This window comes from Pecten maximus, chromosome 6, assembly GCF_902652985.1.
Source record: "Pecten maximus chromosome 6, xPecMax1.1, whole genome shotgun sequence".
In the NCBI taxonomy this organism is placed as follows: Eukaryota; Metazoa; Mollusca; class Bivalvia; order Pectinida; family Pectinidae; genus Pecten; species Pecten maximus.
This window is the reverse complement of record NC_047020.1, coordinates 45,046-189,224: the sequence shown is the minus strand read 5'-3', so window position 1 is coordinate 189,224 and position 144,179 is coordinate 45,046. Positions and strand designations below refer to the sequence as shown.

The 144,179-nt window shown below is 37.2% G+C and overlaps 1 protein-coding gene and 1 long non-coding RNA gene across 2 annotated transcripts; both read left to right on the top strand.

Moving 5' to 3' along the window:
- Positions 1-10,253: 10,253 nt before the first annotated feature.
- LOC117328658 lies at positions 10,254-24,628 on the top strand. The gene is made up of 7 exons (XR_004532996.1): positions 10,254-10,437; positions 10,874-10,983; positions 11,345-11,509; positions 12,016-12,086; positions 12,257-12,408; positions 22,058-22,218; positions 22,681-24,628. It is a non-coding gene; the product is annotated as an uncharacterized LOC117328658 (long non-coding RNA).
- A 24,441-nt stretch (positions 24,629-49,069) lies between these two features.
- LOC117329930 lies at positions 49,070-134,166 on the top strand. Its single transcript, XM_033888161.1, has 11 exons — positions 49,070-49,182; positions 107,520-107,718; positions 112,827-112,894; positions 114,024-114,149; positions 116,187-116,264; positions 116,582-116,651; positions 121,685-121,957; positions 122,451-122,545; positions 122,949-123,152; positions 125,144-125,282; positions 130,236-134,166. The coding sequence occupies exons 2-11, from the start codon at positions 107,545-107,547 to the stop codon at positions 130,548-130,550; spliced, it is 1,542 nt and encodes a 513-aa protein (XP_033744052.1). The 5' UTR covers positions 49,070-49,182; positions 107,520-107,544; the 3' UTR covers positions 130,551-134,166.
- The last annotated feature ends 10,013 nt before the right edge of the window (positions 134,167-144,179 follow it).

Sequence of the window (144,179 nt, the reverse complement as noted above, 5' to 3'; positions counted from 1 at the left end):
TGACGGCGCCATTTTGAAAGGACTGATCAACGCAATCGAAGCGTTTTCTGCTGTTATAGGATAATCTGTGCAGGAATAGCTAACGTCAAGTGAGTATTTTGTCAAAAACTAGTCTGAAAATTTTATAAATACAGCAAAATAACCAATTTATCTATCTCCGCTTCGATTGGAAAAATCGGCAAATTTCAACGAGGTGAATACAAAGGTCGGTCCGCTCTGATTGGTCAAAAACGGAAAAACTTATATTTTCACTGCAAAACTTATATTTTCACTTCAAAATCTGATATTTTCACTGCTCATCGCTGCAGTGAAAATATAAGTTTTATTAGTTTGATAAATTTCTATATTTCACTGGCAAAAATGCAATAATATAAGACTCTATCATATGTGGTCATGTAGGATAGGGATATTCCACCCGAGGGGTCACAAAATGTGGTAAAACCCGAGGCTCCGCCGAGGGTTTTACCACATTTTGTGACCCAGAGGGTGAAATATCCCTATCCTACATGAACCACATATGATTGAGTATTTTTCTCTCATTCCCCAACCTAAAATATGCAAAAATAGGCACTATCTGTCGATAGCTTTCTCAGATAGACGCCATTTTTTCTCAATCCAAACTTTTTTTCTACTGCATATAATAAAAAAAACCCAGCGCCAATCGATTTACCATACCCCATATATGCAAACTACGTTTGCTGTTCTAAAAACGAAGGAAACCATTCATTTCCACAGTCTAACGTTGTTTCAGCAGCCCTGTCATTGCAAGCGAAGCCAAATCACTTGATGTCGGCCAATCTAGTGTGTCCTTTCGCGTGAAAATATAGTTCCATGTATTATTAATAAAAAACAATAAAAGAACGTGTTTTTTTACATAATTTATGTCATAAATAAAAAAAAAATTATTAGATCTGGCCAGAGACATATATACAGAGAGATTGGCAGCTCTCTATTTGCCCTTGTGTTTACATAGTGGCCCCTGACCTTCCCACAATCCTTTGCGGTCACTCGGTTCAGTCTTCACTAGACGCCATATTGGGAGAAAACTTGAAAACCAGACACATAATTATCGATAATTTCTATTTGAAATCATCACCAAGATCCAATTATGTGCTTTAATTTTATTAATATCAAAGTGCAGAAGTGTCATCAATATGAAATATATCACAATTTGCTGTCCAAGTGTTTGTATTTTGAGTATGAAAGTCAAGCACAACGCAGGAAAGATCGGCGGGAATATCCAATTTTCGAAAAGTCCCTATGGGGTTTTCGAGAATACGGATAAATGACAACAATGTGCATGATAATCAAGACCACATTCCATAAGTATGATAGTTTTTGGTTAATGTGGTAACTTTTGTAGTGGCCTAGATAAAACAATGTGCTTTTTGTGTGCGTTTAAAATTGACGATGTTTTGGTCGGACGTAATGGCTGCTTAATTACAAAACTTGGACATGTCGAATAGGACCCAATGGATTTTAGAAAATACGGATAAATGGCAACAATGTGCATGATCAATAAGACTATATCCCATAAGTATGATAGTTTTTGGTTAATGTGGTAACTTTTGTAGTGGCCTAAATAAAACGATGTGCTTTTTGTGTTCGTTTAAAATTGACGATGTTTTGGTCTGACGTAATGGCGGCTTAATTACAAACTTGGACATGTCGAATAGGACCCAATGGATTTTCGAAAATACGGATAAATGACAACAATATGCATGATCAATAAGACTATATCCCATAAGTTTGATAGTTTTTGGTTAATGTGGTAACTTTTGTAGTGGCCAAAATAAAACGATGTGCTTTTTGTGTGCGTTTAAAATTGACGATGTTTTGGTCTGACGTAATGGCGGCTATTTACAAACTTGGACATGTCGAATAGGACCCAATGGATTTTAGAAAATACGGATAAATGGCAACAATGTGCATGATCAATAAGACTATATCCCATAAGTATGATAGTTTTTGGTTAATGTGGTAACTTTTGTAGTGGCCTAAATAAAACGATGTGCTTTTTGTGTTCGTTTAAAATTGACGATGTTTTGGTCTGACGTAATGGCGGCTTAATTACAAACTTGGACATGTCGAATAGGACCCAATGGATTTTCGAAAATACGGATAAATGACAACAATATGCATGATCAATAAGACTATATCCCATAAGTTTGATAGTTTTTGGTTAATGTGGTAACTTTTGTAGTGGCCAAAATAAAACGATGTGCTTTCTGTGTGTATTTAAAATGACGATGTTTTGGTCTGACGTAATGGCGGATTAACCAGAACATATCGAATAAGTTCCAATACTTCACGATACACACATGCGCATAGCCCGATTTACCTGCGCTCGCGTGTGTTTGATAGGAGACCGGACGCTCTCGATAAGGGATATGCTTGAGTGGTCACGAATAAAGGGAGCCACTATCTGTACGGGGAAATAGTGATGTTACTAATCTCTCTGTATATATGTCTCTGATCTGGCCTAGCACATGGAGCAGACGATGTGTTTACAAATCTATAGATAGATCTACTTTCGGTTCGGCGACCTACTTTTGTATCATTGCGCGCGCGCGGCTATCCTACACCGGAAGCGAGGTAATACACCTGGACAGACCAGTATGATACCGGTAGGGATGAGAGAAATAGAGGATATTGAATGGTTTCCCGTTTAATATAACATATATTTCACTCGTATGACAGAATATAGATATTTCAACGAGTGCGAAGCACTAGTGAAAAATATCGAAATATTCTGTCATACGAGTGAAATATATGTTATGTTTAACTAAAATGGTATCAAACATGGCATTCGAGATACAGTTAACGTTAGACTTATTGCGCTACGTAGGTCATGAGCTCGGTGCTATCGGGAGTGTCAGTGTTCTGTCAGATCCTGTTTTCTAAACTGTCTGCAATATACTGGCATTTTTATTAGCCCACCATCATCAGATGGTGGGCTATTCAAATCGCCCTGCGTCCGTGGCCCGTCGTCCGTCCCTCCGTCCGTCCGTCCGTAAACAATTCTTGTTATCGCTATTTCTCAGAAAGTGCTGAAGGGATCTTTCTCAAATTTCATATATAGGTTCCTCTTGGTTCCTAGTTATGCATATTGCATTTTGAGACCAAATTTGAAAACAACATGGCCGACAGGCAGCCATCTTGGATTTTGACAAGTGAAGTTTGTTATCGCTATTTCTCAGAAAGCACTGAACGGATCTTTCTCAAATTTCACATGTAGGTTCCTCTTGGTGCCTAGTTATGCATATTGCATTTTGAGACCAATCGGAAAACAACATGGCCGACAGGCAGCCATCTTGGATTTTGGCAATTGAAGTTTGTTATCGCTATTTCTGAGAAAGTGCTGAAGGGATCTTTCTCAAATTTCTTAAGTAGGTTCCCCTTGGTGCCTAGTTATGCATATTGCATTTTGAGACTGATCGGAAAACAACATGGCCGATAGGCAGCCATCTTGGATTTTGACAATTTAAGTTTGTTATCGCTATTTGTCAGAAAGCACTGAAGGGATCTTTCTCAAATTTCATATGTAGGTTCCTCTTGGTGCCTTGTTATGCATATTGCATTTTGAAACCGATCGGAAAACAACATGGCCGACAGGCAGCCATCTTGGATTTTGACAATTGAAGTTTGTTATCGCTATTTCTCAGAAAACACTGAAGGGATCTTTGTCAAATTTCATATGTAGGTTCCTCTTGGTGCCTAGTTATGCATATTGCATTTTGAGACTAATGGGAAAACAACATGGCCGACAGGCAGCCATCTTGGATTTTGACAATTGAAGTTTGTTATCGCTATTTCTCAGAAAGTACTGAAGGGATCTTTGTCAAATTTCATATGTAGGTTCCCCTTGGTGCCTTGTTATGCATATTGCATTTTGAGACCGATCGGAAAACAACATGGCCGACAGGCAGCCATCTTGGATTTTGACAATTGAAGTTTGTTATCGCTATTTCTCAGAAAGTACTGAAGGGATCTTTATCAAATTTCATATGTAGGTTCCCCTTGGTGCTTAGTTATGCATATTGCATTTTGAGACCGATCGGAAAACAACATGGCCGACAGGCAGCCATCTTGGATTTTGACAATTGAAGTTTGTTATCAGAAAGTGCTGAAGGGATCTTTCTCAAATTTCATACGTAGGTTCCCCTTGGTGCTTAGTTATGCAAATTGCATTTTGAGACCAATCGGAAAACAACATGGCCGACAGGCAGCTATCTTGGATTTTGACAATTGAAGTTTGTTATCGCCATTACTCAGAAGGTACTGAAGGGATCTTTCTCAAATTTTTTTGTAGGTTCCCCTTGATGCCTAGTTATGCATATTGCATTTTGGGACCAATAGGAAAACAACATGGCCGACAGGCAGCCATATTGGATTTGACAATTGAAGTTTGTTATCGCTATTTCTCAGAAAATACTGAAGGGATCTTTCTCAAATTTCATTTGTATGTTCCTCTTGGTTTCTTATAAGGATATTGCATTTTGGGACAGATAAGAAAACAACATGGCCGACAGGCAGCCATCTTGGATTTTGACTATTGAAATTTGTTATCGCTATTTCTCAGAAATTGCTGAAAGGATCTTTGTCAAATTTCATATGTAGGTTCCCCTTGGTCCGTGGTATTGCATTTTTGGACCAATCTGAAAACAACATGGCCGACAGACAGCCATTATCGCCAAATCTTAAATTTGTTATACAAGTTCCCTTTGTTTGAAAAGTACTAGAGGGCTGTTTCTGAATTTACACAGATTAGTAAGACTTAGAAGAAGGGAAAAGTATAGAAAAGATCAATCTGACATGGAACCTATAAAGATCATTCAATGGTGGGCGCCAAGATCCCTCTGGGATATCTTGTTAGCACATACAGCGACTATTCCACGTGTGTTCATATACGTTTATAACAATGTTACACAATTCACAAAATGAAAGTGCATTCAAGTCTGAGGCGGTACAGAACTCGATCGCCATTGTAAACTCAGTGAATGTATTTACACGCCGGCAAGAAAGTGATTCGTCTCTCAGAACAGAAGCACGCGAACGAAAATCTTCAACGGGAAATGAAGTGATCTGAGTTTACTATGTTCATTGAGGCGGAGCGAAGTGAAAATGTAAACATAATGTAGTGAAAGGAACTATTCAGTAGGTTATTCGTTACATGTAAAATGTAGTAAAATTAATTATCTAGTAGGGTATTCGTTACAGTACAATTAAGTTAAAGGAATTATGCTGTAGGTAATTCGTTACACATACAAAGATGTGAAAGGAATGATTCTGTCACTTGTATAGTGTAGTGAAGTAACGTACTCACATCAATTTGTAACTTAGACTGTGGCTTTGTAATAATGAATTAGTATAAGTTCGAATCCTGTGTCAAGTTGGCTAAATTGATATAAACGACTTCTCTGAAACAAAGCAATGGATATAACTCATATTTCACTGTTAGTATCCATATGGGGTAGGGATACAAAATTGTACAAAAGGTGGGATTGATCCCCTGATGGGCGGGGCCAAAAGGAATCAATTTTGCTAAATTAATATAAACAACTTCTTCTCTTAAACTAAGCAATAGATGTCGCTCATATTTGCTTGGTAGCATCCCCTTGGGGTAGGGATTCAAAATCGTACAAATGACAGGGCTGACCCCCAGGGAGCTAAGGGGCGGGGCCAAAAGGGTTCAATTTGGCTGAATTGATATAAACGATATCTTCCCTTGATATTTAGCAATGTATATCTCTCATATCTGACTGGTAGCATCCCCTTGGGGTAGGGATTCAAAATTGTATAAAGGAAGGAGTTGACCCCCGGGGGATATAGGGCAGGGTCAAAAGGGGTCAATTGGTTTTAAGAACTTCTTTTCTGAAACTAAGCAAAGGATATCACTCACATTTGTGTGGTAGCATCCCTATGGGGTTGCGCCAAAAGTCAATTTCATTTCATTGATTAATGCACTGTTTGGCATAAAAACCTCACATTTAGAATTACAATAACACCAATGTACATGTACCCATATAAAATGCTTATGATATATTGACATAGCCATACCAGCGACAAATATATACTTAAGCATCGTTGTTGTTTCATATGAAACCAGGTGAGCGATACAGGCCCTCTAGGACTCTTGTTTGTACAGTTTTTAAGGTCAACTGAGACCAAATTCAATAACAGTTGGCAGGAAGCTTCCCTGGCCAAAGGTCAACCGAAATTATGAATTATATTATCCTGACACCTCAGGGACCTATCATTTGTTTGAATTCTATTTGAATTCATTATAACTTTGTTCACATTATCAGCACGGGATGACAGCAAAATGTTATGCACATGTTGGCCCTGACTGACCCCCTAGGCCGATTGGCGGGGCCAAAAAGTGTCAATTAAATTTACTAAAATATTTCAAAACACATGTGACCATTAAGGCCAATGGACCTCTTGTTTTTTAATGATTTTTTATTTTGAAATATTCAGTGTATAACCTTATGAACAATGTCAATTAGACGCCGCTGAAATGCACAAAGATGTGAATTGATAATGAATATACATGTAAACAAATACTGCCTCCCAAGGGAATCTTCTGCTGTTGAAAATGCTTACAGCGTCAGTAAAAACAGGGCAGGAACACGTATAGCAGATGAGATCTGTTCAAGCAAGCCTAACTGGACGATTCACATATTCTGCAACATTGCCACCGGTAAGGGTGTATTGACAGACGAGGCAAACGTGTATCGCTACATATAGTTTGGTACAATGCTGGCAATACATCTTTTTCATAATGTTGAATTTACTTTATCAAATAACATGTCACAACTGGTATTGTCGACATATACAGCATACCGGAGGATAAAAACACTCCTAAGGTTTCACAAAGAATGAGTTTGATAAAGAAAAAAACCGATGTCACAAAAAGAAATCAGCTAAATGATTATAACCGAGAGAAGTGAAAAACTACTGAGAAATCGAAAGCAAACAGCAAGTACAAGAGTATCTTTCAAAAGTAAAAGCAGAAACGTCACCAGGACTGGATGAACTACACCATCTCTTCAATAACTCCCTGTCCACCTGGAATCAACCAATAGATCGGGAAAAAAGCGCAAGTGTACGCCACATGCAAGAAGGTGCATCAGAGAGGCGGCAGCTGGACTCGGAGACAAGATAGTAGAGGACGATACACGCACGATAGAAGACAACTGACATAGATTGAAGAATGGCATCAACCCCAGCATCAATGAGAAGGTTCCATCGAAGATGACATCTACTTAACACCTCCCATGGCTGAATCGAATAGAGCGTCGTATTATACGAAACTGAACATTTACTCTACAGGAAAGCTAAATGAACCGGTAGTCAATGAGAATGGCAGGCATACAAGGTCCACAATATGGAAATCCCAAATTCTCCACAAAGCAGAATAGATCCACCTAGAGCAGACACTCCAAGCTAGAATTGAGCAGAAAAACATCAAACACTAACACATACCTAACCCCGAGTAACCTCATGATTGATGAGTCCACCAGCTTAACACCAGCAAAGCAATCGGCCCAGTAAACCTAACCGTGTACTACAGCAGTGTCTAAGGATCTATCTACACGTCTTACCCACATCTTTAAGCAGCCAACATAACGCCTATATTAGAGAAAGAGAATCGCCTCCTAACCTGCACTTATAGACCTGTATCACCAGCATGTGTGTGTAGTTAGATCATTGGACACATCATCTGTCACCATATTATGAACCATCTAGAAGAACACCATAAACTCACCTACATCACCAAGATCTAAGCACCCATGCAAAACCCAGCTTCTCACCACGCATGACCTGAGGATGTATGACAGAAAGCTTCAGGTAGACACTGCGATACTGGATTTCAGTAAGACATTTGACACCGTTCCACACTCAAAGCTACTATAAAACCAGAAAATTATGGCGTCAACTTACCTGGATCCAAATCTTCCTAACAACAAGGACATTAATTGTGTGTACTAGAAGGAAACTGTTCATCCTTCCTGTGACCTACACAGTTTTGTAGTCACTTGTATATCTGGATGGCGTGTTTGTAGAGAGGAAGACAAGAGCCCGATGTCGTGTATGTCTTCAGGTTTATTAAGCGTGTAGGTCTGTTAAATACAGACCCAGGAATCTGACAAATACAGTACAAGATATACAGTCTTATATAGTCCTATGTATACATTAAATGAGTGACTGATTCAAGGTTACGTATAACAGCTGCCAAATAGTCGACCAGACGTCAGACAGAACCGTTATCTTACCCGAAATCTCCAGACATGATGATATAACTCATACCGTTTTAACATAAGATCAAACAGGTAAACAGGTAAACAGAGTCGAGCCAAAGGGCAACTGTGTAATATGAATGTTCTACCTTGGAATACTTTGGGTATCAAATCTGTTATAATTCAAGCTTGATTTTAAAATAATTTATTATATTTCATTATATATATCAAATGCCTTAATTTGGTGTGATGGAGGATTTATATAGGGATTGAACAGTGTTTTTATTGCCGTCTAGTTGATGTTCTGGTAACTTCACAAAGAGACGACGTCATGTCGATGATTTTTTTACCAATTCCCGCGCTTATTAATCCGCCAAGCTTTTTTAACTGCTTTACGCTAATTTCAAAGCAATCAGAGTTTACTAAGCTGAATAAGGGAGAGAAGTTATATCTTAATACTGAAATTTTAATTTCAGCAATTTTTTAAAATGCAGCTGGTGAGCTTTGCAATAATTGATCTCACTTGTCTTTAGATGCTACTATATGTGAGAGAAGGAAGATTCTGTTATGACCGACATTACAATCAAACAAAGTTGATACATCAGTTAAAGTAATTATGTGGTAAATGTATACATATTATATGCATTCAATTTCCGAACATTATTATTTGTCCTTCAGGTACTATCCTGTACCCATCATTCCAAGATTGAAACAGATGTTAGAAGTGCCATATTTATCAGAGCAACTTGGAAAGGAGAAGGGCAGTGCTGGGCCATACATGGAGGGTATCCAACTTACCAATGCCCATTAATTTAGACATCAAAAGGTATTTCCAGAACTATATAACATAATATTACTTTGAAAACTTAAAGGCTTCTGATTGGTCAAAATTGAAAGGGTTTTAAGGGATGTTGATATATATTTCTGGTTGAATTTTTAGGCTAGTTATTTCCATAACTTACTAAAGTTGTTTCTTAAGTTCTTTAAGAAATGATGTCCATACATGGTCTATCAACTAATCATTATGTTATTTTATTACAATTATTGTTGTTATTATTCCGTCATAAAAGTTTCCGACATATTTCTAGAAAACTATTCAATGGAACTTAATGAAAATTGAAACAAGTGTTCATCATGGTCAGGGTGTATTCAATAATGTTTTGCCATATCAACCACCTATTATAGAATTATGAATTGTAATGTGTTTATATCTGCCTTCCCAGTGATTATGGTAACAATTTTGATCCTTATTTTTTTCATTAACAATGTTGATTTAATAATAAGCTATAAGGACCTATCACTCCAGCCAACATAAACGCGTTCATCAGGATCATTGTTGACGAGCTGGCCCAACTGAAGGAAGGTGTTGCAGCATATGACAGCACAAGCAAGACCGTGACAACCCTGAAAGGTGGGGTAATGATGCTGTGTTTGATGTTCCCGGGGCTGCCAACGAACAAAACAGAGTGCAACACAACAGTTTGAAAGTATGCCCCCATTGCCATTTTGAGGGTACTTAAAACAAATTACATATTAAATATCACCAATTTGGTAATTACGAATAAAAAATATTGATAATTTGTTGTACATGTATTATGCACTATTTTTATGTATAACCCTGAATAATAGATAAATGTTGGGATGAATTGAAAACTTGGTAAACTGTTGAATTAAATAAAAACTTTTAACTGTCAGTGTTTCTTATATTTTTAGCATTTAATTGTTCTCTGACTGTTGACTAAATCACATTATGACTTTTGACACAAAACCAAATCATAGGATTCTAAAACAATACACTGTTAAAAAATCATACCTTATAATTGATGAATGAATTGACGTTGAATTAAAATTATCAGCTGATGGATAGCCAACAATAATGAATAGTGTTGCATCAGCATTGAATGTTTCTTTATGGATATAACATTCAGAATCCATAGAGGTGTATGGCATTTATCTAAAGCAAGTTATAATTTTAAAGTCTAAATTCTTCATTATCTTTTAGGTGAGCATAGCGCCATTCTTGGCAAGCAGTCTTCCTTGGTAGGCGGAAGTTCCTTGCCGGCAATGGCCTACGCCAAAAGATGACCTTTCCTTGTGGAAAAGAGGAGAATGAAACAATCCTTCCAAGAACCAACAAGAAAGAGCTTGCCTTTGCAAGGTGTCTTGACTCCTTTCAAATCCAAGAACTTGGAAGGTAACACCATTTTTGCGATATATTTTTAAATAACCCAGTTCTGAATACTTCATATTTAAGTGTGATAAAAAATTATTTTGTCAACTTCTATTTTGAAAAGGACACGGCCAGAAAACTTTCTTAGGAGTTTATACATCCCAGAGATGGTAAATTGTACATAGTCTTTGATAAAAAACATCATAGGAATGCATATCATACTTTTATGTGAAATAGATTCATGTATATATTTATGTACTTGGTGATGACCATTGTGATTTTAAAAAGCTTCAACTGGTTATCCTTAGGGAACAGTGCTATATGAAAGAATGATTTCAAGATTTTAAGAAGTAATATAGTTGTTTGAAAATAACACTGATTCCTTAGTATTGATGAACATTTTTTATCTGATATATTGTTTATGGATTATCAAAAAGATGTTTTTTTTATATGAAAATAGACATGCCTTTTTGACGGGTTTTGCCAGAGATACCGGATGGCATGGCAGCCTGGCTGGGCCTAGACCTGAGCCAGTATCATGCTCCGGTAGAACCGATGCATGCAATCAAGGTAGACATATGAATTAGTCAATAAACTTGACAGTTTTTAAAGTTTATCATTCTTTACCTAACACACAAGAATGCAAGTCTAAGAGATAAGTTCAAACAGATCTTAGTTGAGTGTGCTATTTTCTGTGTTTTTTTTCTTGTTTTTTTTTCCCTTTTAGGTTAATTGAATTTAATTGAGTTTAAAACTTATGTCAGACAGAGATCACTCTGACATTTGATGGTAGCGATACTACAATTTCAAAACAATTTTGTGGTGCTATTTTAACAATGGATCAACTGGCTTGTTTTACAAAGTTTAATGCTTAAGTTTGTTGATTTGACTATATAACAGTCTTATTTTTAAAATGAAATCGTACTTTCAGGTTATTGGGGAACACATAACCAAACTTTTGAACGGGACAGACGATGGACCGAAGGTGAGGGCTGAAGAGGGGAGAGATGGACCGAAGGTGAGGGCTGAAGAGGGGAGAAGAGGACGCTTCATTGAATGCTGCCCTGATGTTATCTACAAGGCACATTCTTTTAAGGTGAAGACCGTTTCAAATCGATTGAATTAGGAGCACATATTCAATCCATGGAACCCGCCTTTCGTTTTCATGGTCTTTATTTGTAATTATGCTTATTTGTAATTATGCTGGTTGATTTCTTTGTCAATATTTATCGTGTAATTCCCACTTTAGTCCTTAATTTATATCTTAAAATCTGTTGTAATATTAAGCTTTAACTGGGATTGTATTTGCCAAGGTGATGTCATGTATCCGGTTCCAAATGTGATATCTCTGCAGAAACTTTCTCCAGGCTGCTCCAACTATTTTGTTTGTTTGTTTGTTTGTTGTTTTTTTTTTTGGGGGGGGGGGGGGTGGTGATATTATGTATTCAAGTACATGTCTGTTATTGTTCTGGTGAAAAAGTACTGAAATTTTAGGGACTTTTTAGAGTTTGCTGAAAATTTACTACACTAACATAGTATGTAATAGGCGAAACATTATACATAATTGCACTTTATTTTATTTATGTTACTTTCTATATTCAGTCCACATCAATAGTGACAGAATCTCAGCAGACCTCCAACGAAGAAGAGGTAGACCCTGTACCAACCAAAAGGTAAATTTTATTATGACACAAATCTGTATCCAGATAGATGATTTAAGAAAGAAAAAAGATCAGGTATAAGCCACAGTGCATTGAAACGAAACAGATAAATGTAGCATATATAGTTTTAATTGCTTTTGTGTAATTATTCATTCTTGAATTTAAATCACGCTCGACCAAAGATGACTTGCCACCTGCGCCATTTACCTTAACCAAGCAAGAAAAGAAAGCTGATGCAAGACCAAAGATGGTTAGAGTACCTATAGACTTTGGTGACATGTCAACATCGTTCTTCACGAAAACTTACGGCATGAAGACCCACACTTGCATGAAGGTAATGATCAAAATCACAATGTGAATCATGACAATTTCTCTTATTAGTATTTCTTTACATCAAATTGATGTCTGGGTGTCTAATACTTCAGGACTCCACACACATTTCTTAGGTACTTTTTTAGGTAATCCAAGAATAATTCTCTATCGGATGGTCCAAAAAGGGTTTGAATTGACAGAAGTTTCGAGAATGCAGATACAGTTAAATCATACTTTTCACAAATGACTGGTTGTTAAGGTGCGTTAATAAAATTGTGAACTTCATTATTTGACGAAGTACAAATATCGTAGAATCACAAATCATACCAACTTGTTCTTGTTTATTTAAAAATGAGGTAATTGTTAACGTGGACCAAGCGTCGGTTGTTTTTACGGGCAATGAAGACTGAACAAATTGATTACACAAATATGATTATATGTTTATTTACAATGAAGGACGATATGTATAACGTATATATTTACAATACAACCATACACTCTCACTATCTCACACACTCTCAACAAAGTATTCTAAGAATGTCTGTGTAGCATCACAACATGATGAAAACACTCAATCCAGAGCCAAAAAGTCTTTCCAATAGTGTATGGAACAGCTCAATCCAGAGCCAGTGAGTATAGATAATACTGGAATATATATATGTTTATTAAAGACTAGGACACCAAATAGACATTTCAGGTCATGGCTTTATTTTCGATTTGCCCTCATCGATGAGTGCTTGGCAAAATCGACAACATTAATAATACAAACAATACAACATTTGAAATTGGTGTATAGGATAACCATCATACACAGAGACTTAAGTGAAACAGAAAAGTTGTTGCTTGATCATACTATTATTAATTAATTCATCAGAAATTGATAATTACTTGAAATGTATTTGTCACAAATATATGTCTGATAATCAAGAAAACAGCATTATCTATAAATGCCTATTAATTTTTTAGTCAATTAAATGCACTATCGATAAGTGCCAACCAGCAAATAATAAACTGCACTATCGATAAGTGCCAACCAGCAAATAATAAACTGCACTATCGATAAGTGCCAAACAGCATTATCTATAAATGCCTATTAATGTTTTAGTCAATAAATGCACTATCGATAAGTGCCAACCAGCAAATAATAAACTGCACTATCGATAAGTGCCAACCAGCAAATAATAAACTGCACTATCGATAAGTGCCAACCAGCAAATAATAAACTGCACTATCGATAAGTGCCAACCAGCAAATAATAAACTGCACTATCGATAAGTGCCAACCAGCAAATAATAAACTGCACTATCGATAAGTGCCGACAAGCCAATAGTTGATTGCACTATCGATAAGTGCCAACCAGCAAATAATTAATTGCACTATCGATAAGTGCCACTAAGCAAATAGTAATTTCTTAAACACAAATTGATAATGTTCCAGTACTATGCACCATCACTAAGTGCCAGTAGAAATCAATAGCTGTGATAACTGCAAAAAGACACTATCGATAGTGTCAAATAATCCAGATTTGACGTGGTTCCGCCAAAGGGAACTGTAGCGGTTAACCTTTAACTGCTACAGTGACCACCGCCACACCAAAAAGGGGGGTGGCAGGTCCACGTCAAAAGCCATGCCTGTATTGAAAGTTGTTTAGGGATATGCCCCCCCTCCCCAGGAATAGAACTGTTCTAATGCCCCTTGTATTGTATTTAAGAATAATTCATTGCCAACTTCACTTAGGTGAACACCATCTTCAAGATACAAATCGTTGTCCAGTTTCAGGTCTGGGTACTTAATATATCCACCCCCCAGCCTATGTAACAGAAAACTAGCATCCTCCCTGTTGATCCGTATTCTAACTTGATTTGATGCAGAAATGTCAGCTTCTTCCCCCCAATGAAATCTTGGTAATATCTGAGACCAAATCAATATTGTATAGGGCAGAAATTTAGCCAGATCCACTAGAATATCTTTAACAAAGGAGCACAGCTCCAATACAGAACTGCCTTGCCCAATGCTATTGCCCCCACAGTGAATGATTAGCATATCAGGTTGACCTTTCAAGTGCACATTTTCAACTATTACCTGTATAAGACGGTCTAGTTTTAAACCGCCAATGCCTACCCACTCTATGTTCATCCCAATTCGTTCCATAGCTAACATGGTACCCCCAGGCCTATTTAGGGCATGCTCCTCCGCTCTGCGTATTATGGAAGATCCTACTATCCTCACATTGCAGCCATATACAAATCTGTTATCGAAACCTATCGAACAAAAGATTAACAGGGCAAAGAGACCATATTATCAACTATATAATTCCTGATACAAGAGAAGCTAGCCAGTAATTAATGACAGTAAACTAATACATGGTGTATAGCGATTATTAACGAGTTATTTGCCCTTGAAATATGCTGCCATTTATGCCGCTATGTGCCCTGGATGGAATAACCCGTGCAACACTTAAGCCAACTGTGGCATAACAATACTTTTTGTTCTTACATATCTAGTGAAACATGATGATCGCCATCTACCAGCCTGCATTATAGTCTCTGAATCCATTCTTAATTGAGCACAACGTGACGCACCACCTATCCTGAATGAGTGTGTTTTGTAGTGGTTTGTATCAACATTGTTGAAAGCCAGTACCTTACGGAAAACAGAGCTAAATTGATATCGTGTTAATGGTGCAGCATCCAAATGACAAAACAAAAGACCTCCAAGTTTGGGACGAACCTGTAAATAAGCCTGTAATGCACGCAGTGGGCATACTGCTATGTTTTTTGCCTTGCTTATAACTAGTTGCACAGAGTTGCCAGATTGATCAGTCTTGGAAAAACGTATTCTAAGCATGATTTTTTCATGTGTTACTAACCCCTGGTACGTGCATTGCTTTGAACTGGACATTATAGTACATACACTCTAATAGCAAGGGTCTGATAAGGGACATAACTCTGCAAGATCGAGAAGATTTTTTGTTTAAAATTTACACCAGGGCCATGTTATCACAATGAAAAATAACTTTCTTGTTCTGAAGTTCCTGGCCCCACACAAGAAGAGCAAGAAATATTGGAATCAGTTCAAGATAAGTAATATCCCTAAAAACCTCAGCCGAGAAGTCAAATTCTGACCACTTCACTACCAACCATTGTTTCTGAAAGAGTGCCCCACAACCTAATGCACTGTTGCCTGAACTGTCTGTACAGCTCACAACTCACGTTTGAGAACCATTCCCTATCTGGGAAATAACAAACACCATTAAAAGAATGGAAAAACTTGTGTAATGTCCTAAGATCTTCCTTCAAGTTTGCACCGAGACGAATGTAATGGTACGTCTTTTTGACACCCGACATGGATTCGTATATCCGTCTACAGAAAGCACAAGCACTAGGTATAGCCCTGGCACAAAATGCAACTTTACCTGCAAAGGACTGTAGGTCTGCCAACTTAATTTTTGACTTACCAAGCACTTGAGTAATTAAGGAACACAGCTCTTCTACTTTCTTTAAAGGAACCCTAACCACCATGTCCACTGTGTCTATTTCCAAACCTAGAAACACTAGACATGTTGTAGGACCTTCAGTTTTATCATCAAATATATAGACACCCAAATTTGCACAAACCTTATCGAAAGTATCCATCAAACAAGCACATTCAGCTGAATTACCAACCGACCCCAGGAGAAAATCATCCAAATAATGTTCAATATTTGACGTTTTAGCTTGTTGACGAACATGCCACTCTAGGAAAGAAGAATTTTTTTTTTTGAAAAGTGCACAGGATATGCTACAACCAAATGGCAAACACTTGTCTATGTAATAATTCCCACTAACTTTGTATCCTAACAAACAATAGTCACCAGGATGAATAGGGAGTAACTGAAATGCCGATTTTATATCTTTTTTACCCAGTAAAGCCCCTTTTCCTAGTTTTTGCACCATTTCCAAAGCCTTATCAAATGAAGTGTACTTAACTGATATTTTAGATTGATCTATAAAGTCATTGACACTGTTTCCTGCTGGGTATGACTTTTTTTTTTTTTTTTTTTTTTTATAGGAACTAGCCCCAAAGGTGATATTCTAAGGTTGCTAATGGGGAGCTTAGGGTAAGGGCCCGCAACTCTACCTAACTATTTCCTCCTCAAGTTTTTGTACTAGCTGAACTGGACTGTCCAAAGCAGACTTGAGATTTTGAGTTTCGATATGCTGTCTGGGGCCTAGATAATTCAAGCGGAAGCCATTATGAAAACCTGCTGCTAATTCATCAGCTATAGCTTGGTCTGGAAAATTGTGAAGCGCCTGTACCAGATTGAACACCCTAATTGGGAATTGCCTAACTCCCATATTTTGCTGGTTGAATGTTCTGGGTCGCATGTGGTAACTGCCGGGGGAACGAAAGCGAAAATTATTCTGGTTTGTGCCCCGTAACAACTGAGGATTATGGCTCTGACGGGGACGGAAGTTCAGGGATGGACCTGCCTTATTACTAGCCCAACATCTAACTGCTGCGTGATTCCCAGAGCAACGTATGCATGTGTGAGAGTAAGAGCATTGTGTACGATGACAAACACCCTCGTAATTGAAAGCATAGCATTTGCTTGAAGGTGCGGGACTGGATGTATTACTAGTAGACCTAGCCGTGCTAGAGGCGGCCGACACAAACATTTGCCACAACTCATGATCAATGCTGGACCAAGTTCTTAGTGGGTTACGAACCTGGCGTAGTCTGAATTGTACATCATAATTTTTCCACCCAAAGCCATTGAAGTTTCTGGCAGCAAATCGCCCGGTGCTCATATACTTAATCATCTCCTGGGCCCTTTCTGGCCATTTAACCAAATAGATACTAGTGTATATCAAAAATACATTGGTCCATTCTCAATATTATTGACTTTGGATTTTGCCTGGGCTACCCTCAATTGTAATGATCCATTAATGAAGACTACATTTTGTCCCATACCTAGCTCAGGGTCTAAATCTAATAATACCCCTAGGTCCAAATATTCATTTTTTCAAATTTTTTCCTGAACAGAAGCATGTACATGATCCCCTAATTACTGATCACTGACACTGGGGACCATTGGGGGTGGAGGGATATCTAATAATTGGTTCATACCAAAGTTAGCTGAATCCTGTTCTAGCCCCTGGTGGTCCTCCTCTGGGACCTCTTCTGGTTCCTGTTGGATGTCTTCCGGTTCCTGTTGGACCTCCTCCGGTTCCCGAGGCAAAGCGTCCCTGGTAGGTGGCCTTGAACTTCTCCTCAACCTTGTATTGCCTCTCGAGGCCCTTCGTCCACGCTCCTTAGGCATGTTATAGGTAAATGGAATCTAAATCCTCGTTAAAATTTAATAATATCCATATTAGTATCTAATATAAAGCATATAGTATGTTCTGTGTCTATATGTGATCGTATGTAATTTACTTGTCTTGATAAAGGGGGAGATTGCCTCGAAAATTCGACAATTTACTTGTCTGTACTGTCGTTATTACTACTTGACACATATTCGTATAGATCTACATATGTATAGAGAATATAACAATCCCTTAAATGACCAGAAGATGGATCAGTTTATCTAGCGTGTTTGATTTCTGCATGAATTCGAACTTGAGCATTCTGTTATGATGTTGTTTTTGTTTGTTATTGTTTACGGCACGTGCTCTACTTGGCTAACCGAACCTTTCTAGCAAACATTATCAGGAAATTGAAACAGTATTAGTATTTTTGTTATAATTATGACCATGAATACGTTACAGTTTTGTTTATTTAGTTTAATTTCATATAACAGTACAACACATGTACAAGTGCGGTGTAAATGTTTCCCTTCTAAATAAGCTTGATAGATTATTTCAATATTCCAGATCGTTTCGACCACATCCTTTAACTTTGAACCAAAATAAATATCTAGAATGATATATAGGCTAATCAGCTATTACAAATTGAAATGATACTACCTTACCACGCTGTATACAATACCGATTACTTGGATTGAATTTGCCGATCTCGTTGATGTCGCTCATTTAGTAAGTCGCCATGACAGAAGTGACTAATATGCCACTCAACCGGAGTTATGGAATCCGGAAAATACCGGTACAAAAATTCCGGAAATAATTTTTAGAGAAATTAAATGTACTTTGCTTTAATAAATTGTTTTATTGGTGAACAATAAAATGTCATATATATGTATAGCTCAATCCAGAGCTCACATATCCAAGAGGATATGTCACTAGTGTCTAATAGACAACAGCAACCACTAGGGTTTACATTTCCTCAAAAGCCAGTGATGCTCACTTGGAAGTCGCCCACCTTTTCCGCATAGAAAAGCCCCCAGTAGAGCCTTGCTGACCTTGACCCTGATGGAACAGGTTGAACACACGTTCCTGGTCGGTCCTGATGCTGAGATAGTAAGAGAGGGATCATCCTGCCCGGTCCTGACTAATCCGCACGGCTTCAGCTCCCGTCATGTGAAGCTACAATAATTAATTAATGCCCATATTTAACCACGTCACTCACATTTTCATACTTTCACAAAGTTTATTCTAAGTACAGAATAATAATCGACTAACCCTTAATAAATACAACTAAGATGTATAATTACATAATACAATACTAGATTATCTTTAAAATACAAAATAATAATGTGCGGCTCCATAGTATACATCAAATTCCATAAACTCGCAAACTACTCAAAATTACTCTCCATGGCTTCCATACATTTTCCACCCGCGCGCGAACACACTATACTTTACACTATGACAGTGGAACTGCGCACGGATACCTAGATTGTTTGACTTGGTAATAATCAGGTACAATACAATAATACCCACTAAAATAGAATATAAATGAAGTATAATGTACACTTACCACAGTCTGTATTCTGTGCCTTTTTCACAAGCCGTAAAATGTCGGTATATCCATACCGGGTACACAGAACAAAGGAACCATGTCTGTCCTCGTTAATAACCCAGCTCGTGCACACTTACCCGTGACGCATTTCCGCCCAAGAGTACCTATTACTTTTAAGGATACTTACCCCGGCTTAAGTTAAAATTAAGATATTTACCAAAAAACTATCCAACTTAAATAAAAATATACATGCTTGCGTGACAGTTATGTTTCATAGAAAAACAATGTCAATTGAAGGTTTATTGATTATTGATATTCTTCATTCCATGTCTTTTGATTGCACATTTTTTGCAAGTTATTACTTTCGTTTATTTCAGTATTTGTTTTTCTGGAGATCTCATACACTTTTCAAGCAATCTCTGAAAATTCGTAGGCCTTATAATAAAGATATGAAGCTGCCAATTGATTAATTTTTCTTTTCTTCTTTTTTTTCAAGTGATCTTGTACATCTTTCTATTATCTCTGTAGATCTTCATCCCCTAAGCTTACAACCATTATCTTACAAACTCTAGATTTTGCTATGACATGGAATTCTGAGTGAATTTTGATTAGACCATCAGTTTTGCATCTCAATGTTTGTATTCATTTTGGTATGGTATATTGTTCTACCATCAACAACTTCAATACTGGTTTTTGTCTAAGTTGCCTCAAACTTTCCTTCGATTAAATGCTATATAATATTGGAGCTTGCGTCTCAAGGTTTCCACTAAGTCACCGGAATTGAAGTCTCAAGTGACTATTCTTTGGCCTAAATTAAAGTATTCTATGTTTCGCATTGAACGACCGACCCCAAAAGAAACCCCTGACTAGAATTTTTGTTTTCATGTATTAAAATTACATTTGTTTCTTTTATCTACGATCAATTTCCCAAAACAAATTGTTCCGGATTTCAATTCCATTGTAGTTTTATGGATCATTAAAACGCTTAACTTGTAGTGATCCATGCTAATAACAAACGCTGACTGACGTTGATTTAACATAAACAGCATGGCTGTCGCGCCATGTCAAGCGAATGGAAATATGTTAAAACGCAAACTTGTGTTTGAAGAAGTTATAAGATTCTTATTGTTGCAGTTCTGCTTAATTCAAATTAATATACATATTCTATCTTTCTGGTATTACACTGGTAAAGTCATACTACTCATAAGTGAAATACTATAAGTATTACACTGTATAAAATATGTTTGTGTTTGTATAATTCTTATTGCTGTAGTGTCGATATTGTTGACTTGGATTACGGGAATTAACATTCAATGTCTTTCATCAAAATTGGTTTCACAGTGTTGATTAAATTAATTAAATATTTTCCTACCTACCGACCCAAGTACTGGTAGGATGGGTTGGTCCATGCCAAACAAGTATTATTTAATGGTTGGCGTAATAAATAAATCGTATTTTGTTCATCATCGTGCGTTTATAAACAATTTACATTGTGGACTTAAACATCTGAACCAATTAATTGTGGAAAGGTCCACCGATATTATTAGAATTAACTCAGATCTTCAGGGTAATGGATGTCTTGTTATATTGTAACGTACCTCAAAATAAGCATCAGCGTGGTCGAGGAAAATAGTTTGAATATTGGCGGTAAAATGTCGATCCATGCAAGATGAGAATGCTGGATTGAAAGAGTTGTATTTGCATTTATAATAAGTGTGAGCATGGAAGTTGACGATCTTTGGTTGTAAGAGTATCTCATTTTCGTATTTAATCATACCTTGATAGTAGTTAAGTCTTAATAGACACGCTGTTGTAGTTTATATCTCCTGTAAACACGTCTCGTATGGCGGCCGCCATCATGTTTTTCTATAGCGTATGTGAACCGGAAGTGACGTAAAAGTGCGGGAGTTTCAAACATAGTATGCGCGAAGGCGCATTCGATAAGGGTATAAAAAGCAGAAATTCTCGGCATCTTTACCACTCTGTCAGACGACCACTCTGTCAGACGACCATTCTATCATAACCATTCTTAAGCAGAAATAATGGCTTCATTTGACTCATTGGTGAGTTTGGTCATAATCTAAAACGAATATATTTTATTCAGATTCGGAATTAATTAAACTAAATATAAATCATATTTCTGTAGTCTTTGAGCAAATGTTCCAATTTCGGAACAGATTCCAGATTCGGAACAATATTCCAAATCTGGAACACTGTATATTTCAATACTTACACTATATAACAGGAGATGCTGGGGATTTCTAAAATACTTTAACTCATGAAGTTGTGTGAATGTTGGACGTAATATTTTGTACATATTATAAATTATAGACTTGATCCAATTAAATATTGAACTTTATTTCAACTCTCTGTTCTTTGTACTGTGGTAGAGTTAACACAAAAGGATCCATAATTTATGTAACAAATGGTGTAACAACCGAAACGTTACAATATCATGCAATAGACATTATGATAAAGCAATGAAAACCACTGGGGGTATACTGGAATCACCTTGTCCGTCCGTCCGTCCGTCACAAAATTTGTCCGGCTATGCATTTGCTCATTTCTTTATGGATTTCACTCAAATTTGGTATATAGTTAAAAGACCATATGAACTTGTGCCCCTTTTTCATACAAAATGTGTCATAATTTTGTCCGGCTACGAATTCACTTAGTTTTTTATGGATTTTCTTGAAACTTTATACAGAGTTGAAAGATAGCATGAAGTTGTGTCTCCAGTAACGGCTTCTTCCGAAAAAAAAACTTTTTACAGAGTTATACCCCTTTATGTAAACAAATTGTTACCGAAATCTAAAAGTATATTTTTGTTGCAGGGTGCTGTGATGCATTTCATTGCCATCTTCCACAATATCTGAGAACGATTGGTCCTGTGTCCAACTTTTGGATGTTCCCATTCGAGCGTCTGAATTCAACTATTAGCAGAGCCATTGGGAGCACAAGATATCCAGAGCTTGCAGCTATCAAATACATGAAGGTAATAACAACAAATACACAACAATCGTCTGTCATTTTTGTTCTCCAAATAATTTCTTATCGTAGGTATCAAAAGTTATTTTCTTATGACTTTATGAGGGTTATGCCCTTCAGATATAATGGGGGTATCTCAAAATCAAAAGGACATAATGTCTGAGAGAGAAAAAATATGGCATTCCACTGATGTGGATTTGTGCAATAGAGGTATAAAAATATTCCAAGGTCAAAGTCACTAAAAATAGAATAGGGAGTGTACTGTCAGAAATATTTTACCTAAAGCCTTCACAGAAAATCCAATTCTCATAAATTTGATGGAAAAAATTTTTTAAATGCAAGATGCATAATTTTCCAAGGTCAAGTTCACCATTACTAAAATAATAAAATAGGCTAAACGTCTGAAATATTGCACCGAAAATTTAAATGTGTAAGTTTTAAAATATATATATATAAATATTGGTTACAGATCAAGTGGTTGATGAGTATGCTGTAGGCTGCTGGGTATCTTCCACAGTCCAAGGACACTTTCTCAGATGCAACTCAGAGTCAAGTGTATCTGACTTGTGGAGGGAGTCTCCAAAGGCAGATGAATCCTGTGGAATGCCATCATACTGCAGAGCTATATTAGCAGATGGGTTTGCCAGTGGAAGGCGATGTGGAGATCACGGTCCATTCTTATGCCAAGAAATTTGTTCCACGCCAAGGTAGCACTTTAACACACAGGTCTGCCCCTCTGGAGGCCTGTACTGTCCAGAGGTCATCTGTGGTGGGTTTTAATTTAGGAAGAGGTGCATACATTGGAGAGGTTCATTATTTCTTTAGCCATGGCAATCGAGGCAGGATCTTCAATTTCGCTGTGCTGAAGTGGTTAGGTTTCTCAAAGTCTGCAGAAGGAAAGTGTCACTGTGTTCTGGAGGACAGCAATGTATTTCCAGATCCAGTTGTACTTCTTGACAGACTTTCCCCACCATTAGTTCATGCTTGGGAAGACAATATTCTCTGGCTGCCTAGTCTGTGCTGAACATTCACGTTTCCATATCAGTATCACAAAAGAACATTATTTTGGAAATTTGGTAAATTGTCACTACAAACAGGTTTTCTATTAAAGATCTATCACTTCTCAGTTGTTTGGCCGATTTGATTCATATTATTCATATTTAATCAAATGTTGTATGCAAACAAAGCATACAATTTGACTCTTTTTTTACTTCAAAACTATCACCATGGCAACATAGTATGGGCTTCTGATTGGTCAAAAGATATTAGACTTCATCAAAATTTGGTATATAGGGGAATTAGGATGTGCTGAGCAGCACTATATAGGTTTAGTTGCCATGACAAACATGCTATTAAGGCCTTGAAAAACATGCATACATATCGAACATCAAACATTGGTAGCACTTTTTTCAGCATCATTGGTCATAAGTAGTTAGTGAACTTTGGGTAACCAGGAGTTTTGCGTACAATTTAAAATGTTTACACTGCTAATTAAAGAAAGTCAAAAATCAATATGAGTGACTTCCCCCTTTACACACACACCCTCATACTCCACCACAACCATGCAACACCAACATAGGCATTTGTGAAGGGGACCTCCACGCGGTAAGAGCCGGGCAACAATAATGCATTACAATCGCATTATTGGCTAACACCCTTTCTTGTTGTTTTTTCAACTTATTTCTTTCTGTTTGCTTTCAAAAAAAAAATCCCATCCCCCTACGTTCATATATTGAATGATCAAACATATTTCTCTTTTAAAGTTTTCAGAATAAACCTAATTCAAATTATTATTTAACAACATAACTTATTAATGGTTTTCATACAGACTTTGATTGCAACAAAGATAAATCATCTCGAATACGTCATTGAGGTTAAAATCGAATTTGTAATGGTGACCTAAAGAAGACCTGCATAAACAAGCAGCATTACAGAAATATGGTGTAGAAATGGCGAGTTATAACCTATAATCAATATACATTGTACTTTTACATAAAAAACAAAGTAGCTGTGGTCTATATCTGCTAGTAGTAGACAGACATGCACATATGTTTAAAAACGATGCAAAATCTGTGAAAAACTTGTGAAGCAATTAGTCGTCATAGCAGTGAAAAATGAAAGGCACCACAGGAGAGAATAATTGAATCTTCATTTTGGTTCATGACATTTAAATTTTGGTCGAAAAATAAGAAAGTAATTGACTATTAAATTGCCTATTGTACAGTCATACATGGACAAACCGCCAAATTCAGACCCCTAGTGGGAGGGGTGACATCACTTATCACTGTATAATGAGCCTATACATACGAGTACTATTGACTGATAACACGTGTCCTAGGCTCCGTTATAACTGTAACAAGGCTGTTAAGCTCCATTAATCAAAGTAATAGCACATGCTATGATTATATCTATGTTTCTCTTTACACGTTATATATTGTGAAAATAAATTGAATTAAATTGAACAAGCATCGACTTTGTGATCTCTTGATTGTTATTTCATTACCGGGTATTAGTCATTTCATGCGCGCATACTGCGAGACGGAACAATTGTTATGCATAGAATTCCATGCATTCTATTTCAATCACGGATGCATTGTTGTTTGCATTGAACATTGTCATTTGAAGACCAATATGAATAAATGCAAAGTCTGTGCTGTCTTGAAAACGACACATTTGAATTACCAATTCGCACTGCCAATGTGCAATCAATATGATATATATATATATTTGCACACTGACGTACAAGAAATATGATGGTATAGGTTTAGTCATATGATTAGTTAGTGAAGAGTATACAACAATGATTTTGAGCAATTTTCAGAAGTTATAAAATCACAATCCAGTTATAATTTGTACCTGTGGTAAGGCAGCGTCACTGAAAAGTACGCATGCCGAGATGACCCCTTTGTCCCTGGGCGCTGATCCGAGATAGGTCGTCACGCATGACTGCTGTCCAGGTAAAGTAGGAGGCAGCGCGTATGACTGGCTGTGCTGGCGTTGCTGGTCGATAGATTAGCCAGAGGCTAACACAACTCTAAACCGCTCAGTGACGCAAAAACGAAAACTTTATGGTGATGCGAAAACTGAACGATTTACCAAAAACTGAACGGTGGGTGGCGAGAACTGAATGATTTCGTAAGAATTGAGTACTCAGTGAGTGCTCGGTATTTTGAGTGCTCACTCGGTCAATTAGTGTTGAAATACCGGGTAGTCTTCGTAATTGTCCTCCTGCTAGCTGGTGGCCCTTGCTCTGTCTGAGTGGCAACATCAACGTAGGTGCATACTTTCTTTGCACTAGAGGCAGTGCTTACCACTGGCATTGGAACCATGTTGATAGGATCCTTCGGATGGGGCTTGACTGAAGTTGCAGTTTCTGCCTTCCTCTTTGGAGCTCGATCTGGTTCTGGTCGTTTTGGTCTTTGATAGTTCGCCCGACCAAAAGACTGTTTCCCTCATCTTCAGAAGAGAAGCAATTACCTTCGGATGATTAAGATATCTCCCCAGGAGGTCACAAGGATCTTGCGCCCTCCAGCTCTCTACATCAGTTTGTACAGCGGGAGCTGGGGATGACGTTGAGAGCCGGTTTTCCTCCAAACTCTGTTCCACAGCCTTGGGCGCACTCCTGTCGTTGTCAGTATGAACGTTTTGTAACTGCATCCAGGGCACGTGAGAAACTTCATTTCCATCGTCTCAATGCCACTAGTTACAGGACTAGCACGAGCAATATTTGTGCCTGGGTAGACCGTTTGCGGATATTCCTGAAGATTCATGAGTCTCACAGGAACTGCAATCTCATAACAAACCAATGATCGGGCAACAAGAGCCTTATCATTTTTCAGGAAGGAGTCAGCTCCTTCAATAAGAAGTGCCTCGTTCTTCGTCTGTTTCTGTTCATCTAGTGAAGAACGCAATTCCCCAGCAATAACCATCTCACTCTTACCAGGAATGGTTACAGGTTTAGAGGCAACAACTTGGAAGCATCCAAGTGTACCCTCGTACCTAATGTCCACTAGCACGTCGTCAAACACTAAAAATCCGCGCTTTAAATCAATCAGGCCATTTCTTGATTTCAAGAAGTCAAGACCAAGAATTCCATCTGTGCTTATTTTGGCTACCACAGCCTCAAAGTACACGTCCCGGCAACCTTCTGGCTTGATCATAAATCCTCCCTGACCAAGGACTTCCAACTCACTGCCATTAACAGCCATGATGTCCTTTTGTACTTCTTTCAATTTTGGTCTTCTCTCCTCTGGAATTTCTCATATGTATCCTGTGACAAAATGGTGACTGTGGCTCCACTATCAACCAAAAGTTTCACTTTTGTATGCTGTACCTCAGCATTGATGTATAGTCCAGCCTCTTGAGCAGCCAAGGAAATTCCAATCCCAGCGGATGGTTTACAACTACGCTTCCTTGTCCTTGTCCTTATTGGATTAGCTACTCCTGTTTATACTTTCTTTGATTCTTTCTTAAGCTGAGGGCAGTCTCGGCGTAAATTCCTAATTCTTGACACTTATAACAACGTCGATCAGTGCTGGTATTCTTTGCATCCTGTCTTTGCTGAGCAGGTCGGTTTCGCTTCTTCTTATCCTTACAGCTTGGAGCTGACTGATATCAGTTTGCATCTTCTCCAAATTTTGCTGAATACTGCTCAACATAGATTCCATCGCAAATTTCTCAGATTCTGCTGAATGTGTCGATTCAGTACTCTCAGTACTTGCTGTTTTAAGATATGAGCGACTTTCACATGTTTTTCTGCTTTCTTGTAAGCCTCCAGCTCCACTGCAAGATGAATCGCATCCGTCAGATTTTCAGGTCTGGCTTGTTTTATACGCATATCTGAGTCAGCTAGGGATTGTTAAAACTGGTGTTTGGCCAATGTTTCTCTCACCCCAACTTCAACAGTTGGATAAGTCAAATTGACTAATCTTCGAATAGCTTGACCAAGTTCTGGAAGTGTTTCATTGGCTCTCTGCCTCCTCTCCAGCAATTGTACTCGATAAAGTTCTGTTTGAGTTAGTGGGGCAAACCGTTGTTTAAGAGCCATTACCAGTGAGAAATAATGCTCCTGTTTCCTGGCAGGCAAATCCCCAAGTATACCCTGAGCTTGTCCCCTTAAACTCACAGCTAGGTACAGACCCATCTCCTGCTCTGTCCATCTATTCATTCGAGCACATGCCTCAAAATGAGACAGATACTCTCTCCATGGTGTTGTGCCATCATTGAGGCTTTTATAGACACAAATTTTGTTTGTTGTTTTCTTACTGAAAATTGTTCCCCTAATCACTATCATCAATATCCAAAATTGTCCTTGGATTCATTCTCTTCACCCGAGCAGAGTCATAGCTTGATACATGTTCCTTCTCCTTTAACCAGCCAACGAGGTAACTATTGAATGTTCAGCGGCTCAACATACGACATACGACATTCAGATTTTGAATGTTCAGCCGCTGAACATACGACATTCAAAACTTCATATCTTGTGTTTTTACCAGCCAACGAGGTAACTTTTGAATGCTCAGCCGCTGAACATACGACATACGACATACAGATTTTGAATGTTCAGCCGCTGAACATACGACATACGACATTCAAAACTTCATATCTTGTGTTTTTAGCAGCCAACGAGGTAACTTTTGAATGTTCAGCGGCTGGACATACGACATACGACATTCAGATTTTGAATGTTCAGCCGCTCAACATACGATATACGACATTCAAAACTACATATCTTGTGTTTTTACCAGCCTACGAGGGAACTTTTGAATGTTCAGGGGCTGAACATACGACATACGACATTCAAAACTTCATATCTGGTGTTTTTACCTGCCAACGAGGTAACTTTTGAATGTTCAGCGGCTCAACATACGACATACGACATTCAGATTTTGAATGTTCAGCCACTGAACATACGACATACGACATTCAACACTTCATATCTTGTGTTTTTACCAGCCAACGAGGTAACTTTTGAATCTTCAGCCGCTGAACATACGACATACGAAATTCAGATTTTGAATGTTCAGCCGCTGAACATACGACATACGACATTCAGGTTTTGATTTTGAATGTTCAGCGGCTCGACATACGACATTCAAATTTTGAATGTTCAGCTGCTGAACATACGACCTACGACATTCAAAACTTCATATCTTGTGTTTTTACCAGCCGACGATGGAACTTTTGAATGTTCAGCAGCTGGACATACGGCATACGACATTCCAAATTTCATATCTTGTGTTTTTACCAGCCAACGAGGTAACTTTTGAATGTTCAGCCGCTATGTCGCTATATTTGAATGTCGTATGTCGTATGTTGAGCCGCTGAACATTCAAAAGTTACCTCGTTGGCTGGTAAAAACACAAGATATGAAGTTTTTGAATGTCGTATGTCGTATGTTCAGCGGCTGAACATTCAAAATCTGAATATCGTATGTTCAGCGGCTGAACATTCAAAATTTGAATGTCGTATGTCGTATGTTGAGCCGCTGAACATTCAAAATCAAAATCTAAATGTCGTATGCCGTGTGTTCAGCGGCTGAACATTCAAAATCTGAATGTCGTATGTCGTATGTTCAGCGGCTGAATATTCAAAAGTTACCTCGTTGGCTGGTAAAAACACAAGATATGAAGTTTTGAATGTCGTAAGTTGTATGTTCAGCGGCTGAACATTCAAAATCTGAATGTCGTATGTCGTATGTTCAGCGGATGAACATTCAAAATTTGAATGTCGTATGTCGACCCGCTGAACATTCAAAATCAAAATCTGAATGTCGTATGTCGTATGTTCAGCGGCTGAATATTCAAAATCTGAATGTCGTATGTCGTATGTTCAGCGGCTGAACATTCAAAATCTGAATGTCGTATGTCGTATGTTCAGCCGCTGAACATTCAAAAGTTACCTCGTTGGCTGGTAAAAACACAAGATATGAAGTTTTGAATGTCGTAAGTTGTATGTTCAGCGGCTGAACATTCAAAATCTGAATGTCGTATGTTGTATGTTCAGCGGATGAACATTCAAAATTTGAATGTCGTATGTCGTATGTCGACCCGCTGAACATTCAAAATCAAAATCTAAATGTCGTATGTCGTATGTTCAGCGGCTGAATATTCAAAATCTGAATGTCGTATGTCGTATGTTCAGCGGCTGAACATTCAAAATCTGAATGTCGTATGTCGTATGTTCAGCCGCTGAACATTCAAAAGTTACCTTGTTGGCTGGTAAAAACACAAGATATGAAGTTTTGAATGTCGTATGTCGTATGTTGAGCTAACTTCACACAGCCAGAGAACAGACATCCATGACGCAGCAAAATGATAGACAACAGACACTCATGAGGCAGCCAAATGATAGACAACAGACACTCAAGAGGCAGAAAATGACAGACCACAGACACTTATGAGGCAGAAAATGACAGACCACAGACACTTATGAGGCACCAAAATGATAGACAACAGACACTCATGAGGCAGAAAATGACAGACAACAGACAATCATGAGGCACAAAAATAATAGACAACAGACATTCATGAGGCACCAAAATAATAGACAACAGACATTCATGAGGCAGAAAATGACAGACCACAGACACTTATGAGGCACCAAAATGATAGACAACAGACACTCATGAGGTAGCAAAATGACAGACACCCATGAGGCAGAAAATGACAGACAACAGACACTCATGAGGCAGAAAATGACAGACCACAGACACTTATGAGGCACCAAAATGATAGACAACAGACACTCATGAGGTAGCAAAATGACAGACACCCATAAGGCAGAAAATGGCCCTACCGGTGTAGGACAGGAAGTGTTGGACCAAACACCCCTTCCGGTGTAGGACAGGAAGTGTTGGACCAAACACCCCTACCGGTGTAGGACAGGAATTGTTGGACCAAACACTCCTTCCGGTGTAGGACAGAAAGTGTTGGACCAAACACTCCTTCCGGTGTAGGACAGGAAGTGTTGGACCAAACACTCCTTCCGGTGTAGGACAGGAAGTGTTGGACCAAACACCCCTACCGGTGTAGGACAGGAAGTGTTGGACCAACCACTCCTACCGGTGTAGGACAGAAAGCGTTAGACCAAACACCCCTACCGCTGTAGGACAGGAAGTGTTGGACCAAACACTCCTTCCGGTGTAGGACAGAAAGTGTTGGACCAAACATTCCTCCCGTAGTAGGACAGGAAGTGTTGGACCAAACACCCTACCGGTGTAAGACAGGAAGCGTTAGACCAAACACTCCTTCCGGTGTAGGACAGGAAGTGTTAGACCAAACACCCATACCGGTGTAGGACAGGAAGCGTTAGACCAAACACCCCTACCGGTGTAGGACAGGAAGCGTTAGATCAAACACTCCTATTGGTGTAGGACAGGAAGTGTTAGACCAAACACCCCTACCCGAACGGGACGGTACTTATGATACCCAACATCCCTACGTGCACAGAACGGGAACTATGGGACCCAACACCCACGCCTGCACAAGACGTGAACCGTTGGACGCAAAACCCATAACCGCATAGGACGAAAACTGTAGGATCCTAAACCCAGACTCGCACGGGACAAAAACTGTGAGAACGAACACCCCTACCTGCACAGAATGGGAGCTGTGAAACAGAACACTTATGCCTGCTAAAGATGGGAACTGTGACTTTGACATGACTTTACTAGCGTTGTTCGTGAAATCGGGGCTCCACTACCCCTACCTGTATTGGCCGGGGAATATTGGACCCAACACCCTATACCTGTACAGGGCAGGATATGTGGGACCCATGACCCCTACCAGCACAGGATAGGACCTTTGGGACCAATGACCCCTACCAGCACAGGACATGACTTTGGGACCAATGACCCCTACCAGCACAGGACATGACTTTGGGACCCATGACCCCTACCAGCACAGGACAGGAACTTTTGGACCCATGACACCTACCAGCACAGGACAGGAACTTTGGGACCAATGACCCCTACCAGCACAGGATAGGACCTTTGGGACCAATGACCCCTACCAGCACAGGACATGACTTTGGGACCCATGACCCCTACCAGCACAGGACAGGAACTTTTGGACCCATGACACCTACCAACACAGGACAGGAACTTTGGGACCGATGACCCCTACCAGCACAGGACAGGAACTTTGGGACCAATGACCCCTACCAGCACAGGACAGGAACTTTGGGACCAATGACCCCTACCATCACAGGAAAAGGACTGTTGGACCCATGACCCCTACCAGCACAGGACAGGAACTTTGGGACCCATGACCCCTACCAGCACAGGACAGGAAGTTTGGGACCAATGACCCGTACCATCACAGGAAAAGGACTGTTGGACCCATGACCCCTACCAGCACAGGACAGGAACTTTGGGACCGATGACCCCTACCAGCACAGGACAGGAACTTTGGGACCAATGACCCCTACCAGCACAGGACAGGAACTTTGGGACCAATTACCCCTACCATCACAGGAAAAGGACTGTTGGACCCATGACCCCTACCAGCACAGGACAGGAACTTTGGGACCCATGACCCCTACTAGCACAGGACAGGAACTTTGGGACCCATGACCCCTACCAGCACAGGAAAGGAACTTTGAGACCTATGACCCCTAACAGCACAGGACAGGAAATTTGGGACCAATGACCAGCACAGGAAAGGGACTGTTGGACCCAGAATCAGTACCCGCACGGGACAGGAACTGTGAAACCCATGACCTTTCTAACGCTGGACGTGAAATCGGGGATTCAACACCCCTAGCTGTACAGGACGGCAAATATTGGATCTAACACCCCTCCCTGTACATGACGGGTTATGTGGGACCCATGACCTCTACCAGCACAGGACAGGAACTTTGGGACCCATGACCTCTACCAGCACAGGACAGGAACTTTGGGACCCATGACCCCTACCATCACAGGACAGGAACTGCAGGACTCAGCAACCCTATCCGCACAGGACGGGAACTGTTTTCTCCGAAAACGTAACTCTCTCCTTTTTCTTCAATAAAATTCACATGTAACATAGGAATTCGGTATCTTTAATAAAACATACAAGAATCGACGCTTTATATTTAATGACTCAAGCTGATATGGAAACTAACGTAACGTGACTCCGGTGAGTACAACCGTTTGCATACCACTGTTTATTACCTGTGGGTAAAACTGCTTTTGTAATGTGAAAGGTGTTTGCATTTTTTATGTTAGGAAAAATGGGGATTCATGATTAATGCAAATTGCTATTAATCAATAATTATTGTTCCGGTGAAATATATATATATATAAGGCAACCAAATATCATCATATGAAAATAGTTTTATGTCCGTAGCTTCACACAATAGTTGTCATCAATATTAAACAACAGTGTAGATTTTATATCTCAAGGTCTTTGTTAGTGTTTTTTACATTATTATATCAAATGAAACGAGGCAGCATCATTTCAGGCTTACAACACAATAAAAATAAATCAACAACTGTTACATGTAATGTATGAACCAAGGAAAAACACCTGATCGGATTGTAAACCCCTGTAATTAAAGGAAAAGCAAGATGGTGTCTTCAATTAGAGGGCTTCGGGTATATAATAAGTTATTGATAATCTATGAATACGACGTGCTGTTAAGTACATATCAATGAAGAGGCATATGTAAATGTAATCATGTTATATCGACCAATATCCGGCTGGCACGCGCTGTAAGGCCATCAAGGTGCAGTGCATTTCATTTCAAGTTTTAGTTGTGTAACTTCATGTTAAGGTTAACTATATTCAGATTACACAGTAACGCATGCATGAATTGGTATATTTGTTCTTCTATATCGTCGTTATTAGAAAATACATTATGTATATGCAAGACTATATCACAAATTTGGCTGGATGTCAACTATTGTGACGTAACACCTAACAACTTAAAAAGTGATGTAAGCAAAGCAAAATAACTACAATGTATAAAAAATGTAAAACGAAAACTTCGTCAAGTTATGGATTCTTCGAGCTTTTTGGCTATAGCAACACGTATTATATGTCACAAAAAATAAAGTGTAATGTGTGGTAAAAATTACTGAAAACAGCCATGAGAATGTCCCTATAGTAAACCATACAGAGAGTACGGGTAGAATCCAGGCAATGCTTTGTATGGGAAAACTATCTGACAATATGCATTTATATAATGAACATGAATTGAATTTAGAAGATTGAAGTTAAAGTATAGATTCCATATAGCTATCAAATTAAATTCTTAAAAATGGGCCACCATCATAGGTGTGCTGTTTCCATTGTGACAATGACTGGCAACATTCAACGATGTAATAATGTCTTTCATCTTAGTAAGGAATCGATAGCTTCAATCTATATCGCCATATATCTCATTATTACTACAGATGTATATATCTCTCATTGTTACTACAGGCGTATGTATATATCTCATTGTTACTACAGATGTATGTATATATATCTCATTGTTACTACAGATGTATGTATATATATCTCATTGTTACTACAGATGTATATATATACAAATATTTAAGTGTAAAACGCCATGAATCCTACGAAATCAGCAATAAATGTACGAAACATAGATAAAAATGATAGACTATGTGATTTGGTTATAACAATTACATCCATTTAAATGTTTTCATTAAAATGAAATAATCATTTATACCAGGTGGGTCTCAGTTACATTATAAAAAAGTCACGGCCCAAAATATCATAATAAACCATTATCCAACAAACACATCAAATTTAAATATATTAACAATTTGAATGAAACCAATATAGTCCTGACAAATGAACATAATTACTTACTAGAGTCCAAGTTCAAAAGTATTGCTAAAGTTATGCAAGTTTCAAATACATGATGATAATACTGTAGTAAGAATCTCTCAATCAAGTACATCATGTACACCGAAAGTATACGTAAGATTTAATCAATATTGAAATGATATATGCTTATAATTATGTAAAAGGAAATTCTCGGGAACTTTTTCATAAAAATCTTACCAAAATTGTTAAAATTGATATAAACAATGCATCAGATATGAAATCATGATAAAATTGAGATCAAATCGTACTTGAGTTATGTAAGATATGTTATGGAATGATATAACATGTCGAATATCAATTGATTGATCATGTCGTATGTTGAGCCGCTGAACATTCAATATTTGAATGTCGTATGTCGTATGTTCAGCGGCTGGACATTCAAAAGTTACCTCGTTGGCTGGTAAAAACACAAGATATGAAGTTTTGAATGTCGTATGTTCAGCGGCTGAACATTCAAAATCTGAATGTCGTATGTCGTATGTTGAGCCGCTGAACATTCAAAAGTTACCTCGTTGGCTGGTAAAACACAAGATATGAAGTTTTGAATGTCGTATGTCGTATGTTCAGCCGCTGAACATTCAAAAGTTCCCTCGTCGGCTGGTAAAAACACAATATAGGAAGTTTTGAATGTCGTATGTCGTATGTTGAGCGGCTGAACATTCAAAATCTGAATGTCGTATGTCGTATGTCCAGCCGCTGAACATTCAAAAGTTCCCTCGTCGGCTGATAAAAACACAAGATATGAAGTTTTGAATGTCGTATGTCGTATGTTGGGCGGCTGAACACACAAAATCAAAATCTGAATGTAGTATGTCGTATGTTCAGCGGCTGAACATTCAAAAGTTACCTCGTTGGCTGGTAAAAACACAAGATATGAAGTTTTGAATGTCGTATGTTGAGCGGCTGAACATTCAAAATCTGAAAGTCGTATGTCGTATGTCCAGCCGCTGAACGTTCAAAAGTTCCCTCGTCGGCTGGTAAAAACACAAGATATGAAGTTTTGAATGTCGTATGTCGTATGTCCAGCCGCTGAACATTCAAAAGTTCCCTCGTCGGCTGGTAAAAACACAAGATATGAAGTTTTGAATGTCGTATGTCGTATGTTCAGCGGCTGCACATTCAAAATCTGAATGTCGTATGTCGTATGTTCAGCGGCTGAACATTCAAAATTTGAATGTCGTATGTCGTATGTCGACCCGCTGAACATTCAAAATCAAAATCTGAATGTCGTATGTCGTATGTTCAGCGGTCGAACATTCAAAATTTGAATGTCGTATGTCGTATGTTCAGCGGCTGAACATTCAAAATCTGAATGTCGTATGTCGTATGTTCAGCGGCTGAACATTCAAAAGTTACCTCGTTGGCAGGTAAAAACACAAGATATGAAGTTTTGAATGTCGTATGTTCAGCGACTGAACATTCAAAATCTGAATGTCGTATGTCGAGCAGCTGAACATTCAAAAGTTACCTCGTTGGCTGGTAAAAACACAAGATATGAAGTTTTGAATGTCGTATGTCGTATGTTGAGCGGCTGAACATTTAAAATCTGAATGTCGTATGTCGTATGTTCAGCCGCTGAACATTCAAAAGTTCCCTCGTCGGCTGGTAAAAACACAAGATATGAAGTTTTGAATGTCGTATGTCGTATGTTCAGCGGCTGCACATTCAAAATCTGAATGTCGTATGTCGTATGTTCAGCGGCTGAACATTCAAAATTTGAATGTCGTATGTCGTATGTCGAGCCGCTGAACATTCAAAATCAAAATCTGAATGTAGTATGTCGTATGTTCAGCGGTCGAACATTCAAAATCTGAATGTCGTATGTCGTATGTTCAGCGGCTGAACATTCAAAATCTGAATGTCGTATGTCGTATGTTCAGCGGCTGAACATTCAAAAGTTACCTCGTTGGCAGGTAAAAACACAAGATATGAAGTTTTGAATGTCGTATGTTCAGCGACTGAACATTCAAAATCTGAATGTCGTATGTCGAGCAGCTGAACATTCAAAAGTTACCTCGTTGGCTGGTAAAAACACAAGATATGAAGTTTTGAATGTCGTATGTCGTATGTTCAGCTGCTGAACATTTAAAATCTGAATGTCGTATGTCGTATGTTCAGCCGCTGAACATTCAAAAGTTCCCTCGTCGGCTGGTAAAAACACAAGATATGAAGTTTTGAATGTCGTATGTCGTATGTTCAGCGGCTGCACATTCAAAATCTGAATGTCGTATGTCGTATGTTCAGCGGCTGAACATTCAAAATTTGAATGTCGTATGTCGTATGTCGAGCCGCTGAACATTCAAAATCAAAATCTGAATGTCGCATGTCGTATGTTCAGCGGTCGAACATTCAAAATCTGAATGTCGTATGTCGTATGTTCAGCGGCTGAACATTCAAAATCTGAATGTCGTATGTCGTATGTTCAGCGGCTGAACATTCTTTGTTCAGCGACTGAACATTCAAAATCTGAATGTCGTATGTCGAGCCGCTGAAAATTCAAAAGTTACCTCGTTGGCTGGTAAAAACACAAGATATGAAGTTTTGAATGTCGTATGTCGTATGTTCAGCGGCTGAACATTTAAAATCTGAATGTCGTATGTTGTATGTTCAGCCGATGAACATTCAAAAATTCCCTCTTCGGCTGGTAAAAACACAAGATATGAAGATTTGAATGTCGTATGTCGTATGTTGGGTGGCTGAACACTCAAAATCAAAATCTGAATGTCGTATGTCGTATGTTCAGCGGCTGAACATTCAAAAGTTACCTCGTTGGCTGGTAAAAACACAAGATATGAAGTTTTGAATGTCGTATGTTGAGCGGCTGAACATTCAAAATCTGAAAGTCGTATGTCGTATGTCCAGCCGCTGAACATTCAAAAGTTCCCTCGTCGGCTGATAAAAACACAAGATATGAAGATTTGAATGTCGTATGTCGTATGTTGGGTGGCTGAACACTCAAAATCAAAATCTGAATGTCGTATGTCGTATGTTCAGCCGCTGAACATTCAAAAGTTCCCTCGTCGGCTGGTAAAAACACAAGATATGAAGTTTTAAATGTCGTGTGTCGTATGTTCAGCGGCTGCACATTCAAAATCTGAATGTCGTATGTCGTATGTTCAGCGGCTGAACATTCAAAATTTGAATGTCGTATGTCGAGCCGCTGAACATTCAAAATCAAAATCTGAATGTCGTATGTCGTATGTTCAGCGGTCGAACATTCAAAATCTGAATGTCGTATGTCGTATGTTCAGCGGCTGAACATTCAAAATCTGAATGTCGTATGTCGTATGTTCAGCGGCTGAACATTCTTTGTTCAGCGACTGAACATTCAAAATCTGAATGTCGTATGTCGAGCCGCTGAAAATTCAAAAGTTACCTCGTTGGCTGGTAAAAACACAAGATATGAAGTTTTGAATGTCGTATGTCGTATGTTCAGCGGCTGAACATTTAAAATCTGAATGTCGTATGTTGTATGTTCAGCCGATGAACATTCAAAAATTCCCTCTTCGGCTGGTAAAAACACAAGATATGAAGATTTGAATGTCGTATGTCGTATGTTGGGTGGCTGAACACTCAAAATCAAAATCTGAATGTCGTATGTCGTATGTTCAGCGGCTGAACATTCAAAAGTTACCTCGTTGGCTGGTAAAAACACAAGATATGAAGTTTTGAATGTCGTATGTTGAGCGGCTGAACATTCAAAATCTGAAAGTCGTATGTCGTATGTCCAGCCGCTGAACATTCAAAAGTTCCCTCGTCGGCTGATAAAAACACAAGATATGAAGATTTGAATGTCGTATGTCGTATGTTGGGTGGCTGAACACTCAAAATCAAAATCTGAATGTCGTATGTCGTATGTTCAGCCGCTGAACATTCAAAAGTTCCCTCGTCGGCTGGTAAAAACACAAGATATGAAGTTTTAAATGTCGTGTGTCGTATGTTCAGCGGCTGCACATTCAAAATCTGAATGTCGTATGTCGTATGTTCAGCGGCTGAACATTCAAAATTTGAATGTCGTATGTCGAGCCGCTGAACATTCAAAATCAAAATCTGAATGTCGTATGTCGTATGTTCAGCGGTCGAACATTCAAAATCTGAATGTCGTATGTCGTATGTTCAGCGGCTGAACATTCAAAATCTGAATGTCGTATGTCGTATGTTCAGCGGCTGAACATTCAAAAGTTACCTCGTTGGCAGGTAAAAACACAAGATATGAAGTTTTGAATGTCGTTTGTTCAGCGACTGAACATTCAAAATCTGAATGTCGTATGTCGAGCCGCTGAACATTCAAAAGTTACCTCGTTGGCTGGTAAAAACACAAGATATGAAGTTTTGAATGTCGTATGTCGTATGTTCAGCGGCTGAACATTTAAAATCTGAATGTCGTATGTCGTATGTTCAGCCGATGAACATTCAAAAGTTCCCTCTTCGGCTGGTAAAAACACAAGATATGAAGTTTTGAATGTCGTATGTCGTATGTTGAGCGGCTGAACATTCAAAATCTGAAAGTCGTATGTCGTATGTCCAGCCGCTGAACATTCAAAAGTTCCCTCGTCGGCTGGTAAAAACACAAGATATGAAGTTTTGAATGTCGTATGTCGTATGTCCAGCCGCTGAACATTCAAAAGTTCCCTCGTCGGCTGGTAAAAACACAAGATATGAAGTTTTGAATGTCGTATGTCATATGTTCAGCGGCTGCACATTCAAAATCTGAATGTCGTATGTCGTATGTTCAGCGGCTGAACATTCAAAATTTGAATGTCGTATGTCGTATGTCGAGCCGCTGAACATTCAAAATCAAAATCTGAATGTCGTATGTCGTATGTTCAGCGGTCGAACATTCAAAATCTGAATGTCGTATGTCGTATGTTCAGCGGCTGAACATTTAAAAGTTACCTCTTTGGCAGGTAAAAACACAAGATATGAAGTTTTGAATGTCGTATGTTCAGCGACTGAACATTCAAAATCTGAATGTCGTATGTCGAGCAGCTGAACATTCAAAAGTTACCTCGTTGGCTGGTAAAAACACAAGATATGAAGTTTTGAATGTCGTATGTCGTATGTTCAGCGGCTGAACATTTAAAATCTGAATGTCGTATGTCGTATGTTCAGCCGCTGAACATTCAAAAGTTCCCTCGTCGACTGGTAAAAACACAAGATATGAAGTTTTGAATGTCGTATGTCGTATGTTGAGCGGCTGAACATTCAAAATCTGAAAGTCGTATGTCGTATGTCCAGCCGTTGAACATTCAAAAGTTCCCTCGTCGGCTGATAAAAACACAAGATATGAAGTTTTGAATGTCGTATGTTGGGCGGCTGAACATTCAAAATCAAAATCCGAATGTCGTATGTCGTATGTCGTATGTTCAGCGGCTGAACATTCAAAAGTTACCTCGGTGGCTGAAAAAAACACAAGATATGAAGTTTTGAATGTCGTATGTCGTATGTTTAGCGGCTGAACCTTCAATATTTGAATGTCGTATGTCGTATGTTGAGCCGCTGAAAATTCAAAAGTTACCTCGTTGGCTGGTAAAAACACAAGATATGAAGTTTTGAAAGTCGTATGTCGTATGTTGAGCCACTGAACATTCAAAAGTTACCTCGTTGGCTGGTAAAAACACAAGATATGAAATTTTGAATGTCGTATGTCGTATGTTCAGCGGCAGAACATTCAAAATCTGAATGTCGTATGTCGTATGTTCTGCGACTGAACATTCAAAATTTGAATGTCGTATGTCGTATGTCGAGCCGCTGAACATTCATAATCAAAATCTGAATGTCGTATGTCGTATGTTCAGCGGCTGAACATTCAAGATCTGAATGTCGTATGTCGTTTGTTCAGCGGCTGAACAATCAAAATTTGAATGTCGTATGTCGTATGTCGTGCCGCTGAACATTCAAAATCAAAATCTGAATGTCGTATGTCGTATGTTCAGCGGCTGAACATTCAAAATCTGAATGTCGTATGTCGTATGTTCAGCGGCTGAACATTCAAAATTTGAATGTCGTATGTCGTATGTCGAGCCGCTGAACATTCCAAATCAAAATCTGAATGTCGTATGTCGTATGTTCAGCGGCTGACCATTCAAAATTTGAATGTCTTATGTCGTATGTCGGATGTTCAGCGGCTGAACATTCAAAATCTGAAAGTCGTATGTCGTATGTCCAGCCGCTGAACATTCAAAAGTTCCCTCGTCGGCTGATAAAAACACAAGATATGAAGTTTTGAATGTCGTATGTCGTATGTTGGGTGGCTGAACACTCAAAATCAAAATCTGAATGTCGTATGTCGTATGTTCAGCGGCTGAACATTCAAAAGTTACCTCTTCGGCTGGTAAAAACACAAGATATGAAGTTTTGAATGTCGTATGTTGAGCGGCTGAACATTCAAAATCTGAAAGTCGTATGTCGTATGTCCAGCCGCTGAACGTTCAAAAGTTCCCTCGTCGGCTGGTAAAAACACAAGATATGAAGTTTTGAATGTCGTATGTCGTATGTCCAGCCGCTGAACATTCAAAAGTTCCCTCGTCGGCTGGTAAAAACACAAGATATGAAGTTTTGAATGTCGTATGTCGTATGTTCAGCGGCTGAACATTATATATAATCTATGTCTACACATACTACATACCAGTTATTTATTACATTTTTACCAGTGAAATATCAAAAATTATTCATTCTTTGAAAGTGATATTTTTCACTAGTGAAAAATATCATATTTATCACTAGTGAGAAATGTCACTTTTGCTGATTTGACTTATCAAATTAATGATTAGAAAATACCAAAATAATTGACCAATCAGAAAGCCCGACATATATCTCAGCACCTGGACAGGGGGAACTACATTTTTTGTTTACAAATGATCGCTGTAGGCCTAGTTAGCGTACGGGGTAGGTTTTTCTTTGATAACAAATGTAATAAACAGAATATCTAACAGTGTCTTCGTGTGACTAATATGTAGTGCTGCGCACTCGTGAAAAATATCAAAATATTAGCCCCACTCGTGAAATATATTTGGTATTACTGAAAACACTGTTAGATATCCTCTATATATAATCTATGTAAACACATACTACATACCAGTTATATATAATCTATGTAAACACATACTACATACCAGTTATATATAATCTGTGTCAACACATACTACATACCAGTTATATATAATCTATGTCAACACATACTACATACCAGTTATATAATGTATATATAATCTATGTCAATACATACTACATACCAGTTATATATAATCTATGTAAACATATACTACATACCAGTTATATATAATCTATGTCAACACATACTACATACCAGTTATATATAATCTATGTAAACACATACTGCATACAAGTTATATAATGTATATATAATCTATGTCAACACATACTACATACCAGTTATATATAATCTATGTCAACACATACTACATACCAGTTATATATAATCTATGAAAACACATACTACATACCAGTTATATATAATCTATGTCAACACATACTACATACTAGTTATATATAATCTATGTAAACACATACTACATACCAGTTATATATAATCTATGTAAACACATACTACATATCAGTTATATATAATCTATGTAAACACATACTACATACCAGTTATATATAATCTATGTAAACACATACTACATACCAGTTATATATAATCTATGTAAACACATACTACATACCAGTTATATATAATCTGTGTCAACACATACTACATACCAGTTATATATAATCTATGTAAATACATACTACATACCAGTTATATAATGTATATATAATATATGTAAACACATACTACATACCAGTTATATAATGTATATGTAATCTATGTCAACACATACTACATACCAGTTATATATAATCTATGTCAACACATACTACATACCAGTTATATAATGTATATATAATCTATGTAAACACATACTACATACCAGTTATATATAATCTATGTAAACACATACTACATACCAGTTATATATAATCTATGTCAACACATACTACATACCAGTTATATATAATCTATGTCAACACATACTACATACCAGTTATATATAATCTATGTCAACACATACTACATACCAGTTATATAAAATCTATGTCAACACATACTACATACCAGTTATATATAATCTATGTAAACACATACTACATACCAGTTATATATAATGTATATATAATGTATGTCAACACATACTACATACCAGTTATATATAATCTATGTAAACACATACTACATACCAGTTATATATAATCTATGTAAACACATACTACATACCAGTTATATAATGTATATATAATGTATGTCAACACATACTACATACCAGTTATATATAATCTATGTAAACACATACTACATACCAGTTATATATGATCTGTGTCAACACATACTACATACCAGTCATATAATGTATATATAATCTATGTCAACACATACTACATACCAGTTATATATAATCTATGTCAACACATACTACATACCAGTTATATAATGTATATATAATCTATGTAAACACATACTACATACCAGTTATATATTATCTATGTCAACACATACTACATATCAGTTATATAATGTATATATAATCTATGTAAACACATACTACATACCAGTTATATATAATCTATGTCAACACATACTACATATCAGTTATATAATGTATATATAATCTATGTCAACACATACTACATATCAGTTATATATAATCTGTGTAAACACATACTACATACCAGTCATATAATGTATATATAATCTATGTCAACACATACTACACTTTGTACATACCAGTTATATAATGTATATATAATCTATGTCAACACATACTACATACCAGTCATATATAATCTATGTAAACACATACTACATACCAGTCATATAATTTATATATAATCTATGTCAACACATACTACATACCAGTTATATATAATCTATGTCAACACATACTACATACCAGTTATATATAATCTATGTAAACACATACTACATACCAGTTATATATAATCTATGTCAACACATACTACATACCAGTTATATATAATCTATGTAAACACATACTACATACCAGTTATATATAATGTATATATAATCTATGTAAACACATACTACATACCAGTTATATATAATCTGTGTCAACACATACTACATACCAGTTATATAATGTATATATAATCTATGTCAACACATACTACATACCAGTTATATATAATCTGTGTCAACACATACTACATACCAGTTATATAATGTATATATAATCTATGTCAACACATACTGCATACCAGTTATATAATGTATATATAATCTATGTAAACACATACTACATACCAGTTATATATAATCTATGTCAACACATACTACATACCAGTTATATATAATCTATGTAAACACATACTACATACCAGTTATATATAATGTATATATAATCTATGTAAACACATACTACGTACCAGTTATATATAATCTATGTAAACACATACTACATACCAGTTATATATAATCTATGTAAACACATACTACATACCAGTTATATATAATGTATATATAATCTATGTAAACACATACTACGTACCAGTTATATATAATCTATGTAAACACATACTACATACCAGTTATATATAATCTATGTCAACACATACTACATACCAGTTATATATAATCTATCTCATCACATACTACATACCAGTTATATATAATCTATGTAAACACATACTACATACCAGTTATATATGATATGTGTCAACACATACTACATACCAGTCATATAATGTATATATAATCTATGTCAACACATACTACATACCAGCTATATATAATCTATGTCAACACATACTACATACCAGTTATATAATGTATGTATGATCTATGTAAACACATACTACATACCAGTTATATATTATCTATGTCAACACATACTACATATCAGTTATATAATGTATATATAATCTATGTAAACACATACTACATACCAGTTATATATAATCTATGTCAACACATACTACATATCAGTTATATAATGTATATATAATCTATGTCAACACATACTACATATCAGTTATATATAATCTGTGTAAACACATACTACATACCAGTCATATAATGTATATATAATCTATGTCAACACATACTACACTTTGTACATACCAGTTATATAATGTATATATAATCTATGTCAACACATACTACATACCAGTCATATATAATCTATGTAAACACATACTACATACCAGTTATATATAATGTATATATAATCTATGTCAACACATACTACATACCAGTCATATATAATCTGTGTCAACACATACTACATACCAGTCATATAATGTATATATAATATATGTCAACACATACTACACTTTGTACATACCAGTTATATAATGTATATATAATCTATGTCAACACATACTACATACCAGTCATATATAATCTATGTAAACACATACTACCTACCAGTTATATATAATGTATATATAATCTATGTCAACACATACTACATACCAGTCATATATAATCTATGTAAACACATACTACATACCAGTTATATAATGTATATATAATCTATGTCAACACATACTGCATACCAGTTATATAATGTATATATAATCTATGTAAACACATACTACATACCAGTTATATATAATCTATGTCAACACATACTACATACCAGTTATATATAATCTATGTAAACACATACTACATACCAGTTATATATAATGTATATATAATCTATGTAAACACATACTACGTACCAGTTATATATAATCTATGTAAACACATACTACATACCAGTTATATATAATGTATATATAATCTATGTAAACACATACTACATATCAGTTATATATAATCTATGTCAACACATACTACATACCAGTTATATATAATCTATGTCAACACATACTACATACCAGTTATATATAATCCATGTAAACACATACTACATATCAGTTATATAATGTATATATAATCTATGTCAACACATACTACATACCAGTTATATTTAATCTATGTCAACACATACTACATACCAGTTATATATAATGTATATATAATCTATGTAAACACATACTACATACCAGTTATATATAATCTATGTCAACATATACTACATACCAGTTATATATAATCTATGTCAACACATACTGCATATCAGTTATATATAATCTATGTAAACACATACTGCATATCAGTTATATAATGTATATATAATCTTTGTCAACACATACTACATATCAGTTATATATAATCTATGTAAACACATACTGCATATCAGTTATATAATGTATATATAATCTATGTCAACACATACTACATATCAGTTATATATAATATATGTCAACACATACTACATACCAGTTATATATAATCTAGGTAAACACATACTACATACCAGTTATATATAATCTATGTCAACACATACTACATACCAGTTATATAATGTATATATAATGTATGTCAACACATACTACATACCAGTTATATAATATATATATAATCTATGTCAACACATACTACATACCAGTTATATATAATCTGTGTCAACACATACTACATATCAGTTATATATAATCTATGTCAACACATACTACATACCAGTTATATAATGTATATATAATCTATGTCAACACATACTACATACCAGTTATATAATGTATATATAATGTATGTCAACACATACTACATACCAGTTATATATAATCTATGTCAACACATACTACATACCAGTTATATATAATCTGTGTAAACACATACTACATACCAGTTATATAATGTATATATAATGTATGTCAACACATACTACATACCAGTTATATATAATGTATGTCAACACATACTACATACCAGTTATATAATGTATATATAATCTATGTCAACCCATACTACATACCAGTTATATAATGTATATATAATCTATGTAAACACATACTACATACCAGTTATATATAATCTATGTCAACACATACTACATATCAGTTATATATAATCTATGTAAACACATACTACATACCAGTTATATATAATCTATGTAAACACATACTACGTACCAGTTATATATAATCTATGTAAACACATACTACATACCAGTTATATATAATGTATATATAATCTATGTAAACACATACGACATATCAGTTATATATAATCTATGTGTACACATACTACATACCAGTTATATATAATCTATCTCATCACATACTACATAGCAGTTATATATAATCTATGTCAACACATACTGCATACCAGTTATATAATGTATATATAATCTATGTCAACGCATACTACATACCAGTTATATATAATGTATATATAATCTATGTAAACACATACTGCATACCAGTTATATATAATCTGTGTCAACACATACTACATACCAGTTATATATAATCTATGTAAACACATACTACATACCAGTTATGTAATGTATATATAATCTATGTCAACACATACTACATACCAGTTATATATAATCTATGTCAACACATACTACATACCAGTTATATATAATCTGTGTCAACACATACTACATACCAGTTATATATAATCTATGTAAACACATACTACATACCAGTTATGTAATGTATATATAATCTATGTCAACACATACTACATACCAGTTATATATAATCTATGTCAACACATACTGCATACCAGTTATATATAATCTGTGTCAACACATACTACATACCAGTTATATATATTATCTATGTAAACACATACTACATACCAGTTATGTAATGTATATATAATCTATGTCAACACATACTACATACCAGTTATATATAATCTATGTCAACACATACTACATACCAGTTATATAATGTATATATAATCTATGTCAACACATACTACATACCAGTTATATTTAATCTATGTCAACACATACTACATACCAGTTATATATAATGTATATATAATCTATGTAAACACATACTACATACCAGTTATATATAATCTATGTCAACATATACTACATACCAGTTATATATAATCTATGTCAACACATACTGCATATCAGTTATATATAATCTATGTAAACACATACTGCATATCAGTTATATAATGTATATATAATCTTTGTCAACACATACTACATATCAGTTATATATAATCTATGTAAACACATACTGCATATCAGTTATATAATGTATATATAATCTATGTCAACACATACTACATATCAGTTATATATAATATATGTCAACACATACTACATACCAGTTATATATAATCTAGGGAAACACATACTACATACCAGTTATATATAATCTATGTCAACACATACTACATACCAGTTATATAATATATATATAATCTATGTCAACACATACTACATACCAGTTATATATAATCTGTGTCAACACATACTACATATCAGTTATATATAATCTATGTCAACACATACTACATACCAGTTATATAATGTATATATAATGTATATATAATGTATGTCAACACATACTACATACCAGTTATATATAATCTATGTCAACACATACTACATATCAGTTATATAATGTATATATAATCTATGTAAACACATACTACATACCAGTTATATATAATCTGTGTAAACACATACTACATACCAGTTATATAATATATATATAATCTATGTCAACACATACTACATACCAGTTATATATAATCTATGTCAACACATACTACATACCAGTTATATAATGTATATATAATCTATGTCAACACATACTTAACCCTTTACTGTGAGTAACTGTTTCTAGGACTATACAAAACAAAGTCTTTATGGGTGGTCGGGTGGCACAGTGGTAACACACTTGCCTTTCACCTAGGCGGCCGGGGTTCGATTCCCCGATCGTACGTGAAAAGGTATGGGGTCACCTGCCCGACCACGTGGGTTTTCCCCGGGTACTCCGGTTTCCTCCCACAGTAAGACCCCCTCACACGCTTCCATCCGGGCCAACAAGCGTGATTGATATAAGTTAATATAACTTGTTTCTCAATTGTTGTAAAATAAATAAAGTTTACAACAAAGTCTTCTTGTGCACTCAACGGATAAGAAATATGGATACTTTCAGATACCGAGATATTGATGTTAGGAAGAGTCCAACGTTTTATTTTAAAGTCAATCCAAGGTCTTATAAAAGAACAAGAACAGATATGTGTACCGGTGTATCAATGGGAAATATACATTTGAAATTTTAGACTGAATACAATATATCGTGTAAAATATATGTTTGACATATACGGTGCTATTCAATATAAGTTTCTTCTAAAATAATCTAAGATTCTGCTCAGTATCAAGCTTAAACAAATAATTAAACCATTTATGTTTATCATCATATATGTTATATGTTCGTTGATCTTTATCATATGTCATGGTTTGCCTTAACATATATCTGATTTGAATATTCTTATGATGTCACACTCTTCGTTTTGGAAATAAAGGCAATAACGATAATAATACCTAGTATATGATGAACATTATATATCTGAATATCATTGTACAAACCATATACCCCGTGCTAAAATAAAATTTTATTTGACCTGGTCGTTTTTACACTGGTCAGTACCTGGTACAAGTACAACATCCAAGTTTCATACCTTCCTAACCAATTACTATTTCCCCTTCTCCTTCAACTTATAGAGGTCGATATCAAAATAAAATTGCCATTGTCGCAATTTTCACTAGTGACTAAGCATTCTATATGCTGTTTTGTCATGGAAACACTGACCTTTATAGAAAAATAGTTTGAGACATTGGTTGTACTCGCTAAACCAGAAATCATACCTATTTGGCAGAGCTATAGAAATCCCACGTGATATGCAAATTTACCCGAGTTCAATTAAATCCGGGAGACATGTTTCTCTGTATGACTAGCTGGCGTCCTTTCACGGGATAGTACACACCAGTGACAACTGGACAAGATATGGCGGTCTAGTTATCCGAACGATTTCAACAGACCCCTGTTAGGATCATCCAATGTGAACATCATTCATAATTTCACCAAGTAGTGGAGAATTATTTTGAACGGAATTATCTAGTTTGACCAATCTTTAATTATATGCATACAGTATCCAGTATATCTACTGATCAACTGTGAGGGTAAATTGATGCCCGTGGTATCGGCTGGTAACCATAACACAATCCTCAGAGACTTCAGCCTCCATACAGGTACGTAATCCACTATACATGTACAATCAATATGTTGTTTTATGACTAATATAAATATTCACGAGACTTGCTGAATCATTAACAAATGCCTCCTATTTTTTGGTCGTGATTTTAGGATAAAAACAAAACTGAAATAAATACATGTAGATAGATTAATAAAATAAGGTCTGTATCTATTCCAGAACGTTTACATTTAAAAAAATCGTATAGGAATATTGTAGTTCGTGGCGTTTTATAGAAAAAATAGATCATTTTAATAATCGAAATGAGATTGATTTCTGCGCGCGCATATATTTATATCTGTTGTCTCGTTTTGTAGTTGTTTTTTTTCAGTTTCCTCATATCAGCGCTGGCGTGGTACAAGTTCAAAGTTAAAGAAAATAACTAAAATGATAAAACCCATATATTACAGGACCAGTAATACCCATATATTACAGGCCCAGTAATACACCTATATTACAGGACCAGTAATACACCTATATTACAGGACCAGTAATACCCATATATTACAGGACAGTAATACACCTATATTACAGGACCAGTAATACCCATATATTACAGGACCAGTAATACACATATATTACAGGACCAGTAATAACCATATATTACAGGACAGTAATACCCATATATTACAGGACAGTAATACCCATATATTACAGGACAGTAATACCCATATATTACAGGCCCAGTAATACACATATATTACAGGACCAGTAATACCCATATATTACAGGACCAGTAATACACCTATATTACAGGACCAGTAATACACATATATATCAGGACCAGTAATACCCATATATTACAGGACCAGTAATACACCTATATTACAGGACCAGTAATACACATATATTACAGGACCAGTAATACCCATATATTACAGGACCAGTAATACCCATATATTACAGGACCAGTAATACACATATATTACAGGACCAGTAATACATCTATATTACAGGACAGTAATACCCATATATTACAGGACCAGTAATACCCATATATTACAGGACCAATAATACCCATATATTACAGGACCAGTAATACACCTATATTACAGGACCAGTAATACACATATATTACAGGACCAGTAATACCCATATATTACAGGACAGTAATACCCATATATTACAGGCCCAGTAACACACCTATATTACAGGACCAGTACTACCCATATATTACAGGACAGTAATACCCATATATTACAGGACAGTAATACCCATATATTACAGGACAGTAATACCCATATATTACAGGACCAGTAATACCCATATATTACAGGACCAGTAATACCCATATATTACAGGACAGTAATACCCATATATTACAGGACAGTAATACCCATATATTACAGGACAGTAATACCCGTATATTACAGGACCAGTAATACCCATATATTACAGGACAGTAATACCCATATATTACAGGACAGTAATACCCATATATTACAGGACAGTAATACCCATATATTACAGGACCAGTAATACCCATATATTACAGGACAGTAATACCCGTATATTACAGGACCAGTAATACACATATATTACAGGACAGTAATACCCATATATTACAGGACCAGTAATACCCATATATTACAGGACCAGTAATACACATATATTACAGGACCAGTAATACCCATATATTACAGGACCAGTAATACACCTATATTACAGGACCAGTTATACCCATATATTACAGGACAAGTAATACCCATATATTACAGGACCAGTCATACACATTATTACGGCCCGAAATACCCTACATACGGGCCAGTAATACACTTTTTAACGGGACATAATACCCCCATATTACAGGGACAGTAATACACTTTAAGGAAAAATACCAAAATTAACCCCCGTAATAACCTATTTTACAGGACATATCACAAATTTCCCGGCCCCAGAAATAACCTTATTACAGGACCAAAATCCCCATATTTACAGGCAGTAATCCCCATTTTTACAGGCCCAGTAATACCCAAAATTTTAAGGACAGAATACCCATTATTCAGGACGAAAACCCCATAATTCAGGCCCCCGTAATACCCAAAATTTACGGACGTAATACCCATTTTAGAGAACCCGAAATACAAAATTTACAGGCCAGTAATCCCATATATTAAGGACAGTAATACCTTATTTACAGGACATACCCCCCATATATTACGGGACAGTAATACCCAAATTACAGGACATAAAAACCTATATTCGGCCGAAACCATTTTTACAGGACCATAATCCCATATATTACAGGACCAGTAATACCCATATATTACAGGACCAGTAATACCCATATATTACAGGACCAGTAATACACATATATTACAGGACCAGTAATACCCATATATTACAGGACCAGTAATACCCATATATTACAGGACCAGTAATACCCCTATATTACAGGACCAGTAATACCCATATATTACAGGACAGTAATACCCATATATTACAGGACCAGTAATACCCATATATTACAGGACAGTAATACCCATATATTACAGGACCAGTAATACCCATATATTACAGGACAGTAATACCCATATATTACAGGACCAGTAATACCCATATATTACAGGACCAGTAATACACCTATATTACAGGACCAGTAATACCCCTATATTACAGGACCAGTAATACCCATATATTACAGGACCAGTAATACCCATATATTACAGGACCAGTAATACCCATATATTACAGGACCAGTAATACACCTATATTACAGGACCAGTAATACCCATATATTACAGGACAGTAATACCCATATATTACAGGACAGTAATACCCATATATTACAGGACAGTAATACCCATATATTACAGGACCAGTAATACCCATATATTACAGGACAGTAATACCCGTATATTACAGGACCAGTAATACACATATATTACAGGACAGTAATACCCATATATTACAGGACCAGTAATACCCATATATTACAGGACCAGTAATACACATATATTACAGGACCAGTAATACCCATATATTACAGGACCAGTAATACACCTATATTACAGGACCAGTTATACCCATATATTACAGGACAAGTAATACCCATATATTACAGGACCAGTCATACACATATATTACAGGACCAGTAATACCCATACATTACAGGACCAGTAATACACATATATTACAGGACAGTAATACCCACATATTACAGGACCAGTAATACACATATATTACAGGACAGTAATACCCATATATTACAGGCCCAGTAATACACCTATATTACAGGACAGTAATACACATATATTACAGGCCCAGTAATACACCTATATTACAGGACCAGTAATACCCAATATTACAGGACAGTAATACCCATATATTACAGGCCCAGTAATACCCATATTTTACAGGACTAATACCCATATTTTACGGGCAGTAATACCCATAATACAGGACCAGAAATACCCATTATCAGGACAGTAATACCCATATAAGAAAACCCAGTAAACCCCAAAAATTTTAAGGGTCCATATCCCAATAACGGCCAAATACAAAATTATTCGGGACAGAATCCCAATATTAAGGACGTAATACCCTAATTAAGGACAGTAATCCCCATTATTACGGCCCAGTATCCCCATATTTAAGGCAGTAATACCCTTAAAAGGACAGTATACCCATATATACAGGACCGTAATCCCCCATATTTTAAGGACAGAAATACCCATATTTACAGCCCAGTAAACCAAAATTTTAAAAGGCCCAGTAAAACCAAATTTACGGGGCCCGTAATCCCCAAAATTTTAAGGGGACAGTAAACCATATATTACAGGACAGTAATACCCAATATTAGAAAAACCCGTATACCCTATTTTCAGGACTGTAATACCCTTATACAGGCCCATTAAATACCCAATATTCAGGACAGAAATACCCAAAATTTTTAAGGCCCAGAATACCCATAATTACGGACTAAACCAAAATTTAGATAACCGAATACCCATATATTAAGGAAGTAATACCCATATTCGGGACCAGTAATACTAATATTACAGGCAGAAATCCCATATTTACGGCCCTTATACCCAATATACAGGCCCAGTAATACCCATATATTAAGACCAGAAAACCCCCTTATTACGCCCTAATCCCATTATACGGGCCCAGTAATACCCCTATATTAGAAAACCAGTAAACCCCATATATACAGACAGAAATACCCAAATTTTAAAGGACCAGAAAATCCCCATAATTACAGGCCCAGTAAAACCCATATATTACAGGCCCAGTAATACCCTAATTACAGGACATAATACCCATATTAAGGGGAACCATTCCCCATATATTACGGGATAAAATACCCTATTTTACGGACCATAATCCCCATATATTACAGGCCCATTTAAACACCTATTACGGCCCAAAAACCCCCATATATTACAGGCCCAGAAAAACCCATATTTACAGGACAGTAAACCCATATATTACGGGACGTAATCCCCATTATTAAAGGCCAAAAACACATATTTTACAGGCCCTAATACCCATTTACGGGACCAGTAATACCCATTTTAAAGGACGAAAATCCCATATTACGGCCCAGTAATACACCTTATAAGGCCCGAAATACCCTTATTAAGGCCCGTCATACCCCCTTATTACAGGACCAGTAAAACCCATAATTACGGGGAATAATCCCCATATTTTAAAAGCCCATCAACCCATATTAAAGGACAGTAATACCCTATTTAAAGGGCCCCGAAAATACACCAATTTTCAGGACCAGTAATACCCAATATACGGGACATAATACCCTAATAAGGAACCATAAAACCTATATTACAGGACCAGTAATACCCATATATTACAGGACCAGTAATACACATACATTACAGGACCAGTAATACCCATACATTACAGGACCAGTAATACCCATATATTACAGGACCAGTAATACACCTATATTACAGGACCAGTAATACCCATATATTACAGGACAGTAATACCCATATATTACAGGACAGTAATACCCATATATTACAGGACAGTAATACCCATATATTACAGGACAGTAATACGCATATATTACAGGCCCAGTAATACCCATATATTACAGGACAGTAATACCCATATATTACAGGACAGTAATACCCATATATTACAGGACAGTAATACCCATATATTACAGGCCCAGTAATACACCTAATAACAAGCAAGATATGAAATATACCAACCGTTTCCACCCAAAGCTGCGAAATTTTTGTTTTTGCTTTTACCACAAGATTCTTCAGATCTGCTGTTTTGCGCTATTGATCAGATTACTATATAACCATTTATGTTATCAACTTTATCTATTTATCTTTTTACCGAAAACACGATTCTTGATTGATGAAATTTCATCCGGTTAAATGTAAAGTTCTACAAGTAGGAAACAATATGCCAAAAGATACACTACTGCGTTATATGTGCGAGGACAAAATATTGAATTGGAAAAAATTCCCAAGGAGAGGGATCTCAGATAACCACAGACATCAAGCTTAGATTTCAGGACCATTATACGAGTCAGTTGTATAGCCAACCGGGAAAATCAGAATAAAATTCACATATTTAAATGAAATTACTTTTAGCTACTTGTATAAAAGCACTTGCTAGGTCACGCCTGAAGTATGGAGCAAGCATATACCATCCATATACACAACAGGATGTTAACATAATTTAAAATGTACAACGCATAGCACCAAACCAGATACTTTGATCAAAAGCATTAAGTTGTGAGAACGGATCAAGGAAACTAAATTGACCAACGCTGAACCACAAGACGGTTATGATAAGATATATATAATCTAACACACGCGTACTACGACACTCCTGTAACGACGGGTACTACGACACTCCTGAAACGGGGACATGATACAGGTATATAATCTAACACACGGGTACTACGACACTCCTGTAACGGGGACATGATACAGGTATATAATCTAACACACGGGTACTACGACACTCATGTAACGGGGACATGATACAGGTATATAATCTAACACACGCGTACTACGACACTCCTGTAACGACGGGTACTACGACACTCCTGTAACGGGGACATGATACAGGTATATAATCTAACACACGGGTACTACGACACTCATGTAACGGGGACATGATACAGGTATATAATCTAACACACGGGTACTACGACACTCCTGTAACGGGGACATGATACAGGTATATAATCTAACACACGGGTACTACGACACACCTGTAACGGGGACATGATACAGGTATATAATCTAACACACGGGTACTACGACACACCTGTAACGGGAACATGATACAGGTATATAATCTAACACACGGGTACTACGACACTCCTGTAACGGGGACATGATACAGGTATATAATCTAACACACGGGTACTACGACACTCCTGTAACGGGGACATGATACAGGTATATAATCTAACACACGGGTACTACGACACTCCTGTAACGGGGACATGATACAGGTATATAATCTAACACATGGGTACTACGACACTCATGTAACGACGGGTACTACGACACTCCTGTAACGACGGGTACTACGACACTCCTGTAACGGGGACATTATACAGTTATATAAACTAACACGCGGGTACTACGACACTCCTGTAACGACGGGTACTACGACACACCTGTAACGACGGGTACTACGACACTCCTGTAACGACGGGTACTACGACACTCCTGTAACGGGGACATGATACAGGTATATAATCTAACACACGGGTACTACGACACTCCTGTAACGGGGACATGATACAGGTATATAATCTAACACATGGGTACTACGACACTCCTGTAACGGGGACATGATACAGGTATATAATCTAACACACGGGTACTACGACACTCATGTAACGGGGACATGATACAGGTATATAATCTAACACACGGGTACTACGACACACCTGTAACGGGAACATGATACAGGTACTAACACACGGGTACTACGGCACTCCTGTAACGACGGGTACTCCGACACTCCTGTAACGGGGACATGATACAGGTATATAATCTAACACACGGGTACTACGACACACCTGTAAGGGGGACATGATACAGGTATATAATCTAACACACGGGTACTACGACACACCTGTAACGACGGGTACTACGACACACCTGTAACGGGGACATGATACAGGTATATATAATCTAACACACGGGTACTACGACACTCATGTAACGGGGACATTATACAGTTATATAAACTAACACGCGGGTACTACGACACTCCTGTAACGACGGGTACTACGACACACCTGTAACGACGGGTACTCCGACACTCCTGTAACGGGGACATGATACAGTCTTTAATCTAGCACATGGGTACTACGACACACCTGTAACGACGGGTATTACGTCACTCCGGTAATGAAGGGTACTACGACACACCTGTAACGACGGGTACTACGTCACTCCGGTAATGAAGGGTACTACGACACACCTGTAACGACGGGTATTACGTCACTCCGGTAATGAAGGGTACTACGACACACCTGTAACGGGGACATGATACAGGTATATAATCTAACACACGGGTACTACGACACTCCTGTAACGACGGGTACTACGACACTCCTGTAACGACGGGTACTACGACACACCTGTAACGGGGACATGATACAGGTATATAATCTAACACACGGGTACTACGACACTCCTGTAACGGGGACATGATACAGGTATATATAATCTAACACATGGGTACTACGACACTCCTGTAACGACGGGTACTACGACACTCCTGTAACGACGGGTACTACGACACTCCTGTAACGACGGGTACTACGACACTCCTGTAACGGAAGGATTCCTCAATATAGAATATAAATATTAACAAAAAATACAGTAAGGAAATACGTATTTAAAGAAAGAGTGTTCAACCACTGGAACTCTCTTCCAAATGGTGTAGTCACATTATTGTCACTGAAAACATTTGAAGACCGGCTGGATGAGTACTGGGGACAACCAGAATGTTTTGTTTATCAGCCATGAAATAGACAATGATGAACTTATCCACTGTCGGAGAACATTTGATTTGGATGAATAGCCACTTTCTTAGAAAAAAATTATGCTTCTAAAAAAGAAGCCAGCTACTACTAACATGAAAAGAACCTTACAGGGACATTCTAATAGAAAATGTAAAATAGCAAATTCTATATATGAGCAATAAGGTAATTTAATTAGCATGAGCATGTATCAGGGAAATATTTTACATACATTTGTACTTTAATAACATGTACAAATATTTATTCAAACACAATTTTAGAGTGTGCGTTAAAAACACAAAAGAAAATAGAATTAAAAAAAATACTATCGAGGGACAATTCAGTCATGGTTGTTTCATGAAATTGTTCTTTAGTACTCATGAACTATCCATGGCCATACTTAATATGTTTCCATGCGTTTTTAAATCAATATTAAGAGGGATCTTAATCGTATAACCATACGATTAATATACAAATGAGCAAGCTGTCTGCACGCTCTGTGAGGATGCACAACACAAATCCCTATGATGACTTTAAACAACATGGGTTTGGCCGCCCATATGTTACCTGTCTCATACACATTGGAGATAGTGGATGTATGGAAAGCTATTGAGAATTGCTGTTTGGACACGATCATGACAGATGGGACCTTTTCAAGCGACAACAATGAAGAAGTTGTGAACGAGTTGGCCGAGAGACTTGACTTATATCAGCCTACGGAATAATGTTGCGAGGTGTAATATTTTTGTTTCGTACAATCTTTACTCCATCAACCACATCGCTAATTATTAAAAACTTTCAATGGTTGGCTTCATAGAAGTGCAACAGTGCAAGGATTTTCAATATATTTCAATTCTTTATATTCTACTTAAACTTTTACAAAACATGTTATTTGAAAAAAAATTCTCTTCACATTGATACAGTTTACACATTGATACAGTTTACACATATGTACAGTTTACACATTGATACAGTTACACATTGATACAGTTTACACATTGATACAGTTTACACATATATACAGTTTACACATATATACAGTTTACACATTGAAACAGTTTACACATAGATACAGTTTACACATATATACAGTTTACATATATATACAGTTTACACATTGATACAATTTACACATTGATACAATTTACACATTGATACAGTTTACACATTGATACAGTTTACACATTGGTACAGTTTACACATTGATACAGTTACACATTGATACAATTTACACATTGATACAATTTACACATTGATACAGTTTACACATATATACAATTTACACATTGATACAGTTTACACATATATACAGTTTACACATTAATACAGTTTACACATATATACAGTTTACACATTGATACAGTTTACACATTGATACAATTTACACATTGGTACAGTTTACACATATATACAGCTTACACATTGATACAGTTTACACATATATACAGTTTACTTATTGATACAATTTACACATTGATACAGTTTACACATTGATACAGTTTACACATTGGTACAGTTTACACATTGATACAGTTTACACATTGATACAGTTTACACATTGAGACAGCTTACACATATATACAGTTTACATATTGATACAGTTTACATATTGATACAGTTTACATATTGATACAGTTTACACATTGATACAATTAACACATTGATACAGTTTACACATTGATACAATTTACACATTGGTACAGTTTACATATTGATACAGTTTACACATTGATACTGTTTACACATTGATACAATTTACACATTGATACAGTTTACACATATATACAGTTTACACATTGATACAGTTTACATATTGATACAATTTACATATTGATACTGTTTACACATTGATACAATTTACACATTGATACAATTTACACATTGATACAATTTACACATTGATACAGTTTACACATTGATACAGTTTACACAATGATACAGTTTACATATTGAAACGGTTTACATATTGATGCAATTTACACATTGATACAATTTACACATTGATACAGTTTACACAATGATACAGTTTACATATTGATACAGTTTTCACATTGATACAGTTTACACATTGATACAATTTACACATTGGTACAGTTTACACATTGATACAGTTTACACATAGATACAGTTTACACATTGATACAGTTTACACAAAGATACAGTTTACACATTGATACAGTTTACATATTGATACAATTTACATATTGATACAGTTTACATATTGATACAGTTTACATATTGATACAATGTACATATTGATACAGTTTACATATTGATACAATTTACATATTGATACAGTTTACATATTGATACAGTTTACATATTGATACAATTTACATATTGATACAGTTTACATATTGATACAGTTTACACAATGATACAATTTACACATTGATACTGTTTACACATTGATACAGTTTACACAATGATACAGTTTACATATTGATAAAATTTACATATTGATACAGTTTACAAATAGATGCAGTTTACACATAGATACAGTTTACATATACAGTATACTCCTTTACTGTACACAGTTTACACACATTTACTGTACACAGTTTACACTCCTTTACTGTACACAGTTTACACTCCTTTACTGTACACACTTTACACTCCTTTACTGTACACAGTTTACACTCCTTTACTGTACACAGTTTACACTCCTTTACTGTACACAGTTTACACTCCTTTACTGTACACAGTTTACACACCTTTACTGTACACAGTTTACACTCCTTTACTGTACACAGTTTACACACCTTTACTGTACACAGTTTACACACCTTTACTGTACACAGTTTATACTCCTTTACTGTACAGTTTACACACCTTTACTGTACACAGTTTACACACCTTTACTGTACACAGTTTACACACCTTTACTGTACACAGTTTACACACCTTTACTGTACACAGTTTACACTCCTTTACTGTACACAGTTTACACACCTTTACTGTACACAGTTTACACTCCTTTACTGTACACAGTTTACACTCCTTTACTGTACACAGTTTACACTCCTTTACTGTACACAGTTTACACACCTTTACTGTACACAGTTTACACCCCTTTACTGTACACAGTTTACACACCTTTACTGTACACAGTTTACACACCTTTACTGTACACAGTTTATACTCCTTTACTGTACAGTTTACACACCTTTACTGTACACAGTTTACACACCTTTACTGTACACAGTTTACACACCTTTACTGTACACAGTTTACACACCTTTACTGTACACAGTTTACACTCCTTTACTGTACACAGTTTACACACCTTTACTGTACACAGTTTACACTCCTTTACTGTACACAGTTTACACTCCTTTACTGTACGCAGTTTACACTCCTTTACTGTACACAGTTTACACACCTTTACTGTCCACAGTTTACACTCCTTTACTGTACACAGTTTACATTCCTTTACTGTACACAGTTTACACTCCTTTACTGTACACAGTTTACACTCCTTTACTGTACACAGTTTACACACCTTTACTGTACACAGTTTACATTCCTTTACTGTACACAGTTTACACTCCTTTACTGTACACAGTTTACACTCCTTTACTGTACACAGTTTACACTCCTTTACTGTACACAGTTTACACTCCTTTAATATCGTGGCAGTACCATAGTAGTGTCACCTATTCTGACTTGAAACCAAGAACGTTTCGACTTTTAATTTCGAACTTTTCGTATTAACTACTATTCGCTTACTTAACTAACGATATATACGGAAACTGAATTCGTACAAGTTGTTACAATTGTATTACTATATACCCGGTGGAGGAGAATCCTAGTATAATAAACCAAATGTAGTACCCGAGTTGAACTTTTTGTTTAAATAAGCACGTGAACTGAAATGAAGTCCACGTACCAAATCAGAAAAATGACCAAACTTCATGCTTAATATCTTTTTCTTGCATGCCTATGTACATATACCATTATATTATATTTACATTTTCACTTCGCTCCGCCTCAATGAACATAGTAAAGTCAGATCACTTCATTTCCCGTTGAAGATTTTGGGTCGCGTGCTTCTGTTCTGAGAGACGAATCACTTTCTTGCCGGCGTGTGAATACATTCACTGAGTTTACAATGGCGATCGAGTTCTGTACCGCCTCAGACTTGAATGCACTTTCACTTTGTGAATTGTGTAACATTGTTATAAACGTATATGAACACAAGTGGAATAGCCGCTTTATGTGTTAATAAAAATGCCAGTATAATGCAGACAGTTTAGAAAACAGGATCTGACAGAACACTGACACTCTCGATAGCACCGAGCTCATGACCTGCGTAGCGCAGTAGGTCTAACGTTAGCTGTATCTCGAATGCCATGCTTAATACCATTTCAGTGGTCACAGAAAATAAACCTCAATTTAAACACTATTTAACAACACAAAACAGACTGGTAGCAGAAGTATGCTATATCGAGAACAGGGACAAATTATTGTCGTAATTTGACTCAATCTAAACATATGGAGAACACAAGTTTCCGGCCGTCGAATACCGCCAATTTTCAAATCAATGTTTCTTTACTTACTATTATCAGAATTTACATCCCAAAACGTCAGTGCGACAATGAAATCCAATATTTCAAGAACACCATGTACCTAACCAGCTAACCTGCGACTAAAATCCACATTGTTACACTTTTTCTCGAGCTCTGAATATCCTGGCTATTAGACTGCATCACATCATTTTTTAACCGTGTCCCGAGTGACCAAATCACACACATACTATACTGTTAACACTGCACTTTAAAAAATTCGTTTTTATATGGGTATTGCTAAGTTGTTATTATACAATATCATAAATATTTGCTATAAATGAATATTTTACCTTGAAAATATCGTATCTATGTGTATCAACATCGTAATAATCAAAACGTGTATGGCACTATATTTTGTGTTGCCTTGGCGACGAGAATAGCTGGCTGTCTGCTGTTCCACTGCTGTGCACACATGTACGAGAAGTATAATAATGTTACAAAGTGACGCACTTACGTCACACTGTTGCGACCGAATTTTGCAATCTGGTGGCGACGTTTTAAATTTGGTTAACGTAAATATAAGGATCGATTGTCAATTTTGTTGCTTGCATGGACTGATGAAGGGAAGTGAACCTCGTGCAAATGGTACATGAACTGCTTCGCAGTTCACTTCATTTGCACGAGGTTCACTTCCCTTCATCAGTCCATGCAAGCAACAAAATTGACAATCAATACTTAAATATAGACTATGAAAAATTCCTTAAATATCATTGTTGTAAATAAATTTCAATTTCTTCTCAAGTTGGACTCGATGAACTACCAAACTTAATATGTTTCATTTGCTCATGAATTTGACCAGATTAACAGTAACACTGATCAGTGCGTATGAATACATGGTTAAAATCCTTCCCCGCGGAACGATTTCTCTTTTTCTACATTGTTGTTATAACCATGGATTAATTATTAAAATTATCAAATTTATAATGCATTCTTGTATTTTATGAAAGATCAGATATGCTAGATACTTCTATTTTGACAAAATAATGCTTTTTTTTTTAATCCTAACATTGCGGACTATTTTACTCGACCGACTAGACATGCACAACCGGAACTCCTCTGGCTTTTCCGCATTTGGACTTGCACAAGCTCCGAGACATTAATATCTAGACCGCCTTTTTTATTCGAAAACAAAACAAAACAAAACAAAACAATTGAAATATAAGATTGAATCTTGATTTAGTCGATTTTTTTTTTTTTTAACTTATATGTTTTTATTCAATACAATGATACATGTACAAGTTTAAAGAGCACTTAACAACTTCACACAACTTCTATGAACTTACACAGCACTCGCACATCTGCTCATATATTGATACAGCATAGCACATGTACACCATACAGTAAAACGTACATATTCTTGGTTGCATACCAATAGGACATACATATATTTTTACGTACCAATATAACAAACACTTGTATACCAATAGAACCTACATATTCTAGCATACCAATATACCATACTTGTTCTCTCATACCAATAGAACATACATATTCTTGCATATCAATATTAAACATACATATTCTTGCACATGAATATACAGTAAAACTCGGATAAGTCGAAGTCGACGGGACCAAGCAAAATATTCGACTTATCCGATGGTTCGACTTATCCGTGTTTGTATACGGAGACAAAACCCGACTATCATCGGTTGTATGCAGATCAAGTGCTTGCATGATAACATAGTCGAAAATAATCAATACATAATAACAAAGAAATTAATTAATTGTACATGATAACAATTATTCCTTTATCTAATAAACAATATTGTGCACAGTTACAGATAAAAACAAAGTTCATGCATAAAATAGTCTTTGACATAGACACACGATTTACACACGGGAGTCGCAAATGACAGCATAATATTCTATGAAAACGTTACATATATTATAAGAATATTCTGGTGTACCAATATAAACTTACATATTTTTGCACACCAAAAGAACACATACATATTCTGCATATAAGGAATGATAATTATTTATACTATTAAAGCCCATAGAAGTTTAATGCACATTGTATTTTGTGTTTATTTTTTAAGGATAGGAAAAGTGATACAAAGACAAAGAAAAAAAAAAAAATTACAAAAAAAAACAAAAAAAAAACGAAAAAACCAGATCCCCCCCTCCCCAGAAAGAAGATAGAGAGAAAAAGAAGAAAAAAAAAAAGAGAAAAAAAAAAAAAAAAGGAAAGAAAAAACAAAAAGAAGGAATGGGTGAGATGAAAAAGGACGTGTTGGATTTTTTTTTTCATACAAGAGATCTCTCGGCTAGTATATGTGAGGGACAAACATAATGATAAGAACATAAATTAAATAACAGTATATAAAAAAAATTTAAAAAAAAATAAAAAATAAAAAAGAGAAAATGATTTAATAGAACTTATATGAACAATAATTATAATTAACTGTTATAGTTCTGTAAGCCTGTTCCATTTCTTCCATTCTTTCTCAAATTTACTTCTGGTCTTATCACCCTTACTATAAGCAATACACTTTTGCACTGTGTAGTTGTCTTTAATTGTGTTTATTAGAGCATTTAGATTTAATGATCTATTTAAACATCTGGTTTTATAAATATACTGCTTTAATATTATAGTAATTTCATTGTCTACTCTGTTACTTGGAAGATGGTTGTTAAAAATAAATCCAAATATAAAAGACATTTTGTTAAATGAAAAAGGGATGAGTAAAGCATCCAGTAGTCTTTCAAAACTTTGCAGTAACATTTGCACCTCTGGACATTCCCATAAAATGTGACGAATGGTTTCTCTTTCGGAGTTACATAGTATACAAAAAGGGGAGGTAACTACTCCAATTTTACACAAGAATGAGTTTGTTGTTAATATATGATGTAAAACCCTATATTGGAACCACCGAAGCTTGGTATTAGTAGTTACAAGAAATGGCATTTTAAAATATTTCTCCGAAATTTGTTTATCTATATTATCAAAATAATTGTTCCATTTTCTAGCACCTGTGGGAAGCAAGTCAGATTTGATAAAGACATCATAAAACATTTTTGAACCTTTTTTGTCTCTTAAAAGAAGTTCCAAATTGATTGGCATGTAAGGATAGGATAAACATGAACTATCCATAGGTATGTTATGAGATGTGATAAAATCTTTCACTGCTGATATAAGACCATGATACTGCAGAAAGTTTGTGTTGACATGAAATTTCTGAATAAATTCAACTAATGAATAGAATGACCCAGTGCTGGTGTCTTTGAGTAAATAATTAATTACAATTACATTATTTTTATAGTATGCTTTATAAAAGATTGGACTTCCTCCTACTTTAATATCAGAGTTATACCAAATTGGTACTTTTAGTATGTGTTTATGCATAGCTTTTTTTTATAGTAAATAGCATTAAAGGCAAGCCATGATTTAAAAACATCTCTCCAAAAGTCATTTTTACATTTCTTTAAAAAGATATCAATATAGTCACTTCCACATTTTGCAAGAAGGTCAGTATCTATGAAAGTTTTTAATATATATTGCCGATTTCATGGGGTCATGAATTGAGTTGCTCTTGAGACAAATTTAATGAACTGCCTCAATTCATGACACCATGAAATCGACCAAATCAAGATTCAATCATTAAATGATATGTTATGCTTTCTATTGAGATATGTATATGATAGTTTCTGCGTGTTTCAAGTTAAAAAATGATACAAATATGATTTTGAGCGAAATGTCTGGACAAGCATGTTGGGCAATATGATGACATATATAAGGGAGGCAACTCCCCATAAATTATGCCCCCCCCCCCCCCCCCCCCCCCCCCCCCACACACACACACACTTCACCATAACCATAAACCATAGGACCACGTTATTATCTTCCACAATGCATCAATGTTTACCATAAAAATATCACTGCTAAAAGATTATATGACCTTATTCAAAGCCCCCCCCCCCCACACACACACACACACCAAATAAAGTTAACTTGTAGTTCTAGGTTAAGTTACTCAACTAAAGTATCATTCCTCATCTTTGTTTTTTCTTCTCGAAAAAATGCATTCCATTCAGGAGCTGTCCAGATAAATCCCCGGAGATTATTCCTTATAGAGCATACACTCTGACCCACATAGTGTTGGCGATTTCAAATCCTGGAACATTTTTGTGGGTGACCGTTTACTGTATTTCCGGTTTGTCGTCTGCTCGAAGGTGAGTGGGAAATTGATAATTACTAATACCATTCTGTAGGTTTTTAATGTTCACTTCATTTCTGAATAGTTGTATGATTTATTGAACGTCAGGCAAACCCGATGGATCGACATTACAAGCCTACTTATGTTGATATAAAGTTCTCTTCTATACGAAGTGAATGAGACCGGGAGTGCCTAACAAACATCTGTCTTTTACACAAACATTAGCTCAACTTGAGTCTCTATAACTTGTTAAGGATCAAGTTTTGCAGGAATTTCAAGTATTTCCCTTTTAAAAACTGCAAGTTTGAGAGAGTATTTTCATACATGTCAATGGGCAATATCCCGATGTCAACGGGAATATCATACCCCTATTGAATTGTTCCGACCTAATGTTACTGGCCGCCGACAGTTTAGCTATGGTTCTATTTACCTTCTTTAAAATAAGTTATCTGACATGGGTTTTTGTTTGATTAATTCGCGTTTAATAATGATTTAATGACATTAACGAAAACATTTCTACGAATTGGTATTCAAGCCGGACTGTTTCGTTTACGTTTAATGTTAGCCGCTAACCCCGTGTCTCCAAACTACGAAAAACTAGCTACAAAATGCTTTTCACAAAATAGACGCATTAATGGCTCGAGTTTATTTCGACACAGTAAGGATGTGCTAGGCATATTATGTGTTGATACAATTTCATAAGAAATATTGCATTTTTCCTCTGATTGTTCAATATATAATATCTCGATATCTAAAAACGACATAATCGAAGCGCCGACGTGGCTGGTGGACGTTAATTGAAGGTAATCCATGTCTTGATCTATGCTATAATAATGACTACATAGATAGCATCAACATCCACAACTCTTTGTATAATTCATAACTGTTGCATTAAATTCTATCTGAAAAACACTTTTGATGAAATCAAATTCAATGTTATGGCTACTACTACTTAAGCCTACAAATATGTGAGCAAATCAATTCATTGACAGTTGTATCAAGTGTGTTTTACTAGTAATGGAGTGGTGTTCACTAAATGTATTGATAATATCAAATGAATCCCAGAAGACTGGCAGCTCACTTCCATACAGTTTTGCCTAAGTCAAAAGATACCATGGACACATGTGGTACAGACACCCCTCACCACCAAACCTCAGGGTAGTAATTTATAACAGGTGGTGTGGGATCTTCAAATCTCTTTAATGTACCACAAACAAGCAAGTGTCCAAATATTTGGACCAGAAGATCTGACTTTGACTAGCAATATTTACAGATCATCTGTGATTTAGAATTTTCAATTCAAAATATCGTAAACTGTTTAAGGGTCGACAGAAAAAAAACTAGGAGAGGTCGGGAAAGGGGAAACACAACTATAATTTTATTTGGCCTTAACCGGCAAATGAATTGTTTAAAATCCAATGATTTTTTGTTTATTTTGTTTAACGTCCTATTAACAGCCAGTGTCATTTAAGGACGTGCCAGGTTTGGAGGTGGAGGAAAGCCGGAGTACCCGGAGAAAAACCACCGGCCTACAGTCAGCACGTGGCATGTAGATTTCGGGCTGGTGATGAAGTGTCGGGACACTTTAACCACTCGGCCACCGCGGCCACCACAGCCCCCAATGAATACCATCTTAGGCTGATATTATTTTGCCGAGGTATCCCATCATGGCATGTACTAAACATCAAGTTAAAACGATCAGGAATGACCAGTTTGTAGGACTATCGATCAGACATGGACAGTTTGTAGGGACTGTCGATCAGACATGGACAATTTGTAGGGACTATCGATCAGACTTGGACAGTTTGTAGGGACTGTCGATCAGACATGGACAGTTTGTAGGACTATCGATCAGACATGGACAGTTTGTAGGGACTATCGATCAGACATGGACAGTTTGAAGGGACTATCGATCAGACATAGACAGTTTGTAGGGACTATCGATCAGACATGGACAGTTTGTAGGACTATCGATCAGACATGGACAGTTTGTAGGGACTGTCGATCAGACATGGACAGTTTGTAGGACTATCGATCAGACATGGACAGTTTGTAGGGACTATCGATCAGACATGGACATTTTGTAGGACTATCGATCAGACATGGACAGTTTGTAGGACTATCGATCAGACATGGACAGTTTGTAGGGACTGTCGATCAGACATGGACAGTTTGTAGGACTATCGATCAGACATGGACAGTTTGTAGGGACTATCGATCAGACATGGACAGTTTGTAGGACTATCGATCACACATGGACAGTTTGTAGGACTATCGATCAGACATGGACAGTTTGTAGGACTATCGATCAGACATGGACAGTTTGTAGGACTATCGATCAGACATGGACAGTTTGTAGGGACTATCGATCAGACATGGACAGTTTGTAGGACTATCGATCAGACATGGACAGTTTGTAGCGACTATCGATCAGACATGGACAGTTTGTAGGGACTATCGATCAGACATGGACAGTTTGTAGGACTATCGATCAGACATGGACAGTTTGTAGGGACTATCGATCAGACATGGACAGTTTGTAGGGACTATCGATCAGTAATAGACAGTTTGTAGGGACTATGGATCAGACATGGACAGTTTGTAGGACTATCGATCAGACATGGACAGTTTGTAGGACTATCGATCAGACATGGACAGTTTGTAGGGACTGTCGATCAGACATGGACAGTTTGTAGGACTATCGATCAGACATGGACAGTTTGTAGGACTATCGATCAGACATGGACAGTTTGTAGGACTATCGATCAGACATGGACAGTTTGTAGGACTATCGATCAGACATGGACAGTTTGTAGGACTATCGATCAGACATGGACAGTTTGTAGAGACTATCGATCAGACATGGACAGTTAGTAGGGACTATCGATCAGACATGGACAGTTTGTAGGGACTATCGATCAGACATGGACAGTTTGTAGGACTATCGATCAGACATGGACAGTTTGTAGGGACTATCAATCAGTAATAGACAGTTTGTAGGAACTATGGATCAGACATGGACAGTTTGTAGGGACTATCAATCAGTAATAGACAGTTTGTAGGGACTATCGATCAGACATGGACAGTTTGTAGGACTATCAATCAGTAATAGACAGTTTGTAGGGACTATGGATCAGACATGGACAGTTTGTAGGGACTATCAATCAGTAATAGACAGTTTGTAGGGACTGTCGATCAGACATGGACAGTTTGTAGGGACTGTCGATCAGACATAGACAGTGTGTAGGACTATCGATCAGACATGGACAGTTTGTAGGGACTATCGATCAGACATGGACAGTTTGTAGGGACTATCGATCAGACATGGACAGTTTGTAGGGACTATCAATCAGTAATAGACAGTTTGTAGGACTATCGATCAGACATGGACAGTTTGTAGGGACTATCGATCAGACATGGACAGTTTGTAGGGACTATCGATCAGACATGGACAGTTTGTAGGGACTATCGATCAGACATGGACAGTTAGTAGGGACTATCGATCAGACATTGACAGTTTGTAGGGACTATCGATCAGACATGGACAGTTTGTAGGGACTATCGATCAGACATAGACAGTTTGTAGGGACTATCGATCAGACATGGACAGTTTGTAGGGACTGTCGATCAGACATGGACAGTTTGTAGGACTATCGATCAGACATGGACAGTTTGTAGGACTATCGATCAGACATGGACAGTTTGTAGGGACTATCAATCAGTAATAGACAGTTTGTAGGAACTATGGATCAGACATGGACAGTTTGTAGGGACTATCAATCAGTAATAGACAGTTTGTAGGGACTATCGATCAGACATGGACAGTTTGTAGGACTATCAATCAGTAATAGACAGTTTGTAGGGACTATGGATCAGACATGGACAGTTTGTAGGGACTATCAATCAGTAATAGACAGTTTGTAGGGACTGTCGATCAGACATGGACAGTTTGTAGGGACTGTCGATCAGACATAGACAGTGTGTAGGACTATCGATCAGACATGGACAGTTTGTAGGGACTATCGATCAGACATGGACAGTTTGTAGGGACTATCGATCAGACATGGACAGTTTGTAGGGACTATCAATCAGTAATAGACAGTTTGTAGGACTATCGATCAGACATGGACAGTTTGTAGGGACTATCGATCAGACATGGACAGTTTGTAGGGACTATCGATCAGACATGGACAGTTTGTAGGGACTATCGATCAGACATGGACAGTTAGTAGGGACTATCGATCAGACATTGACAGTTTGTAGGGACTATCGATCAGACATGGACAGTTTGTAGGGACTATCGATCAGACATAGACAGTTTGTAGGGACTATCGATCAGACATGGACAGTTTGTAGGGACTGTCGATCAGACATGGACAGTTTGTAGGACTATCGATCAGACATGGACAGTTTGTAGGGACTGTCGATCAGACATGGACAGTTTGTAGGGACTATCGATCAGACATGGACAGTTTGTAGGGACTATCGATCAGACATGGACAGTTTGTAGGGACTATCGATCAGACATGGACAGTTTGTAGGGACTATCGATCAGACATGGACAGTTTGTAGGGACTGTCGATCAGACATGGACAGTTTGTAGGGACTATCGATCAGACATAGACAGTTTGTAGGGACTATCGATCAGACATGGACAGTTTGTAGGGACTATCGATCAGACATGGACAGTTTGTAGGGACTATCGATCAGACATGGACAGTTTGTAGGGACTATCGATCAGACATGGACAGTTTGTAGGGACTATCAATCAGTAATAGACAGTTTGTAGGGACTATGGATCAGACATGGACAGTTTGTAGGGACTGTCGATCAGAAATGGACAGTTTGTAGGGACTATCGATCAGACATAGACAGTTTGTAGGACTATCGATCAGACATAGACAGTGTGTAGGGATTGTCGATCAGTAATAGACAGTGTGTAGGGACTATCGATCAGACATGGACAGTGTGTAGGGACTGTCGATCAGACATGGACAGTTTGTAGGACTATCGATCAGACATAGATAGTTTGTAGGACTATCGATCAGACATGGACAGTTTGTAGGGACTATCGATCAGACATGGACAGTTTGTAGGACTATCGATCAGACATGGACAGTTTGTAGGACTATCGATCAGACATGGACAGTTTGTAGGGACTATCGATCAGACATGGACAGTTTGTAGGACTATCGATCAGACATGGACAGTTTGTAGGACTATCGATCAGACATGGACAGTTTGTAGGGACTATCGATCAGACATGGACAGTTTGTAGCGACTATCGATCAGACATGGACAGTTTGTAGGGACTATCGATCAGACATGGACAGTTTGTAGGGACTATCGATCAGACATGGACAGTTTGTAGGGACTGTCAATCAGACATGGACAGTTTGTAGGGACTATCGATCAGTAATAGACAGTTTGTAGGGACTATCGATCAGTAATAGACAGTTTGTAGGGACTATCGATCAGTAATAGACAGTTTGTAGGGACTATCGATCAGACATGGACAGTTTGTAGGGACTATCGATCAGACATGGACAGTTTGTAGGACTGTCGATCAGTAATAGACAGTTTGTAGGACTGTCGATCAGTAATAGACAGTTTGTAGGGACTATTTCCCATGATTAACACAATGTGGTATTCAACACAGAAACACAAAGAATAAAGCGGACGATAAAGTGTGACACGGTGAAAACATTACGCCCAGTCTGCCTGAGTCGACAAATAAAGGAGAAAATGTTATTAAATGAAATGTGTCGTGATGGACTTTCTAAACGAATGTATACATTGTGAATGTATGAACATAAAAGGTCACCATCTGAAATAGTATGGATGAATTTTGATGCATATCATTACATGTATTAAATTGAAACATACACTCTCTATGGAACTTTGACAATTGCAGAAAACAATATCTAGAGAAAAAAAATTCCAATAACTGTAGAGAAGACCATTAACATACTTGTTTAAGTCACGTGAATACATTAATGTATACATACGTGAATACTCGATACCTTCCAACTCTACAATGGAGTATAGACATTGTATATCTTGTAATACATTCGTGAATACTCGATACCTTCCAACTCTATAATGGAGTATAGACATTGTAATACATACGTGAATACTCGATACCTTCTAACTCTACAATGGAGTATAGACATTGTAATACATTCGTGAATACTCGATACATTCTAACTCTACAATGGAGTATAGACATTGTAATACATTCGTGAATACTCGATACATTCTAACTCTACAATGGAGTATAGACATTGTATATCTTGTAATACATTCGTGAATACTCGATACCTTCTAACTCTATAATGGAGTATAGACATTGTAATACATTTGTGAATACTCGATACCTTCCAACTCTACAATGGAGTATAGACATTGTATATCTTGTAATACATTCGTGAATACTCAATACCTTCTAACTCTACAATGGAGTACAGACATTGTAATACATACGTGAATACTCGATACCTTCTAACTCTACAATGGAGTATAGACATTGTATATCTTGTAATACATTCGTGAATACTCGATACCTTCTAACTCTACAATGGAGTATATATATCTTGTAATACATTCGTGAATACTCGATACCTTCTAACTCTACAATGGAGTATAGACATTGTATATCTTGTAATACATTCGTGAATACTCGATACTTTCTAACTCTACAATGGAGTATATATATCTTGTAATACATTCGTGAATACTCGATACCTTCTAACTCTACTATGGAGTATAGACATTGTATATCTTGTAATACATTCGTGAATACTCGATACCTTCTAACTCTACAATGGAGTATAGACATTGTATATCTTGTAATACATTCGTGAATACTCGATACCTTCTAACTCTACAATAGAGTATAGACATTGTATATCTTGTAATACATTCGTGAATACTCGATACCTTCTAACTCTACAATGGAGTATAGACATTGTAATACATTCGTGAATACTCGATACCTTCTAACTCTACAATGGAGTATAGACATTGTAATACATTCGTGAATACTCGATACATTCTAACTCTACAATGGAGTATATATATCTTATAATACATTCGTGAATACTTGATACATTCTAACTCTACAATGGAGTACAGACATTGTATATCTTGTAATACATTCGTGAATACTCGATACCTTCTAACTCTACAATGGAGTATAGACATTGTATATCTTGTAATACATTCGTGAATACTCGATACCTTCTAACTCTACAATGGAGTATAGACATTGTATATCTTGTAATACATTCGTGAATACTTGATACCTTCTGACTCTACAATGGAGTATAGACATTGTATATCTTGTAATACATACGCGAATACTCGATACCTTCTAACTCTACAATGGAGTATATATATCTTGTAATACATTCGTGAATACTCGATACCTTCTAACTCTACAATGGAGTATATATATCTTGTAATACATTCGTGAATACTCGATACCTTCTAACTCTACTATGGAGTATAGACATTGTATATCTTGTAATACATTCGTGAATACTCGATACCTTCTAACTCTACAATGGAGTATAGACATTGTATATCTTGTAATACATTCGTGAATACTCGATACCTTCTAACTCTACAATAGAGTATAGACATTGTATATCTTGTAATACATTCGTGAATACTCGATACCTTCTAACTCTACAATGGAGTATAGACATTGTAATACATTCGTGAATACTCAATACCTTCTAACTCTACAATGGAGTAAAGACATTGTAATACATTCGTGAATACTCGATACATTCTAACTCTACAATGGAGTATATATATCTTATAATACATTCGTGAATACTTGATACATTCTAACTCTACAATGGAGTACAGACATTGTATATCTTGTAATACATTCGTGAATACTCGATACCTTCTAACTCTACAATGGAGTATAGACATTGTATATCTTGTAATACATTCGTGAATACTCGATACCTTCTAACTCTACAATGGAGTATAGACATTGTATATCTTGTAATACATTCGTGAATACTTGATACCTTCTGACTCTACAATGGAGTATAGACATTGTATATCTTGTAATACATACGCGAATACTCGATACCTTCTAACTCTACAATGGAGTATATATATCTTGTAATACATTCGTGAATACTCGATACCTTCCAACTCTACAATGGAGTATAGACATTGTAATACATTCGTGAATACTCGATACCTTCTAACTCTACAATGGAGTATAGACATTGTATATCTTGTAATATATTCGTGAATTCTCGATACCTTCTAACTCTACTATGGAGTATAGACATTGTAATACATTCGTGAATACTCGATACCTTCTAACTCTACAATGGAGTACAGACATTGTATATCTTGTAATATATTCGTGAATACTCGATACCTTCTAAATCTATAATGGAGTATAGACATTGTAATACATTCGTGAATACTCGATACCTTCTAACTCTACAATGGAGTACAGACATTGTATATCTTGTAATATATTCGTGAATACTCGATACCTTCTAACTCTATAATGGAGTATAGACATTGTAATACATTCGTGAATACTCGATACCTTCTAACTCTATAATGGAGTATAGACATTGTAATACATTCGTGAATTCTCGATACCTTCTAACTCTACTATGGAGTATAGACATTGTAATACATTCGTGAATACTCGATACCTTCTAACTCTACAATGGAGTATAGACATTGTATATCTTGTAATACATTCGTGAATACTCGATACTTGCTAAGTCTACAATGGAGTATAGACATTGTAATACATTCGTGAATACTTGATACATTCTTACTCTACAATGGAGTATAGACATTGTATATCTTGTAATACATTCGTGAATACTCGATACCTTCTAACTCTACAATGGAGTATAGACATTGTAATACATGCGTGAATACTTGATACCTTCTAACTCTACAATGGAGTATAGACATTGTAATACATTCGTGAATACTCGATACCTTCTAACTCTACAATGGAGTATAGACATTGTATATCTTGTAATACATACGTGAATACTCGATACTTGCTAACTCTACAATGGAGTATATATATATCTTGTAATACATTCGTGAATACTCGATACCTTCTAACTCTACGATGAAGAATATTTTATAATATATTCAGAAATACATTCTTACTATAAAATATTTACAATCGTTAATATTGTGATATCTTTCATTTGCTACAGGTACATCATATTCGCTAGCCAAGACTTCTGATTACGTTACACTCCACGAATGGAGTTTAACGTAATCAGAAGCCTTGGCTAGCGAAGATGCAAGTACATGAAAGCGAAACTGATTTCATTCGTGTAAATAGATTCAATGTTGAAAATTATATATAACCTTGTCGGATTTGATAACCTAATTCGTCACTAATTAGTGGTTACAATAAAAATAAATAAATCAAAACAGCGTATTGATCTTAAATCTTAAAGTGTGTGGTTTTTATGTAAAGATGTTTCATAAAATTTATCTTGTCAGTCATTACAGTAAAAAAAAAAAATTAAATTTATCCCCGATTTCGTTTCAATTGCAAAGGGTGCAAATTCTTTTTTCGAGGTGTATTACTCCACCTGTCACATATTCAATGTGTTTTAGGAAAACCACCCCGCTCAGTATTAACTAGAGAAATGTTCGCAACTTTTTTAACACTGGTCACCGGCATTCACAAATATATCTATGTAGAAAAAAGAAAAGAAAAAAAAACAAAAACAAAAACAAAAAACAAAAAACAACAACACACATTCTGTCTTGGCTTCTCGGCTTAATTCCCTAACTTGCAATATATGTGTCAAATAATAGCAATCTAGTTTCACATTTAAACATGATTTTAAAACAAGTGTAAAAATGTATTGGAATATAGATCTTTTATGAATGCAATTGATCACGTTTTTTAATGTTACCAATTTGGTTGAAAATTATATTTGTTGTATCTCCGTCCACGCCTAGCTATTAACATTTATTGTAAGTTTGTGGTTCATTATCTAAGGTATGTATAGTTGGCACTTTTTAGTGATTACATAGTTAGTGTTTTCTCAGGTATATATAGATGACACTCTCAGTGATTTCAAAGTTACGTGTTTTCTCATGTATATATATAGATGACAATTTCAGTGATAACAAAGTTACGTGTTTTCCCAGGTATATATAGATGACACTCTCAGTGATTACAAAATTACGTGTTTTCCCAGGTATATATAGATGACACTCTCAGTGATTTCAAAGTTACGTGTTTTCTCATGTATATATATAGATGACAATTTCAGTGATAACAAAGTTACGTGTTTTCCCAGGTATATATAGATGACACTCTCAGTGATTACAAAATTACGTGTTTTCCCAGGTATATATAGATGACACTCTCAGTGATTTCAAAGTTACGTGTTTTCTCATGTATATATATAGATGACAATTTCAGTGATAACAAAGTTACGTGTTTTCTCAGGTATATATAGATGGCACTATCAGTGATTATAAAGTTACGTGTTTTCCCAGGTATGTATAGATGACACTCTCAGTGATTACAAAGTTACGTGTTTTCTCAGGTATATATAGATGGCACTATCAGTGATTACATAGTTACGTGTTTTCCCAGGTATGTATAGATGACACTCTCAGTGATTACAAAGTTACGTGTTTTCCCAGGTATATATAGATGACACTCTAAGTGATTACAAAGTTACGTGTTTTCAGGTATATATAGTTGGCACCTCAGTGATTACATAGTTACGTGTTTTCCCAGGTATGTATAGATGACACCCTCAGTGATTACAAAGTTACGTGTTTTCCCAGGTATATAAGATGACACTCTAAGTGATTACAAAGTTACGTGTTTTCTCAGGTATATATAGATGACACTCTCAGTGATTACAAAGTTACGTGTTTTTCCAGGTATATATAGATGGCACTATCAGTGATTACAAAGTTACGTGCTTTCCCAGGTATATATAGATGACACTCTAAGTGATTACAAAGTTACGTGTTTTCAGGTATATATAGTTGGCACTCTACTTGTTTTCTATTCAGACACTTCTAGGTTTAACATTTAGTTTGTAGTTATACTTCATCATATATATGAAATAACCAGTTTTACTTTTAATCTTTCACCAAAGCCTAGTGGTGAATCATCTACATTGATGGCCGACTAGTTAACAGAAGAACTTTCCGCTAGAGAGTCAGAGGTGACGACTCAATCTGTCAAAGGTTCGTGGGTTGTAAGCCTCGGCTAGCGATACACGGACACCCACAGGGATCATCTCTAAAACTATTTCCGATAATGGGGTAAATGGACCAGACACATGGCCTCAAGTTCGAAAGCAATGACAAGTACAATGGACGATTTGCTATTTTTATTTATCTACTATATTTTTTTCTCAAATTTCTTGTAAATATGCTATACGGACCATACCTTAATTAGTATATATATATATAGTTTCACACGTTTTTAAGAATATTCATTTTCAGACTCAATGACCGTCTCCAGTCTAGCAAAGACAGAATAACATTTTTAGTAAATTTGTTCAGATCTTGGCTGTTGTACTGTGCATGTATTTCATATCTGAGCTGTTGTACTGTACATATATTTCATCTTTCAGCTCTTGTACTGTACATGTATTTCATATCTTGACTGTTGTACTGTACATGTATTTCATATCTGGACTGTTGTACTGTACATATATTTCATATCTGGACTGTTGTACTGTACATATATTTTATATCTGGACTGTTGTACTGTACACGTATTTCATATCTGGACTGTTGTACTGTACATATATTTTATATCTGGACTGTTGTACTGTACACGTATTTCATATCTGGACTGTTGTACTGTACACGTATTTTATATCTGGACTGTTGTACTGTACATATATTTTATATCTGGACTGTTGTACTGTACACGTATTTTATATCTGGACTGTTGTACTGTACATGTATTTCATGTCTGGACTGTTGTACTGTACATATATTTCATATCTGGACTGTTGTACTGTACACGTATTTTATATCTGGACTGTTGTACTGTACATGTATTTCATGTCTGGACTATTGTACTGTACACGTATTTCATATCCGGACTGTTGTACTGTACACGTATTTTATATCTGGACTGTTGTACTGTACACGTATTTCATATCTGGACTGTTGTACTGTACATGTATTTTATATCTGGACTGTTGTACTGTACATGTATTTCATATCTGGACTGTTGGACTGTTGTACTGTACATATATTTCATATCTGGACTGTTGTACTGTACATGTATTTTATATCTGGACTGTTGTACTGTACATATATTTCATATCTGGACTGTTGTACTGTACATATATTTCATATCTGGACTGTTGTACTGTTGTACTGTACATGTATTTCATATCTGGACTGTTGTACTGTACATGTATTTTATATCTGGACTGTTGTACTGTACACGTATTTCATATCTGGACTGTTGTACTGTACACGTATTTCATGTCTGGACTGTTGTACTGTACACGCATTTCCTATCTGGACTACCTATGTTACTTCTAATCAAAATAAAACGGAAAAAATTAAGCACACCAACCTGTAAATTGAACAACTATTTGGTTACATTTAGTTGTAAAGTAAGTGGAGAAAAAAAAAAAAAAAAAAAAAATTAAAACAAACTATACATATATATAGTAAAATATTTAAGTATGAACCCTACGGACGAAGTAATTGATAAAGAAAAACAAAAACTCGGCAACACGTTTTTAGGGCTTTCGTCGTACCTCGGGGATTCTTGAGACTGATTTCTTTCTCTGCCATGGGGGTGTGACAAAGAAATCTCAACCCTCGGGAGAATTCATGAACGTACAACCCGAGGCTTGCCGAGAGTTGGACATTCATGAATTTCCCCGAGGGTTGAGATTTCTTTGTCACACTCCCTAGGTAGGGAATGATTGTTTTTCTCCCACTACTTCGAATAATTGCATATCAAATCGGTGGCCAAGGGATGTTTGTAATCAAATGCGTCTGGTCCGCGCATGAATATCCTCATTTGAAGAAGTGCCCATAACAACCTCCAAAAATGCATCCTAATATCATTACACAAGAAAACATAGGTCTAAAACTGTGTCTCATTCGCATTATATAACTTTAAGTAATAACGCAGGAACTATAAGTGACGTCCCTCAAAACGTTCTTCCGTAAGTACTTTCGGTTCAGAAGGTTAGCTCGTGCAAGCTGTCATACCCAAGAGGTTGACAGAGAAATCTCCCACGTCTAAAACTGGAGATAAACCGGTAAACTGTGGGAGAATGTGACGTCACTTCCATAGCGATGGATTAAACATTTTCTACATTAATGTCAAAACAGGTTAAATTCATTAAGTTACTCGCGTTATAAAACACGGTCACAAATAAAATTTAATGCAAAGTAAAAAGCATGATACAAATACTGATATTGAGATTCTCTTTGATATACATATATACATAATACAAATCAAATCGAAACATTACTGTTTTAACGGGCTTTAGGAAGTCGTATAAATTCAGCTTCTTCAGCCACACGTTTGATTACATCTGCGTTATTCATTTGATAATTAGGACATATTTTAGATTCGCCGTTAGCGCATTCATGTATATGTCTACTAACAGGTAAAATCTTATTAGTACGTGCGTATTCGTTGTCTATGTACGGTCATTCTAATACGTAACTCGGAGTCAGTTTGACCTATGTAAAATTCGGAACATTTACTACAAATTAAGCCATACAGCACATTGCTAGATCTACAGTTCATGTTGTTTTTAACCTTGAAGTAAACATTGTCTTAATTTAATTTTACCCCTTGTATGATATAGTAGCAGGTCTGACAACGAGGTGTATTACATTTTGATACAAAAGCATGAACATGATTTTTAAGTCCAAATCTGGATCTAGTGAAAATCAGCCTATTGATCAGAATACAACCATCCAGCATGTTTTTTCATACGCTCACTGTACCTCTTTACATATCCTCACATTTGTTCCGGATAATAGGGACCATGTTTAATTACGAGGATTAAAAGTTGAAACAGATGGAGTTTACGTTCTTTTTTTTCTCAACTCGAGATCGGGATGTAAAAGATCCCTTTTCTATAGCCATACATATACCATTCTCAATAATTTGATCTGGACATCCTTGAGATTTCAGCAAAAGAGTCAGTTCTTGAAGCCTATTTTCAATGTTCTTTTCATCGCTTACTATAGTAACGATTCGTGATGCCAAATTAAAAGGAATATTCAATTTGATATGTTTAGAATGACTTACATAGTGAAGTTATGCTAAATAAAATACACCCGTAAAGTTTTGAGATGACCCTTACACGAACCTTAATTGAGTTCGTCGGGGGTGACTTATAACATTTTCGCAGCTAGAATATCGGATAATAAGTGTTCGGTGAGGTGAAATTAATCAAAAGCTGGTCAATGAAGGCAGGAAAATAAATTAAAAATCGTTGTGGTAGCATCCCTATTCCCTTTTTAACTCCACGCCTTATAGGGGTGTACTGAAGCATGCACGCTTGATATTATAACCTCTTCACATGAAGGAGATTAACTTTTCAATAGAGAGAGATTTATCGATTGGAATGGCCGTTTGATCACAGTCGATTTCATACTTCCCACCAAGGGTTAATGATTAAAGTCAGAGAAGCGTGTTATCACAATTGGTCATCGGAAGGTTTTGTAACTGGAGAGCTGGGTGTGTCGTGTAGCTGGATAACTATTCAAGTGTATCGTGTATCTGGTATACACTTACTCAAGTGTGTCGTGTATCTGGTATACACCCACTCAAGTATGTCGTGTATCTGGTATACACCTACTCAATGTGTCGTGTATCTGGTATACACCTACTCAAGTGTGTCGTATATCTGGTATACACCTACTCAAGTATGTCGTGTATCTGGTATTTTACACCTACTCAAGTGTGTCGTGTATCTGGTAAACACCCACTCAAGTGTATCGTGTATCTGATATACACCTACTCAAGTGTGTCGTGTATTTGGTATACACCTACCCAAATGTGTCGTGTATCTGGTATACACCTACTCAAGTGTGTCGTGTATCTGGTATACACCTACCCAAATGTGTCGTGTATCAGGTATACACCTACTCAAGTTTATCGTGTATCTGGTATACACCTATCCAAATGAATCGAGTATCTGCTATACACCTGCCCAAATGTGTCGTGTATCTGGTATACACCTGTCCAAATGTGTCGTGTATCTGGTATACACCTACTCAAGTTTATCGTGTATCTGGTATACACCTACTCAAGTGTGTCGTGTATCTGCTATACACCTGCCCAAATGTGTCGTGTATCTGGTATACACCTACTCAAGTGTGTCGTGTATCTGGTATACACCTACTCAAGTGTGTCGTGTATCTGGTATACACCTACTCAAGTGTGTCGTGTATCTGGTATACACCTGTCCAAATGTGTCGTGTATCTGGTATACACCTACTCAAGTGTATAGTGTATCTGGTATACACCTGTCCAAATGTGTCGTGTATCTGGTATACACCTACTCAAGTGTATCGTGTATCTGGTATACACCTACTCAAGTGTGTCGTGTATCTGGTATACACCTACTCAAGTGTGTCGTGTATCTGGTATACACCTACTCAAGTGTTTCGTGTATCTGGTATACACCTACTCAAATGTGTCGTGTATCTGGTATACATCTACCCAAATGTGTCGTGTATCTGGTATACACCTACTCAAGTGTGTCGTGTATCTGGTATACACCTACTCAAGTGTATCGTGTATCTGGTATACACCTGTCCAAATGTGTCGTGTATCTGGTATGCATCTACTCAAATGTGTCGTGTATTTAGTATACAGCTACTCAGGTGTGTCGTGTAACAGGTATATATCTACTCAAGTATGTCGTGTATCTGGTATACACCTTCTCAAGTGTGCCGTGTATCTGGTATACACCTACTCAAGTGTGTCGTGTATCTGGTATACAGCTACTCAAGTGTATCGTGTATCGGATATACACCTACTTAAATGTGTCGTGTATCTGGTATGCATCTACTCAAATGTGTCGTGTATTTAGTATACAGCTACTCAGGTGTGTCGTGTATCTGGTATACACATACTCAAATGTTTCGTGTATCTGGTATACACCTACTCAAGTGTGTCGTTTATCTGGTATACACCTACTCAAGTGTGTCGTGTATCTGGTATACAGCTACTCAAGTGTATCGTGTATCGGATATACACCTACTTAAATGTGTCGTGTATCTGGTATGCATCTACTCAAATGTGTCGTGTATTTAGTATACAGCTACTCAGGTGTGTCGTGTACCAGGTATACACCTACTCAAGTGTGTCGTGTATCTGGTATACACATACTCAAATGTTTCGTGTATCTGGTATACACCTACTCAAGTGTGTCGTGTATTTGGTAAACACCCACTCAAGTGTTTCGTGTATCTGGTATACACCTACTCAAATGTGTCGTGTATCTGGTATAGAGCAACTCAAGTGTATCGTGTATCTAATATACACCCACCCAAGTGTATCGTGTATCAGGTATACACCTACTCAAGTTTATCGTGTATCTGGTATACACCCACTCAAGTGTGTCGTGTATCTGGTATACACCTACTCAATGTGTCGTGTATCTGGTATACACCTACTCAAGTGTGTCGTGTATATGGTATACACCTACTCAAGTGTGTCGTGTATCTTGCATACACCTACTCAAGTGTGTCGTGTATCTGGTATACACCTAATCAAGTGTGTCGTGTATTTGGTAAACACCCACTCAAGTGTATCGTGTATCTGATATACACCTACTCAAGTGTGTCGTGTATCTGGTATACACCCACTCAAGTGTGTCGTGTATCTGGTATACACCCACTCAAGTATGTCGTGTATCTGGTATACACCTACTCAATGTGTCGTGTATCTGGTATACACCTACTCAAGTGTGTCGTATATCTGGTATACACCTACTCAAGTATGTCGTGTATCTGGTATTTTACACCTACTCAAGTGTGTCGTGTATCTGGTAAACACCCACTCAAGTGTATCGTGTATCTGATATACACCTACTCAAGTGTGTCGTGTATTTGGTATACACCTACCCAAATGTGTCGTGTATCTGGTATACACCTACTCAAGTGTGTCGTGTATCTGGTATACACCTACCCAAATGTGTCGTGTATCAGGTATACACCTACTCAAGTTTATCGTGTATCTGGTATACACCTATCCAAATGAATCGAGTATCTGCTATACACCTGCCCAAATGTGTCGTGTATCTGGTATACACCTGTCCAAATGTGTCGTGTATCTGGTATACACCTACTCAAGTTTATCGTGTATCTGGTATACACCTACTCAAGTGTGTCGTGTATCTGCTATACACCTGCCCAAATGTGTCGTGTATCTGGTATACACCTACTCAAGTGTGTCGTGTATCTGGTATACACCTACTCAAGTGTGTCGTGTATCTGGTATACACCTACTCAAGTGTGTCGTGTATCTGGTATACACCTACTCAAGTGTGTCGTGTATCTGGTATACACCTGTCCAAATGTGTCGTGTATCTGGTATACACCTACTCAAGTGTATCGTGTATCTGGTATACACCTGTCCAAATGTGTCGTGTATCTGGTATACACCTACTCAAGTGTATCGTGTATCTGGTATACACCTACTCAAGTGTGTCGTGTATCTGGTATACACCTACTCAAGTGTGTCGTGTATCTGGTATACACCTACTCAAGTGTTTCGTGTATCTGGTATACACCTACTCAAATGTGTCGTGTATCTGGTATACATCTACCCAAATGTGTCGTGTATCTGGTATACACCTACTCAAGTGTGTCGTGTATCTGGTATACACCCACTCAAGTGTATGTGTATTGGGGATACACCTTCCAAAAAGTGTCTGTATTGGATGATCACTAAATGGTCGGTATTTAGTATAAAGCACTCAATGTGCGTGTAAAAGGTTTATATCTACCAATGTGGTTCTGGTATACACCTTCTCAAATGTGCCCGGGTTTGGTATACACTCTCAAGTGGTTGATCTGGTTACACACTCAAGGTACGTGTATCGGTTACCCATTAAAGGTGTGTATCTGGATGCATCTACTAAAAGTGTGTGTATTTAAATATCCTACTCAGGTGTGTCGGTTGGTATAACATCTCAAAAATTTCAGTATTGGTTACCATCTCAAAAGTTTCATGTATTGGTATCACTTTCCAAGTGGTGTGGATCTGGTTACACCTACCAAGTGTGTCGTGTATCTGGTTACAGCTACTCAAGGTACGGTATCTGGTTACCTACTTAAATGTTGGTGTATTTGATACAGACTCAGGTGTGTGTTTTTACCAGGTATACACCTACTCAAGAGTGTCGTGTATTTGGTAAACACCCACTCAAGTGTATCGTGTATCTGATATACACCTACTCAAGTGTGTCGTGTATCTAGTATACACCCACTCAAGTGTTTCGTGTATCTGGTATACACCTACTCAAATGTGTCGTGTATCTGGTATAGAGCAACTCAAGTGTATCGTGTATCTAATATACACCCACCCAAGTGTATCGTGTATCAGGTATACACCTACTCAAGTTTATCGTGTATCTGGTATACACCCACTCAAGTGTGTCGTGTATCTGGTATACACCTTCTCAATGTGTCGTGTATCTGGTATACACCTGTCCAAATGTGTCGTGTATCTGGTATACACCTACTCAAGTGTATCGTGTATCTGGTATACACCTGTCCAAATGTGTCGTGTATCTGGTATACACCTACTCAAGTGTATCGTGTATCTGGTATACACATACTCAAGTGTGTCGTGTATCTGGTATACACCTACTCAAGTGTGTCGTGTATCTGGTATACACCTACTCAAGTGTTTCGTGTATCTGGTATACACCTACTCAAATGTGTCGTGTATCTGGTATACATCTACCCAAATGTGTCGTGTATCTGGTATACACCTACTCAAGTGTGTCGTGTATCTGGTATACACCTACTCAAGTGTATCGTGTATCTGGTATACACCTGTCCAAATGTGTCGTGTATCTGGTATGCATCTACTCAAATGTGTCGTGTATTTAGTATACAGCCACTCAAGTGTGTCGTGTAACAGGTATATATCTACTCAAGTATGTCGTGTATCTGGTATACACCTTCTCAAGTGTGCCGTGTATCTGGTATACACCTACTCAAGTGTGTCGTGTATCTGGTATACAGCTACTCAAGTGTATCGTGTATCGGATATACACCTACTTAAATGTGTCGTGTATCTGGTATGCATCTACTCAAATGTGTCGTGTATTAAGTATACAGCTACTCAGGTGTGTCGTGTATCTGGTATACACATACTCAAATGTTTCATGTATCTGGTATACACATACTCAAATGTTTCATGTATCTGGTATACACTTACTCAAGTGTGTCGTGTATCTGGTATACACCTACTCAAGTGTGTCGTGTATCTGGTATACAGCTACTCAAGTGTATCGTGTATCTGGTATACACCTACTTAAATGTGTCGTGTATTTAGTATACAGCTACTCAGGTGTGTCGTGTACCAGGTATACACCTACTCAAGAGTGTCGTGTATTTGGTAAACACCCACTCAAGTGTATCGTGTATCTGATATACACCTACTCAAGTGTGTCGTGTATCTAGTATACACCCACTCAAGTGTTTCGTGTATCTGGTATACACCTACTCAAATGTGTCGTGTATCTGGTATAGAGCAACTCAAGTGTATCGTGTATCTAATATACACCCACCCAAGTGTATCGTGTATCAGGTATACACCTACTCAAGTTTATCGTGTATCTGGTATACACCCACTCAAGTGTGTCGTGTATCTGGTATACACCTTCTCAATGTGTCGTGTATCTGGTATACACCTACTCAAGTGTGTCGTGTATATGGTATACACCTACTCAAGTGTGTCGTGTATCTTGCATACACCTACTCAAGTGTGTCGTGTATCTGGTATACACCTAATCAAGTGTGTCGTGTATTTGGTAAACACCCACTCAAGTGTATCGTGTATCTGATATACACCTACTCAAGTGTGTCGTGTATCTGGTATACACCCACTCAAGTGTGTCGTGTATCTGGTATACACCCACTCAAGTATGTCGTGTATCTGGTATACACCTACTCAATGTGTCGTGTATCTGGTATACACCTACTCAAGTGTGTCGTATATCTGGTATACACATACTCAAGTATGTCGTGTATCTGGTATTTTACACCTACTCAAGTGTGTCGTGTATCTGGTAAACACCCACTCAAGTGTATCGTGTATCTGATATACACCTTCTCAATGTGTCGTGTATCTGGTATACACCTACTCAAGTGTGTCGTGTATATGGTATACACCTACTCAAGTGTGTCGTGTATCTTGCATACACCTACTCAAGTGTGTCGTGTATCTGGTATACACCTAATCAAGTGTGTCGTGTATTTGGTAAACACCCACTCAAGTGTATCGTGTATCTGATATACACCTACTCAAGTGTGTCGTGTATCTGGTATACACCTGTCCAAATGTGTCGTGTATCTGGTATACACCTACTCAAGTTGATCGTGTATCTGGTATACACCTACTCAAGTGTGTCGTGTATCTGCTATACACCTGCCCAAATGTGTCGTGTATCTGGTATACACCTACTCAAGTGTGTCGTGTATCTGGTATACACCTACTCAAGTGTGTCGTGTATCTGGTATACACCTACTCAAGTGTGTCGTGTATCTGGTATACACCTACTCAAGTGTGTCGTGTATCTGGTATACACCTGTCCAAATGTGTCGTGTATCTGGTATACACCTACTCAAGTGTATCGTGTATCTGGTATACACCTGTCCAAATGTGTCGTGTATCTGGTATACACCTACTCAAGTGTATCGTGTATCTGGTATACACCTACTCAAGTGTGTCGTGTATCTGGTATACACCTACTCAAGTGTGTCGTGTATCTGGTATACACCTACTCAAGTGTTTCGTGTATCTGGTATACACCTACTCAAATGTGTCGTGTATCTGCTATACACCTGCCCAAATGTGTCGTGTATCTGGTATACACCTACTCAAGTGTGTCGTGTATCTGGTATACACCTACTCAAGTGTGTCGTGTATCTGGTATACACCTACTCAAGTGTGTCGTGTATCTGGTATACACCTGTCCAAATGTGTCGTGTATCTGGTATACACCTACTCAAGTGTATCGTGTATCTGGTATACACCTGTCCAAATGTGTCGTGTATGTGGTATACACCTACTCAAGTGTATCGTGTATCTGGTATACACCTACTCAAGTGTGTCGTGTATCTGGTATACACCTACTCAAGTGTGTCGTGTATCTGGTATACACCTACTCAAGTGTTTCGTGTATCTGGTATACACCTACTCAAATGTGTCGTGTATCTGGTATACATCTACCCAAATGTGTCGTGTATCTGGTATACACCTACTCAAGTGTGTCGTGTATCTGGTATACACCTACTCAAGTGTATCGTGTATCTGGTATACACCTGTCCAAATGTGTCCTGTATCTGGTATGCATCTACTCAAATGTGTCGTGTATTTAGTATACAGCTACTCAGGTGTGTCGTGTAACAGGTATATATCTACTCAAGTATGTCGTGTATCTGGTATACACCTTCTCAAGTGTGCCGTGTATCTGGTATACATCTACTCAAGTGTGTCGTGTATCTGGTATACAGCTACTCAAGTGTATCGTGTATCGGATATACACCTACTTAAATGTGTCGTGTATCTGGTATGCATCTACTCAAATGTGTCGTGTATTTAGTATACAGCTACTCAGGTGTGTCGTGTATCTGGTATACACATACTCAAATGTTTCGTGTATCTGGTATACACCTACTCAAGTGTGTCGTTTATCTGGTATACACCTACTCAAGTGTGTCGTTTATCTGGTATACAGCTACTCAAGTGTATCGTGTATCGGATATACACCTACTCAAGTGTGTCGTGTATTTGGTATACACCTACCCAAATGTGTCGTGTATCTGGTATACACCTACTCAAGTGTGTCGTGTATCTGGTATACACCTACTCAAGTGTGTCGTGTATTTAGTATACAGCTACTCAAGTTTATCGTGTATCTGGTATACACCTATCCAAATGAATCGAGTATCTGGTATACACATACTCAAATGTTTCGTGTATCTGGTATACACCTACTCAAGTGTGTCGTGTATTTGGTAAACACCCACTCAAGTGTATCGTGTATCTGATATACACCTACTCAAGTGTGTCGTGTATCTAGTATACACCCACTCAAGTGTTTCGTGTATCTGGTATACACCTACTCAAATGTGTCGTGTATCTGGTATAGAGCAACTCAAGTGTATCGTGTATCTAATATACACCCACCCAAGTGTATCGTGTATCAGGTATACACCTACTCAAGTTTATCGTGTATCTGGTATACACCCACTCAAGTGTGTCGTGTATCTGGTATACACCTACTCAATGTGTCGTGTATCTGGTATACACCTACTCAAGTGTGTCGTGTATATGGTATACACCTACTCAAGTGTGTCGTTTATCTTGCATACACCTACTCAAGTGTGTCGTGTATCTGGTATACACCTAATCAAGTGTGTCGTGTATTTGGTAAACACCCACTCAAGTGTATCGTGTATCTGATATACACCTACTCAAGTGTGTCGTGTATCTGGTATACACCCACTCAAGTGTGTCGTGTATCTGGTATACACCTACTCAAATGTGTCGTGTATCTGGTATAGAGCAACTCAAGTGTATCATGTATCTAATATACACCCACCCAAGTGTATCGTGTATCAGGTATACACCTACTCAAGTTTATCGTGTATCTGGTATACACCTTCTCTAGTGTATCGTGTATCTGGTATACACCTATCCAAATGAATCGTGTATCTGCTATACACCTGCCCAAATATGTCGTGTATCTGGTATACACCTGCCCAAATGTGTCGTGTATCTGGTATACACCTACTTAAGTGTATCGTGTATCCGGTATACACCTGCCCAAATGTGTCGTGTATCTGGTATACACCTACTTAAGTGTATCGTGTATCTGGTATACACCTACTCAAGTGTGTCGTGTCTCTGGTATACACTTACTCAAATGTGTCGTGTATCTGGTATACACCTACTCAAGTGTGTCGTGTATCTGGTATACACCTACTCAAGTGTGTCGTGTATCTGGTATACACCTTCTCAAGTGTGCCGTGTATCTGGTATACACCTACTCAAGTGTGTCGTGTATCTGGTATAAACCTATCCAAATGAATCGTGTATCTGCTATACACCTGCCCAAATGTGTCGTGCATCTGGTATACACCTAATCAAGTGTGTCGTGTATCTGGTATACACCTACTCAAGTGTGTCGTGTATCTGGTATACACCTACTCAAGTGTGTCGTGTATCTGGTATACACCTACTCAAGTGTATCGTGTATCTTGTATACACCTACTCAAATGTGTCGTGTATCTGTTATACATCTACTCAAATGTGTCGTGTATCTGCTATACACCTACTCAAATGTGTCGTGTATCTGGTATACACCTACTCAAGTGTGTCGTGTATCTGGTATACATCTACTCAAATGTGTCGTGTATCTGGTATACACCTACTCAAATGTGTCGTGTATCTGGTATACACCTACTCAAATGTGTCGTGTATTTAGTATACAGCTACTCAGGTGTGTCGTGTAACAGGTATACACCTACTCAAGTGTGTCGTGTATCTGGTATACACCTTCTCAAGTGTGCCGTGTATCTGGTATACACCTACTCAAGTGTGTCGTGTATCTGGTATACAGCTACTCAAGTGTATCGTGTATCGGATATACACCTACTTAAATGTGTCGTGTATCTGGTATGCATCTACTCAAATGTGTCGTGTATTTAGTATACAGCTACTCAGGTGTGTCGTGTACCAGGTATACACATACTCAAGAGTGTCGTGTATTTGGTAAACACCCACTCAAGTGTATCGTGTATCTGATATACACCTACTCAAGTGTGTCGTGTATCTAGTATACACCCACTCAAGTGTTTCGTGTATCTGGTATACACCTACTCAAATGTGTCGTGTATCTGGTATAGAGCAACTCAAGTGTATCGTGTATCTAATATACACCCACCCAAGTGTATCGTGTATCAGGTATACACCTACTCAAGTTTATCGTGTATCTGGTATACACCCACTCAAGTGTGTCGTGTATCTGGTATACACCTACTCAATGTGTCGTGTATCTGGTATACACCTACTCAAGTGTGTCGTGTATATGGTATACACTACTTCAAGTGTGTCGTGTATCTTGGTATACACCTACTCAAATGTGTCTTGTATCTGGTAACACCTACTCAAGTGTGTCGTGTATTGGTAAACACCTCACTCAAGTGTATCGTGTATCTGATATACACCTACTCAAGTGTGTCGTGTATCGTAGTATACACCCTACTCAAGTGTGTCGTGTATCTGGTATACACTACTCAAATGTGTCGTGTATCTGGTTATAGAGCAACTCAAGTGTATCGTGTATCTAATATACACCCACCCAAGTGTATCGTGTATCAGGTATACACCTACTCAAGTTTATCGTGTATCTGGTATACACCCACTCAAGTGTGTCGTGTATCTGGTATACACCTACTCAAGTGTGTCGTGTATCTGGTATACACCTACTCAAGTGTGTCGTGTATCTGGTATACACCTACTCAAATGTGTCGTGTATCTTGTATACACCTACTCAAGTGTGTCGTGTATCTGGTATACACCTACTCAAGTGTGTCGTGTATCTGGTATACACCTACTCAAGTGTGTATCCAAATGAATCGTGTATCTGCTATACACCTGCCCAAATGTGTCGTGTATCTGGTATACACCTGTCCAAATGTGTCGTGTATCTGGTATACACCTACTCAAGTTTATCGTGTATCTGGTATACACCTACTCAAGTGTGTCGTGTATCTGCTATACACCTGCCCAAATGTGTCGTGTATCTGGTATACACCTACTCAAGTGTGTCGTGTATCTGGTATACACCTACTCAAGTGTGTCGTGTATCTGGTATACACCTACTCAAGTGTGTCGTGTATCTGGTATACACCTACTCAAGTGTGTCGTGTATCTGGTATACACCTGTCCAAATGTGTCGTGTATCTGGTATACACCTACTCAAGTGTATCGTGTATCTGGTATACACCTGTCCAAATGTGTCGTGTATCTGGTATACACCTACTCAAGTGTATCGTGTATCTGGTATACACATACTCAAGTGTGTCGTGTATCTGGTATACACCTACTCAAGTGTGTCGTGTATCTGGTATACACCTACTCAAGTGTTTCGTGTATCTGGTATACACCTACTCAAGTGTGTCGTGTATCTGTTATACACCTACTCAAGTGTGTCGTGTATCTGGTATACACCTACTCAAAGTGTGTCGTGTATCTGGTATACACCCTACTCAAGTGTATCGTGTATCTGGTATACACCTACCAATGTATCGTGGTATCTTGTATACACTACTCAATGTTCCGTGTATTGGTATCACCTACTCAAGTGTGTCGTGTATTTGGTAAACACCCACTCAGTGTATCGTGTATCTGAGAGACACCTAATCAAATGGTCGTGTATCTAGTATACACCCACTCAAGTGTTTCGTGTATATGGTTATACACCTACCAAATGTGTCGTGTATCTGGTAGAGAGAGCACTCAAGGGTATCGTGTATCTTAATATACAACAAAACCCCCCAAGTGTAGCGTGTATCAGGTATACACCTACTCAAGTTTATTCGTGTATCTGGTATACACCCCTCAGTGTGTCGTGTATCTGGTATACACCTACTCATTGTCGTGTATCGGATATACACCTACTTAAATGTGTCGTGTATTTAGTATACAGCTACTCAGGTGTGTCGTGTACCAGGTATACACCTACTCAAGAGTGTCGTGTATTTGGTAAACACCCACTCAAGTGTATCGTGTATCTGATATACACCTACTCAAGTGTGTCATGTATCTAGTATACACCCACTCAAGTGTTTCGTGTATCTGATATACACCTACTCAAATGTGTCGTGTATCTGGTATAGAGCAACTCAAGTGTATCGTGTATCTAATATACACCCACCCAAGTGTATCGTGTATCAGGTATACACCTACTCAAGTTTATCGTGTATCTGGTATACACCCACTCAAGTGTGTCGTGTATCTGGTATACACCTTCTCAATGTGTCGTGTATCTGGTATACACCTACTCAAGTGTGTCGTGTATATGGTATACACCTACTCAAGTGTGTCGTGTATCTTGCATACACCTACTCAAGTGTGTCGTGTATCTGGTATACACCTAATCAAGTGTGTCGTGTATTTGGTAAACACCCACTCAAGTGTATCGTGTATCTGATATACACCTACTCAAGTGTGTCGTGTATCTGGTATACACCTACTCAAGTGTGTCGTGTATCTGGTATACACCTACTCCAAATGTATCGGGTATCTGGTATACACCTACTCAAATGTGTTCGTGTATCTGGTATACACCTGCCAAATGTGTCGTGTATTGTGGTATACACCTACTCAAGTGTATCGTGTATCTGGTATACACCTACTCAAGTGTGTCGTGTATCTGGTATACACCTACTCAAGTGTGTCGTGTATCTGGTATACACCTACTCAAGTGTGTCGTGTATCTGGTATACACCTACTCAAGTGTGTCGTGTATCTGGTATACACCTACTCAAGTGTGTCGGTATCTGGTTATAACCCCTACTCAAGTGTGTCGTGTATCTGATATACACCTACTCAAGTGTGTCGTGTATCTGGTATACACCTACTCAAGTGTGTCGTGTATCTGGTATAGCACCTACTCAAATGTGTCGTGTATCTGGTATACAGCCTACTCAAGTGTTATCGTGTATCTGGTATACACCTACTCAAGTGTGTCGTGTATCTGGTATACACCTGCCCAAATGTGTCGTGTATCTGGTATACACCTACTCAAGTGTGTCGTGTATCTGGTATACACCTACTCAAGTGTGTCGTGTATCTGGTATACACCTACTCAAGTGTGTCGTGTATCTGGTATACACCTACTCAAGTGTGTCGTGTATCTGGTATACACCTGTCCAAATGTGTCGTGTATCTGGTATACACCTACTCAAGTGTATCGTGTATCTGGTATACACCTGTCCAAATGTGTCGTGTATCTGGTATACACCTACTCAAGTGTATCGTGTATCTGGTATACACCTACTCAAGTGTGTCGTGTATCTGGTATACACCTACTCAAGTGTGTCGTGTATCTGGTATACACCTACTCAAGTGTTTCGTGTATCTGGTATACACCTACTCAAATGTGTCGTGTATCTGGTATACATCTACCCAAATGTGTCGTGTATCTGGTATACACCTACTCAAGTGTGTCGTGTATCTGGTATACACCTACTCAAGTGTATCGTGTATCTGGTATACACCTGTCCAAATGTGTCCTGTATCTGGTATGCATCTACTCAAATGTGTCGTGTATTTAGTATACAGCTACTCAGGTGTGTCGTGTAACAGGTATATATCTACTCAAGTATGTCGTGTATCTGGTATACACCTTCTCAAGTGTGCCGTGTATCTGGTATACACCTACTCAAGTGTGTCGTGTATCTGGTATACAGCTACTCAAGTGTATCGTGTATCGGATATACACCTACTTAAATGTGTCGTGTATCTGGTATGCATCTACTCAAATGTGTCGTGTATTTAGTATACAGCTACTCAGGTGTGTCGTGTATCTGGTATACACATACTCAAATGTTTCGTGTATCTGGTATACACCTACTCAAGTGTGTCGTTTATCTGGTATACAGCTACTCAAGTGTATCGTGTATCGGATATACACCTACTTAAATGTGTCGTGTATCTGGTATGCATCTACTCAAATGTGTCGTGTATTTAGTATACAGCTACTCAGGTGTGTCGTGTACCAGGTATACACCTACTCAAGTGTGTCGTGTATCTGGTATACACATACTCAAATGTTTCGTGTATCTGGTATACACCTACTCAAGTGTGTCGTGTATTTGGTAAACACCCACTCAAGTGTATCGTGTATCTGATATACACCTACTCAAGTGTGTCGTGTATCTAGTATACACCCACTCAAGTGTTTCGTGTATCTGGTATACACCTACTCAAGTGTGTCGTTTATCTGGTATACACCTACCCAAATGTGTCGTGTATCAGGTATACACCTACTCAAGTTTATCGTGTATCTGGTATACACCTATCCAAATGAATCGAGTATCTGCTATACACCTGCCCAAATGTGTCGTGTATCTGGTATACACCTGTCCAAATGTGTCGTGTATCTGGTATACACCTACTCAAGTTTATCGTGTATGTGGTATAGACCTACTCAAGTGTGTCGTGTATCTGCTATACACCTGCCCAAATGTGTCGTGTATCTGGTATACACCTACTCAAGTGTGTCGTGTATCTGGTATACACCTACTCAAGTGTGTCGTGTATCTGGTATACACCTACTCAAGTGTGTCGTGTATCTGGTATACACCTACTCAAGTGTGTCGTGTATCTGGTATACACCTGTCCAAATGTGTCGTGTATCTGGTATACACCTACTCAAGTGTATCGTGTATCTGGTATACACCTGTCCAAATGTGTCGTGTATGTGGTATACACCTACTCAAGTGTATCGTGTATCTGGTATACACCTACTCAAGTGTGTCGTGTATCTGGTATACACCTACTCAAGTGTGTCGTGTATCTGGTATACACCTACTCAAGTGTTTCGTGTATCTGGTATACACCTACTCAAATGTGTCGTGTATCTGGTATACATCTACCCAAATGTGTCGTGTATCTGGTATACACCTACTCAAGTGTGTCGTGTATCTGGTATACACCTACTCAAGTGTATCGTGTATCTGGTATACACCTGTCCAAATGTGTCCTGTATCTGGTATGCATCTACTCAAATGTGTCGTGTATTTAGTATACAGCTACTCAGGTGTGTCGTGTAACAGGTATATATCTACTCAAGTATGTCGTGTATCTGGTATACACCTTCTCAAGTGTGCCGTGTATCTGGTATACACCTACTCAAGTGTGTCGTGTATCTGGTATACAGCTACTCAAGTGTATCGTGTATCGGATATACACCTACTTAAATGTGTCGTGTATCTGGTATGCATCTACTCAAATGTGTCGTGTATTTAGTATACAGCTACTCAGGTGTGTCGTGTATCTGGTATACACATACTCAAATGTTTCGTGTATCTGGTATACACCTACTCAAGTGTGTCGTTTATCTGGTATACAGCTACTCAAGTGTATCGTGTATCGGATATACACCTACTTAAATGTGTCGTGTATCTGGTATGCATCTACTCAAATGTGTCGTGTATTTAGTATACAGCTACTCAGGTGTGTCGTGTACCAGGTATACACCTACTCAAGTGTGTCGTGTATCTGGTATACACATACTCAAATGTTTCGTGTATCTGGTATACACCTACTCAAGTGTGTCGTGTATTTGGTAAACACCCACTCAAGTGTATCGTGTATCTGATATACACCTACTCAAGTGTGTCGTGTATCTAGTATACACCCACTCAAGTGTTTCGTGTATCTGGTATACACCTACTCAAATGTGTCGTGTATCTGGTATAGAGCAACTCAAGTGTATCGTGTATCTAATATACACCCACCCAAGTGTATCGTGTATCAGGTATACACCTACTCAAGTTGATCGTGTATCTGGTATACACCTACTCAATGTGTCGTGTATCTGGTATACACCTACTCAAGTGTGTCGTGTATATGGTATACACCTACTCAAGTGTGTCGTTTATCTTGCATACACCTACTCAAGTGTGTCGTGTATCTGGTATACACCTAATCAAGTGTGTCGTGTATTTGGTAAACACCCACTCAAGTGTATCGTGTATCTGATATACACCTACTCAAGTGTGTCGTGTATCTGGTATACACCTACTCAAGTGTGTCGTGTATCTGGTATACACCTACTCAAATGTGTCGTGTATCTGGTATAGAGCAACTCAAGTGTATCATGTATCTAATATACACCCACCCAAGTGTATCGTGTATCAGGTATACACCTACTCAAGTTTATCGTGTATCTGGTATACACCTTCTCTAGTGTATCGTGTATCTGGTATACACCTATCCAAATGAATCGTGTATCTGCTATACACCTGCCCAAATGTGTCGTGTATCTGGTATACACCTGCCCAAATGTGTCGTGTATCTGGTATACACCTACTTAAGTGTATCGTGTATCTGGTATACACCTGCCCAAATGTGTCGTGTATCTGGTATACACCTACTTAAGTGTATCGTGTATCTGGTATACACCTACTCAAGTGTGTCGTGTCTCTGGTATACACTTACTCAAGTGTGTCGTGTATCTGGTATACACCTACTCAAGTGTGTCGTGTATCTGGTATACACCTACTCAAGTGTGTCGTGTATCTGGTATACACCTTCTCAAGTGTGCCGTGTATCTGGTATACACCTACTCAAGTGTGTCGTGTATCTGGTATACACCTATCCAAATGAATCGTGTATCTGCTATACACCTGCCCAAATGTGTCGTGTATCTGGTATACACCTAATCAAGTGTGTCGTGTATCTGGTATACACCTACTCAAGTGTGTCGTGTATCTGGTATACACCTACTCAAGTGTGTCGTGTATCTGGTATACACCTACTCAAGTGTATCGTGTATCTGGTATACACCTACTCAAATGTGTCGTGTATCTGTTATACATCTACTCAAATGTGTCGTGTATCTGGTATACACCTACTCAAATGTGTCGTGTATCTGGTATACACCTACTCAAGTGTGCGTGTATCTGGTATACACCTACTCAAGTGTGTCGTGTATCTGGTATACAGCTACTCAAGTGTATCGTGTATCGGATATACACCTACTTAAATGTGTCGTGTATCTGGTATGCATCTACTCAAATGTGTCGTGTATTTAGTATACAGCTACTCAGGTGTGTCGTGTACCAGGTATACACCTACTCAAGTGTGTCGTGTATCTGGTATACACCTACTCAAGTGTGTCGTGTATCTGGTATACACATACTCAAATGTTTCGTGTATCTGGTATACACCTACTCAAGTGTGTAGTTTATCTGGTATACACCTACTCAAATTTGACGTGTATCTGGTATACACCTACTCAAGTGGGTCGTGTATCTGGTATACACCTACTCAAGTGTGTCGTGTATCTGGTTATACACCTACTCAGTGTGTCGTGTAACTGGATATATCTACTCAAGTGTGTCGTGTATCTGGTATACACCTACTCAAGTGTGTCGTGTATCTGGTATACACCTACTCAAATTTGTCGTGTATCTGGTATACACCTACTCAAGTGGGTCGTGTATCTGGTATACACCTACTCAAGTGTGTCGTGTATCTGGTATACACCTACTCAGGTGTGTCGTGTAACAGGTATATATCTACTCAAGTGTGTCGTGTATCTGGTATACACCTACTTAAATGTGTCGTGTATCTGGTATACACATACTCAAGTGTGTCGTGTATCTGGTATACACCTACTCAAGTGTGTCGTGTATCTGGTATACACCTAATTAAATGTTTCGTGTATGTGGTATACACCCACTCAAGTGTGTCGTGTATCTCGTATACACCTACTCAAGTGTGTCGTGTATCTGGTATACACTTACTCAAATGTGTAGTGTATCTGGTATACATCTACCCAAATGTGTCGTGTATCTGGTATACACATACTCAAGTGTGTCGTGTATCTGGTATACACCTACTCAAGTGTGTCGTTTATCTGGTATACATCTACTTAAATGTGTCGTTTATCTGGTATACACATACTCAAGTGTGTCGTGTCTCTGGTATACACCTACTCAATTGTGTCGTGTATCTGGTATACATCTACTTACATGTGTCGTGTATGTGGTATACACCCACTCAAGTGTGTCGTGTATCTGGTATACACATACTCAAACGGTCGTGTATCTGGTATACACCTACCCAAACGGTCGTGTATCTGGTATACACCTACCCAAACGGTCGTGTATCTGGTATACACCTACCCAAACGGTCGTGTATCTGGTATACACCTACTCAAGTGTGTCGTGTATCTGGTATACACCCACTCAAGTGTGTCTTGTATCTGTTATACATCTACTCAAATGTGTCATGTATCTATTATACACCCACTCAAGTGTGTCGTGTATCTGGTATACACCCACTCAAGTGTGTCGTGTATCTGGTATACACCTACTCAAGTGTGTCGTGTATCTGGGATACACCTACTCAAGTGTGTCGTGTATCTGGTATACACATACTCAAGTGTGTCGTGTATCTGTTATACACCTGCTCAATGTATCGTGTATCTTGTATACACCTACTCACGTATGTCGTGTATCTGGTATACACCTGCCCAAATGTATCGTGTATCTGCTATACACCTATACAAATGTATCGTGTATCTGGTATACACCTACTAATGTGTGTCGTGTATCTGGTATACACCTACTCAAGTGTATCGTGTATCTGGTATACACCTGCTCAAGTGTGTCGTGTATCTGGTATACACCTACCCAAATGTATCGTGTATCTGGTATACACCTACTAATGTGTGTCGTGTATCTGGTATACACCTGTCCAAATGTGTCGTGTATCTGGTATACACCTACTCAAGTTTATCGTGTATCTGGTATACACCTACTCAAGTGTGCCGTGTATCTGGTATACACCTACTCAAGTGTATCGTGTATCTGGTATACACCTACTCAAGTGTGTCGTGTATTTAGTATACAGCTACTCAAGTGTGTCGTGTATCTGGTATACACCTACTTAAATGTGTTGTTTATCTGGTATACACCTACTCAAGTGTGTCGTGGATCTGGTATACACCTACTCAAGTGTGTCGTGTATTTGGTATACACCTACTCAAGTGTGTCGTGTATCTGGTATACACCTACTCAAGTGTGTCGTGTATCTGGTATACACCTACTCAAGTGTATCGTGTATCGGATATACACCTACTTAAGTGTGTCGTGTATCTGGTATACACCTACTCAATTGTGTCGTGTATCTGGTATACACCTACTCAAGTGTGTCGTGTATCTGGTATACACCTACTGAATTGTGTCATGTATCTGGTATACACCTAATAAATACATACAATTTTATTAATGTTTATTGTGATATACTGCACCCACGTCCTAATAAATACATACAATTTGATAAATGTTTACTGTGATATTCTGCTTTATTGATGTAGATATTTTCATTGATGTTTAGCTTGATTTACTGCGCCGATCTTCTGATATATACATCTTTATAGTTATTTTTCTATTTCTAGCTTAATGTACCGCGCACACAGTCTGATTAATAAATAATTGTATCTGTCTTTACCTTGACATACTGCGTCCACTTTTTGATTGATTAGTAGTTTTATTTATCTTTAGGGTGATTTACTGCGCCCATGTCCTGATCAATAAATAGATTATCTATCTTTAGAGTGATTTACTGCGCCCATGTCCTGATTAATAAATAGATTATCTATATTTAGAGTGATTTACTGCGCCCATGTCCTGATTAATAAATAGATTATCTATATTTAGGGTGATTTACTGCGCCCATGTCCTGATTAATAAATAGATTATCTATCTTTAGGGTAATTTACTGCGCCCATGTCCTGATTAATAAATATATTATCTATCTTTAGGGTGATTAACTGGGCCCATGTCCTGATTAATAAATATATTATCTATCTTTAGGGTGATTTACTGCGCCCATGGCCTGATCAATAAATAGATTATCTATCTTTAGAGTGATTTACTGCGCCCATGTCCTGATTAATAAATAGATTATCTATATTTAGAGTGATTTACTGCGCCCATGTCCTGATTAATAAATAGATTATCTATATTTAGGGTGATTTACTGCGCCCATGTCCTGATTAATAAATAGATTATCTATCTTTAGGGTAATTTACTGCGCCCATGTCCTGATTAATAAATATATTATCTATCTTTAGGGTGATTAACTGCGCCCATGTCCTGATTAATAAATATATTATCTATCTTTAGGGTGATTTACTGCGCCCATGGCCTGATCAATAAATAGATTATCTATTTTTAGGTCGATTTACTGCGCCGATGTCCTGATCAATAAATAGATTATCTATCTTTAGGGTGATTTACTGCGCCCATGTCCTGATCAATAAATAGATTATCTATCTTTAGGGTAATTTACTGGGGCCATGTCCTGATTAATATTGATTGTCTATATTTAGGGTGATTTACTACGCCCATGTCCTGATCAATAAATAGATTATCTATCTTTAGGGTGATTTACTGCGCCCATGTCCTGATCAATAAATAGATTATCTATATTTAGGGTGATTTACTACGCCCATGTCCTGATCAATAAATAGATTATCTATCTTTAGGGTGATTTACTACGCCCATGTCCTGATCAATAAATATATTATCTATATTTAGGGTGATTTACTACGCCCATGTCCTGATCAATAAATAGATTATCTATATTTAGGGTGATTTACTGGCCCCCATATTCGGATAGACAAATAGTTTTATCTATTTTCAACGTGATGTACACGTCAATATAAATACTTTTTAACATTTATCGTGATATAGTACAAATACATATAATGTACGTCCTGAAGAAAAGAGATTATCTTCATGATATAAAGCATGAAACCCCGCTATAAAATACGCAATAAATGCACCAGGTACATTTAAGATAAGGTTGCAATTGAAACTGTTTGGTCATGGTTCCTCTGTCGTTGCTACTGTAACCCTGGTATATACTAGGTCGATCAGTTGAGAGCAAGACTAGTAACCCAGAGGTCCCGGGTTCGACCCCTATCGGTGGCAGTAATTAATCATGCACTTTGTTTAATTGGTGTGCATGTAAAGAGTCTAGAACTATACTCAGCGTTCCTTGCGAAAGCATCGCTGTAACCCAAAGTCAGTCGAGGACAAGGATCTTAGCTCGATCATCATCATCAAACTTTATTTCCTCCCAAAGGAGATAAGTGGAATACAACAAAATCGACAGAAAAAATAAATAAGGAATATCAAAATAAGTGAAGAGTTCATTTAGCGCGCTTTCCATGAGTAGCTACTATGTAGCTTACTCAATATCGCGTACTTACATCAGAATCAGGGCGAGAATAAGCGCGTGACTCTAACGACGAATCGAGCCGCCTTCATAAGGAAGCGATTCCTGCAAATGTCATCATCAAATGGAATGTTCTTACTAGCGCCTAGTAGGACTTGAACAAATGATACGTTGTTCTCGCATGTCACGATGTTGAAAACACGTGGGCCAAAATCGTTCAGAATATCTTGTAGGAAAAATTCACGTGATTCCCTGAAGTGGGGGCAGATGGAGCTGCTATGCACGATGACATCGCTGAAGGGCTGGTTGCACAAGACACACACTGCACTAACATAGCTTGAGGTCAATGTTGCACATAACGATTGAATTATCTGGGTGTCTGGTAAAGATTCCGCGACTTGCCACATAACGTAAGGTCCATATGAGCAGTGGCACGCGCGAAACAACTCAAAATCGCGATCAGATGCCATGCGATCCTGCAAGGCTTTGTTTTCGGTACTAGATATAGCCGCCTTTACTAGACGTTTCCATTGTCGTTTCGGAGGAAAGACGTAGGTTTGAGTATATGTAACAAGGTACGGAAATAGTTTATATCTCTGGAGCACATTGGTTATATCTAGGAAGTACCCGTTGGCGCGAGGACATCCAGGTTTGAAGGCATGCGCGCTCAGAAACGAATATAGTCGCGCTAAGAAAATCCTTTTAACCAGAAAAGAGCAGTCAAGGGAGATAACTTTCTGTAAGAAACACAGCTTTCTCCTGTCAATTTCCGCGGATATTCTAAATAAACCAAGCATTGGTTCTACCATATCCGATCTGGCCCGCCGATGAACACAGATGATAAGTTTGGCAGCGTAGTGGTGGAAGCGTGTTAGCTTGGTAATATCACTTACGGTAAGGTTTAACCAATGTTCACATCCGTAAAGAATAGACGGCAAAACGACTTTCTTATATAAGCTGGCCTTGATAAGAGGATTAATGGCGGTAGATGGGCAAATGCCAATTATCGAGTGGAGTGTTCTTCTTCCTTTGTCACACGCAGTTTGTACTCTTTCCATGTTGGACATCGTAGATGAGATTATTGTCCCAAGGTGAACCTGGGATACAGCGGTCTCTATGCTGTCAGAACCAAGCCTCCAGGCAAAGTTCGGGCGGCTCGGAATAAAGTTACCAACTACAACAATTTTACATTTCGAGTTATTAAATTCGAATTTCCACTTTTCACTATAAGTCTGACATATATCCAGGAGTCTTTGAAGAGCTAGAGGTGACGTACTTATCAACGTAATGTCGTCGACAAGAGTCGGATTACCAGTATTAAGAATCGCAACATTCGCACCGTTTTTACTATTTTCTAGAAGATCAAGAAGATTGTCTATGAATGACTGGTATAAAAACGTAGATAATACACCGCCTTGCCTAACACCAGATCCAACATAAAACCACTGTGACGTCATGCCATGCCACGTCACAGCACTCATTATGTCCGTGTAGGAGTCTCGAATGGTGTTAAAGAGATTACCAGTGATTCCGAGATTGTGAATTTTGTGGAAAAGTCCAGCGTGCCAAACAGTGTCAAAAGCCTTTTTGATATCCAAAAATGCTATAAAAACTTTACTATTCAGTTCAAGATTATGATGGATAGTTTCTTGCAGGGCATATTTGGCAGATGAACATCCTAGGGATTTTCTGAAGCCGTTTTGTTGTGCGTTCGGAAATACGGTATCTGAAGTGACTAATGAATCCTGTATGCGAACACTGATGACTTTTTCAAAAAGTTTATAGATGCAACAAAGAAGGGAAATGGGCCTATAACTTGTCGGATCACCACGGGACTTAGTACCACCTTTAAATATTGGAAGAATAATGCCTTTTTACCAGATAGTTGGGACGTGTTCCAACTCCATGCACTTGGTGAAAAGCTTCAGTATACACAGTATTAGAGTTCGGCCTCCATACCTTAAATGTTCATTCTGTATACTGTCTACACTCGTGGCTTTTCCTAGCTTTAGACTTCTAATTGCCCGTTCGATTTCAGAAAACACTGGTTTTCTGTTCAGTTCTTCTGTATCAAGATCATCAGTAAGTCCGTCTGATATTTCGACCTCAATCGGAACCGCTCGTTTTGAATTAGCCATGTAAATTGTTTGAAAATATTTACCGAAAGCCTCCGTTATCTCAACTGGAGACCTTAAGGTTTCATTACCCACTTTTAACGGTGAATAATTACAACGAGTGTCGCCTTTAAATTGCTTCAGAGCCCGCAAGAATGTTTTACTGTCACAATCCGCAGCATCATTCAAATTTTGCTGCAGGGAACGTAAATATTCGTCATACGCAGAGCACTGGACATTTTTGAAAGCGCGTTTTGCGTTTTTGTACAGTCGATAAGATGGATGTTGAAACCCACGCGGTTTCTCGTCAACGATCCACTCATTCCGCCTGTCACGAGCAGTCTTATGAGCTGCTTTCACATAATTATTCCAATAAGGTTTCAAACGAGGGTTATATCGCGATACTGGGATACAAGACTGTGCACAGGTAATTAGAGTATCCGTAACGATCTCATTGAATAGATCGATGTCTGCTGGGCCCTTAATATCAAAGTCATTGTACCAAAACACTGTCAACCGCCAACTGGTATTGTATCAGATGGTCAACATTACACGATTTCCATTTCAGATGGACTGATGGTTTGAGACATGAGGAGTGTACTATGGGTGGCGATCTTAAAGAACATGGTCAGATGCTATATCTGTGTCAGGAGTGGAAAAAACTCTTGCTGATTCAACACAATCGGTCATAGTGTCTTTCGTCAGAATGTAGTCAATGGTAGTTTCAGTTGGGGTGAAAGTGTGGGAGAGACTATCGCACACATTTGATTTATTAATGGCGATAAGATTATTGGAAGAGATTAGTTCATGGAGTAGATGCTTCTTCCGTCGAGCTGAGTATGACGCCGGAAATGTATCATATTGAGCGTTGAAATCACCAACTACTACTACGTCACCATTTTCAGCGTATAACTTAATGATGTCTGCGAGTGAGTCAATGAGTTCTGTAAATTCTGTTAAACTAGAATCGCTTGGCATGTATAAACCAAACAGAAAAAGCGGTGTGGAATCAACACGGTGTATACTAATTCCGATTATACGATTTGATTGACTAATATCTATTCCCTCTACAGAGTAACAGAGGTTCTTATGAACTAGAAATACAAGTCCACAACTACCACAACATATGGAATTATAATTAGTGTCAGTAGGTGAAGGGTAAGTGTTATAGCTTTCGTGAATGCTACACGGAAAGTCTGCACATCTAGTCGGTAATCGTAGTTCGCACAGGAGGCCTACGTCATACGCGTTGTTTGATAGAAGTTTATTTATACATAGCGAAGACGAGATTATTCCTCTGACGTTCCAGCAAAACACTGATAGTGACATGATGAACCAAAGAGGAAACACATGCAAAATGTTAATCATGCGATGCAACATTTATATCACTGAAGGAAGACACCGGTTGGCGTGGTGCTAACTTTTCACGCCAAACTTTATTGCGTAGCCATTTTCTGCACCTAACCTTTTTTTGGCCAGAAGTTTTGTTGTTCAAGAATATGTGCCTGAGGTCTCGGAACAACAATTTTTGCAGAAAGTAAACCATTCCTGGAGTTGAACATGTTTATTTTAGAAACTGTAACTCCAGCTGACGCCAGATAATTCACAATGCCCGATTCGGTGGTGGATTTGCCGATGTTACCGATATAGAACTGAGCCGCCTTAGCTCTGTGAGCTCCAACATTTCATTTAAGTTCCTCTTTTGAGGGTGTCGGAGGGCGGGTCGCGCCGGCCAATTCGAATTGGAATTTTACAAACGGCATTTGCATAATTAAGAGAATTTTGTGAGTCACGTTGATTATTTGATTCTACAATTGCAAAAGATTGAGAGGTCTTGGTGTCTGGATTGGCGAAACAAGAGGTAATTAGCACTGAATCTGACGGCAAATTTGCAGTATCAACGACCGAAGTGTTGCCAGGAGCGGTTTCTGGGGGAGATCGCAGTATTTGCAGACTGCTCAATACGCTCAAGGGCCACCGTAGGAGAGCACACGGGTTGACATTGGTGACCTTGCGGGGCAGTGGAGCGAGCACGCGTGTCGGAATGTCTAATGTTAGGCGTGTGTGACCCACTAGTAATACTGTTTACCTGTCTGACAGGAATGTCAGGGGTACCAACAGGGGTATTACTCATTTGTTTCAAAAGAGTTCTTTGACTTTTCTTAACCTCGCTTACGGCAGAGAAGAGAGAGGTTAATTCAGATGATAATTTGTCCAAACTTTCCAAACACGTTTCATGGCCAATACATTCTTTGGAAATATATGTTTCCGATATAGCCTTATAACTCGAACTTGTTAACTTGGAGCGCGACTCGTCAATATGACCGTCTAATTGAGTTCTAAGATTCTTATTTTCTAATTCAATAAGATGGATCTTGGATGCCGAATCCTTTTCGCGTTTCAGACAGGATTTCATGTTATTTTCAAGAGCTGAAAATCGCTCGACTAGACTATGTATAGTACTCGCTAGGTTCACCATACTCGGACCACAAGGCGTAAGGTCAGGTGTGGAAGATTAGAGTTTTGGACGTTGTCGAATCAATATGGTGCAAATATCACTTCTGTCACCCTGAATGAGTTGATACAAGATGTAACAGTCATTGGCGTATTTACAAGCACTTGAGCCCCCTTTCAGGGTACTTTTCCTTGTGACAAGATCACCTTCGGGGCACCCCTCGATATATCTCGCTCTGTTCAATAACGTTGTCCTATACCGGGTAATGGAGTCAAAGTGAGCTGTATGTAAGCTTCAACAATTTAGAAATATAAAGTTCTTTGGGTTGATTATACAGTTCTTCATCTAAACTTTGAATAAAAAGCTTGGTCAGGAATACACGATAGTTGCAGAGAACTGCTAGGGCCTTGGGACATTGACAAGTTCAATGAGGGATCAAGTAACGTACATGTATTATCAAGATCGGTGTTACTGTCCGTTTCAAAACAATCGGTATATTCTTCGAAATCACCGGTATCTGTATCACATGTATTGTTTACTGACTCACCACAGTCTTGGAGAGACACGGGTTGCATCTCAAAGTACTGTTTCGGGCTCGTATTACCATGAGAAGATAGATTGTCCGGAGACGACAAATCGTCGTCCGCAGTCGTATCCGCCATCTTGACTCGACCGATTACATGTGGATATAAATAGTCTGTGTATTTATTGGCTCGCTAGAATTATTCATAGGACGTAATTGGTTACATGCTGTCCATAATATCATAATTCGTAGAAGAACAATTGGTGGAATTATTTGCAAAAAAATGTGATTGATAAGATTAAATTGTTCAAAATTATTTGGCATTGTTATATGTTATTGCACACACGGTGGCGCTGTTGCTTGGTTATGGTCGTAAATCGATAAAATCAGAGGGACATGCATACGCGAGAAACTCCGCAGCGCCACCTGCCCATATCTCTCAGAAATAAACTCTCAGCATAGCTACGCAAGTATTAATTAACATACCAAACCATCTCAACCTTTACTACTACTGTTTGCTAATAAATAATGCTATTGGTAGACCTCTAATCACTATTTTACTGTTAGTAGCCTCTTACTGATAAATAATGCTGGTTGTAGCCCCCTTACTGATAATTCTACCATGTTTGCTATGTAACGCCAGTTTTGATTGGTTTAAAACCATGTATTATTTTCCAATAACCCACGCTCGTGCCAATAATACACGGTAGTGAGTCACGGATGTTACAATTTTATATATCTAATATTCACACATTTTATAAAAGGTTACCATAGCCGAGTGGGCTAATGGGTTAGTCTTTCAATAAATTTTTATCACGATGCGAGTTCGAATCCTACGGAGGCCCCCCGTTTTATTTTTTTTATTTTTTTTTATCCTTTTTTTTTCAAAATCAATGCCATTTGATAGATGCTCTTGATCGTAGTACTGTATTGCCTGTATATTTCATCAACAAATAATGCAATACTCCAGAAATAAATTACAAGGTTTTCTCGGGGTTTCTTTGCATTTTTTCTATTAGAAAGAGGTCGATCTCAGAACTAAACAGTACATGGTAGAATAGAAATAATCAACTTTGACTCGTGTATTGTTGCAGGATATACAACTCGGACTCGGATATTTTGCAATTTTAATTAATAACTCAGGCCTGCGGCCTTCGTTATTAATTTAATTGCAAAATATCCTCGTTCTCGCTGTATATCCTGCAACAATACACGAATCATCGTTAATTATTTCTTAAATAATGCTGTTGGTAGCCCGCTTAGCTTTCAGCTAATACTTGCTGTTACTTTGTTTTTTGTAGACCCGGATCGGGAAAGTTGCTGACCATGCCTTCACGCACACAAAAGAGAACTATCATCCTTGCCTTTGTCCTTGTCGCCAGTATGCTGGTAATATTAAATAAAAGTCAAATATCTGATTTTCACAAAAACTCAGCTTCGGTGCAGGAAGTATTGCATTACGTGCTTCAGAAGAAGACGTTCCTTATGTGGCCAAACATGGTAAGACTCTCAATAGTTTTTTCAAGCAAAGTTTGTACAGTATTGAACAAGGCAATCGTGTTACTTTTAAACTTCATTGTCATTTACAATTCTTTTTGAAATAATAAATAGAATATAGGAAACGATTACATGACCAGAATGACAGAACAGCTTCCTCTCCGTCCGTATGTTTGTACACAGGTACAATTGTCAGTAACACCAAATATTGTCAGCACTCTAGTGACTTTATTCTTTGAAGGATTATGATCAAACTTTACACATTAAAAGGGACTATTACATCTCGGACGAGTTCGAGTTTCAGGAAAATGTCAAGATGACCGTAATTATTTTTACAAAATTAATTTCCAGCGCTTTAGTGGTTGCATTCCTTGAGGGGTTTTGACGACCAAATTTCGCACCATAATGTCTTGGACAACTTTGAGTTTCAGGATTGGCGGTCGAGGTCAAGCTCTTCTCTACTATCTGAAAAATTGCCTTTCAGATCTCCAATGACTTCATTCCTTGAAGTTTATTTTTTATTCAACTTTAGACAAATTAATCACTTTAATGTCTCGAATAAGTTTAATTTTTTGGTCAAGGTCATTGTTACTCTTTTTACAAAATCTATGTTCATTTATAGTGCTTACGGTATTAGCATGCATGGAAGACCAGGATATCTTTCTCGAGTATGAGTTTCAGGTTTGTAAGTTCAAGTTCACCGTAATCATTGACTTTTACAGGCAATCTGTCCCTTTATCAAGACACAGGCAAATTACAAACGATCACATATAGACGTAGAACATTGACTATTTACACAAGTTTAGTAGAAAAGCAACGAACAATATCGTTATGTTTGTGTTAATGCTCCCATTGGTCGATGATTAATTCGCCGAAGGTCTATTTTAATTTATTAGAAAACGTAGAAATACATAAACAAATATATAGTTAAAAAGATAGATAAATATCTAGATATATACATAGATTAATATATAAATAAATAGATGAACAGTGAAAATAAGAGGTAAAACAAATGAACAGCGTAAGTTAAATCGGTGTGATGGCAGTGATTACCAGTACCTTCGCCCGTGTCCCCTAGCTCATACTACAAGGAGTATTCCATACATTGTATCTCATTGTGAGACCAATGGACAGAACTACCGCATCTCTGCACATCCACCGGGTGATACCGGAAGTTACGAATCCGACGGGGAGTATATACAAATCCGACGGGGAGTATCTATCCGAAGGGCGTAAGGACATGGCTGGGGTATGTTTTATAGTGATACGTGGCATTTTAACATACTATCGGAAATATGATGATACCCACGGAATTCTACGCTATTTCCTTGATACATATCAGTAATTCGTTAATCTCATAAACTTGCCGTGTTTGATTGATGCTCAATATTATCCGGCTGCCCTACTGTCAAACGACGAATTTGCTATGAATTTTGTCAAAAATACCCAATAATCGCGATCAAAACACGATGGACAGAGTTTTGGCATTAAACATTGACTACAATAAACTATTAGTAATCAACAATTTGTTTGGATTACAGCTATAAAGTACCTTAATTGGCAAATTATAAAAGCACCCAAAATTCCGACGGGGAAAATCTCTCTCCAATATCTGAATCCAACGGGGAATATCAGTACACAAAGTCGCGACTGTGTGATACTTAAGCATTGAGTTTCTTTCATTTGAAAGTTATGGGCTTATGAATGCCAACTGGACAAAGGCAAATTCAACATGAAGCGCGCATTCATCAGCCCATAACTTCCAAATGAAAGCAGTTCAATGCTTATACTTACATTTGACAACGATTTTTAAAGACTATATCCAGGAATTTTGCTCGTACGATGAATGAACAAATATTATCATTGTCAAAGACGGAGCCACCTTTTCAACAGCCATCTTTCCAATCTCTCCCAGAGTGCATTGCGATTCCCTTCATTACACGGTTATTGTGATTACTCCGTTTCTTTGTTACGTGATATTAACAGAAAGATGAAACCCAGCAGCTTAGTTCAAAACACAATTTAATGATTTACAAAGCTAAGCAAGTTACAGAAATAGTTCACAATTGCAATTTAGTGGTGTACAAGGTGGTGTATTAAACCAACACTGCCAATATTACATATCTTATAACAGCTCTCCTAGCGTTATCCTTTCCTATCTGTTTCTCCTGAATTAAAAATGTTAGTAAATCCAACGCTTTACTTCCATGCATTTACTAATCAAACAGAGTTCTTCTTCCACCGTAATTTTGTCCGACACTGGTCTCGAAATATATTTGAAGGAACTTAATGAAACTTGACATAAGGGTTTATCATGGTCAGGGGGTGTGCAACTGACCCTTTCTTTCCCGCGGGACCAGTCAACCAAGAATGGCCGCCATTTCCTGGCCTCAGATTGGTCCAAATTTAGATATTGACCGATTTTGGTGAAATTTGTTAGTAAGGTACATGGAACACCAGTCACTCTCTTGACCTCACTTTAACATTTTAACAAAATGGCCGCCATTTCCTGATCTGTGATTTGTACAGTTTAGATATTGAATTTTGATGAAATTTGGTATTTAGAAGTATTAGGGGACTGTAAAATTAACTTAATGTATTTCGTTGTAAAAGGAATCATGCGGAGACTTCTGATTGGTCGAAAGTTTTATATTATTCGATTTTAATAAAAATGGTATAGGGATATCAGGGGACTGCAAATTCAACCGCCTTGGTTTCGTTGCCATAACCAGAAAATTTGTATATTGCGGACTATGGGGTTACGTTTGGGGGACTTCTGTAATGGTTTCCTATTATAATAAATATTTATTATCGTTTGTCTTCGCTAGTTTAGGTTAGAATTGAATAGCATTAGACCGGCTGCCATTGAAGCTCAGTTGTAGACATACATTTAAATATAATACCAAACCCCAAATTTCTTAAATGACCTTAATGTCCAGATCACCACAGGACACCTTAAATAGTAATAATAATAATTTTATTTTGTTAAAACGATCACATAATCATGCATACTCTTTATTATAAAACATTAGAAATCATCTCGAAAAAAAGTCGGCGAACCAAAAAAGGCCTACCAAGCCTCGCCACAACCAATATAGGTGAAGCCTTCGTAAAAAGGTTACAAACCAGCCAAAGGAAATTGTCTCCATTAACAAAATCGAAAACCCAAGAAATCGACGAAGAAAAGGTAATGTCCAATCTTGATGAAATTTAATACGTAGCTGTAGTATGGCGTGGTGATAATAGCTGCAGCGTTCATTTTTGGAAAAAAGGCCGCCATTTACTGGCCCCTGATTGGTCGAAATTTCAATATTGTGCGATTTTTAGTAAATTAAGAGTGTAGGTATATCGTGGGACACCTGTCACTCTCGCAACCTCTCTAAATTGCAGCCATTTCTCGGCCTCTGATTGGTCGAAATGCATTATTCGATTAGGATGAAAATTGGTGTATATGGGCATTAGGCGAATATGAAAACAACTGCATCGGTTGTCAAAGCAACCACACCGAGGCTTTCTGATTGGTCGAAAAATAGATATTGTTCAATTTCGATGAAAAGTGGTATATAGTTGAATTCTACTTCAATTGTTAGGATTAAGTTGCCAATAACAACCACACGCAAATTTCTGTTGATTGAATGTTATATCTTGTCGATTTCGATGAAAATTGGTGTATAGGGGTATAAGGGGAGTCTTAATACAACCGCGGCGTTGGTTTCGTTGCCATAGCAAACAACACGGAAGCTGCTGATTGGTCAAACATTTTACATCGATCAATTGTGATTGTGATTAAAATTGGTATATAGGTGAAGTATGACATCACAAACACTATTGCGATATCAACTTCTTCATTTACGACTGCAGGGGTAGTTTTTAGGACATATGTAACGGCCCCCCTTACAATAAGCACTATTTGTAAACGATTTTAGTAGAACACCTAGTGTGAATAGTTCTGAACGTTTCCAGCCAGTTGAACTAATACAGAACTTTCATAGATGTTCTTTTGGTGATCTTCAGTGGTGGCTGTGTAAAGCCCTTCTTTGGTTAATATAACATTGTGCTCTCGCATCATCGATATATTTTAATTACAAACATAGTTTTATTTGCAGTAGTTTTCCTTTTACTAGTACAAAAAATGTATCACCTAACACTTGCATGATTTATCAACTGTGCATTCTTTTTGTTAGATTGTGACAATTTTAAAACTTTGGCAAATAATATGTAAACATGAAATTTATTTGTTTAAAGAACTTTCAAGAACTAAAGCATAATTGTCCTCGACCTTAATTAAGTAAAATATAACTCGTTTTAGTATGCTGTGTAGTATTGACACGAAGTGACTTAAAATTTTCCCATCAATACACTTATACACCTCGAAAATGGTCTCACCTATATGACACCATTATGAACTCTTCAAGTCGAGTTGTATCAACAGAGCAAACGAAAAGAAAAAGAAATTTACACACTGTCTTTTGGCGATGTTATGGTGTCACGTTTTATGACTGTTATCATATACTGCATGCAAAATCGCATTTTTGAGGTCAACTGAGGCGAAGTGATCTATTGAAGTGGTCGTGTATCGGCCGTCGTCCATCACTGGTGTCACATATGTGAAATTATTTAAACAACTTTGTTCTAATCAAAAAAAAAATTGGCACAGAGTCATGATGCGGGGCTAGAAACATGCAGGGATAAAGGACTACCAATGATGTTCAAACGAATGATCTTAATCTCCTTTCAAGCCTCACTGGTCAAATGTGTTAAATTCCTATTTAACAGGGATTTTCTGAGCAATAGTAACGGCCGCATTGACCTTGACCCCCAAACACTGAAACTCGAAACTGTTCAAGATATTTGGATCCTTCATCAATATGTATAGTTTAATGAAACCCCTCAGGGATGAAGCTGCGAGTGCGCTGACAAACGTCGGTGTTACGTACATGAACGTACATTCAGTACGTACAAGACGGACGGACGGACAGAAATATCTCCCTAGCGGTAAGATACTACAACACATCAACTATCATTTTTAATTTCTGAACTCATCTGACCGTTAAGGTCCTTGGGGCTCTTGTTATTTAGTATAATAAAACTAGTAACATTTTTTGTTTTAGAATCCGATACCGGAAACAATTACTCTAAAGACGTTGCCACTGGATCGACTGTCAGATCTATATTACAGGTAAGGTTGAGAGGATAATCACGGATCTTTTGTTTTCTTACCTGATATGATTAATATAGCTATGAAGTCGTGCGTATAACATGTGTCGTATGTTACCTGATATCAACGACTGTATGACGTCGTGTGTGTAACCTGTGTCGTATGGTATCTGATATTAACAGTGGTATGACGTTGTGTGTGTAACACGTGTCGTATGGTATCTGATACAGTCAGCTGTATGACGTCGTGTGTGTAACATGTGTCGTATGGTACAATGTATCTGATATTGACAGTGGTATGACGTCGTGTGTGTAACACGTGTCGTATGGTATCTGATACTGACAGCTATATGACGTCGTGTGTGTAACATGTGTCGTATGGTATCTGATACTGACAGCTATATGACGTCGTGTGTGTAACATGTGTCGTATGGTATCTGATACTGACAGCTATATGACGTCGTGTGTGTAACATGTATCGTATGGTATTTGATATTGACAGTGGTATGACGTCGTGTGTGTAACATGTGTCGTATGGTATCTGATATTGACAGTGGTATGACGTCGTGTGTGTTACATGTGTCGTATGGTATCTGATACTGTAAGCTATATGACGTCGTGTGTGTAACATGTGTCGTATGATATCTGAAACAAACAAGAGGGCTGAAGTTAGCAGCGGATTCGTTATTCGTTATTGAGGATTCGGATAACAAATCCGCTGATTGGAGATTCGAATAACGAACCCGCTGATTGGGGATTCGAATAACGAAACTGTTGCAAGCAGCGGATTGGGAATTAAGGTCTTTGTGATCATTTTATATTTCTTTTATTGACATTTTGACGTTGGGATTTAAATAACGAATAACGACAATAACATTAATTGGCCTGTTTTGTGTCAAAATCTGTTTTATTCACAATATCAGGTGCGCTGTGTGGAAATATTACAATTAATTACAAATCATTGACATAACCATTTTTGACATATAAAACCCTTATTCTATGTACAGTATGTTGCTTACCATGTTTATTCCGACAGGATGAATTAAGTTGTAACGTATATGGATAGAGTTAACAATTGCCATAACGTTTCACTCAATATATCTGTACGTCTGTTACCAATAAAGAACATCTAGATTTTGTTACCTTTACAGCTATGTCAACACACTGCAGGTGTTTTGTCCCGTAAAGAGAGTTTACGGAGGAGTGAAATTTGGGTGGTACACATGTGATCTCATCAAGGACGAGTCTCCTAAAGCATGTGTATCATATATGATTGCGTAAGTACAGATATATTTAATGTTCAACATCAACGAAATAATTTGTTTTGTTTTTATCGCTGTGTATCTATATAGTGGCATTGTCTTAGCAGTATTAGATAATAGTAAAAACGTACTAGAACATAAATTTTAAATGTCTTAGAGATGCAAGAAAGCTTCATACTTTATGCTACACAAAAATGTAGTGATAGTGTTTTAGCTATTTAAAAAAAGTTTGAGGCGTTAAGCTATCAAAAACTAGTGCATCTGCTGTCGCAGTCATTTACAACATCATAGGAAATATGGTGATAATATTAACACTGCTTTCTAAGTCTTTATAGAACAACTCTCGGTGAACACAAACACTGACATCACTGTCATTATAGAATAATGTCTCTGTGAACACAAACATTGACACCACTGTCATTATAGAATAGTGTCTCTGTGAACACAAACATTGACATCACTGTCATTATAGAATAATGTCTCTGTGAACACAAACATTGACACCACTATCATTATAGAATAGTGTCTCTGTGAACACAAACATTGACATCACTATCATTATAGAATAGTGTCTCTGTGAACACAAACACTGACATCACTGTCATTACAGAATAGTGTCTCTGTGAACACAAACATTGACATCACTGTCATTATAGTATAGTGTCTCTGTGAACACAAACACTGACATCACTATCATTATAGAATAGTGTCTCTGTGAACACAAACATTGACATCACTGTCATTATAGAATAGTGTCTCTGTGAACACAAACACTGACATCACTATCATTATAGAATAGTGTCTCTGTGAACACAAACATTGACACCACTGTCATTATAGAATAGTGTCTCTGTGAACACAAACATTGACATCACTGTCATTATAGAATAGTGTCTCTGTGAACACAAACACTGACATCACTATCATTATAGAATAGTGTCTCTGTGAACACAAACATTGACACCACTGTCATTATAGAATAGTGTCTCTGTGAACACAAACATTGACATCACTATCATTATAGAATAGTGTCTCTGTGAACACAAACACTGACATCACTATCATTATAGAATAGTGTCTCTGTGAACACAAACACTGACATCAGTGTCATTATAGAATAGTGTCTCTGTGAACACAAACACTGACATCACTGTCATTACAGAATATTGTCTCTATGAACACAAACATTGACATCACTGTCATTATAGAATAGTGTCTCTGTGAACACAAACATTGACATCACTGTCATTATAGAATAGTGTCTCTATGAACACAAACATTGACATCACTGTCATAATAGTATAGTGTCTCTGTGAACACAAACATTGACATCACTATCATTATATAATAGTGTCTCTGAGAACATAAACATTGACATCACTATCATTATAGAATAGTGTCTCTGTGAACACAAATATTAACATCACTGTCATTATAGAATAGTTTCTCTGTGAACACAAACATTGACATCACTGTCATTATAGAATAGTGTCTCTGTGAACACAAACATTGACATCACTATCATTATAGAATAGTGTCTCTGTGAACACAAATATTGACATCAGTGTCATTACAGAATAGTGTCTCTGTGAACACAAACATTGACATCACTATCATTATAGAATAGTGTCTCTGAGAACACAAACACTGACATCACTATCATTATAGAATAGTGTCTCTGTGAACACAAACACTGACATCACTGTCATTATAGAATAGTGTCTCTGTGAACACAAACATTGACATCACTGTCATTATAGAATATTGTCTCTGTGAACACAAACATTGACATCACTGTCATTATAGAATAGTGTCTCTGTGAACACAAACACTGACATCACTGTCATTATAGAATATTGTCTCTGTGAACACAAACATTGACATCACTGTCATTATATAATAGTGTCTCTGAGAACACAAACACAGGCAATACTGTCAGTATTAAATATTTTCTTACCACAATCACTCTGTGAAAACATGCGCTCTATAGAAAAGAGAAATAGTAATTCATCTTCGAAATGTAAATGTTTTCGTCACCGTTCACAAATCCAGTGACAAGGACATCAACAACGCCTTTTTCGAAGAGCTCAGACAGGACTACCAATGTGAGAGAAACGTGATACTGAAAAGGTAATAACAATTACTTAAACACATCAATATGTAGGGTGTTTGTAAGCAATGGTCATATGTGTGTATCAATATTAATATACGCACGTCTTGTGCGTTCGCTTTCGTAATACCAAAACGATATGTTATTTCTGTCATTAGAAACTGTATAGAAACAGTCAAAGGTGAAGTAGCAGCACTCATCATGTCTTTGTTCAGGAACACGTATATGTTATTCTTGTCAATGTTATTGTTTTGTTCATCACCATTTCATTGTTTCTCTAACTCTATTAAACAATTTATATGACGATGAATAATGGAGAGTTTTGATTTATTTACAGTACAATTACAGCCGCTCAAAACGCCTCCTCCATAGAAAATAATTATCCAGTGTCAATGCTGAAATCAAAGGTAGGTAGTAAAACAAAATATCACTATAACTGTATACATCAAAATATTCTTTACGTACTAGACACTTGATCATAGCACATATTGATGATTTGCTTAATATGTTTACCAAGTTAGATGTAAAACTCTAGAAGAAAAGATTTAAATGAATGAAATTAACATATATCTCGAAGTAACGTTGATTAAGATTTATTTTTCTGAACATCACTGACAAAAACGTTTTTATCGTTAATAAAGCTGTTTATCTTAATATCATTGTCAGTAAACTTATTTTTCTAAAATCATTGTCAGTAAGATTATTTCTCTGTAACCCGAAGAGATCATTATCACATTCATAATGAAACTGTTCATTGAGAATCTACTTAAATTGTGTAAATGTTCCATTTTCTATGGCTGCATGTGATCGTTTGTAATTACTTGTGTCTTGATAAAGGGGTAGATTTCCTAGATAATTCGACAATTTACTTGTCTATACTGTACTGTCGCTAATACTTTATGATCAATTTTATATATGAGGTGAATAAATATTGATAAATCATTCAATTACAAATCTCACGTAAGAGACGTATGCATTTCTTTTAGTTTTGATTTCTCCAGGCTACACATTCTTTCCCTTTAACTTTACTAAAGTTTCTCTGTTCTAAATGTTGACAGCCACAGGCTTCATGATATAGTCTTTTAATCTATTTAATTTTCAGATATTTCATATAACTTTTAATATATATCTTCTTTAACCCATCCTCTTCATAATTCAGAATCAAAGTATTTCGCTTAATTTTGTCCGGTTTATGTGAACCTGTAGACATTATTTTATACTGACCGTATTTTTTCCGAGTAGCGTAAGATTTATTTTTGACCAAATTCTAAGAGTTTTTAATTTTAGACAGCCTTTCTTTACAATCTAATTCAATAATATCTGGCAATATAAGTAAAAATTGAACACCTAAGTTTTAAAATTATTTGAGGACCAATTGAATGATGCTCTGGGCACAAATCCTCATCGGAGTATTTTTTGTTACCTATCCAGATAAGTTGGCACTTGTGTATATTTAAGATAAGTAATGAGCATATCGGCCGAGTTAGGCACCATCAGTATATTGGCCGAGTAAGGCATCATCAGTATATTGGCCGAGTAAGGCACCATCAGTATATTGGCCGAGTAAGGCATCATCAGTATATTGACCGAGTAAGGCATCATCAGTATATTGGCCGAGTAAGGCATCATCAGTATATTGGCCGAGTAAGGCACCATCAGTATATTGGCTGAGTAAGGCACCATCAGTATATTGGCCGAGTAAGGCACCATCAGTATATTGGCCGAGTAAGGCATCATCAGTATATTGGCCGAGTAAGGCATCATCAGTATACTGGCCGAGTAAGGCATCATCCGTATATTGGCCGAGTAAGGCACCATCCGTATATTGGCCGAGTAAGGCACCATCCGTATATTGGCCGAGTAAGGTATCATCAGTATATTGGCCGAGTAAGGCATCATCAGTATATTGGCCGAGTAAGGCACCATCAGTATATTGGCCGAGTAAGGCACCATCAGTATATTGGCCGAGTACGGCACCATCAGTATATTGGCCGAGTAAGGCACCATCAGTATATTGGCCGAGTAAGGCACCATCAGTATATTGGCCGAGTAAGGCATCATCAGTATATTGACCGAGTAAGGCATCATCAGTATATTGACCGAGTAAGGCATCATCAGTATATTGACCGAGTAAGGCATCATCCGTATATTGACCGAGTAAGGCATCATCAGTATATTGACCGAGTAAGGCATCATCAGTATATTGGCCGAGTAAGGCATCATCAGTTATTGGCCGAGTAAGGCATCATCAGTATATTGGCCGAGTAAGGCATCATCAGCATATTGGCTGAGTAAGGCACCATCAGTATATTGGCCGAGTAAGGCATCATCAGTATATTGGCCGAGTAAGGCATCATCAGCATATTGGCCGAGTAAGGCACCATCAGTATATTGACCGAGTAAGGCACCATCAGTATATTGGCCGAGTAAGGCATCGTCAGTATATTGACCGAGTAAGGCATCATCAGTATACTGGCCGAGTAAGGCACCATCAGTATATTGGCCGAGTAAGGCATCATCAGTATATTGGCCGAGTAAGGCATCATCAGTATATTGACCGAGTAAGCCATCATCAGTATATTGGCCGAGTAAGGCATCATCAGTATATTGGCCGAGTAAGGCACCATCAGTATACTGGCCGAGTAAGGCATCGTCAGTATATTGGCCGAGTAAGGCATCATCAGTATATTGGCCGAATAAGGCATCATCAGTATATTGACCGAGTAAGGCATCATCAGTATATAGCCGAGTAAGGCACCATCCGTGAATTGGCCGAGTAAGGCATCATCAGCATATTGGCCGAGTAAGGCATCATCAGTATATTGACCGAGTAAGGCATCATCAGTATATTGGCCGAGTAAGGCATCATCAGTATATAGCCGAGTAAGGCACCATCCGTGAATTGGCCGAGTAAGGCATCATCAGCATATTGGCCGAGTAAGGCATCATCAGTATATTGGCCGAGTAAGGAATCATCAGTATATTGACCGAGTAAGGCATCATCAGTATATTTGCCGAGTAAGGCATCATCAGCATATTGGCCGAGTAAGGCATCATCAGTATATTGGCCTAGTAAGGCACCATCAGTATATTGACCGAGTAAGGCATCATCAGCATATTGACCGAGTAAGGCATCATCAGTATATTGGCCGAGTAAGGCACCATCAGTATATTGGCCGAGTAAGGCATCATCAGTATATTGGCCGAGTAAGGCATCATCAGTATATTGACCGAGTAAGGCACCATCAGTATATTGGCCGAGTAAGGCATCATCAGCATATTGGCCGAGTAAGGCATCATCAGTATATTGGCCGAGTAAGGCACCATCAGTATATTGGCCGAGTAAGGCATAACAGCATATTGGCCGAGTAAGGCATCATCAGTATATTGGCCGAGTAAGGCATCATCAGTATATTGGCCGAGTAAGGCACCATCAGTATATTGGCCGAGTAAGGCATCATCAGTATATTGGCCGAGTAAGGCATCATCAGTATATTGACCGAGTAAGGCACCATCCGTTTATTGGCCGAGTAAGGCACCATCAGTATATTGGCCGAGTAAGGCATCATCAGTATATTGGCCGAATAAGGCACCATCCGTATATTTGCCGAGTAAGGCCCATCAGTATATTGGCCGAGTAAGGCATCATCAGTATATTGGCCGAGTAAGGCACCATCCGTATATTGGCCGAGTAAGGCATCGTCAGTATATTGACCGAGTAAGGCACCATCAGTATATTGGCCGAGTAAGGCACTATCCGTATATTGACCGAGTAAGGCATCATCAGTATATTGGCCTAGTACGGCACCATCAGTATATTGGCCGAGTAAGGCACCATCCGTATATTTGCCGAGTAAGGCACCATCAGTATATTGACCGAGTAAGGCATCATCAGTATATTGGCCGAGTAAGGAATCATCAGTATATTGGCCGAGTAAGGAATCATCAGTATATTGACCGAGTAAGGCACCATCAGTATATTTGCCGAGTAAGGCATCATCAGCATATTGGCCGAGTAAGGCATCATCAGTATATTGGCCTAGTAAGGCACCATCAGTATATTGTCCGAGTAAGGCATCATCAGCATATTGACCGAGTAAGGCATCATCAGTATATTGGCCGAGTAAGGCACCATCAGTATATTGGCCGAGTAAGGCATCATCAGTATATTGGCCGAGTAAGGCACCATCAGTATATTGGCCGAGTAAGGCATTTATCAGTATATTGGCCGAGTAAGGCATCATCAGTATATTGACCGAGTAAGGCATCATCAGTATATTGGTATATAGATGGTGCTGTTAAAATATGAGTTCCCAAAGAAACAATGCAATCATCATATTTACTACATTGATCAAAATATTTAGAATATATATTTTTTTTATGATTTTCATTTATCATAAATATAAATTTCTTGCATCGTATTGCATAAAATCATTATTTACCACCAAACAGTTATACTTTGACAAATACGTAATAACCGCCCGATATCAATGAGCAAGCCTGATCACCGTGCGTTATTATCGAAAATTATTAACATTGGGCTTGATAAGCTTCATCGACAATGCAACGCAAGTGTAAAACCAAATGGATCGCCTTTATGACCCTCATAATGTTTAAACACTGTGTCCGATTTCGTACAAATGAAACTTAGACTTTGTTAGTAATCTAGGTAATATTTTATGAATAGAAGAGGAACTGACGGCAGGATTTAGTTATATGATAGAGCAGTATTTATTTAAGAAATAATTAACGATGATTCGTGTATTGTTGCAGGATATACAACGAGGACGAGGATATTTTGCAATTAAATTAATAACGAAGGCCGCAAAAATACACGAGTCAAAGTTGATTATTTCTATTCTACCATGTACTGTTTAGTTCTTAGATCGACCCCTTTCTAATAGAATAACAGCAAGGAAACCCCGAGAAAACCTTGTAATTTATTTCTAGAGTATTGCATTATTTGTTGATGAAATATACAGGCAATACATTACTACGATCAAGAGCATCTATCATATGGCATTGATTTTGAAAATTAAAAAAAAAAAGGATAAAAAAAAGAAAAAGAAAAAAGGGGGGCCTCCGTAGGATTCGAACTCGCGCCGTGATAAAAATTTTATTGAAAGACTAACCCATTAACCCACTCGGCTATTGTAATATTTTATAAAACGAGTGAATATTAGATATATAAAATTGTAACAGACGTGACTCACGAGCGTGTATTATTGGAAAATAATACATGGTTTTAAACCAATCAAAACTGGCGTTGCATAACAAACATGGTAGAATTAAAGTTACCAAATTAGTTTTATGAATACTTCAGTATTCTCATTAGACAATGACGTAATGACAACAGGTGATTGGTGGAGAATTAACAACGCCGTGTATCAATGTATCACCTAAGTCGTTGACTCGAATATGTTATTGATTCAATCTACAGGTCAAAGTGGATTACATGGCGATCGACACTGGGGGAGACGAGACGGCATTGTTGTCCTGGATGTTAACAAATAGCCTACTGGAGAACGTTAGACAGCTGCTGGTTAGCTTCCACGGAATCGACGCTGATAGTAAACAGTCCGTTTACTTGGAACACCTACAGGTCCTGCGAAAACTGTATTCTGAGGGTTTTAGGACATTCCACTTTGCAAGAAATATTCAATGTGTTTTTAAGGGGAACTCGAGAAGAACTGGCTGCTATACACTGTACATGGTAATTAACATTTGTTCCATTTGTAATTAGTCAGGTTAATAATTTTGCTACATTTCACTACCTGATTTGTTTCCTGACCACATTCACGGTATGACTTCGCTAAGTAAAATGAAGTAAAACTACATCTTTAAATACCTTAGTCTATGACCATCCTCCAATTGCATCTGATATTTAATGTTTAATTTACACGTTTAATTTACATGTTTAATTCACATGTTTAATTTCTTCCCGTAACAGTTCGATAGTACTCCGCTTGTCGCGATGTTTTCTAGGGGATATGTAGGTATATATGCTTCGGTGCTTCGAGTACATAATGTATTCATATAGACGCTGTGGAGTTACTAAGTACTTTCTTCGAAGTTACATACAAGCGATTTGGCCCCTATCAAAAATCATAATACATTAATGTATACTAATGTTTAGCTTACTAAGCATAGTCCAAGTCCAATACCACCGCTAAATGGTATCGGTGTTCAATGATTTTTGATTTCAGATGCGACAGGTATCAGTGAAGGGTCCTTTAGAAGTGTACACACAAGACAGTATAAAAAATCAACCGCTCAACCGATTGGCTACGTTGTATAACAGGTGGGTGGACTCAGCGGATAGCTTTAACACCGTATTTCCTATGAAGAATTGGTTACATCTCAATAAGATAGTTTTTTATGATAAAAAACAAGTGTCGTTTTTTCTGTTGATGCTTACCTGTCTTGGTGCCTGCTTAAAGAAACAAAACATAAGCAGTCCAGATTCTTTGAATGACTTACTTTTCCGCATGCTATATATATATATATATTACTAACATATAACATAATGCTACATTTTATTTTATTACCACTGGGGAATTTCTACATCTCTAAAATATACAAATTTGAAAATTAATTGATCAAAGGTATAAACGAAGCTACTTCTCGCATTCTTGCGTTTCTTCTTAGTTATGAATCTTTATGATTTGACTTCTGAACACATTATCTTATCTTTACTTGGACAGTTTATTGGTGTCATCTCAAGTGCACTGTAAGCAGGTGGTCCGTTTAGGGAAAGTGGATGACGGAGGATGGGATGTGTGTAACGACACTGAGTACAGACCCACATCACCGTGTCTCGTGTACTCGTTCGGAGTGGCCGGAGACTGGTCATTTGATGATCAAGTGTCGACGGTTTATGGGTGTGATGTTCATTCTTTTGACCCAAGGTAAACTCTATTTACACGTTTTGTTTTGACTGTAAATCGTGTAACGTTGTGAGATTACGTTGTACTTATCTACCATGTAGAGGCTGGCGCGATACACGTATTAACCTGTAAACAGGCCATTATGATGTGCCATTAGTAGTCGGCGACTGTTGTAATGGATATTTACCTTTATACAGGTCATGAATGTGTAAATAGAGGTTACACAACGAGTGGTTGTTGGATATGGAATTTATTTCACACGAGTAAGTTATTTTTTAAAAGTTGCAAAAAACACTCGCTAAATATGGAATTTATTTCACACGAGTAAGTTATTTTTTTAAAGTTACAAAAGACACGAGCTTTAGCGAGTGTTTTTGCAACTTTTAAAAAATAACTTACTCGTGTGAAATAAATTCCATATCCAACAATTTCGAGTCGTGTGACCTGTTTCTACCACAATAATATCGGTTTGAATCAAAGGGAAACGTGGCCAAGTATAATTTCGCGTATGCAAATAAAGTGTACCGGTGACGTCCGGGACCCGGTGATGTGACGTCATTAGAATATTGATGACGTCAATAACAATTGCAGCTTGGGTCAAAGTTCACCGTGTTAGCCAATCAAAATGCGTACAGAGTTTACACCACGTGTGGTATAAACAGATTGTTAATCAACAGCTGTAATGATTAACTGATGGTCTGAGAGTTGAATAACACAGGGTATTGTGGTAGAAACAAAGTTCTACCAAGTTTCTCTTTGATTCAAGCCGATATTATTGTGGTAGAAACAGGTCACACGACTCGAAATTGTTGGATATGGAATTTATTTCACACTCGTAAGTTATTTTTTAAAAGTTGCAAAAAACACTCGCTAAAGCTCGTGTCTTTTGTAACTCTTAAAAAATAACTTACTCGTGTGAAATAAATTCCATATCCAACAACCACTCGTTGTGTAACCTCTATATAAAGGAATGGCTTCTGAAAGTTTTAAACATTTCCAGGAAATGCTTTTAAAATAAAAATAAAAAATCATTTGATTGTTTTTGTTATTTTTTTTAATGTTAGATTTGTCAATAAAGTTAATCCCTTCATCTGTTTTTCTGTATTGACTACATCATTACCTCATTAACCTGGTAATCATTGATTATTATTTCAAATTTGTTTTTGGTTGTTTGTTTTTTGGTATTTTTTCTTATTATTTTAAATAAGTCAACCATAGATTTTATAATTCCCACTACTTTACAAACTATTTGTTTTTCATTTTTATTTTTTTGCCGTGAAGTGTGGTATTAAGTGATATATTGCCCAAAATGGAAAGTGGGAAGTATGACGCAATCACGATATGTTACAGTAGTCGATGTCGAGTGTGATATATATATTGTATATGGCCACACGTATTGACTTGTTTACAGGTTATCTTGATATGTTACAGTGGTAAATGTAGAGTGTGATATATATATTGTATATGGCTACACGTATTAACCTGTTTATGGGATATCACGATATGTTACAGTTGTAGATATCGAGTGTCATAGAAATACTTATATATATGGCTACACGTATGAACCTGTTTATAGGATATCACGATAAGTTACAGTGGTAGATGTAGAGTGTCATAGACATATTTAAATCTATGGCCACACTTATTGACTTGTGTCTGGTTATCACGATATGTTACAGTTGTCGAGGTCGAGTGTCATAGAAATACTTATATCTATGGCCACACTTATTGACTTGTGTATAGGTTATCACGATATGTCATTAGTAGACTGTGGTGGTTTAAATAGAAATGTGATAATGAATGTATACTTTGCATTTTGTCTATAGCAAAAAATGTTTTTTCACCTTTAAAAACGAAGGCTACATGTACAGGCAAATTACATTTTCTTTTATCGAAATATCTAAATTTAAAAGATATGAAATGTCGATACTTCACGGAAGAGAATATTACGTGCACAGCGACCATATTACATATTATATTGCAATTGTGTTTTCATACTTCATTGTTTCAAGTATTGGAAAGCCAGATCATAAACGATCAGAAAAAATCACATTCCACAATTTGGGGTTGTGGGGCAGACCAAAGGGAAAGAAAGGGAAATGGAACATGATGAATCTGAAGGGAATCATAGAGATGCTCGGACACACTGAGGTAAGTATAGCTAATGCTACATGCCATCGTGCTTAAGTCGATATAATATCGGAATAAACCGTGGTTATTCTACTGAAGTATCCGATATTATATCGGGATTAACCGTGGTTATTCTACCGAAGTCGATATTATATCGGAATAAACCGTGGTTATTCTACTGAAGTATCCGATATTATATCGGAATAAACCGTGGTTATTCTACTGTAGTCGATATTATATCGTAATAAACCGTGGTTATTCTACTGTAGTCGATATTATATCGGAATAAACCGTGGTTATTCTACTGAAGTATCAGATATTTTATCGGAATAAACCGTGGTTATTCTACTGTAGTATTCGATATTATATCGGAATAAACCGTGGTATTCTACTGAAATTGATATTATATCGTAATAAACCGTGGTTATTCTACTGAAACCGATATTATATCGGAATAAACCGTGGTTATTCTACTGTAGTATCTGATATTATATCGGAATAAACCGTGTTATTCTACTGAAATTGATATTATATCGGGATAACCCGTGGTTATTCTACTGTAGTCGATATTATATCGGAATAAACCGTGGTTATTCTACTGTAGTCGATATTATATCGGAATAAACCGTGGTTATTCTACTGTAGTATCCGATATTATATCGGAATAAACCGTGGTTATTCTACTGAAGTCGATATTATATCGGAATAAACCGTGGTTATTCTACTGAAGTCGATATTATATCGGAATAAACCGTGGTTATTCTACTGTAGTCGATATTATATCGGAATAAACCGTGGTTATTCTACTGAAATTGATATTATATCGGAATAAACCGTGGTTATTCTACTGAAGTATCCGATATTATATCGGAATAAACCGTGGTTATTCTACTGAAGTATCCGATATTATATCGGAATAAACCGTGGTTATTCTACTGAAGTATCCGATATTATATCGGAATAAACCGTGGTTATTCTACTGAAGTATCCGATATTATATCGGAATAAACCGTGGTTATTCTACTGAAGTATCAGATATTATATCGGAATAAACCGTGGTTATTCTACTGAAGTTGATATTATATCGGAATAAACCGTGGTTATTTTACTGAAGTTGATATTATATCGGAATAAACCGTGGTTATTCTACTGAAGTCCGATATTATATCGGAATAAACCGTGGTTATTCTACTGAAGTATCCGATATTATATCGGAATAAACCGTGGTTATTCTACTGAAGTTGATATTATATCGGAATAAACCGTGGTTATTCTACTGAAGTCGATATTATATCGGAATAAACCGTGGTTATTCTACTGAAGTATCCGATATTATATCGGAATAAACCGTGGTTATTCTACTGAAGTATCCGATATTATATCGGAATAAACCGTGGTTATTCTACTGAAGTTGATATTATATCGGAATAAACCGTGGTTATTCTACTGAAGTCGATATTATATCGGAATAAGGCGTGGTTATTCTACTGAAGTATCCGATTTTATATCGGAATAAACCGTGGTTATTCTACTGAAGTATCCGATATTATATCGGAATAAACCGTGGTTATTCTACTGAAGTCGATATTATATCGGAATAAACCGTGGTTATTCTACTGAAACCGATATTATATCGGAATAAACCGTGGTTATTCTACTGAAGTATCCGATATTATATCGGAATAAACCGTGGTTATTCTACTGAAGTCGATATTATATCGGAATAAACCGTGGTTATTCTACTGAAGTATCTTATATTATATCGTAATAAACTGTGGTTATTCTACTGAAGTATCCGATATTATATCGGAATAAACCGTGGTTATTCTATTGATGTCGATATTATATCGGAATAAACCGTGGTTATTCTACTGAAGTTGATATTATATCGGAATAAACCGTGGTTATTCTACTGAAGTTGATATTATATCGGAATAAACCGTGGTTATTCTATTGATGTCGATATTATATCGGAATAAACCGTGGTTATTCTACTGAAGTATCCGATATTATATCGGAATAAACCGTGGTTATTCTACTGATGTCGATATTATATCGGAATAAACCGTGGTTATTCTATTGATGTCGATATTATATCGGAATAAACCGTGGTTATTCTACTGAAGTTGATATTATATCGGAATAAACCGTGGTTATTCTACTGAAGTCGATATTATATCGGGATAAACCGTGGTTATTCTACTGTAGTCGATATTATATCGGAATAAACCGTGGTTATTCTACTGAAGTTGATATTATATCGGAATAAACCGTGGTTATTCTACTGAAGTTGATATTATATCGGAATAAACCGTGGTTATTCTACTGAAGTTGATATTATATCGGGATAAACCGTGGTTATTCTACTGAAGTATCCGATATTATATCGGAATAAACCGTGGTTATTCTACTGAAGTATCCGATATTATATCGGAATAAACCGTGGTTATTCTACTGAAGTTGATATTATATCGGAATAAACCGTGGTTATTCTACTGAAGTTGATATTATATCGGAATAAACCGTGGTTATTCTACTGAAGTATCCGATATTATATCGGAATAAACCGTGGTTATTCTACTGAAGTATCCGATATTATATCGGAATAACCGTGGTTATTCTACTGAAGTATCCGATATTATATCGGAATAAACCGTGGTTATTCTACTGAAGTTGATATTATATCGGAATAAACCGTGGTTATTCTACTGAAGTCGATATTATATCGGAATAAACCGTGGTTATTCTACTGAAGTCGATATTATATCGGAATAAACCGTGGTTATTCTACTGAAGTATCCGATATTATATCGGAATAACCGTGGTTATTCTACTGAAGTATCCGATATTATATCGGAATAAACCGTGGTTATTCTACTGAAGTATCCGATATTATATCGGAATAAACCGTGGTTATTCTACTGTAGTCGATATTATATCGGAATAAACCGTGGTTATTCTACTGAAGTCGATATTTTATCGGAATAAACCGTGGTTATTCTACTGAAGTCGATATTATATCGGGATAAACCGTGGTTATTCTACTGAAGTATCCGATATTATATCGGAATAAACCGTGGTTATTCTACTGAAGTCGATATTATATCGGAATAAACCGTGGTTATTCTACTGAAGTATCCGATATTATATCGGAATAAACCGTGGTTATTCTATTGATGTCGATATTATATCGGAATAAACCGTGGTTATTCTACTGAAGTCGATATTATATCGGAATAAACCGTGGTTATTCTACTGAAGTCGATATTTTATCGGAATAAACCGTGGTTATTCTACTGAAGTCGATATTATATCGGGATAAACCGTGGTTATTCTACTGAAGTCGATATTATATCGGAATAAACCGTGGTTATTCTACTGAAGTTCGATATTATATCGGAATAAACCGTGGTTATTCTACTGAAGTCGATATTATATCGGGATAAACCGTGGTTATTCTACTGAAGTATCCGATATGTTATTTTGAATATCATTTGATAATTAGAATATAATATGTCGATACTAGAATGCGCACTGATGTAACGGATATGAATTTATTGCAATATGTTCCTTTCCATCACGACTAGCTAAACTGTCCTAAGGTTTCCATTGGCGTTGTTGTAAGAATTTAAATATTTTCGATTGTTATAATCATTTTCAATTGTATCTAACATGCAATAAATCTGCTCAATCTGTTCTGTGTGTGCTTGATTGATGACGGACACAAATATAACAGCCGGAGAGTAACAGGAGCCATAGATTAATAACACGTTATCATTGAGTATCCTTCGAATTTTAAAACTATTGTCGATAGGACCACCTTAAAAACTTTATATGTCTCCTATATTCGACCTATTTTGGAATATTCCGATGTAGTATAGGGGTAACTGCACTAAATTTGAATCGGATCTGCTAGAAACAGTTCAATTAGAAGCTATGCGGATAAGTACTGGTCTCAGACGTGGCACGTCCCATATACTCTATACTGAAACCCAACTTGAACCACTATTTATACGAAGACAAAATCATAAATTAATTTTCATGTACAAAATTCTTAATAATTACGCACCAAATTATCTTACTAACATTATCCAACCTTTTATAAATGTAAATAATAGTTATAACTTCAGAAATAATAGAGTTTTTAATATACCGCAGTCAAGAACTACTAATTATATGAATAGCTTCTTTCCTTCTACAATGGTTAAATGGAATGAACTTGATCCCTCTTTACGAGACTCTATGTCAATTTCAACATTTAAAAAGAAGCTTATAAAAATACCTAATACACCTGTCTCTAATACGTTTATCAATTGTGTTCCGAGAAAACTTAATATCATTTTATGTCAATTAAGAAATTCTAAAAGTGATCTTAATTTTGATAAATTTCAAGATCACCTAATTAATGATACTTCTTGTAATTGTGGTGCACCTAGGGAAGATCTTACTCATTTTTTCTTTCAATGTCCTTTGTATGATAATATTAGACATTACATTTTTAGTATTCATGACTTATTAGGCTACTTAGATTTGCACTGCCTATTATATGGTATCAATAATGATTCTGACCATTTAAATAATACCATCCTTATAAATGTTGATTCTTATATAAGATTATCAAAGCGTTTCTGTACTTACTCGTGAAAAATACACATATATGATATAATATGATATTTGTATATTAATAATGAAAAATATGTTAACTGTATATTAACAATATTCTCAATGGGAATTACATATAAAAGTGTGTAAGTGGGTGTGCGTGTGTGTGTGAAAGCTGAATTAGGTTATAGTTAGAAATGTACATATCTACCGGAATAGAAGAAGACTGATATAGGCATAGCCTGTTGTCTGATTCTTTTGTAAATACTCATTTAATGACTGTAATTAATGTACTTTGTTAAAATGTATTTACAATAAAATATTTTTGAAATTGAAAACACGTTATCATATCACGTTTTTCTCTCATTTTAGAGAATCATTGATATCATTAAAATGGACATAGAAGCATCAGAGTGGGAAGCTATTCCCGATATGCTGGCCACTGGGGTGCTTAAGAACGTCAGACAACTCGACTTTGAATTTCATGGTAGCCCTAATCCCAGCGAAAGCCTGCGATCGAAGCTGACATCACTACGAGGCATTAACGATCAAGGTTTCAAACTGTACTGGTCTCATCCTAATATAAAGGGAGGCAATCCAACAAAACTCAGTGTGACAGGGAGACAGGTTAGCAGCTGCTATGAAAACTACTATTTGAACACAAAACTAAGTAAGAATAAAGTCTAATTATGTGTACATAGTTTTAACACTTTGACAAAAACCGATTCGTTGTTCTGGCCAATAGTACACTAAAGTAACACATAGTACCTATGTTTTATTTCAGCAAAAGTGTAAAGACTTATTTTGGATGTATTGAATAAAAATAACAACGATTGGCAACTTAAAAAAGATAGCGGCAAAATATTAATACAAAATTATATTTGGAACTTTTATGTTTAAAAACAGTAACGTTCATCCAAAACTTTATTTGTCATGTGTTTAATCTAATGTGTTACAAAGTAATTAATGTTTTATGGTGAGTTAATGGGGTGATACAAAGTAAGTCACATCCTTAATGTTTAATGGTGAGTTTATGAAGTGATAGCAAGTAACCTGCATCCTTAATGTTTAATGGTGAGTTACTAGACTGATACAAATTAACTCGCATCCTTAATGTTTAATGATGAGTTAATGGAGTGATACAAAGTAACTTGCATCCTTAATACTTAACGGTGAGTTACTAGAGTGAAACAAAGTAAGTCACAGCCTTAATGTTTAATGGTGAGTTAATGCAGTGATACAAAGTAACTTGCATCCATAATGTTTAATGGTGAGTTAATGGAATGATACGAAGTAACTTGCATCCTTAATGTTTAATGGTGAGTTAATGGAGTGAAACAAAATAAGTCACATCCTTAATGTTTAATGGTGAGTTAATGGAGTGATACAAAGTAAGTCACATCCTTAATGTTTAATGGTGAGTTTATGAAGTGATAGCAAGTAACCTGCATCCTTAATGTTTAATGGTGAGTTACTAGACTGATACAAATTAGCTCGCATCCTTAATGTTTAATGGTGAGTTAATGGAGTGATACAAAGTAAGTCACATTCTTCATGTGTAATGGTGAGTTAATGGAGTGATACAAAGTAACTCACATCCTTAATGTTTAATGGTGAGTTAATGGAGTGATACAAAGTAACTCACATCCTTAATGTTTAATGGTGAGTTAATGGAGTGATACAAAGTAAGTCACATCCTTAATGTTAAATGGTGAGTTAATGGAGCGATACAAAGTAACTTGCATCCTTAATGTTTGATGGTGAGTTAATGGAGTGATACAAAGTAACTTGCATCCTTAATGTTTGATGGTGAGTTAATGGAGTGATACAAAGTAACGTCACATTCCTTAATGATTTAATGGTGAGTTAATGGAGTGATACAAAGTAACTCACATCCTTAATGTTTAATGTTGAGTCAATGGAGTGATACAAAGTATGTTTGTAGAATATAATTTGATCAATTTGCTTAAAACGTGAAATTTTGGTTAGATTTTTGGTGTCATTAATCAACGTATATGTTTTATTGCTTTGTACATATTCATGCTATTGGTAGAGTGAACTGTATCACAAACAAACGCTTTGAATTCTTAAAGGATTTCGATAGTACATTTGCTCTCTACATAGTTTGTCATATTTAACATATTTTTATTGCATTTATTTAAACAGAAAAAAGAAATATAGACAGGATATATAAGCATACGCATACATTATACTAACTTGACTCGGTCTCAGCGGTAGTCTTTTCAGTCGCATCCTAGGTATCAAAACATCAGGGCCTTAGCGACGGAACATTGTAGGAGGCAGTTTGGTTTTAGATCTACTGTACACTGTATTTAACTGCCCATTTGTTATTGAAAGGTGCTTAACTTTTCTTAGTTTTGTTCAAACGTTGGTAAAGTAAGCTAGGGTGCGGTATTCTTCATAGTGCAGAACACACATTGTTGCTCACTACTACAGTACGTAGAACAGTTTTTTTTTTATATAAATCGATATATCTGGTGAATAAAATCAATCAGGTTAAACATGGTTGTTTGTCCCAACGAAGCAACAGGACTTACCAGGGGTTGCCTAATCCTATAGATATGATAGTTTATATTTTGTTATTGTAGGCAGAAAAGGAGGTGTCTAAGCATTCAATAACCTATAACTTTCTTTCTACCGTTGTTGCAGTTTATTTGATATTTTGTTTCCAACATTGAATAAAACGTTTTGTTAATATTCCTATTTTCCAATGTTTTCAAGCGAAAAAGTTGTATAGTTAAAGGAAATTAGTACCATAATAACATGTAATACTTTTTCTATATAAATTTTCCACGTAGAATTTCCATTCGGGTTGGTTTTCTCTTAAAGATACTAGCCTACAACTTTTTTTTTATATTACTAAAAGATGACGTAATGGATTCATTTGATATAAAGGCATTTTGTACTGAATATACCTGTACATTTTCCAACCTTTTAATGGGGGTACGGGCGCTTGTGGTCTATTCATCACCGAGCTATTGCCAGACACATTTTACTTGACCAACAAAAAATTTGTTATATCCTGCAAGGCGTCAATATGTTTGCTTTGCTGCCTCATCCCCTTGATTTCTGATATATCCGGTAAAATATCGGCATAGTGAACTATGATTTTTTGTTCATCATTTTGAAACGCTTTTCAACTGTATATCGTAACATGACGTTTCCGTCATTCATACTATCATTTTTGCTCGGTGATGTTCTTTTGTTTTTACCGGTTTATATATATATATATTTCATAGACGTTACAATCATGCCATGTAATCGCACTTTCTAGAGAGGAATTTTGATTCAGCATTCCTTTAAAGCTATTGACCTTTGCTTTTACATACGGATATTGTAAATTTGGCCTAATTTTCATTTAATTCGTGATTCAACCATTAATTTTTTGATATTTTACCTACTTTTCATGACAGGTAGTTTTGATTTCCTAGGGTCGAATTCCTTTTACATGATTAAAAGTGATGTTTCTCACTTTTTTTTAGTATTTCAGGGTTATCTTACCTCCTCAGCTCCGTTCAATGGCTTGTGATCGGTTATATCATGGCAAGTAATCGTGCTTTCTTATTGTTATTCTGATTTGACAATGTTCTGGTTATTTCTATATTTTTGAAGCTTCAGCGTGCGGTACTTTTGTTTCTGTGTTACAATAGTTTCATTACTTTGATGATTAAATTGTAAGTCTGATTTTACCTGAATCATTAACCATTAATGCCATACCCAGGTTGTTTGTGGCTAATAGCAAACTAGACTAGCTGGTAGGAAAATGTTTATATAGAAGCCGAATGTTTTAACTTGAAATTATAAATGTTTGCCTGTAATTCTGACTGTTTGAAGATTTTAACAGGAATACGTGGGTAATATATTCAATGACTTAACCAGGCGTTTTCAGGATATGACCAATGCTTGTTGGATTAGATTTCCTGTATATTCCTTAATAAATGTAAATAAGGTTTTTTATTCATATGATTCCACTTTCTAAATTTGCCCAAAATGCCAGACATGTGGGATGTTCACAAGGAGCACCGATGTATACCATGGGTATACATATTGTTTCTCGCCGATAGGTATAACTGATAGTGGTCTGCGTTATGTTACCCAATAAAAAAAGAATTAACGTGATACTTTGTAAAACCATCCTACAAGTGTCAGCATGTTTTATTCCTTCAGTTTTTAACATTGTATTTGAAATAAAATCAGTTCCTTGTTCATGGAAATATGTAATTAAAAGATATTGTGTTTGTTCATATTAAATGTTTTAAATGTTAATAAATTCTGGAATTGTACCCAATCGGAAGAGTGGTCTTGTAATATTTGACATCATTTTCAGAAAAGACAATATCAAAATTTAAGAACAAGTAAAACTACTGCTCTTAAACGTAAATTGAAATGAGAAGGCGTATTAAGTAGAATACGGGTATGTCACTAAATCAATGAGCAGGAAGAAGAAACACAAGGGATAATTGGTCAGTTTACATAGGTTATCTGATATATCGGAACAAGGGTCACGAAGTTAATTCTCCGATAGTCACTTTCAAAATGACCTTAAATTTCATACGTTTACCTTTAAAAACATTTACTTTCCTCAATGAGAGAAAAACAAATTTGAAAATCGTTGATACATGGAAAATTCATGACAAGACACGTTTTTACTCGGACAAATCCACATGTGCATACACAGAGGTGGACCTAACGACGAAAGTTAAGTGCACGACAGTGTGACTTTGATAAACTACAGACGTGATTTGTTGGACCTAGAAACTAAAGCAAAATTCGCGGCGGTATAAATTGTTCATGTTTATGTAGTAATCATGACAGTACCAGTTAATTGTTGAATCTTAGGCTTAATAAGTAACATCAGAAGTTCACGGCAATATACATGTATATGACTATGATGAAACTAGAGACATACGTGATTTGTTTAACTCAGTCGGACTTAGAAACAAAAGTGAAGTTGGCCGCAGTATATATAACTATGATAAACTAGACACGTTATATGTTTAACTCAGTCGGATCTAGAAACAAAAGTAAATTTCACGGTAATATTTATAACTATGATAAATAAGAGACATGATTTGTTTAACTCAGTCGAACCTAGCGACAAAAGTGAAGTAAAATTCGCGGCGGTATAACTTGTCATGTTTATGTAGTAATGATGGCAGTACCAGTCGAACTTAGCGACAAAAGTGAAGTAAAATTCGCGGCGGTATAACTTGTCATGTTTATGTAGTAATGATGGCAGTACCTGTTAATTGTCGAATCTTAGGGACAATCCGCCTCTTTATTGAGACACAAATACACTACAAACGATCAAAACAGAGCATTAACAGGTGTTTAATAGATAAACAACGCACACTATCGTAGTGTTTGTTTTAATGATCCTTTCGGTCGGTAATTAATTATCTTAGTTGGTGTACAGATGGATATAAAGAAAAAAATGTAGTCCTATAACAGGTTAAATAAATAACAGCGAAAGTTTAAACGATGAATGACAGCAAATGTTTTTGTTTAACTCCGATCTGCAGTTGATTAATTTCGTCCCACAAAACTCGGCCACAACTGTGAAAGAAATACTGATAATGGGTAGCAATCAATTTAATTAAAACCCCTTAATACTGAGCAGATTATTATTATTTAACGTAAATTGAATAAACAACAAGTAATGCTAAGATATTTGTTTATATCGTTTAAACATTTAAGATTGATTTAAAGTGTGGAGGAAAAGGTGGATAGATTTGAAAGAGAGTTACGGTTCCACACTACACATATCTGTATATATTGTGTCCGGTCTAACCTTTTATTGTGGTTGGATGTACTGGCTGAGTACGCCTGACCTGATTCTGCTGCTACAAGTATTCAAACAACCGATTCAGCCAATCAGCTGTTGTTCTTTTCCTGAACAAAGTTCCTAAAGAAAAGATTTTTTCTAGAGTTCTAGAGACTACCATGTTTAATAAACATAAGGACCGGGTACCACCTATAAACAAGAATAGGGAGTAGTATCTTGAGGTGTGAAAACATATATACACTCCTAATGAAAATACCATGATGTAGAACTATCTGTAAAAAAAAGTAGGGATTCCCTCGTCCAAAGTAAGCATCGGGGTTACTGCTCTACGAGTACTCGTATGGTCTTTAGGCTATAGACTTGAACAAAACATCAATTAGCCGGTGGCGAAAATTGTATGCTATAATTCGAAATAAATATCCCATTTGACTTCAAATTGGTTATATGATAACATATATGTCGGGTCAAGTAAGTATAAAGACGGTATGGTCCAATATAGGTACTGGATCATAACAAACAGATGTTCGCTGGATGCGTATTACTAAAAATCAGTTATTGATCATGTATTAATAACGACAGTACAAACAGGTAAATTGTCGAATTTTCGAGGTAATCTGCCCCTTTATTAAGACACACAATTATATACGATCACACACAAGTTTAATAGACAAACAACGAACAATATCGTTATGTTTGTATTAATGTTAAAATTAATGTTATATAACATTGTAATTAATTAGAAAACATGTTAGTTGGTGGACATCTAGTATCAGTTAATAAATAAATAGATAAATAATAGAAATAAAAGGTTAAAGAAATGTGATAGCAGTGAGTGCTCTGTCGAAATTTGTTTTTTTATCTTCGCACTTGGTTTATTTCATCGCACAAAACAAAAGTTATTTCTACCAGCTGTACACCACTTAAGGTGACTTTCGAATTTTGACCAATCAGAGGCTTCCAGCGATTACCATGGAACTCACGCTAATCAGAACTGCTGCCATTGTGTTACGCATTCCTAAGAAAATCATATATCATTTTGACCAATCAGAGGTTTCGATTCCATTTCCATGGCCACCAGGGTATTCAAAACTGTTATTATTGTGTAACAGTTTGTTTAAACAGTATTTACTGGTTCAAAAGGAGTACTTAAGCAATTTTATTAATCCGTCCTTTCTTTGAGACAGGCATGATAAACAGCAAATATGTTATGGTGAACCACAGACATACATCTTATGTGTATATTGCTCTCATGACTCCAGGCCCCTAGGTAACTTGTTGTAAAGTCTTCAGATATATGTCATACTGTCGAATATAAGTGAAAACATTGATAATATAAATAAATAAAATTATAACATTAACACATTAACAATAGCTTAGTAGGGGAACGAGAAGGGGTGGGAAGTTATGAAAGGGGATATTAACTGGGAGGAAGTTTGGTAGTGGTGGAATGTATTTCTTTAAAGAATTCGTATACCCTCGTAAACTAGTGACAACTATAAATATGAATTACAAGACATAGAAAAAAATTAAAGAAGTAACATCAAACAGAATCTAATGAACTGTCTTAAAAATATTGATGTTTTTGCTGCCGTGCGCAATGAATCACACGAAGGAGGTCTAAAGACGTTAATATATTGACGGCGTAGCATGCTATACGTATTGCACTTAAGGAAAGAGAACTTTACGGTTTAATATTGACCGCAAGTACAAGATGGATTCTCATTTTCATTTTTGTTGCGAAATAAATGATATCGAAGAGAGTTACATTTTAAACGAAGTCTCGAATGATAAATTTTACTCATTCGTTTTCCAGTTTATTAGTATATGGTAACATTCAATCTTTCAGGGTTCAGATGAAATTTCAGAAAGGAAAATGGAATTATTCACTTTTATAGTAGGAGTCAAGTTTTTCCATAAGTTAATAGTAAGAGGAAAGAAGGAGTTTTTAAAGCGTTGTTCTAGTCTGTAGGTTCCCAATTGTTTAGGACAGGCGAGTATTATGATCATGTAATTCATTATTTCGATTAGGTAGTTGATCTGTTAAATAGCTAGGAGTCAATCCGTGAATGGTTCTATGAAACTGAATAATTTTATGTTTGTCTTCTTTCCGACAATGGTTCTATTCCACTTTCCTGATAAAGTTTATTGTAACCACATTCTATTCGAATATTTCAAGCCGGATACACTCTAGCTATTTACATATTCTATCGTGAGGTTGTCCCATACGACATCGCCGTATTCTAACAAGGGCCAAATATAAGTACATTTGCTGAAGACTTCGTTCGTCAACTTTGTATTTCAATTTTCTAAAAGTGTTAATGCGATATGACGTTTTCAAAATATTGTCAGTATGATATTTTAATCAGCGTCGTTAGAGATAGCAACACCTAATGGTGATAATATATTCAGAAATGGGAATTTTATTTAAAAGGATCAGCGGATAAGGAGGTTTGTTAACTTTTTCGCTTGATACGTGACTCTCCGTTTTATTAGGGTTAAAACTACCAACCCGTTTAGAAGACCATTCCTATACCAACAAAAGTCGTTTTGAAAAATTAAGAGGTGTATCTGCAATAACATATATTGAAGTGTCGTAAGTAAACAACTTTATTGTTGCATGAATATGTTCAACAATATCATTTATATAAATTAAGAAAAGAACATTCCAAGAAACGATAATTGAGAAACGCCTGCATTTATATTAAGCCAACAGCAAGAACTTTCATTTAAGACTACTCCCCGTTTTTTCATTTGAAATATAGTTTTTAACCCAAACTAAAAGATTCCCACGAATTTCACTGAAGGAAATTTACCTACAAGACCGTGATGCCACAGACGGTCAACTACACTGCTTACATTACAAATAAGCTGCACTTCTGAACCTTTCAATGGCTTCACCTCTGTAATACGATATACCTAACAATTGATTAAGAGTCACCCGCTACAAAACCATAATTGGTGATTTGTAATAATATTGTTTTTGCATTTGGAAAATTATAATTATATGTTTATAAACACATCTTTCCATAAAGCTCCAGTAATGCTTAAATATGGGGCGGCGGTGATTCTTATTATTACTACGATCCGAATTTTTTGTGAATAAGAGTAACAATCGTTATTTTCCACAAGTCGGGAAAATTGTTAATAGACAAAAACATGTTAAATCAGATTGACATAGGGTAACAAAGAACATGTGAAACTTCTTTGAGTAGGCATGGACTCAGGGGATCAGGACCAGCAAGAGATCGAATCTTTGATATCGTCTTCAGATATAATAAGATAATCAGTAAATTCTAAAGTATTGGCAAGTAGATAGTGGAGGATTGCAGCCGTTCACTACAGACTTGAGAATTGAAGGCCCTCAGCCTTTTTGGCATCGTTAAGATACTGACACCATTCATGGTTAACATTAGGAATAGAGGACTACGAGAAATATGCATTAAAAAGAGATTGAGCTATTTTCCCCCAGTCTCTTTGAATATTGCATTATAAAGTTTAGCAGAAAGATTGTAGTAAAACCTTGACTTTGCTTGACGCACACAGTTGGCATATTTATAACGATTATCCTTATAATTGTTCCAAGCAACGACCGTATTTATGATTTTAGCCATCCTATGTAACCGTCTACGTTTAAGAATGAGTGTTTCACATACGTGGGTGATTACTTTGTCTAATAGCTACACACTCCAGGGAAGGTGTTCCCGGGCAATAGAGAATGTAACGTAATAAAACGCATTACTGATGTATCTTAGTTTGGTTTGTTTACAGTTTACACCAAACAGACATCTCCTAAATTACAACGACATTTATTATAATCACAATTATCAAAGAGCCATATATCACGTTTGGAGGTGTTTTTTTCGGGAAAATACTTAACAATATGTAAGGCAGTGGTGTCCAGGGAATTGTAACTTACTTGAACCTCCTTAATAGTATTTACATTTCGAACAAGAACCTGATCTATTAATGCATATGATTTACTGGTATAGTGAATGGTTTCTTTGACCTTCTGTACTAGGTTATAATTATTTTTATGATATTGTCGTAGTAGCTTATGTGGGTTTTGTTTAGAGGAGTCGACATTGAAATCACCTGTATTAATACTATTATCACAGTTCATGATCAAGATCTATGGAGTGCTCACTGTTTTGTCAGGGCAGTGTTGGAGAGTTTTGAGGTCTGTAAAAGGCTCCATGTAACAAACTCGTACCAGAAACATACAAATTGACTCATACTGATTCAGCAGACGTCGTCCCTTACATAAAAAGAGACTCCACCTCCACTTCTATATGGTCTACATTGTTGGAATGGAATGTGGAAATTCAAGCTCTTAAAGTCAGTGTCTTTTAGCCAAGTTTCGGTTAAGATAAGAACTCAATTTTTGATAAAATACATTTGATATTAAAGTTGATGAAGGAAAATTATAACTTAGGGAATTTCGTCAGTAGTGACTAGTGAAGACGAGATAATGCTGGATTCGTTACAGGACAGAGATGATTACAACACTGGACCAGGATTAGGCCCTTTATCATCTGATAATACTATCAACAGTACAATGTCATATAAAACATAAAGACCAACGGCATTAATAGATTGACTCCAAAGGGGACTATAACGGATGATACAGGCTGGCCCATGGCCTACTTTATGCAAGGTAAAACCATTTCCTCATGACCTTGACCTCGACGATGATAATGCGAAAACATCTCAATCTAATATCTATCTCCTCTGTCTTCTCCACCGTTAGCCCTTTGTCTAGCTTGTTTCCCATCGTTAGACCTTTATCTAGCTTGATCCCCACCGTTAGCCCTTTGTCTAGCTAGATCCCTGCCGTTAGCCTTCTATCTAGATTGTTCCCCACCGTTAGCCCTTTGTATAGCTTGATCCCCATCGTTAACCATTTATTCAGCTTGATCCCCACCGTAAGCCCTTTATCTGGATTGATCCCTACCGTTAGCCCTTTGTCTAGCTTGATCCCCACCGTTAGCCTTTATCTAGATTGTTCCCTTCCGTTAACCCTTTAACTAGTTTGTTCCCCACCGTTAACCCTTTATCTAACTTGATCCCCACTGTTAGCCCTTTATCTAGCTTGATCCCCACCGTTAGCCTTTTATCTAGATCGTTCCCCATCGTTAGCCCTTTATCTGGCTTGATCCCCACCGTTAACCCTTTATCTGGCTTGTTCCCCACCCTTAACCCTTCAACCAGCTTGACCCCCAGCGTTAACCCTTTATCTAACATGATCCCCACTGTTAGCCCTTTATCTAGCTTGATCCCTTCCGTTAGCCCTTTATCTAGATCGTTCCCCACCGTTAGCCCTTAATCTAGCTTGTTCCCCACCGTTTGCCCTTTATCTAGCTTGTTCCCCACCGTTAACCCTTTATCCAGCTTGATCCCCACCGTTAGCCCTTTATCTAGATCGTTCCCCACCGGTAACCCTTTATCTGGCTTGTTCCCCACCGTTAGCCCTTAATCTAGCTTGTTCCCCACCCTTATCCCTTTATCTAGCTTGTTCCCCACCGTTAGCCCTTAATCTAGCTTGTTCCCCACCGTTTGCCCTTTATCTAGCTTGATCCCGATCGTTAGCCCTTTATCTAGCTTGATCCCCACCGTTAGCCCTTAATCTAGCTTGTTCCCCACCGTTTGCCCTTGATCTAGCTTGATCCCCACCGTTAGCGCTTTATCTAGCTTGATCCCGATCGTTAGCCCTTTATCTAGCTTGTTCCCCACCGTTGTCCCTTAATCTAGCTTGTTCCCCACCGACCGTTAGCCCTTAATCTAGATTGTTCCCCACCGTTAACCCTTTATCTGGCTTGATCCCCACCGTTAGCCCTTAATCTAGCTTGTTCCCCACCGTTAGCCCTTTATCTGGCTTGTTCCCCACCGTTAACCCTTTATCCAGCTTGATCCCCACCGTTAGCCCTTTATATAATTTGATCCCCAACGTTAGCCCTTTATATAGCTTGATCCCCACCGTTAGCCCTTTATATAGCTTGATCCCCACCGTTAGCCCTTAATCTAGCTTGATCCCAACCGTTAGCCCTTTATCTTACTTGATCCCCAACGTTAGCCCTTTATCTAGATTGTTCCCCACCGTTAACCCTTTATCTGTCTTGTTCCCCAACGTTGTCCCTTTATCTAGCTTGATCCCCACCGTTAGCCCTTAATCTAGCTTGTTCCCCACCGTTAGCCCTTTATCTGGCTTGTTCCCCACCGTTAACCCTTAATCTGGCTTGTTCTCCACCGTTAACCCTTTATCTGGCTTGTTCCCCACCGTTAACCCTTTATCCAGCTTGATCCCCATCGTTAGCCCTTTATCTAGATTGTTCCCCATCGTTAGCGCTTTATCTAGCTTGTTCTCCACCGTTAACCCTTTATCTAGCTTGTTCCCCACCACTAACCCTTTATCTAACTTGTTCCCCACTGTTAGCCCTTAATCTAGCTTGTTCTCCACCGTTAACCCTCAATCTGGCTTGTTCCCCATCACTAGCCCTTTAACTAGCTTGTTCCCCACCGTTAGCCCTTAATCTAGCTTGTTCTCCACCGTTAACCCTTTATCTGGCTTGTTCCCCACCACTAACCCTTTATCTGGCTTGTTCCCGACCGTTAACCCTTAATCTAGATTGTTCCCCACCGTTAGCCCTTAATCTAGCTTGTTCTCCACCGTTAGCCCTTAATCTAGCTTGTTCTCCACCGTTAGCCCTTTATCTAGCTTGTTCCCCACCGTTAGCCCTTAATCTAGCTTGTTCCCCACCGTTAGCCCTTAATCTAGCTTGTTCTCCACCACTAACCCTTTATCCGTCTTGTTCCCCACCGTTAACCCTTTATCTGGCTTGTTCCCCACCGTTAACCCTTTATCTAACTTGTTCCCCACCGTTAACCCTTAATCTGTCTTGTTCCCCACCGTTAACCCTTAATCTGGCTTGTTCTCCACCACTAACCCTTTATCCGTCTTGTTCCCCACCGTTAACCCTTTATCTAGCTTGTTCCCCACCACTAACCCTTTATCTGTCTTGTTCCCCACCGTTAACCCTTAATCTGGCTTGTTCCCCACCGTTAACCCTTTATCTGGCTTGTTCCCCACCGTTAACCCTTAATCTAGCTTGTTCCCCACCGTTAACCCTTAATCTGGCTTGTTCCCCACCGCTTACCCTTTATCTGGCTTGATCCCACCGTTAACCCTTTATCTGGCTTGTTCCCCACCATTAGCCCTTAATCTGGCTTGTTCCCCAGCGTTAGCCCTTTGTCTCACTGCCTCCTCACCGTTAAGCCTTTATCTGGCTTGCTCCCCACCGTTAACCCTTTATCTGGCTTGATCCCACCGTTAGCCCTTTATCTGTCTTGTTCCCCACCGCTTACCCTTTATCTGGCTTGATCCCACCGTTAAGCCTTTATCTAACTTGTTCCCCACCGTTAACCCTTAATCTGGCTTGTTCCCCACCGTTATCTCTTTATCTAACTTGTTCCCCACCGCTAACCCTTTATCTGTCTTGTTCCCCACCGCTTACCCTTAATCTGGCTTGTTCCCCACCGTTAGCCCTTTATCTGTCTTGTTCCCCACCGCTTACCCTTTATCTGGCTTGATCCCACCGTTAGCCCTTTATCTAGCTTGTTCCCCACCGTTAGCCCTTTATCTAGCTTGTTCCCCACCGTTAACCCTTAATCTGGCTTGTTCCCCACCGTTAACCCTTAATCTAGATTGTTCCCCACCGCTTACCCTTTATCTGGCTTGTTCCCCACCATTAGCCCTTAATCTGGCTTGTTCCCCAGCGTTAGCCCTTTGTCTCACTGCCTCCTCACCGTTAAGCCTTTATCTGGCTTGCTCCCCACCGCTAACCCTTTATCTTGCTTGTTACCCACCGTTAACCCTTTATCTAGATCGTTCCCCATCGTTAGCCCTTGATCTAGCTTGTTCCCCACCGTTAGCCCTTTATCTAGCTTGATCCCTTCCGTTAGCCCTTAATCTAGCTTGTTCCCCACCGTTAGCCCTTTATCTAGATCGTTCCCCACCGGTAACCCTTTATCTAGCTTGATCCCCACCGTTAGCCCTTTATCTATCTTGATCCCGATCGTTAGCCCTTTATCTAGCTTGATCCCCACCGTTAGCCCTTTATATAGCTTGATCCCCAACGTTAGCCCTTTATATAGCTTGATCCCCACCGTTAGCCCTTTATCTAGCTTGATCCCAACCGTTAGCCCTTTATCTTGCTTGATCCCCAACGTTAGCCCTTTATCTGGCTTGTTCCCCACCGACCGTTATCCCTTTATCTAGCTTGATCCCCACCGTTAGCCCTTAATCTAGCTTGTTCCCCACCGTTAGCCCTTTATCCAGCTTGATCCCCACCGTTAACCCTTTATCTAACTTGTTCCCCACCGTTAACCCTTAATCTGTCTTGTTCCCCACCGTTAACCCTTTATCTAGCTTGTTCCCCACCACTAACCCTTTATCTGTCTTGTTCCCCACCGTTAACCCTTAATCTGGCTTGTTCCCCACCGTTAACCCTTTATCT

What these genes read in the sequence shown, in the direction of transcription:
- LOC117329930 (XM_033888161.1), top strand. Translation starts at nt 107,545, where the DNA reads ATGCCTTCACGCACACAAAAGAGAACTATCATCCTTGCCTTTGTCCTT. An exon ending in AGAAACGTGATACTGAAAAG is followed by an intron (nt 116,265 to 116,581) that starts GTAATAACAATT and finishes ATTTATTTACAG; the next exon opens with TACAATTACAGCCGCTCAAA. An exon ending in TTGGCTACGTTGTATAACAG is followed by an intron (nt 122,546 to 122,948) that starts GTGGGTGGACTC and finishes TTACTTGGACAG; the next exon opens with TTTATTGGTGTCATCTCAAG.